Below are 122007 nucleotides of genomic sequence, written 5' to 3'. Positions count from 1 at the left end.
TTTCATTATTATTTTAACTGCTGTAACAAAAGAATTTCACAAATATAGGATAGTGCATTTGTCCTCTTTTATTTATTATTGCAGAAATTACCATAAGACGTAATGTTTTATTTCATAGCACAGACCTGTAGATTCATGCATTATGTGTTAGATAAATAAAGACTTTCAACACATAATCTCTTGGTCAAAAAAGAAGAAACTTTATTATTAAAACAGGTATTTTCAACACCGTGAGTTGGTCTAAAGAGCTTTATACAGCAACAAAAGACCAGGAATACACTGGAAACAGGTAAATACACAGCACTGATAAGTACCTATAATGTGTGTGTATTATCACTACACTGTATACCATACTGAGTCCTTATCTCAAAAGAAACAAGAGTCACAAGGCTCTCAAACAGTCTGTGGGTTCAACTTTAGCAGCTGGAAACTCAAGTTAAAAACATTCAGAGTTTCTCACCAACTTTGACGGAGGCTGCTGAGGTTCAGACACATCATGTGTTTTTTCCTATTATTACGATTGCACATGAATGCAGCTTTACAAACAGGAGAAGCAAGGATTTAAGAAGAAGGATGGAAAGAGAAATTTCTCATCATTTGTCCATTTTTGTTTTAGCACATGCCTGTGGCCTTTAGAAGACTTTACAAAGGAAGAAATAAATAGAAAAATACAAAATAGTTTTGGGATAATTCACCCACATTTCTATGTACAGGAACCCCCCACCAAAAAAAATGAACCAGGTGGGATCATTTGATTTTTGCAAACAAAATTTAGTGATGGAGAAATGTCCATAATTTCAGATCAAACATAGTCAAAAATCAAAGAAGTTTTACTTTATTTTACACAGTTAGAATCTTATTTTGATAGTTCTGTCCATACTTCCTGTCAGTTGTATGAAATTCACTGCCACAGTCGTCACGTTTCTTTAAACAATGCACAAACATATCAACAGGTCACCGGAGTGATCCAGTAGCTGTTGGACTACAGGTTAAAATCCTGGACGAGCACCATGTGCTATCTGTCAAAAAGCCCAAAAAAGCCTATTTTAAACAAGGACACTAAAAATTAAAGGTCATGACTTTTCAACTGTCAGCTCTAAGAGAAATTGTAAGAAAAGGAAGGAAAAAAAAAAAAAGTATTTTACACAACTTTTATAATGCACCCCTACCATCATAAGGTGACGCCAAAAGCCTGTTTGATGACTATGACTAAGCACATGTTACTAATTACTTAGTGTTGAATTGTATGGCAAAAAGCTACCATAAAGTTGAGTGTACCAGTCTTAAAATAGTAAATACACAGCAACAAGTGACCACTGAGAGGTACAAGTAACATGTCATCACAACCAGTCTTGGTCATTTGAAAGTTGTTTGGGTTTAAACAGCTGCCACTGAATATCGCATAATACTTCTGATTTAAATGCAGTAAGTTCTGCCAAACTGATAATTGGCAGTTTAGCACACAAATATGATGATAAGCCCAATCGATCATCAGAAGATGTATGTGAGATTTATCAAAGAATTCCAGATGTACCAGAAAGTAGCATAAGAACAACCTCATTGACTTCTTACATCACAACGAGCTCATATATTTGGGCCTTTTAAACACTGGTAATCTAACAACAACAACAACAACAGAGTGCCAACTTAAACATTCATGATGACATACCAAGTGATGACCCCCTGGTAACTCCAGGAAGCGAGTGCTCAAATGCCAAAATTGCAGTTCCTCTAATGTCCACTTGAGGCTTCAAAAGCAAGTTAATCTCCCCCATCTCTCATGTTAAATGCCCAATTTTACAGTAGAAATAAACATGTTTTGGAGTCTGATACAAGAAAACTGTTTCAGTATCTGTCGAGTTTTTCAACCTTCATAACAAATGCACAACCATCACCTAGCTAACTGGAGCTTTTTTTAAAGCAGATTTGAGTGGTTAAAAAAGGGCAACAGGACTTCTTTAGGTTTCTTTAGCCATTTCATTTTTCATCCAGGAGGCTTTTCCAGTTCAAATTATGAGAAATGGCATGTGTCATTACCGTCACTGAGTCCAAAAGGTGGCACCTGTCTAAGACAAGTACTGTCAACTAGGGCTGCACGATTAATCGTTAGAAAATCGCGATCTCGATTCATACTTATGTGCGATCTCATTTTCAAATGACAACGATTTAAAAAAAAAAAAAAAAAAAAAAAAAGACGGCGACGATTGTACCGCATTTTGATCCGGGACGTAATCTGCATGAAAACAAGCGCTCACTCTTCCTGCTCAACAAATGACAAGGGCGGAGCCTTATACCACGTGATACAGAAGCTGTGCCGTGTGATGCTAAAATTAGCAGGGAAAAAACAACGGAGAGCACGTCAGGGATGACGAGAAAGTGACAGGAGAAAATCCGTCCCGGTCAACCACCCAAACATCAATAACGGGAACCTTATACAGCGCTTCCCTATACACGTCGAACTCCCGCAGGCACAAAGAAATTACGGAGGCTATCACTTATCACCTGACCAAAGATATGGCTCCCATCAACACTGTGCAAAACGAGGGATTTAGGAAAATGATCAACACCCTAGACAAACGCTACACAGTGCCGTCCCGCAACTGTTTTTCTATTGTTGCACTACCTGCTCTATACACGCAGCGTCGAGCAACAGTGGAGACGGAATTTCAAGCAGTACAACATTTTGCGGCAACAACAAAACCTGAGACATTTGTTGTTTTTATGTTTATTTATTGTTTTTATGTTCAGTCTCAACTGTTACGAAGTTGATGTGCAGCTAATAAGTGCAATAAATATTTATACTGGAAAAGAGAATCGTGAGAGAATCGTGATTCTCATTTTATGCAAAATCCTGCAGCCCTACTGTCAACTACTTTATTTTTAAGCACTCAAGACTACCATGACCTGCACAACTGAGAACCTATGCAGGCATTTTTAATGCAGTTACTGACAAATAATTTGGTTTTATCTGTGATTTATTATGGGCAACCACTATACTGCAAGTGTACCAGGAAGTAAGTATAACGATATTATTATGTCAGCAAAGTGAACTTGCAGGAAGTCTTCAAAAATCTTGTGTGGTTCAACATTCAAAGGTATTTAGCTGACAATGTAATAACAGAAACAGAGACGGCTGGAGATAGCAGACGGACAAAACTATCAAAATATGTAAATATTTTTTCAAAGATAAAGCAACAGATTAAAAAGCTGCTGTACAAGAAAAATAAATAAATCTGTCTGCGAGGCCTTCACACTTACTTAGAAAAGATTGGCAAACAATCAAACTCAACTTCAGGAAAAAAAAAATGAAAGAAAAAGAAGGAAAGTGCAACAGAAACGAGTCAGAGTGCTGTCGGTTACTGAATGTCTCTAAATACTGCAATACTCAGAATCCTCCGGGGTCGTGAAATCAGAGTTTTTTTTGCATATTCACAACACTGCCATCAAGAATTCAATAAAGACTCACAGCAGTGCCTTCTGGGAGATTCAGTCGGCTTCTGTCTTAAAGATCACACGCAGTCATAATGCAACGATTACACTCAGTGATGTGATGTGGAAGCCCCGCCCACTAAGCAGCTCTTCCCTTTTGCAGGAAAGAAAGCAGCTTCTGTGCTTGACATCCAGGAAAGCTTTCGCTCTCGTTTTAGCTTCACCAGCTGATCTGCTGCCACAAATTTCATCTAGCTGAACTCGAGAACCGCTTACTGGCTTTTTGTTGGACTTGCAAGCAGAGCTCTGACTAAAACAACAGGATATGAGCACATTTCTGTATTTTTTAAGGCTAAAGTAGCAAAACATCTGCTGGTTCAAATATGCAAAATATAACCCAGATGTGTGCCTGTGACTCAGTGGCTGCCGAGGTCCACCTGTGCCAGCTGCCAGCTGTGTTTATGACTTCTGGGCCACATCTGGTGATTGCCAAATGCCAGAACTGAGCGACAAGAGGGCCAAACGTGGGCCAGAAAAAAGCTGATTTTTTTTAGTTCAAAAGGAAAAAAAAACCAAAAAAAAACCATCTTATAAGAAAGCTAATTTCATGCGAGCAAAGTGTATATTGAATATGTACGTTTTTGGTTTTTATTTTAATCACGTGTTACACACACCTCACAGCCAGCTGCATGTAGTGGCCTGTGTATTACTCCAGGACTCATTTCAGTGAAAATAAGCTTGTAATTTGTTGTCTGATTGCAAATAAGTGCGGTTTTCTATTAACACTTCTTATGTGTTATTGCTGTTTTTATTGTAAATTTGTTTGTTTTTTTCCTGAATTTTACATCACGTAACTAGGCCCTTTCATTTTTTTTCTTTCAATGGCCCGAATACAACCAAAATAAACTTTTCCACAGACAATTCAATGCTGGCGACTTGTTTTTGCTCCTTTCACTGGTGGGCTGTGAGTTTCAGATGGACAGCTGCAGGAAGGCTGTGACTACCACTCCCAGATAAAACCTTTTAGTGTTACAACAATGAACCAAAAAAAAGCTAATAAATTATAATAAAGATGTTGCTCTAATCGTAAGTCACGCTGATAGTGCAGGCCACCTGGTTGAATCCAACTTAACCATTATATGGTTTTGCTTGTGACGTCATACAGGTCAGCAGTGCTTGGAGCCTCCAGCTGTTGGCGGATTAACATGGAAACATCTGCAGCATGTAAATAAAACTGAGCGCTCAGCAGATCAGCAAATGTTTATATTTTCAATCTAAAGCAAAAAAGTACCTCACACTGGGGTCAGAGACGCTGTCCACCTCCTCTTTTCTTCTTTTTGTTGCTTGTTACAAGTGTTCGTTGTCACAGCAACAACATAACCATGAGTCCTGTACAGATAAACACTTTTGCATCATTTTTAAATGCTATTATTTCTCTCAGGCTTACTTCTCCTCCTCCTCCTCCTCCTCCTCCTCTTCTTCTTCTTCCTCCTCCTCTTTCTCTTTTCCTCCTTTGTCTCCCCGTGACACTTCTTTCTTTCCGTCCTCTTCTTCTTCACCTCCTCCATCTCCATCACCATCTGCCTCATCCTCTGCTTTTTTAGACTCTTCCTTGTCTCCTGTGCCCTTAAACAATTTAAATAAAACCCATTTTACTCATCACACAGAGGTATAAAGGTTTATTGGGTATGAAGTGCAATATATTCTTATAAACTTGGAAATCTATTGGAAATGAGCCAATCCATTAGTATAAATTAGTGTTCTTTGCAACCTTCTCAGTTTTCTTTTCAGTAAAATGCATGTTTCTTTTTGTTGTTTGCATTTTCTTTCTCAACTTTTATTCATTCTAAGGTTATTATAAATTTGCTAATTTTCTCCTGGAACTTTGACCCCTTTTTTCTCATAAATCTGTTTGTTTTCTCTTGTGAATTTTTTCATTAGACTTGCCAGTTTTTGTTAACGTAAATACATTTACTAATTGTTGTACAAATTCTGTAATTTCTTTCTTATAAATTGGCCATTTAACTTTTATTCTAAAATCTAACAAAATTAATAATGAACATTTATTTGTTATTAATTATTATTAACAATAAATAATTTTATCTTGTACATTTTTTTACACTTCACATAAGTGATTTTTTTCCTCTTAAATTTGCCAGTCCTTTAATTTAAATACATTTTCTAGCTTTTTTATGAACCAAGGTTTTTTTTTTCATAAATATACCTTTTGTTGTGTTGTAAATTTGCACATTTTTAAAAATATTTTCTCTCTCTTTTTTTGGCAAATGTTTGTAGTTTACTGTAAATTTGCCAGCTTTAGCAAACTTTTATTCCGTCTTGCAGATTAACGCGCAGATTTTTCCTGTTCAAGTTTTGAAAGCACATTTTTCTTTGATGTGAATACATTTGTCCCAAAAAATGATCGTCTGCAAAAAAAATAATTTTTTTCCGGTATTTGCCAAAAAAGTGATTGCTCGTATAAATAACTTGCTGGTCTATAATATGTTAAATATATGTCAAATGAATCCCACAATGAATGATATCAAGTCATCCTGAGCCACTAACAACATTCCTGTAACAAGGCAGAAGCTACAATCAGTTTTTGGCAGTGACTTTTATATATTCTTTATTTATCCAGTAAAAAAAAAATCTCGTTGACATTAAAAATGTCTTTTGTAAGAGTAATCTGTCCAAGAGGAGACCAGATATTGCAACAAATATAATAATAGATCTGTAAACATATTTTAAGTGGACAAAAAGGACCGGATTGGTTATAATGTAAGTACAATAACAAAGATTTATAAAGATACTTAAAAAAAATGTAATTTTAAAATTTTATATATAACCCCTTTGTAAACCTTGTTCACCGAAGTCTATTTACCAACATACGTAAAGATGTTGCACATAAAAAACACACGGAAACATTGGAAATTAATTTTTTGGCAGGCGGTCACGTTTTGGCACAACACCGCTCTTACATGAATTCTTTCAACTTTGTCTCATATACCTGCGCTTTTACCCAGAGGTAGCCCTGTTTGTTTTTTGCTCGTCTTTCCGTGTTTCTACAGAAGTACCTGCGCTCCTGTGTATGACGCAGGCGCTCAGGTGTACCTGCTTCACGCGGCTCCTCCTCCGGCTCGGGATGCGGGCCTTCATCCTCCGGGACAGCGCCAACAGCTTGTTGTGTCTCTGCCTCCTCTTCGCCTTCTCCGCGTCCTCTTTCCGCTTCTCCTCCGCGCGGTCCGAGTCCGACTCGTCCTGCCGCTGCAGCCGGCTCCTCTTCCTCGGCTGGACCATCCTCTTCGTGTGACTTCCGTCGTCATCTTCCTCATCGTCGTCGTCATCGTCGTCCTCTTCATCCTCGTCGCCGCGGCTAGACGACGAAGAGCTGTCGTCGCCTCTCAGGAAGGAGCGCTTCCTGCGGGTGACAGAGCGGCTGTCGTCGCTGGAGGTCCCCCCGGACTCGCTCCGGTCCCGGTCCTCCTGCTCGCTGTCGTCCTCAGGAGAGCTCTGGAAGTCGGACTGTGATCCGGAGGAGGAGGACGACGAGAAGGACCCTTCGTCACTGTCGTCCAGGATGGAGGCGGGCAGACCGATCTGCCGCTTCTTCGATGCGGCTACTTTGGTTTTCCGCATGGACGCGAACATTTTCCGCTTGTACAAACTCTCCATGTCTGCACGCGGTACCGGACAGTAGTGACATGAAACGGAAAAGCGACAGCAGAACCGGGCTCGGTGCACGCAGGCTAACGGCGCAGCTAGCCTCGCATTAACGACATGCTATTTATTCGCTGAAACACGCAACATGGCGCCTGAATTCATCTTCGTGCGGAATTATTTTGGAGTCTTTTCACATAAACGGACCGTTTGCAAACGTTACACTGAGAAAATCCGCGCTGAAAAGGTCACATTTAAAGGATTTTCAGTCCCTGAAAATGCCTGTGTGTTATTGTTGTGGCTTCTGCTTCTTCTCTAAAAATAACTACAGCACGCATTCGTACACACCGCCCCCTACGGCGAAGAGCAGGCGCTACACCTGCAAACTGAGCAGAAATTATCCTAGCACTCCTAACACTTTCCACTAAATAAAAAAAAATAGTCTGGGGAAAGAAAATTGTATACTAATAAAATAATAATATGAATCTATGAAAATAAATAAAATCTAAATCTACAGGAAGTGACTGTGGCTAACATCAATGTTAATTTTATTTATAGGTGTGGTCAGGTGTTTAAATACACTCCTCACGTTAGTTGTAAGCCACCTTCTAGTCTAAAGCACATTTTACCAAATATTAGTAGGGGTGTATGTAAATATTTGAGTCTGTATGTTTACTTTTGACCCTGTTGGGATAAGTTCAAATGTGTGCACCCAGTTCTTGTTTTTTAAAGTCCATCCATCCATTTGTTTCACTCCCTCATTCACACCTATGAGTTTTTAAAGTCATTAAAGATATATGCTGTATAATCATTCCACCCTAGAAAAAGAATTAATTAAAAGCCCAAAATTACCATGACTTTCATTCCCATGATGACTGTGTGGAAACCTATGACCACAACTGTAAATGTCACATTTCATTACATCTAAACTGAATAAGAGATTAATTAGGCTTCAGTCATATAGGTCACATTTGTAAACACAAACATTTGGAAGGCTGGGAGCGTTTCGGATGTCACTGTGAGTCATTCAGACACCACCTTTTTAAAGTGGTGTTTTTGGTACATGTAGCTAGTTCACATGCCTTTGCCCTCATTATAAAAACAACACTGAAACTAAAAAAAAGCCCAAAACAAACAAAATAAAAAAGCTAAAGTGAAAATTTACTGATTGGAAACAAAAAGAAAAGAAAAGTACAAAACTGTTATGATTCTGTTATTTACACTACACATCTGTAAGAATGAAATCAAACATAATACAGGATAAAACAAATTCAGTGTACAGTTTCTCTTGTGATAGGTCTTTTTCTTTTACTTTATTACCTTTTTTATTTTATTCTATTATTATTTTATTTATTTGGTTTAGGTTAAGGGAATAAAAACCCAGAGTGATCCTCCAAATATTTACTTGTAACATTTTGGCTCGTATAAGAAAAACTTGGACGTTTCTTATTCCAATCAATCCAAGTGGCGTCTCTCACTCATCCAGATCATTGCAGTCTAAAGGTCTTGAGATGAAAGCAACTGGACTTCTTGTTTAGGTTCTTGAAGACATTTTAGAAAGGTGTATTCAATTCTCCATGAAACGACTTCAAGTACCTGAAAGAGGTCGAGGTGCTGTTGACTCAAACACTTCAAATGCTGCTGAGTGTCTGTGAGACTGCTGAGGAGTTTTTCTTCTCCCCAAAGGCCTGAAAACACCAACAAATACAGCTTTAACAAAAGAAACGAGCTCTACGGTGGAACCTTCAGTGAGATTTTAATCCTAATTTGATTTAAAAACAGGTTTGTTTGTATCATGAAACATTCCTCGAGTCTTCCTTTCATCTCTGCACAGACACACAAGAACAGAGGACCTCCGTTAGGTCCCCAGTCAGGACTTCTGTGCTAGAAGCGTGCTCAGTTTGATTTTCCCGTCCATGGAGGCTGTCAGGCAGGTGCCGCAGTCCACTGCTGAGCACCAGTCGACGGTCACCACTGGTGCTTTATGCCCCCCCAGTGACAGCACCCTCTCCAGAGCTGACTCCCCACTGGCCAGCTGGAAGAGAGGGGACCAGGAAATTTTTTAAAATACAAAACACATTTAAAGCATTAAAGAATGCTTGCTTACTTACTTACAGACAGACATGAAGGTGTACTCACTCTGTATATGAGTCCACCGGAGCTAGAACAGGTCAGGACGTGTTGACCTTCAGAGTCAAACGTGAAGAGTCGACCTCGAGGGACTTGAACCTGAACAAGAATTATATCACCAAGTTAGAAAAAAGCACCCCAAATTGTTTACTTTGGTGATTTTACTTCTTTGAACTATAAAAAATGTTTTCTTATGAACAGAGTTTAATTTGCTTTGTAGAATTCAATGTTTTCTAGCGAGCTTTGGTCATGAAATCAAATGAAGTGCTGTCTTGAAAATTAACCAGCAGGTCTGCTTACTTGTTTGTAGCCGCTGTACCCCGACAGGACGAAGGGCCCGGTGGCGTCCTGAGGTAAAATCTGCTCCGACTGCTTAACCCCACAGCGATGGATGTTCCACTGGATAAACTGCATGCGCACACACACACACACACACACACACACACACACACACACACACACACACACACACACACACTTTCTTGACTTTCCTGAGTAACATAAGGAGAACAGACGGAGCTACACTAGTTCTGGCTTTCACGCACCTTGCCATCTTCTCCGATGCTGAAGACGGTATTTTCATCATAGCTGAACTCCACACTGTAAACTTCCCCATCATGAGCTCTCCAGCTCATCGCGCTCTCATACCGCTGCATATCTACAGAAGACAGAGGACAGAAATGTATTTAACTTACTTGGGTTTTGGTAAGTGACAGCAAAGAGGCCACAGATTAATCCTCCTTGAAAATAATCTTTGGATGAATCGAGTATGAACGCAGACCAAACAGTCTGATGACTCCGTCAGCGGCTCCAGTCACCAGCAGGTTTCCATTGTGATTGAAGGCTGTGCAGTTTATGGCTACTGGTTCTGGCTCCAAAGAGAACTGGAGCTGAAAGACAGAAAGTCAGAACATTATGCTACAGGCAGGAAATAAAAAGAGCAGTTTAACTAGTTTAACTGTAACTGTCAAGGAAACTGAATTGGAGCTCATAGGCAGGCACATAACAGAGGAAAAGTTGAGTTAATACCCAAACCTTTCTTGGAAACAGGTTTCAGGTTTGCCAGAGCAGTCAGGTAGCCTGTTTAAAATGTGCAAACACAGTTTAAGCAGCACCTATAGGGCTGAAGTGCCAAAAACTGCAGCTCTAATCATGTCCACTGGAGGCTCACTCTAGCAGTGAATCAGTCCCATAGACCAGGGGTAGCAAACTCCAGGCCTCGAGAGCCAATGTCCTGCAGGTTTTAGATAACACCCTGGGTCAACACACCTGAATCAAATGATTAGTTAATTACCGAGCTTCTGGAGAACTTCAAGACATGTTGGGGAGGTAATTTAGCGATTTAAATCAGCTGTGATGGATCAAGGACACATCTAAAACCTGCAGGACACCGGCTCTCGAGGCCTGGAGTTTGCCACCCCTGCCATAGAACCTTTTTGGCGTAAAACGTCCAGCTTTACAGGAGAAATAAATACATTTACAGCCTGCTAAAAAGCAGTTTTGCCTCTAAAGGTCATAACACTACTGTGTATGAATGTGTTTATACATAAACCATTTTGACCCCCATTGCAGCTTAAAATTAAGGGTGTGGCCACTTTGATTAACACATGGTTGCCCTCTGAGCTGCTAGCTCCCTGAGGCTTCACGTCAGCTACCTGAACTGGACGCCTTGACTCAGTCTGTGCAGTTGGAGTTTATATTGCTCCAGTTTTCTGCTACAGCTGGGGTTTTAAATACACATTCTTTAAACCCAGTGGTTCCTGTTCCTGGTCTTGGACTGATGTGCAGACATATTAGCTAAATGATCAGTTAACCACCTGCTGTTTGACAGTCTTGGTGTCCCATAGCAGCAGCTGACCAGACACCGTTATGGGAAGTCGAGGAGCAGACTCGCCACTTCCAGATCGACTGTGAGCTGCAGCTGAACAGACGAATGATGAACCGCTGGGGCTGCAGGCTAAAGACAAGATACTGAAAGGCAGAAAAATACATTCTCATATGGAGATGACCTCGACTGTTGAAGACACAGTAAATCTAGTTTATGGACGTAGTTCCATTCAATTTGTAATGTCAAATTATAATGTAATAAAATAAAAGAGCACCGCCCATTTTAGCTCCATCACTATCGGATGGGTTAACATTAATTTTGGCACATAACAACATTACTGATACTGAAACATAACCACGTTTGGATCAGATTTTCAGTTTAGCGCTCCATAAAAACTTCTGAGTTCCTGAGCTGCAGCTTTTAGACACTTTTTTTGTCTCAGCAAGGAGGCACTTTCATGCAATACAAAGCCAACAAAGAGGCAGAAATTGGTCCTAATTATGTTAGTGAGGAGCTCCAGGGTGCAGGTTTACCGTGGATGAGCCTCGTCGATGTTCATCTCATAGAGATTCTTCTTGGCTTCCGTATCGTACAACCGTACTGTGCCAACGCCGCTGCCTAATAACAACTGATCACACACACATGCAAACATACATTTTACTGTTGGACAGATGTGTTTGGTGTATCAACTAGGTCACAAGCAACCTTGGGGTTTAGGCTTAGGGTTGGGTTTTTGTTTTGACTAGTGCTAAATAGGCAAATATCAAGGAACTAAGAGATTTTACCTTTCAAATTAAGTCTTGCAAATTAATTTTGGCAGTGCAATTGTTCTGTATGCATTGCACTAGAGACAACTGTCTGAAAACAAGTAACGAAATCCTAACCGTAACGTTAGGTGGATCATTGGTGACCTAGTGCATGGTAAAATGTTACCTTATCAGAATATTTATAAAATCAATGTATCTGAAAGTAAACACTGCTACCAGTCGGTCTGGTTTGGTGGCCCACTCCAGAGACATTAGAGGAGATTTGGACATGATGGTGGCTTTGGTCTGCATGATGGGGTTGAACGACCACACCTGACGGAGTAGGAGGGGCAGAGGAAGAAGTCTTTCATGAGTTTTCCTGTCAGTATATGCTGTTAGAATACCGTAGCTTGAAGACTATGAAATGCAGGTTTACCTTGATGACTCCGTCAACATCCAAGCTAGCGACACGGCGACCAGAACAGTCAACCCTTGAAAACAAGCGAAGGGCAACAGAAAGAAAAAAAAACTAATTAAGGCTGAGTTTTTGTTTTTAATCCTTAAAGTGGGTGAATTGTGACAGACAGACCTGCAGTGCATGATGGATGAGTGGTGTTCTCCGTACTCCTCCTGGCTGAGTTTAATGAAGGGAGGTTCCTCTTGGCTTGCACCGCAGCTTCTGCTGTTTGAGGAATCGGTAGGTTCACTTGAGGACTCAATGGGAGGCTCCACCTCCCCCAGCTCCCCTTTCTTCTCTGATGTCTGAAGATAACACATGAAAGGGCTCACCAGACCAAAAAATTATTGTCTTCCAGCATACTAATTCAAAGTGCAGGTTGACCACTCGCAAAACTGTTTGAACATAGCTGACCTTTACCTCCACAGGTAAGGTAAGACTAAGGGCATCGCATTTGTTGCATATCTAAAGGATGCAACTATACCTGTGGTGGTGGTTTGGAGAAAAGCTCCTTCCTCTCCTTCTCATGATCTTGGATTCTTTTGTGTCTCGAATTCTGGTTCCCTGACTGGTTTGTAGACAGCTGGGACTGGGAGCTCACTGGTTCACTGGTTGATGACTGGGTAGATGCTGGCTTCACCTCCTTAACTTGGCCTGCTTCTTTAGATTTCACAGGCTAAAAAAGATGGAAATGATTACAACCGTAGATGTAGAAAACTGGAACACGAGTGCAGCTTGCTATTACTCTCTGAGGGAATGATTTTCAAACTTTGTGGTAGAAAATAATTAAAATATCAAATTCATTACCCAATATTTATTATACTAATGGACACACCCAATGAACCCAATCAAGCCTCGATCCTGAATCAGTGTGAAGTTTAGTCTACTGCAGAGTCCTTAACAGACATCTCTTATTGGACAGGTTGGTTACCGCCCATTGTACATCATGAATCTTTGCCATTTCCTATCCATTTTCTATCACTAATCTGGGTCCAGATCACATTGGTAGTATAAGCAAAGATGCCTAGGCCTCCCTTACTCCTGACTTCAGCTTTTTTTGTATCTTCCCAAGCCAATTAAAAGACTTGACCTCTCTGGTGTGTCCTGGATCTGTGTTGGGAGTCTCCTGTGTGTGCCTGACACACCTCACATAAGAGGTGTCCAAATCTCCCCAACTAAGTTCCAACAGGAACAAGTCTGACTTGTTACTGACAATACAATCCAAGCTCTTACAACAGTTGTACATGTTGCCAAATAGCCCATAACAACAACCAGATACCCCATACATTTGACTATGTAGACTGCTAGGCCAACATTAGAAACTAGCATCAAAGTCCAACTAGTTGGAGACATTTCTTTATTAGGGTTTGTTAGTCTTTATCATCTTCCTGATGAGATGGTAACTCAGAAGAAGGTATACTGTCCCAAGTACCAAATTTCTAAAGTGAAGGGTCTTTCACTTTCCATATACAATCATCAGCTTTTGAACATAAGATGACCTGTCTCTGACTCACTAGTTGCAAAAAACCCAATTTTGTTAAAAAAACAACCATCCAGTCTGTGAGTCAAGGTCTTTTTTTAAATCTGTGAATTTGGCAATTCCTTGTGCTCACCTGATTACTCAGTGGGTCCTTCCTGCCCATTGCTGCCTGGCTTGGTGAGGACCCAGAGATGGCTTGCATTGGTTTCCCTGGGGCTCGTCTGCCTTGTGGTAGGAATGTTGAGAAGAAGTTTCTGGTAGGGGTGGTGGCAGTGCTGACAGCTCGCTGGCTCGTCACTAAGTCCCTACAAAGAGAATAAAAGAAAGGAAGTTTTAAAACAGCATACTACTACAGTGAATCCAAGCAAAGAGACCACAGCTATCAGCAAATGCCATTGCCATGAAAGGGTATGAGTTTTGCGACAATTTTTGGATAGTTAAAGTGAGCACAATAAACACCAGAACCCAAGATATCATACTGGCTATGCCGACTTGTCTTGATCACATAATTGCCATCTCTTCCTTTTTAAGCACATGATGAACATGCATCTGGCATTTATCCTTTTGCACTGCTCACTTGTCCAGTTGGGTGAACATTCGCTGGTGGACAGGTGTCCACATGTGTAAACTGACTGGTCTACAGCTATACACGTCCATTTTCAACAAGTAGAGCTGCACTATGTGTGTTCTGACACTTTCTGACAAAAAGTAGCATCAAGGTCTTCAATGATTTGTAGCTCTTTGCCAGCAAGCCTTTCGACCCCATGAGCATCAATAGTTCGTGGGGTTTCAATGACCGTGCTGCTGGTTCGCCGGTTGCTGTTCATTGGACTTATAGAGCAGTTCTCACTATGAAGCAACAACACTGTTTGCACCATATCAAAACAAAGGTGTGACAGGCCATTTCTGTCCAGTCTTGCTATGACTTTCCAAAAGAGACCTCTATAAATGGACCAATCACTATCAAAGATACTTAGGTCATTAAAACTTTTATATTTTCAGTAAGTAAAAAATAAGGTTAGACTTTTGACTGCCTAAAAAACTTCTTTTTTTCTACCCTTACTACTATGCTTACCAGTTGGTTTTTCAATTTTGAAGAATTTTTCTAATTCTCTTCATAACCGTGCGTGAGATTTTAGTGTATTGAGACACAAATCCCCTTGTTTCAGTAAGGGAATCCAACATAAAACTGCCAAATCAAAGATGCAGAGCTGTGGTGACCTCTTCTGACAAGGGCACAGACGAAAGTAGCTTTTTTTGAGGAAGGGGGGGTTGGCCCAAAAACCTATGTGCAGTCTGAGATCCTCAGCCAAAGATGTGTTGCTTCTTCCTGTGAATAGGTGGGAGACATAGTCTTTGTTGCCAGGGCTCCTTTGCTTCCTGGTAGAGATCTTTATTGGTCCCCAGGCTTCTCAGTTACTCAGAATCAAGTGGGGTATCGTGGCTTTGTTATCAGTGATCTCTGGTCAAGATCTTTTTGGGTCTACTGTATTTTAGTTACTCCAAAAAAGTAGAAAATCAAGTCAGTGCTCCCTGGTAAAAGTCTTCATAAATCCACTTCAGAACCACGAGGATTTTGCTTCACCGGTTAGCACTGCTGCCTCACAGCAAGAACGCCCTGGGTTCAAATCCACCATCTGGTTGCAGGCTTTCTGTGCGGAGTTCCAGTTTATATGTTCTTCCAGTATCTGCGTGGGTTTTCTCCAGGAATTCTGGCTTCCTCCTGGAGTCCAAAAACATGCATGGAATTAGGTTAATTGGTAATGCAAAAACCTTAGGTATGAATGTGAGTATGAATTGTTGTCCGTCTCTCTGTGTTGGTCCTGGGACAGTCTGGCTGCCTTTCCAGAGTTAACCCCACCTCTTGCCCTGTGGCACTATGGCAGCTGGGACAGGCTTTAGCACAGCCACGACCTTGAACTGGATAAGCAGAAGAAAATGAATGGATCCAAGGGCTTCTTGTTAGAGGTCTTCTTCAGTCCACTTCAGAACCAAATGGGTCACCATGTGTTTGTTGTCAAGACCATTTTTGTGTATAATACTTGGTGGGTGTGGTTTATCACCATCATGCATTGAATTATTCATTTGAAGAGGAAATAATGAATGTGTAATTGTCTAACAACACTTACTGCAAAAGTTAGGTTGCCTTATCATCAGCCATCATCAGCCAACTAACCTCTTAGCATCCATTAAAATAAAAAGTGTGTTGAGTTTGGGTTTTTTCTGGGTCCATTTCAGATCGGGTCCAACATCGATTCAAGCCCCGTCAACGATCCAGATGAGGAGCTTTAACTAACTTCTTAAAAGATACTTCTGTCAATCACATTTTTTTAGAGTATTTTAAAGTTTATTGGGGAAGTGTATTTGCTGGCCCGGTCTATCGATCGCCTGGAAGTTTAACAAAAAAAAAAAAAAAAAAAAAAAATGGCTCAATGGAACAATTCATCAGGTGAATTGTTTATTGTGAAACATCAACCGCATTACAGCACACAGTTTAAATACTGCAACAGCATAAATATTTTGGCATTTTTGGCAACAATACGTTAGCTAAAATATGGTTTTAAATAGTTTTTTTTATATGGATAAATATAAAATAACTCAGTTTTGTTTGATTTAAAGTGCCTGAATATGAAAATATGAGGTTACGTCATTTATTAAATAAATACTGTCACAAAAAGTGCAACAACCTTAGTTGTCATTTAGGCCTGAACCATGCTAACATCAGTCCATGTTCATTCTGTGCTTTGTGTTAAAATGTAACTTAAGAAAACAAAATAAAAACAAACGAAACCACAAAGCTGCAATGGATAAAAATCTTGATTAATATTTTAAGGTTTAAGATGGCTGCCATCTGCAACTCACAGCACAAAACACATTAAGAGTTTCAAAGTGATAAATACAAGCACAATACGCCAGTTTTTCCATAAAAATACTAAAGCATGGCATTAATTTTAGAAATGAGCTGACTATTGATGGTTAAAAGCATCATGATGTTGGCAGTGTTTAAAAATGGACAGAATGGCAGCCATCTTTGCTGTGGTTAGTCATCAGTAAAGACAGTGATGTTAGTCTCTCACAGCTCAGTGTCTCCCAGTCGGTCCATGTTCTGGACGTATGTCGGCAGCTTGTGGTGGATCATCTCATCTCTATCCCTCTGATCCCGGCTCTCCGTCTGCAGGGCGAACAGCTGGCGAAGATACAGCAGACAGGTCAGACGTCTACCCTGACTACAGCTTAGCATGGAGCACATCACATTTTAAAACTTTGTTTCATGAAAAAACTTTTACACTTAGTCTATGTTTTTAAGTACTAGTGTCCAACTTTTTGTTAGTTCAAAAATGGAATAAACCAATCACATGGCAGCGACTCAGTGCAATTAAGCACGTAGACACGGTCAAGACGACCGGCAGAAGTTCAAACAAAGCATCGGAATCAGGAACAAATGGGATTTAACTGACTCTGAATGTGGCGTGGTTGGTGGTGCCAGGTTGATCTACTGCGATTTTCCCACGCAACCTCTATCTCTAGGGTTTACAGAGAATGGGATGAAGAGTAGAAAATATCCTCTGAGTGGCTTTTCTCAATCGAAATGTCTTGCTTAGGTCAGTGCCTCAGCTACATCAAGCCGATAGGAAGGTGTGGAGATTATTTTCTAGGCACACTTTTGGCCCAATGAGTAACAACTAAATGTCACAGCCTACCTGAGCATTGCTGTCAACCATTTCCGCAAGCACAATGTAACATTTTACAATTGATGTTTTGGGACAATTTGCTATGTTCCAAAGTTCAAATCATCTCAAACTGATTTCTTTAACAGGACAATGAGTTCACTATACTAAATGGCCTCCACAGTCACTTGATATCCACCTAACAGAGGACATTTGTCAAATATTCCATGAAGAATTTAAGTGATTCTGAAGGCAAAAGGGGGTTCAATGGAGTACGGTGTACCTAATAAAGTGGCACGGAGTGGTGGCCAAATCATGGGATTAATACAGTGAGAATTAATAGGATTTGATTTGATTTTAATTAGTAAACAGAACTTTTGGAAACCCATTGAAATTAATTTTTAAGCTAAATAATGAGACTTAATTTGCATGGCGGGTGATTAAAAGTAAACGACGGGATCAGTTGTAGCTTTTTTGAACAAATCTACATTTGCATTATTCATGCAAAATTGATTTAATTTAAAATGAAATGCACTCTCTCACCAGCTGACGGAGCTGTTCGTTCTCCTCCATCAGGCAGGTCATCTTCTGGACTTCAGCATCGAAGCTGAGGAGGACAGGCTGAGGTGGGAAACAAGTTAAGGACTGAAAACTGAATTCCAGCAGATCAGTGCGGCCGCCTCTAAATTGTCAGAGCATGTTGAATATTAAGGCTGGCTGTGTGTTTCAAACTCAAGGATATGCATACACTGGAAGAGCACCGACAGGAAGTTATGCAGTGAAACCAGGAAGGTGTCAGACCACTGGCGGGAGAAGTACTGACAGAAGGCGGAGTTCTGCTCAGGGGAGGAGATAAATGGCAGGATGAACCAATCACGCCACTCAGCCTGACCCTGCAGCTCTGACGCCTGCTTCTGGAAAAACTCCTGAGTCTTCTCCAGGTTTCCTTTCTGGAAGGACGAGATAGATTTTTAAATCTTTGTTTCAGAAACACGCAGCAGGATGTCTGATTTCTCCATGAGGTGATACCTGCACGGTGTTGATGATGTAGTATCTGTACAGGCTGATCCTCAGCTTGTTGACGGTGGATCTGTAAACATCCTCGAGTCTGCTGAACAGACGTTTATCCAGGTAGAGCCAATATTCCTTCAGACCAGCCAGGTCAAAGCTCTGGACAAACTGCTGCAGCTGATCGATGATTTTATCCACCTGCACAGCACAAAAATAATGAAAAGTTATTCAGTGTCCTTTTTCTGCTGAAAGAAGAAACGTCTTCAAAAACCTGAAATAGCAGCTTTTTTCGTTAACCCTTCACACCATTGCAAGCTCCTTTCTCCAACTTCCAGATGATGTGACTATTTTACTGTGAGGCTGTGAGGAAACAGAAATACATCAAACAACGTTTCTGCCAGCCATACCCTGAAGCCTTTCTCCTTGTCAGCTTTTATGTCGTTGTCCAGATGTTTCAGAGTGTTGGTGAAGCCACGGTAGATCAGATACTCCCTCACATGCTCATCTGTCCTTTCCACTGCAGAGCCCATGGTGACCTCTGACCCTACAGGGAACAAGTCAGCGTTTATTATGATTATTCAGTTTGTGTCTACTGTAGTCATTTGGTTCTTTGAAAGTATAAAGACAGAGACATTTAACTTCAGGTTTTAAGATTATTTCTTACATACACATTTATACAAGTATAATATCCAGCACTCTGGCTGTACACAAATAAAGAAGAAGACATAAACACAAGAATTCCAATCAACTTTTTCTTTTAATATTAGCTGACAGACATTCAAACCATTGATCTCACCGAGTAGCTGAGTAATGTGTAGGTAGTGGGTGGTGTGGGCTTTAGCAGTCTGATGGCATGAAGATCAAAGCTTCTCCATATTGTTTCTGTGCTGGCAGCATATAAACAGCACACAGTAGTGTCTCCCCAATGGCAGTCAGCTGTTAGGGTGGCTGGAAGAATCTCCCGCGATCCTCTCGGCTCTAGATCTGCATCATCTGAAGTACACATCCTCTTCTCTCAGCTGAATCAACTACCCTCCTGATGGATAAGTGGTCATGCCCAGGGAATGATGCACCCTTCCCAGAAGTGCAGAGATTCCTAAGCGCCCTGAGCAGGAGTTTGAAGTACTTTAATCGCATGAGGTTGTAGAAGCCTTGATGGGATTTCTTCAGCAGGGTGTTACTTGAAGTTATCCACTTTCTCTACCTAGGCCTGATTTATACTGAGAGGGTAGAATAATACTCTGCTGTTTTTTCATGGTCCCCTCGGTTTCCTGAGTTCAGCTCAAAGTTGCTCTCCTTATACCAGGTGAAAGGTGGTTGATTTCATACCAGTGGGCAGATGCATTATTATTTGAGAACAGTCCTGCTCTCGGCACATAATTTTATGGAGCTCCAGTGCTGAGGGTGAGAGGAAGGAACCATTTGTGGCCTGTCAGCCAGCCAGGAAACTGATCATGCACCTGCACAGGTGCACAGGGATTTCTTTTTTTTTTTTTTTGCAGGGGGGGTGCCTGAAGGGGGCTATTTTTGGTACATTAGTTTACAACCTCTGCTAATACTGAGGTTACTAAGTGTGCAGATACATTTTCTTCAGAATAAAAGTCTATAAACATCACTGCATGAAAATGTTTAGAAATAAGGTAGATGAAGAAAGGATTCAGACCACCTTAAAGTTTCCGCACATTATTTTAAGCAGACAGAATGTTCTCTTTTTCACCGCTACTCAGTATAAAGTTCCTACACATTTTAGTAGATTAAGCGGACCTATTTTCCTTATTTCTAGTCATCTCGCCACAGAATTTCTGTTTACAGAAGACAGCCAATCAGAAGAAAGGTGGCTTAAAGTAGGAGGAGCTAAAGCAGGTTGTTTGAGACAAGTGACATGAAACAGTAGACAGTAAAATTAAAAAAGGATTATTTTGAGCTGTGAAACAGGCAGAGCTACTTGAGTAAATGTATTTAGTTACTGTATGTCAGCGATTATTTAACAGACTTCAAAACACTGACATCACAATATTAACATGACAATCTAACCCACTTAATGTCACTTTTCTCAACTAAAGGATGAAGAAGGTAAAAGGTAATATTGCTCAATTTCTTTTTAAACTTCAGTAGCGTTCACTCCATTAGCAATAATTCACCTAAAACACTTCCTCTTCATGCACTGACCGCTAACTTAAAACAACATTAGATCACCGTTATGCATCCACAGCGGGACGTCGACAGTTATAAAAAAGAAAAAAGAAAGTGTACTTTAGATCCTTAAAAGTCTGAAGCAGAATATAAAGTATCATTTTTGTAAATGTAACCGTTTTATTTGGATTTCCTCCACCGCTTTTTGTTGCTAAAAACACTTCGGCCAGACTCTATTTGAAAATCTCTTTAATTGGTACACACGGCAAATGTAAGTTTAAACTCAGATTCACAATCCATCCCAGCAAACATCAAACGATGTCAACATTGACTGATTTCAGAAAATGTATTATTGTAAATCTGAAGAGACACAGGAACTGCAGTTAGCTTCATTTTAGCATCAAGTGTGCCACCAGAACAATCGACTGGAACACGTTACAATCACTATTACACAAAATCTCTCACATTAAACAGGCCAAATGCAGGCAGAATTAACATTCATTATGCTATAACATAATAAATCATAAAATCACGTCTTAACATTTACGTACCTCGGAGGAGAATCCAGATTATTTTAAATGAAGCAAATTTAAGGCGAAGTTTGGCTTGGTCTTTTCTTTGGTTTCAGCACCATGAAAGTGAACCGTCACCACCCAGAAACAGAATTGCACTTTTTTAGATCCATGAATCTTCAGAGCACAAAGCTGCTCTTCCGTCTTATTGTGAAAACTAAATGTTTACAACAACAAAGAGAAAGAAAACTCTCTTCCTGCTCTATTTTTCCTCCTGACAGTCATGTGATGAGCTAACGTATAACGCAGCCACACACTGCGCATCCTGCGCGCCCTCTATCGGTCAGCACGTCTCAATACACCTGTGCCGGATATACCAGCTGTTACCTGCAAAAATGTTACAAAGAATGTAGCATTTTTGTGTGTGTTTTCCTCTCTAAATCTCACCCCTTCTAGTAGTTAAAAGTGGTGTACGTGCTGGAGTAAAAAGACAGCTGTTAAAAGTGTTAAAAGCAACTGAAAAATAAAATCACAGTTATTTCGTCTTGTATATATGTGTCTTTAATATCCGAAAATTACTACAAACGTATGACTTTAAAGTGAAAATTTAGGACTTTTTCTTTACAACCTCTGTAAGTTACATTTTTTTCCTCTTAAATGTACACCGTTATGATGAGAAAGTAATATTTGTATAATCAATATTTTACAATATTTAGAAATATATATATTTTAAAAATATATAGATAGAGAGAGAGAGAGAGAGAGAGAGGGAGAATGCGAGAGAGAGGGAGAACACTTGAAGGAAAAACAGGAAATAAAAACGAAAGCATGAAAACAAATAATTAAAAACATTTAAAATGTAAAATATGTATGCATTTTAATAACCACAAAACCTATTAAGCAAACGCATACGCAGGGGGTCACGCGGTTACCGTGGTAACACGCTAAGCAACGCAGAGCTAATACCATAGCAACGCGTAAACAATAAGCTCCGAGGCGAAGGGGAGAAAATGTCAGACACAAGACGAGGAGCGGAGGAAGTGGAGGAGAGGAGCAGTGCTGAGGAGGACGAAGAGGAGGAGAAGTCTGAGGAGGCTCTCTCCTCCTCAGCAGCTCCCAAGAGAAATTCTGAACCGCCACAAGCGCAAACTCTGTCTAACATCCCCGAGGCGGTGGACGACTTCCTGAGGAACTTCTTGCGCAGAGCCGGCCTGACGCGGACTCTGAGCCGCTTCGAGGTGGAGTGGTACGGCTCGGCGCTCAGGCGCCTCACAGACACCCTGAACACCGTAGCCACGGCGGCCCCGGGGGTCTACTTCATCCCCGATGCTCTCACACACCGACGCCTCCTCCAGAGCGAGCTGGAGGCGGTGCGCGCAGAGACGGAGCTGCTCAGGGAGGAGGTGCTGGGTGCAGGAGCGAGCCTAGTGAGGATACAGAGGGAGCGGGACTTTCACCGGCTGCAGCACCGGCGAGTCTCCGAGGACAAAAGGAGGCTCACAGAGGACTTCAAACAACTGAAGAAACATCTGCAGTCGTACGACCCCGTGCTCAGGCAGCTGGAGGAGAAATACCAAACAGCTGTCAGGCAGAAGATGCTCCTCAGCTTCCACAGAGAGAGACTGCAAAGCACCACAGACCCTACACCAGCGCAGGTGAAGGAGGAGAGGAGGAAGGAGAAACCACCAGCAAAGACCACTGCACGCCTGAAGGACTCGGAGTTCCCCCCCTGCAGTGGGCTCCCAAGGGCCTACCTGGAACAAATGAACTCTCACAAAAGCTTCGCATCTTTCAGCCTCGCATGCTCTATAAGAGCGCATCAGCAGCCAATCAGCTGCATCGACCTGCATCCAAGAAAACTGATCCTTGTCTCGGCCAGTGATGACAGCACCTGGAGATTGTGGGTTCTCCCAGAAGAAAGAGAAAAGGTGAGAGGAGGTGAAAGCTCTAAGAGGAGGTGGGGAGGTGACATGTGAGGGTCACTCTGATTGGATGATGCACTGACGTGTGATGTCACCTACTGTGTTGCCAGGTGGGTGAGATGCTGCTGACTGGTGAGGGTCACTCTGATTGGCTGTCCGGTTGTAGCTTTCACCCTGATGGATCAAAATTAGCGACAACCAGCGGAGACATGACAGTAAGTTGGTCCTGATGACAACACAGAATAAACCCACCTCATTGGTTACAGATGTGTACTTCTTCCTGCAGGTGCGGCTCTGGGACTTCTCTCGTGGCTACTGTGTACTGATGCTCTCTGGCCATGCCCAGCCCACCTGGGCATGCTCCTTTCACTCATGTGGTCACTTCCTGGCCTCCTGCTCTGCTGACAGAACCGCCAAGCTGTGGGACCTGAACAGCCAGCGCTGTCGCCTCACACTGCGCCAACACACCGCCTCCGTCAACAGCGTCTGCTTCCTACCTTCCTCCAACCTCCTCCTCACCTGTTCCGCTGACAAAACCATCGCCCTGTGGGATGCCAGGCTAGGTGTCTGCACCACCACCTTTCTTGGACATTATCACCCCTGCAACCATGCTGCCTTCAGCTCAGCGACCAGCATGGTGGCCTCCTGTGACTCTTCTGGCATCGTCAACACGTGGGACATGAGAAAACCCACATCGCCGATGGCCGCTGGAGACACCGGGCCGCTTAGTGCCAACCAAGTGGCGTTTAACCACTCAGGGAAGATGCTGGCGGTTGCCAGCAGCGACGGTTTGGTGAAACTGGTGGAGGTAGACTCTGGCAGTGTGAGCAGCTTGGAGGGCCACAGGGACAGTGTGCAGAGTGTGACCTTTGACCACAAGGGGGAGACTGTGATCTCGGCAGGGAGTGATGGGAGGGTTAACATCTGGTCGTAACATAAGATTTCTGATTGAGTAGTGATCGATATCTGAGATTGACGTGAACTTTTAGTTGTATTAATCAAAGAAGTGACACCATGGAGGTTGTAAACCAAAACATGTTTAATGAGAGCTGTGCAAAGACAAGCAGCTAGAAGCACACATTAAACATTTAACATCAAGTGTCTTCTTCACCCCGAGGTGAATAAAAATACTTCCTGCATCAGAGGGTTAAAGTTCCTCTGTGCCAGTATGAGTCCTGTCATCCTGAGGATGGAGGAAACACCATCTGGTTTCATGTCTTTGATGTTTGAAAAGTGAAACTGATGCAGTACTATGAACCTGCATTCTTTCTAATGACCTAGCAGGGGGCAACTCCTCTGATCAATAAATAAAGTCTGATTGTTAGTCCATGGGAAAATTGCATTACTCCTGCTCTGACCTTTGCGTCTTTCCTGATGGTTTCATCCTTTAGTTGAAAAATGATAATTTTCTAAATGATCGTCCCCTAGTTTTACTGTCAGATTCAAATGTGCTGATCTTTTTTTTTTTTTTTTTGTATTATGTACATTTTTTGTCTGTTATGGCTGTATTGAGTGTGCATGTGAGGACGGATGACTCACAGCTGCAGAACAAATCTACTTATGGTAACCTGAACCTGAAGATGTATGAAGAACAACTCTGAGTGAAATGGTCTTTATCTGACTTACAAATACAATCAATTGAATGTTATCAGAGTATCATTTAGCATGTATATATATATAGAGAGAGTAAGTCTCATGGTCTCATGTGACAGTCTTCATTTATGCTTTTTTCCCAGCTCTTCTTCTGTCTGCTAACAGTTTTTGGGTTTCCATTTGGGTGGAGCTACAAATTGGCATCCTTTTTAAAAAAAAAAGCCATATCTGACAATTGTAATTTTTATTCAGTTACGACACACATTTACCGTGTCACAAACTTTTTCCTCCCTCTGCAAAAAAAACCCAACAAAAAAACAACAACTCAAGCAAAAGAGACAAAAAACATTTCTTCAAATCTTTCTGCTTCTTTTTTTGTTAGTTTCTATGATATTCGACAAAATCAGCAAAGGTTGTTAATTTTGGTGACTTTTAACGTTCCCTGATAAAAAATGCTGTGCAGTCCCAGATAAAGATAGACATCTGAACACCCTGGTCCCCCCAACCCATGGCTCAATACTTCAATTTTCAATCCACGAGTCTTGAGTCTTCAGAAAATCGGACTGGATTGTCACAGTAGTACACGTTGTGCTTCCACGTGTACATCTTTTCTACAGCAAAAGCAATTTATTGTAGTTTTACCTGCAAGGAACTGAAAAGCTATCACTGACAACAGCACTGATGATCTTTCTTCCCTCTGGCTGAACACTGCCCGGTAACCTCTTCATTTTCAACAGGAATGAGTGTGTGTAAATCTTTATGGCACCAACAGTCTGTCTACAAACAGAATGAAACCCATCAATACAAAACGGTCTGTGCACCAACAAGCATCAAGCCCATCCATCCATACTGTTGCATTCACAAACCCCTGAGACACATTCAAAATATAAAAGATGTGGCATGTTTTTCTCGTCTCGGAGTCTGTCCTTCACGTTTTCTTCTCTTCTTTTAAATTATCGCTGTGTTCTGACTCTTCCTCAGAGTCTGAGAAAGAGAACAGTCCAGGAAACTTCCTGACTCTAAAGGTTTAGGGTATAGTTTAAACTGAGTTGTATTAGTGTTTAAAAAATTGCACTTTCTTATAAAAAAAATACACAAACACAGTGCAGATACTATTGAGGCTTTTGGCACAGCGAGCTTCCTTTGAATGTTCAGTTTCTGGAGGGTTCCTGCTGAGAACAGACCAGTCTGTCGACAGATGAGGACGAGTAGCGCCCCTCGTCGTCGTCCTTCTCTTCCTCTGTCGCTCTGTGTTTCTGTCTGGGTTCTTCCACCAGCATCTTCAGGCGGTTCAGATGATGCAGAGCTCTGAGGAGGAAAAACATGCATGCTTTACTCACCCTAAACTGGAGTCAAACTGATGTACATACTGTGGTGGTGGATGAAGATGCGTTTAATGTCACCCAAGTTTTTGAAATCTTGTTTTTGAACTATTGGGCTTAGAAGAAGAGGGTGAGGATGAGGAAGAGGAGACCCTATGGGAATGAAAGTGCAGGTGTGTTCTCCATGGATGAGGACTCTGTTTCTCGGGACTGTGAGCCACCACCACCTCAGCTTTCTGAATGCCAACATGAGAACTGAGGGCTCTGAAGGACACCGGATGACTTGTCAGTCACTAACTTACATCCTGTTTTATGATCCTTCTTTTACTTCAAATGTAATAATCACTAGGGCTGTTCGATATAACGATATATATCGGGTGACGATATAAAAACGTCTATCGTTTCATATTGCGGAAAAATATAATGTTTACGGCAATATTTTTTCATCGTTTTGATGGTCATTGTAGTGGTTATATTAATTTGTTAAAGTTCTCTCTTTCCCTTATATTTAATATAACCACACTACGGACGGACAAGCGACTGTTTTTACACGTTGTCGTTAGCAACCACGACGGTAAAACAATGGCGTGGCTCCGCCATCCGCTTGTTTGTTTTGCATATTAACCTTTCCACAATAAAGCTCAAGATCCTGTTGAGACTTTTCAAAATAAACTAAATCCCGTGAAAGAGTATGGAGTGTTTACGGATGAGAAGCAAAAAAGAGCCGCCAGGTGCTAAAAAATAAACCTTAGACTCAAACGTTAGAACAGGCTTTTCCCCGCAGCACGCCGTGTAATAAATACTCACAAAGAAAACGCGGCCGTTACAACTTATGTCTAAAAATGTATAAATTCATGCATCGGCTAAAAGTCATAACTCCAGGTACATGACGCCCAGCTGAAAACACTTCATGCAAGTCGAGCTGCCCGAGATTCACAGAATTTACAGAAAATGTTACATTTTTGTGATTTATATCGTTATCGGAATGATAGATGTCTTATATCGGGATATGAGATTTTGGTCATATCACACAGCCCTAATAATCACATTTGACTCAGTAAGACTTTAAACTAGCAACAGAGACCATAAACTCATCGTGAAAGTGTTTACTAATGCTGGGCAGACACGGTGCGATTTTTGGCTCATTTTGAGCCGATTTTTCAGTCGTGCAACCGTTTTGGGGATCGGCCCGAGTTTCGCCTTCATCGTGTGTCGTGCATCGCGTAGTATACGTGGGGTAACAGAAGCGATTAACACCTCACGACCAGCTCCCAAATAATCAATCGCTTGGTCGTAAGAAAATCAAACCTGTTTGAAATCCTGTCGGCCGTCGTGAGGGTGTCACCGCAGCCTCTCACACTGCGCACGCACAAACACAGAAATGAAAGTGAAAAGACGGAGTAGCACAGCAGTGCAGCGTGTGATCTGGACACAAGCGATGGAGGCACAACTTGTAGAACTTTGGAAAGCTCATCCGAGCCTTTTCGATGTGGCCTCACAAAATTATCACGACCACAACAACCGTGAAAATAATTGGATGGACATTGCTGATCAATCCCAGCTGCCTTATCAATGTTTTTCATTAGCAATTTAGCAAAGTTGACGGTGGTGGTGTGCGTGTCTGTGTGAGTGAAAGACAGAGAGGGAGAGTGAGCGACAGATTTTCTGTTATAACCTTCATATTATGGACGCACAGTAAAATCTGAAAGTAGAACAAAAGGACTTATCTTGGAGTTTTCAAAAATACATTTTAATTTATTATTATTATCATCATCATCATCATCATCATCATCATCATCATCATCAGTAGTAGTAGTATTGCTTTGTATCACCAGTGGTTATTCGGCCCATACTCACTATGAGTTACTAAATGTCACTGAGTTTCTAGTTGCTGGCTGCCACATCATTGCTAGTTGTTTCCTGTGTGGACCCCCCTTTGCCTTACAAGACAGGATGGCATTTGATTTCTTGACATAGTTTCTAGTGACGTTTTGAGTAAAATAATGCTTTTAATTTTTGCCTGAAGCAAAAGTGGTGTCTTTGATGCAGTTGTCTTTAAACTGTAAGCACAGGTTATCAGTCCAGTCTCCACATTCTTTCTAAAGGGATAAATAACTTGATCGGAGTCAGTTACCTCTCTAGTGATGGTCTACCAGGAAAACTCTGAAGCTCTTGCAGCTCCTGCAGCTCTGCGTTACCAACAGACCACTGCAACACAAACAGACTCTTAATAATTTAAATCTTGTTTCCTTAAACGTTAAACTCAGACACAGATTAGCATTTTATTATCCACTTTTTCTAAAGATCTGTATCAAGCCAGCCTGGCTCCTTGTACCTGTGTTGCTGATGTCAGCAGCCACTCTGAGAGAGTCAGAGCTGCTGGTGGCTGCTGTTGTCGCTGAAGCTCCGCCTCCACAGCCTGCAGTCTGAACAGCATCTGTTTCAGAGCCTCCACCGGACCAGGCTGCTTCCAGATGCTGTTTTCATGACTCAAATCCTGGGAGAGCACAAACAAAAGGGGGATATTACAAACAACACTAGCTTCAGAAACAACTGTTTTGCCAGTAGATGTAGAGAAGGCCTTCAACTGAGTTGACTAGCACTCATTTGTTCAGCCTTAGGAAAAAAAAACCTGACAACTGGGCTGATCTGGTTTGTAAAAACCCAATAGGCTATCACAAACATTCTGCAACACATGTATGATCACACCAGCGAATCAACTGAATAACAGTGGGACACAATGAGCACAAGCTAATACTGTATACAGATTATGTGATACTTGTTTATTACAAAATTACACAAGTTAGCTCAAGTTATTACAATAAAACCGAAGCAATCAACACAACTACTTTTTACATGAGAAGGGCCACAACTTTTGAAATATTACAGTTTCATTTGGTAGAAAAAAATCACATATTTAGAGACACAAATTGTGCCAATGATGGAATATGAATAAGTTCTCATAGTTATGTGACGAAAAATATTTACAACCCATCCAAAACAGAAATTCAGAATTTACTTTATAAGACCCCCAGTGCTAAACGTATATTTAATAGGTAAATTATTGTGTTTAAAAAGAAAAAAATAATATTGCCTAAAAAGCCTTTAAATTCAACCAGTCTAATGTGAATACAAAGAAAAACTACTGTAGTGAGTCAAACAGGCTCACTGCAGTAGGAGGCCTTGTCCACTGACCTGAAAGGTTAATGTGTTTCACATCTGGGCATCACTCAGGAGACGAGAATAAATGAAAATCACACAATTAGCTGACATTGTAGAACATGACAGTAAACCTACCTCTGCTCCCCTGTCAGTCAGCTCCTCTGTGCAGCCTCCTGTTGCTGAGTCTCTGCAGGGTTAAAATGCCACCACATATATGAGTCTGCGTGGAGTTGCAGCAGATCATAACACACCAGAAGTGTAAATGAGTCTTACTCACAGAGGACAGTGTGAGGGAGAATGGTGCAGCAGCTCCTCAGTTTTCACAGGACTCACTGACAACAACAGAAACAAAGAACTGATCGGATACCTGCTTCATTTCCAGCTTGTTGGTAATAAGTTAAAGTCTGCTTAAACAGTCACAACGAGAACCAGACACAGCTGTGCTTTAAAAAACAACAACAACAAAAACTTTGGTATAAGTGTTATTCAGTGTAAAAGACTTCCTGCTCCTTTGAATGAATCCCGGTTTTACCTGGATCTGCAGGACTCTCTGCTTGTCCAGAACTCCGAGACAGAGAGTTTAACACCTGGTCCGCCTTCTGGATCAGAGACTCGATCCTGTTGTCTGACAGGTGGGAACACACATCAGAAACAAGTTTAGCAAAGAACAAAAACAACAACAAAAAAGAGAAAAGTTTAAAAGAGTGAAAGGTTGTCATAGGAGGTGTGGTTGAAAGGGGAAAAATAAGAAAATAAGACTATACGAATTGAATTTGGCCAGTCTCATGTTCAAGAGGATCTTCTCTTGTACCTCTTGACCACGTTCTGTACAGCTGCTAGTTTTAGATCTCTGTTTAGTCCCAAGTTCCAGAATTGAGTCAGTCCCCAACAGTTCTCTGACCTGAACATCTGAACCCTGTTTGTGCTGCTGGAGCCTTTTGGAGCATCTAATATGGCTGCTGTGCAGTTAATTGTATGAACAGATTGTCTAAGAACACTGGGGTCTAGTGAAGGTGAGTGAAGAATTGAATTTGGGTGTTACTTGGCACTAATTAGCAGCCATCTCCGTCAGTGTGTGTGATGCACTCATACACTGATATCTGAAATGTGGTGACTTCAGGCTCTAAAGACAATATGTTGGCATCTGAAGCAATAACACCTTCAGAATACAGAATCCAAACCCAGTTAGTGATGTCATTGTGATTATGGCCTTCCGTGATATGCAATCAATGAGTAAAGAATGACTAAACAATATTCAACAGTGCAATAATCCAATGTAATGTATTTTTTTCGTCGACTCTAGGATTAGTTTGTTTTTCAGAGCTGAGTATTGTCTGTTATTAGTCCATCTATCCATCAGCCCAAGCAAAGAAGCCCAGTCATTTTAACTCTTTGCTTTACATGATTTTAAACTTTTTAATGACCTGCAGGAACCCTGATTTGCCTCTGTGATGGTCACTGGGTCTCTTTTGTGCGTCAAAGCAGTAAACCTTTAACTGTACTTTAACTTTAATTTATATTTTCTGAAAGTCACACGAATAGAGATCGGAAAGTTATGTTTGTGGTGATTTACAGAGAACAATTCCGGACCTATTTTGTTTACACCTCGAATTTTTAACATTACATACTCAAAGACTTGTGTTTTTACCTTGGTACATGTTCATCACAACGTCTGAGCTCTTCCTCTCTGTAGTGAGCAAAGAAATCTGTTCAGCAAACTGAAGCCTCAGGTCTCTGAGCGCCTGCTGGCTGCCAACCTAAGCACACACAGAGAAAACCTATTACTTCATCAACTGACCGATGAAGCTCTTTTTCTGCCTTTGGGACACACATGTGACAGAATGTGGTTTATTTAGAGCACTTGACCACATCATAAGGCGTTCTTTAACACACAAAGAGTCCAGAGGAAAGCACAGTTCCACAGAAGCTCTACAGTCTTCATGAACAACGAGAGCAGCAGGACCATACAACTGACAGTTGCGCTGCAGCTGCTTCTCTTACCTCTGCAGGTGTCTGGTCAGGATCTTCATCTTTCTCCAGGTCTGCTACCCAGGATGGAGCTCTGGTTCTGGGAGCTCCAGGTGGGAGAACGTCTGGAAAAAACAAATATGACCCTTTCAAATAAACAGAAAATAGTCATAGTTTAATGGTGAAATTACTTCCCTGGGATAGACTCCACCCACCCAGTCCAATATCAAATTCAACATTTCCCCTCACTAGATCAGTTTTAAAAGCTCATATTTATGACTCTACACACTGATGGGCTGCTTAATATAAAATAATAAAGAATAACCTATTAATAGATTTATCTTTAACATTAATAATCACAATCTGTTAAATGATGATGAAATACTATGACATCTTGGAAGGTTTGTGCATATGTAGTCGAGGAAGCTACCGTGGTCGTCCCACAGATCTGACTGTGCAGGCGGCTCGCTGAGGTCACACCCCTGGAGCCATGCTGGGTACTTCAGGTCGGGCACACTGGTGATTCCCGAACAGTCCAAGTCAGCCTTGTTACTGGTGAACCAGTGAGGGAGGTGGAGCGACGAGGATACCGGGGCCTGCTCTGATCTCTGAAAAGGGGAAGCAACTGTGTTTATGACACTGCTACAGTCTCAGAATAATCCAGAAAAGACAGTGAGGGTCACCTTAAAACTGCTGATGTGAGCACCTGGTTTAAAAGTGGCGGCCCTCGGCCTGTCTCTGCACCTAGGGAGGAGGGGAAAGTAATAACCTGTAACTCAGATCGACCAGGAAATATGCCTGGTCGATCTGAACGAGAAAGGAAGCAGTTCAAACCTGGAGCTCCTGGACGTCGTCGGTGGAAGAGAGTGATGGTGGAGGAGTCTACAGGTAGATGAGGGGCAGGTCTGGGAGGCTGCAGGCCAGGACAGGAGGTCTGGACCAGCAGAGGAGAGGAGTGAGGCAAAAGTCATCACTTCTGTTATTACTGAATCATCTATGGATTATTTAATGTTGATTATAGAGTCTGAGCTGCAGAAGTTATGCATTTAAAGGCAGATGCCAGGATGTTTTTAGGTAAAAGTGGTGGATTTAATGACATGAATGAAGACTACATTGTAGATGTTTTTAATGAACTGGTATAAGAGCAGATTCTTGATTGTCACATTTAAAAACTTCAGACTGAGAAAAATGGTGAGGGATGCATTTACTTCCAGCTCCACATTTTCAGTCTTGGACTCTACGAAATCACAGATCCCTACTCTTAATGACATCATACAGATCAAAGAAAACTAAAAAATGTACAAACACGTGTTTAAGAGTTTAAAGGTTGAGTATGAAATGTGTAAAAACCTTGGATGAAGGCGGTGGTGTGGGTGATGGGCATCGAGCCGTCGAAAGGGACGGACAGCAGTTCATCTGTTGTCATGGAGTGTCTGTCCCAGTTAACGCGGTGATGGAGGGGGCTCACGGGGAGGTTCAGGAAGTCTAGCTCTCTCTCGGTCAAACGCTCCCTAAGAACTGAAACAAAAAGAGAAAAATGCAATGTAGATGAATCACTCAGATAACATAAAACCACAGAAGACATAAAAAGCACCAAGATATATCAACGTTATAAGATACCTGACCCTCAGCAGGACCTACCATCTTTGTTTCTGAGCGTGCCCACTCTGTGCCTGCACGGAGTGGAGGGTAGGTTCTGTGGCAGAACCAGCTTTCCAGTCAACGACGAGTCGCGGTTCTGACGACTCCTCTCAAAGTCTTTGATGTAAGCGTCCAGAGCCGCCGAAGCCGAGTCATACTCCTGCAATCAGACAGTAGTGTAGGCTTCCTGTTTTAAAATCCTCATCACTAAAGTTTTTGATAAGAAAAGAACAACAAATTTCAGACTTTTTAAAAATGTTTTCCCTCTCACATAAATGTTTGAGTTATCTCTCATACACCTCTCACACACTTCCTCATGAACTTCACATGAATTTACTCTTTTCTTTTAAAACAAATTCACATATTTTTTTCTGAATTTACCAGTTTTTCCTCAATGTTTTACTGGAAAATGAAACAATTTTAAACTCTGTCACAATCAAAAAGAGAACATCATCATTTGTCAGGAGAGAAGCTCTCCTGATAACACCCAGAACAGAACCCAGAAACAGATAAAATAACAAAGGGAGATTTCTTCATTCTGTCCATTCCTGCTGTGGAAAGTAATCCCACCCACTCTGTCTTTGTATCTGAAGCTGGTGTCGTGTTGAGGAGGCAGCAGGCTGCTCCTCAGGTAACCTGAACTGGATAGTAGGGAGGTCACCGTGGACTCTGGTGACAGAGAGTGGCCCAATGGACCGCTGTACTCCATGCTGTCAAAAAACAAGAAGAGTACATTTTAAATCGCTAAACGTCGAGGGAATAATGGTTAAAATGTTTACAGAGGTGTTAAAACTGTTATCAGCATTTGTTTATTCACAGCTGACATGCCCAATCAGAGCCATGCCAGCTGTGATTTAAACCTTCCACAAGTAGGCGTGGAGCTACCTGTGCAAAAGCAGCTGTTTGAGACGTTAGAAAGCTAACCACCTTGCGGAGTATGTGTCAGGTTGTTGTCAGTGATAGCTTTGCCGGTTTTCGCTTTAAACGGGACAGTAAAGGGCTTTCTTTAGACTGCGTTTGTTTGCTAGCTTGCCTTTAGCCGAGCTCTGAGCTATGCAGCAAAAAACCCCAAAAACGTCGAACAAAAAATAAACTAAACAGACCGTTACATGGCAGATTTAAACCCCATACGTACAGCAACAGTTTAGTGTTTATACAGAGTTTATAACGTGCTACACAAATGTTTCTGGCTCAACGTACTCACAAATGTCGCAAAAGTTTTCTCACTGATGTTAAAGTTCAACTTAGCAGCGCTGCTAGGGTGTTAACGGAAATCTTAACCAGGCACTTCCTCAAACTTCCTGAATCTTTATCAAATAAAACAAATATAAAACACTCATACTTCTACTCCGAAATGCCTCCTTTTCACTGTACTCCGTGCCCAACCCTTTTGCGTACACTGACGCTTGCAAATTCAAAGGATCCCGGGTAAAGCTAGCTCACAGTTAGCCGGAGCCACTTCCGGTACCCGGCAGACGCTGCCACCAAACTCCGTTAAAAGAATCTGGTCATTAATAATAATCATAGTATCGGTAAACACATGCTTCATATATAAGTACGGTTTACACAGTTAAGGTGTGTTATGATCTTAAGAAAGTTTCGGTGTCTGTTACAGACAGATTAATATGTTTAACTACCGCCATCAGTGGCTTATCGTGATGCAGAAACATGGTATACATGAGTGAAAGAGCAAATAAAGTTTACATTATATTAGAACGCATAATCGTTTGTGTGTGTAAGATATGCCGAATTTAAAGATGAACTCCGTTGAGTTATGAAAACAAGTCCACGTGAATGCCCCCAAAAAAGAGAGAAAAATTGTCTTGTTTTATTTCTAAAATTCAATTGTAAGCAATTATTGCACTGACGACAGTATAATGATTTGGTGACACCGGAATTATTATTATTCCCCTTCTTCCGTCTCTGAGTGCGCCACGGTGTCTGAGGAGGTGTTAGTGAGAGCAGAGACACTGTTGAGACTGGAAAAACAGCGGTCAAGACTCCCACACAGAGCTGAAATGTGTGTGTGTGTGTGTGTGGGGGGGGGGGGGGGGATTATATACAGTTTAATGTTGGGATTAAATTATTAAATTGAGATAATTGTGATAATCTACCCACCACCACCCACCCACACACCCACACACAAGAGTTGAAAAGACAATATTAACACGACACAACAAGAGTAATAAAAATAATAATAAACTAATAAAGCTTTCGAATATCACTGGTAGCAGGACTTAATTCCTTCAGATAACTTATTAATGTGTTGTTAATTTACTGGACTAATTAAAGTACATCTAGCATATAACCATTTTAAAAACATCATGCTCATTTTTTGTTTAAAAAAACCATTTTGTTGAAATTCACCAATTTATTTATTTATTTATTTGTGTATTTATTTCGGGGGGCACCATTAATTTATACTAAAAGGCTGCATATTTAACACCCTGTTTGTTCTGTCCTGTGATAACTTCATAAGCAGAAGGGCACGTCTTCCTTTTCATCACTACTGGTTTAGTTACATTGTAAAAAACCGTTTTTACAAAAAAATCCGCTTTCACTTCTTTCTCAGAGAGAACTGTAGGTTAGCCATGTTGGGACGACCAAGTATTTTTCCGGGGTTCCTGTCTCTGCTGCAGGCCCCTTTAACCCAGAGTTTGTGACGTCAGTGAGCCAGGAGGTGTGGGGATGTTGAATAACACAGAAAGAGGGATCACTCCCCCTGAAACTGCAGGCACCAGAAAGCACCAGCATAACATGTCGACACAAACTTATCGCATAGACGAAAATATAAGGCCATCTGGGAAATTAAAAAACAAACAAAAAAAACAACACGACAAAAAACAAGTGTAAGCAAAGGTATTTTCCTCTTAAAAGGAGTTCTTCCTCCCTAATTGTTGCCAAATACCACTCATCAGAAATCATCTGATTATTGTGTTCTGGCACCAATCGGGGTTGGTGTCAAAAGACGTGGATAGGGTAGATAACCAACTTTTTTGCCTCTTAGTGGACCAACCAGAGGACAGAAAAAAAGAGGACAGAGGACACAGAGTAGAGAACGGAGCGATAGGATGGGATAACTGTAAAGTCTGAAAAGCACAGAGTGTGTTTGCAGTGACACTTTTCATAGTTTTTAACACTCACTGCATGCCTGCCCCTCTCTCTGCTCGACCATGAAACAGTTCCAGATGTCTGTGATTCATTTTTGGGGAGTGAATGTCTATAGTCTAAAATGTGGAATCAAAAATCAGTGGCTACCTCCATCTTTAATATGCAGTCTATTGTACTCCCATAGTGCCATGGTCGATTAAGTTGATCAGACCTTGCAAATATTGGGTTATATGTTTCCATGACGAATTCAGTTCATGGTTGTTTATTTATTTATCTATTTTTGCAAAAAAAATTATGACTTTCAAATAATATTCAATTTTATTTTGTAAACAATAATTTATTATTATTATTATTATTATTATTATTATTATTATTATTATTATTATTATTATTATTATGCAAACGTTTACAGGTTTATTCATACCTCAGACTATAGATTGATAGAGTCTGTTTCACCTAAACTAACACCGAGTGAGTGTTCTGATCTCAAGACGATCTCTGGGGGAGTGTGTCTGTGCGTGTGAGCGTGCGCGTCTGAGTTTAATCGCGGTGTGTGTGTGTGTGTGTGTGTGTGTGTGTGTGTGTGATATCTCAGACGTCACAGCCTGCCGTTGGTCCAGTTCAGTTCAGTTCAGTTCAGTTCACTTTAGATCAGATCGGATCCCCGGATGAGCCGTTGCTTCTCTCAGGAGGTAAACTGAAGTAAACCCGGACCTGGAGGCGGTTTAACCCGGAACAGCCCGAACCGGAACACTGTGTTTGTTTCTGTTCGACCCAAAATAAGCAGCATAAACAAGCAGGGCGGAGGGAGTGTGAGAGCCACCGTTAACGTAACGTCCGTGACGTCGCTCCGCTGGTTTTTCACCAGCACGCCGCGCGTCTGGGGGGTCCACGCCGGGATTTACCAAGTGATCGATTAATCCGACAGGAGCCTGAACCGTGGGATCGGTACACGCGCTATGATGGAGAGAAAGAGGACGGACTGTCCCGCTCTGCCGCCCGGTTGGAAGAAAGAAGAAGTGATCAGGAAGTCCGGGCTGAGCGCCGGAAAGAGCGACGTCTACTACTACAGGTAGCCCATCACACTAATCGATCAGTGGTTACACAGCAAACCGATAATCAGTCAGCAGTTCGGCTGTGGTACCAATGCTGACTCTGGACTGTTTGTGAGCTCACCTCTGTTCACACTCAGTGGACCAACCAGAGGCTCGGCTTCAGTCTGAGAAGTTACAATGTAGTGCACAGTAGCAAAGTAGCCAATCAGAATTCATTCTTAATAACAGCATTACAACAATGTAACAATGTCTGTATGACCAGAGTTGTGGCAGCAGGGGGCCAAGAACAGCTGGATGACCGAAGCAAGCCAAACCAAAGTGCTTGAACATTGGTGGGAAGTTCATCCAGATATTGAGATTACAGTGGACACACCTCATACCTCCATAAATGTGCAATAAGAGCAAAAATGAAACCAATAACGAAAACTAAAAGAAACCCTGCAGTTTCTCTAAAGTCCACCTGAGGCAGACTTTCAGAGTAAGTCAATTTCCATAGACTCCAATATTAAAATGTCTGACTTGAACGTGTTCACAGTTTTCGTTTTTAGAACTTACTCATTTGGGTTTTATCAGGGCTTAAATATAGGTTTCAAGGCCTCACGTTTGTCAGCTCATTTGACTCTTTAAATTGAACCTCTCTATTTATTCTTTTGATCCCATTAATGCCAGTAAATGACAAATAAAATGTCTTTTTGTGTGGTTAATTGTAGTGACAGACCATCCACACACACATACACACAAACTCTAGTTTTGACAAGTGACGTTGTAGCTTTTAGTCAGTTAAATAGAAATAGTAAGCATCTGCTATCTAAATCCCAGAATGTTGATTAATTTAGTCTGACTTTATTAACAATACACTTGCATAACCACCATTGCTTAACAATGAATTGTCATGACCGTTAATGGCCCTGAGTACTATTCACAGAGGTGGCCGTTACCTTTTCACATAAGCTGCCTTCTTGACCTCCTTAAGTAAAAAAAGGGGAATGACAATCTTTGAGCCAAAGAGGGAATCTAAGAGGACATCTTTCAGTATTGTTTAGTGCTGTGATTGCAGCCATTCTCCAACTCTCAGTGAGTAGTACTCGTGGTCATTGATTAACTGCTGTGACAATTTGCATATGAATGAGCATGAAACTGATCTGATCTGCTCATTGTTATGCAATGGTGCTGGTTTAGATCGTTATGCAGTTGTACCGTTTTTAAACTGGGGGAAACCTGCAGAATGCTGAGCCTGGAGTCACTTGGAAGAACAAGTTTCTCCCACTGAAAATGTTTGGTTCAAACAGTGTAACCAAGTTAACATTAGCTGGTAAGTTAGCACTCCACTCCTTGACATGTCTAGCTCCAAAAAACCCGAATGGCGGTGGACAAAATTCTAACACTGAATCTGCAAAATATGTCATCCAAAATGGTAAATGGACCTGTTCTTATATAGCACATTTCTACTCTACTTGAGGACCCTCATTTACCCATTCACACCCATACATCTATGCTGTTTTTTATATAAGTGCTTTCTGTCAAACATTTACATTTAGATTGATGGAATTAGTATGCATCATGAATGTTACAACAAAGGTGGACGATATGCCTGGTGCTCAGTAGTTGACTTTCTGTCGGACTCTGGGACCACGGCGTTGCATTTTGTAGCCATTTCCATTGTTGCTGTGTTTTCTGGGGCTTTTTTTATATTACAAATTTCCTTTTTGATTTCAGTGAATGAGACACTCTCCTAACTCATTGAGTGTCGGCACAGACTAGCCAATCGTTGGCCTGCAGTTTGACGACATCACATTTCAGTACCTACTTGGTTCGCCTTGGAACCCCGGCCGAGCAGGTCTATTTGAGTAGAAACTAATGGAAAAGGGGCTATAGTGGTCACCTTTGATATACAGTCGATGTATAAATTGTTTTTGTAACTGTTTCTTTATCAACCTTAAGGAGAGTCTGAATCTGAAAATGTATCATGGTGTCTCGCTTCAGTGCCACTTGTACATCTATTTAACGTCTCCTGACAACCACATGACTCCCTTATTGACATATGCTGGGTAAAGAACAGCATGTTGCACTGATACCAGCGGGCATCGTGTAAAGCTATTATCTCCAAATGCTGTACAGTAAGATAACCACTCATTCTAGCTGGGTTAGGCCTCTCTCCTGATGTTGTCAGAGGCAAACTACTGTTGGAAATGTCCATAACACTGAGGATCCTGTCCCTGTGCCCAGACAGCCAACCGTCTGCTTCATAAAGCTGGGAAACGTAAAGCTGGGTGTGCCATTTGTGCTGCTGTTGCCTGAGTTAGCTGGAAGAGACTGTGGAAGTTTCACTTCAACTTTCTATAATAGCTTTTTAAATAGCCTTGAAGACAAGCACAGCAGCTGTGACGGAACTGTGTCCTGTTCAAATAATAGACTGCAAGATGAATTTTACTTTCTGTGTTTTGTGTAAAGCACATTTAAACACAGCTTTCATGGACCATAGTGTTGTATAAAGTATGCACATTCATATACACACTCATGTCATTACATGAAAAAGTAAAAATGGACACAGAATACAGAATTATCAAGCACCAGCACCCAGCAGTGAGCTGGGGAGGTCTGGGAGTAAAGGTGGATTCTGACCTGACTTCAAAGCAGAGATGGAGGTCACCTTTTACAGCAGGTAATAACTGATTCCACAAACATGGAGCAGTGCCTGCCAAAGCTCTGTCACCGTTTTGTTTGAGGTGTGACCTTGGGACATGTAAGCGATCTTTACCAGTGGATCTGAAAAATCAGAGGACTTGAATGTAAATGAATGAGGCTGGTGAAGTGGGGCTTTAGAAGAAATCAGTAGGTGATCTCGGGTTTTCCTGGCTCAAAATGGGTCTTTAGGGGTGAGTAGGATCACATACATTTAAAGGCAATGGCTCTGTGTTATCTTACAGAGCACAAATCTCTGCATTTCCCCTGTCACTTAGGCTTCAGTTTTTTTTCCTAATTTGTAATTTCAGTATATTACATTTTGTTTTCGTTTCGTTGTTAGTTTTTCGTTCGCTCTGATTAGTGTAGATTTATTTTGAAGAGGGCGTACATTAAAGGTATTTTCTGTAATTATTCAAATGTAAATATTTCACCACCAGGGGCCAGACCTCAAGAGGCCTGGCTTTTTTCCCATGACGCAAGAGTGCACTCTTTTACCTGGTTAATTAGAAGTTAAAACGAATCCTTGTGCCGTGCGACAGACTGGCAACCTGTCCGGGGTGTGACCTGCCTCTCGCCTTAGGCCCACTGAGATAGGCTCCAGCTCCTCCCGCAATCCCAAATTGACCAAGCAGAAGAGAATAGATGGATGACTCATTGCACCATGTTGTGGTACAAGTTTGTATTGCATCAAAGTACAGTTCAGCCACAGTTCAGCTTGAGTTTATATCTCTTTTAGCACAACACATAAATGAGTGGGACATAAAAGAGTTACCAAAAATGTGTTGCATAAAGTATTTCTATCATGCTTTTTACTACTGCTACTACTACTAGCAGTGCTCTATGACACTGCAAATTTTACTGTCGCTGTATTTACTGTATTGTCAAGTAAACACAGGGCTGTTCTTGCCAATACCAATACTGATAGTGTTACTTTTAAGCTATAAAAGGTATCTGATCACTAAATCACTGTTATTCTGACTTTCCACCGGAATCAGTTACTAAAACAAAACAGAACACACTTTTTAGCTTTTCGTTTGTTTTCAAACTATGTTTTTTGGACATCTGGGATATAAAAGTGTCTGTCTCTAAAGCACTTTGGGTCACCTTCAGTTGTTTTAATGTGCTGTAGGCTATAAATAATAAAGATGTAACAGTCGATAAGAAAAGGTCAGACATTTTTCATACTACATATTCATTTCCTAAATAAAATACTTTATTTGCTGCATACGGAACATAGAGGATAGAAAGCAAGTATCGACTGTATTGGGCTAATATTGATCCAATATCAATACCAGCATATGTATTGATGTTATGAATATTTGGTGGCAGTTTCTTTAAATTCTAGTGATATCCTTTGAGAATTTTTGGATCTTTAGAATGATTTTGAACACAGCTAAAGGTCATGTTAGCTGGAATCATATGGTCACAAAACACACAAATCAGGCATCATTTTGCAAATGCATGTGATTGACATATGAAGGAGGACATGTCCATGCACCCTAATCACAACATCTCTGTGTTGTAGTAAATTATGAAAAAAAAAATCAGTTGAGAGTGAGATGCAGGGTCACTTCTATTTCACTGTTTCTGCACTTTTCTTGCCCCCCGCGCTTCTCTTATCCAGTAATGTGCATTCAGGCAGGAAAACCTCAGCGTCTGTGTCTCTCTGCCTCAGAAATACTCCTGCCTCAGCTCTTCTCCAGAGCAGATTAAAGTTGAGTTTGGAGCGCTGCTTGTTACGTTTTTCCTTTTTGCTCAGCATTCTGCGTCAGATCGCAGAGGAAGTTGCTCCTGGTGCAGCTCTGCGGCATCGTAGCCTTGCCGCAGAGCCGGTGGCTGTTCTTTACTTCCTGTTGATCTGCACAGCTTGGGCCTGTCACTGTAGCAGCTCAGAGACGTCTGAGCTCCGTCACATCCTGAAGGCTCACTTTCAGTTTGGTTTGAAGTGACTCATCACTTCCAGTAAGAAAACCAGTCACAACAGGTCAGTTTACTGGAAGAGCAGCAACGCCCTGCTGAGGCCTCTACCGGTTTCACAAACTCATGTTTATCAGGACCCTTTTTTTACCCTCCACACCCACACGGAATAATTTCAGGCCATAAGGAAACACAGAGTCTTTCAGTTATAGACCGTATAATATTATCCTGACTAACACTAGAGACACTCGGTGAAATGCTGGAAGAAGAGTAAAACTAACTCTTGCTTCTGTTGCTGCTGCCTATGTAGACACTAAAGCTGGTGCACCAGAAACCCAGGGTACGAGATGGTACAGGTATAATCAGAAAAGGTTTATTCCTAGGCAGACGAGGAGACGCCTCCTGTCCCTGTCTCTTCCCTCCACTGGGTTCGTCACGTCCCAGCCCAGCTTACACTGTGCACTGGAGTCTGTCGCTCGATGCCACCACTTTTATCCCATGGCCAGCCAGTCCACAGTGGATTAAACAATGTTTCCCCAATGTTTCACTGGCTCCCAGTGAAATTCCAGATAAAAACAAACTTGTTCTGCTCACCTTCAAGTCCATAATCTTGCTCCTCACATTTCTAATCTGTTAAGCACTACCTCTTCTGGCTGCTCACTTCGATCCTCTTTTTCTATCCAGCTTGCTGTGCCTCCTTTCCGCCTCAGCACCATGGGAAGCAGAGCTTTTAGCTGCTCTGCTCCCAGGCTATGGAACTCTACCCCCAGATATAAGAAACATTGGTTCTCTCCTCCAGTTTAAATCTCAACTCAAAACCCATCAGTTCAAAGCTGCATATTCATACCAACCCACTGTTTGTTCATTTTATCCTGTGCTTTTGTTTTTATTGTTCTTCATTTTGTCATTGTCCTATTATGTGTTCTATTCTATAGTTAAGTGCCCTTGGGTGTCTTGACAGGGTCTTTATAAATAAAATGTATTATTATTATTGTTGTTATTAGAAAACCACTAAAACATGCAATACAAACATTAGAATAAAATCATGCAAATAAAAACTACACTCACAAATAAACACTAAAATCAAAACATTATTATAAATTAATTATAAAAGACAAATACAAATTTCCACTGTGTGACACCTAAATGAATGGGTCTGTGCTGTTACACACTGGACCTCTACACCTTTGATTACCCTGAGGACACACTCACATGCGTATATGAGGTTTGCTGGCATTCATTGATGCACGGCTCTCTTAAAGTCCTCTATTAAAGCATGTAAGTCAGGTTGAGTTCAGGATTCTCCCTGGACCATTGCAGCACCTCTATTTCTTTCTTTTTAGTGATTCAGTTATAGATTAGCTGCTGTTCTAGGGATCATTGCCTGTTGCATGACCCAGTTTGGGGCCAAGCTGTAGCCGCAGGATAGATGGACACATTTGACTCTAGATTCCCTTTGTATAGAGAGGAGTTCATGGTCCACTCAGTGACTGTAAGGTGCCCAAATCCTCAGCACTCCGCCGCTGTGCTGACAGTTGGTCTGAGGTGTTTGTACTGATATGCTGTGTTTGCTTTTCTCCAAATATGGTGTTGTGCGCTATGGCCAACCAGCTCCCCTTTGGTCTCGTCTGGTGGTTTGTTCAGATGCAGCTTTGCAAAGCTTAACTGTGCTGCTGTGTTCTTTTAGAGAGAAGAGCCTTCTCCCCTGGCAACCCATCCCAAACAAGTCCTACTCGTTCTCTTTTTTTCTGATTGTGCTGTTATGAACTTTAACATTTAACATGCTGACTGAGGCCTGCGGAGTCTGAGATGTAGCTCTTGGGGTTTTTTTTTGCACTTTCAGTTTGACTTTCAGGTGAATTTGCTGGGATGTCCACTCAATACTGGCGACTGTCTTGAATGTTTTCCACTTGTGAATAAGCTTTCTCACGGTAGAATGAAGGACTTCAGATTGTTTGGAAATGGGATTATAACCAAAGGAACAGGGTTTTTCACTCAGCTACAAACATCGCTTTGCATGATTTACAGCTCATAATAATCCATATTTATGGTACAGCCTCTCATCTCCAAAAGTTGATTCTGTTCATCTGGACGTAGCGTTTTCAGTGGGAGAAACATTTAACCACTCATCCAAGTGACTTCTTCAGTCTCAGCTGACTGCAGGTTTCCCCAATCTTATAAACAGTACATTTGCATAATGACTGAAGAAGTCACTTGGATGAGTGATGAAATGTTTCTCCCACTGAAAATGCTACGTCCAGATGAACAGAATCAGCCTTTTGGAGATTTACTTACCTGGATATGCATCAAGATGTTTACAGCCTCTCAGTTCATGTTCTGTCTGAATTTTTTTTTATCCCTTTAATTCAGCTTTCCTCTCATTGACTCTACCTTACAAACAAACAAACAAACAAACAAACAATAAATAAATACTCCGCAGGTGGGAGGGGAGTTTGTACTCACTTTCTGAGATGACTATATTACGTATATCCCCTCTATTTGACATAATACTGAGCGAAGAGTGGAATAAGGAATAAGTCTTAGCTTCCAGCTCACAGGGATTACCTGTACACACACTGACCCCAGGCCATGTTAGGCACTCATCATTGGTAATGTAGTATAGGTTCTCTTTATGATGTTATAAGTATGACTTTTTAATGATAGCGTCCTTTCCATTTTATCCTCCAGTCCTTCAGGAAAGAAGTTCCGGAGTAAGCCCCAGCTGTCCCGTTACCTTGGAAATACAGTGGATCTGGCATGCTTTGACTTTCGCACGGGCAAGATGATGCCCGGAAAACTGCAGAAAAACAAACAGAGATTCCGACATGACCCGCTGAGCATGGCCAAGGTAACCCAGATGGATCACACCTGTGTGGGAGTGACTGTGTGTGTATTGTGCTTTAACAGATTATCAGATTAACAAAACTCTTCCGGCAACAGGTCGAAAGGTCACAGGGTAACAAGAACTTTGTGCTTGTTTATCCATCGTGTGAATATACCTGAGTCACACAGACTTATTTGCATAGATAAAAACCCAGCAGCTGAACCTCATGTTATTGGAGAGTCAGAGAGAGTGAGAGCGGATTGAGATGATATTCTGTTTGATAGCAGGGTGATTTTATGCACATGTGACCAGGTTACTTCCTCAAACAGAGGAAGTAACCTGGTCACATGTGCATAACAAACATCAGATTCCTGGTTAAGCTCAGACCTGTTTCTCCACATGCTCAAATACATGATTTCTATGTATTGGGGGAGAATAGGGCCTGCATCCTTTCTGAAATATACACCGGTGGGGTACTTGGATGATGTCTTAGACCTCATAGGCTTCATTTACGCTCCAAATTATCCATGTCGACTCAAAAGCTGACTGTGTGCATGTCCACATGGAAGTGTAATCCCAGCAGTCCTGTTATCAGGGACAGCCTGGGTATATTGACCCGGATGTATTTTGCCCTCCTCGGTTTTACAGCCTTGAGCTTCCTTGGTTTGCTCACTGTTGTCACTTTATTTTTCCCTTTTGCGTATTTTAAGTCTTTTTTTACCTCCATCTCATGGATATTTAGACTCAGATCTTAACCCTGGGAGGGCTAAATTTAAAGTCAGGTAAGGATTTTTAGTTCTGGAAATGTAGGACAAGCCTAATGTTCACACTGAAAAAGCTGGTCATAACCCCTTTATTCATAAATTACTGTCTTTGAGCCTTCTCCTTATCTTGCCTGAGATTTGTTTGGGCATTGTGAAAGTGGGAGAAGTGGATGATTAGTTAAAATAGTTAGTCAGTAGTTAAGGATGAAGTAAGTGGGGTACAGTTAAACGGACGCTTCTTAAACCATGATGTAAAAATAAAAGAAGAAAATCAAGAGGAGGGAAACCCAAACAGAGTGAAATGACATCATAAATCAACCAATCAGCTGTCTCACATGCAGTTTGGACTCACAGATTTCCATCTGGATATGTCAAATGGGTGAAAATTCCAAATAAAAGGAGTTGTTAGATGTTATAAGAGGTTAAAACTTGGTTTTTAGCCCCATAAATAACAACATAATGATAACAATGAAGACAACTGGGAGCATGTTGGTGGCTTTAGATGAAAGCACAAAACCTAGTAATGGCTTCTTCAAAAGTCCATAAACAGACAAACGTTACAAGCAAACACATAAATTATGAATCCTAATGAATTTATGGGCTACAGGGATTCTAGAGCTTTGAGGAAACATCGGACTCCCTCAGTGGATCTTTTTAAAGTTGATTTTCTTCTAATACTTTGAAAACACAAAAAGGAGATATGTATTCAAAGTCGACTTGTCTACTTCCACTCTGGTGTCTTAATTAACACTCGTCCTAGTTCAGGATAATCTGAATGGTAGTTTGTGCTGGGCCCGGCCCGAGCTTGTCTCCACCTTCAGGGTGTTTTCGCCCAGAATCGACATGCTGCTTTTGATTTGTTTTGCTCTGGATGACTTCTCTTCTTCAAGACCAATCTGCATCATCATTTTGGCTCTGACTGGTGTCGGTTGTTTGTCTCATTTATTTCTTGTCTCGTTGATCTTGTCAGTGTTATGATCTAAAATGTGCCATGGTCATCTGCGTTTTAAATTGTGGGTGTTAGATCTGCTCTCTTTGCCTTTTCTCTGCGGCACACAAATAGGGGAACCACTTAGGTGGTCTTGACTACAGACCTGGTAAGTTCACATGTAAACTGTGGAGAAGTTAAGGAGAATTAGGGTGGGATTTTTTCCCACAGTTGTCCTTTCATACATGAAGCACAGCAGGAAATAGTCAGTTTTCTAACTGCTGGAAATGACTACTGCTGGAAATGACTGGGAGATGACGCCTACTCGCTGGCGGTGAATGTCTGGTTTTGGCTAGAAGAGTTCAGAGCTGCAGTGCATGTATGAAACAGCTTCAGACTAGATAAATCCTCCAGATCGGCCTCTGTAGAGACTGTAGATTGAAGGTGTGAAATGTATTTTAAATGTGTCTGGGCAAAAACACATTGTGCTCAGTTAGAGTAAAAAGTGCTTTATAAGTATCAATCCATTCAACATTTACTGTGATCACTGACTGTAATCAAACATAGACTGTGTATGGTTGTTTAAGTGGATAAAGTGTGGACCAATCAGAGGTGGAGTAGGGTGAAAAAAATAGCGCCTGCGGAGAGAGGCGAGCCATAGCAAGATTTACTTGCTAAACGGATAATCTACACATCCTCAGTGTTAATTTCAGCATGTATGTGTTTGTGTGTGCTGTATGGACACGGTTCGCAACCCTGTACTGCTGCTCTTCACACTTCATTACTTATGGGCACAGAGACACACAAACACGCACTTCCTGTTGTTGTCTCAGCTTAGAGTTAACCCTTTAAGCTTACATCAAACACTCACAGAAACAACCACAGGTTTAATATTTCTGCCTCATGTATAGGAAGGTAAATGTGACCTGTAAGGAAGAAAAGAACAGGAGAAAGCTAAAGTAAAAGAAGGATAAAAGGGAGGAAGGACAAGAAGGTGGGAGGGAAGTCAGGGAGCAAAAGAAACCAAACACCAACATTCAGATTCGTGTCTGTCTTATGCAGGGAGGGAAACCAGACCTGAACACAGCTCTGCCCATCAGACAGACGGCCTCCATCTTTAAACAGCCCGTTACCAAGGTTACGAGTCACCCCGGAAACAAGGTGAAGACAGACCTGCAGCGAGCGATCGAGCAGCCCAAACAGGTGAGACGCTGAAACACACACACACAAATACACATACGGGTAATTCAGGAGGGCGAGGTCAGGCTCTTACATAAGAGACGGCTGTGAGGAGGAGAAGAGTGTAATGACAGCTGGAACCACTAGAGGGTGCTGAAGCATCATGGGAAAAGCAGCACACGGAGGACTGAATGATGATTGGAGGGAGAGAAATATGTTGGGTAGAATGATACTGTTAATGAAAGGTGATAAAATATGCATTTAAGCCCCACAGTTCTTCTATTCTAAGACATTCATTTGGGTTCACAGACTAGATGAAAATGAGCTCTTTTTCTGCCACTGAACAGTAAGAGGTTAGCATCCATCAGACTGCCTGCAACATCTTTAGAGCTAGAGTCCAACTTACCCCTCAGTATCGAATTTTTTCCTTGTTGGAACTCTTCACTATAAAAGTTTTTAACAACAGTACTGTTGTCTTTTAACTCTGTCCAGTTAAAGCAGAGCAGCAGGAAAGGAACCTGGTTCCATTATCCTGTTAACATCCTCCAGGTCCCTGCTGACCCATCTACATCCAGCCCTGTTTAAAACCTTAAACCATGAGGCTAACATTAATGTGTGAGTGATGGTTTGAAAGAGGAGTGAAAGAAGCCATCTATGTCCACTGTGAACGACCATCTTTGAACAGAGGTGGTGGTTTACGACACCAACTGTCTGCCATCTATAATCCAGTTTTGAGATCCATTTCCAGGCGCCTTAACGCCCACTCACATCCTGGGCCATCTGACCTCAGGAAATCACATGATAGGGTGGGGCCAGGTTTCACAGTGAGTTCACCTGAAACATCGGCTGAATGTGACCCACACCCGCTTTCACACCTTAACAAATGTGATTAGATAGAGGATCAACAGGGGGTTCATGACCCTCTAGGGGGACACTCCCATACGGCTTAAATCGGGGACTTTCCACAATTTGACCTTAGAACTAAAGAAGCTTCTCGGATGAGAGGTGAAACGTCTTCAAGTTACTTAAAGAAGTCCAGACGCTTTTCTTTCCAAGCTCAATATACTTAGTCTCTGAATGAATGTGCAGCATTAATGCTTTTGGGCTGGCTTGAGTTTTTAGATGTGAATAAACAGATCTGGTAAGCAGGATGGTCTGTGGAGTTTAGGCTATATTTCTCAGATTTCTTTCCTTCTATGCACTTGTCATTGACTCAGGTGTGCAGATTTTCTTAAATTTGTTATTTGAATAAACTGATCTGGCCACTCAGATCTTTGCATTTGTGCTTGTAGCTCAAAATATGCAGCAGCACTGAATATACAGTGATATGTAAATAGTAAATAATACTATTTTACCTCTGCCACACAGTTAGATTCTGCTCTGGGTCAGTCAGCTTACTGAACCGATTTCTCTGCCTCATCAGATATGATCCCAACTCTGCCAACAACAGCTCAAATGATCCCACTGACATCCAAAAATATGCTGTCATGCAGCTTCGACTCCTGGATCAAACCAGGAAATTCTCTTGATAATTGAATGAACTCAGCGCCACTTTTTCACAACCCGCCCAGCGTGCGATGGCCTTTAGGGTTAGGTTGGATTTCAGCTGCATGCTGAGTCAAATATAGAGAATCTAGAAGATATTTTAAAGATTTACCTTTGCTTTGTAGTTCATCTAAGATTTCCATTTGAGCATTTCAAACAGGAATTTCTGATTCTAACCCTTACCCTGAACAATTTCATGAGGCCTGATGGACATTAAGAGTTTAAAGTATTATATTTGAAAATGTCTTGAAAATGAACAAGCAAAACTAATCAAAAACCAGTGAGATGATCAGATAAACAGCTGTCTGTCTGTCTGTCTGCAGCTGTTTTGGGAGAAGAGGTTGAAAGGTCTGCGGTCATCAGACGTCACAGAGCAGGTCCTGCGTACCATGGACCTGCCCAAAGGATTGCAGAGTAGGTCTCCAACAACAGCTTGAATCCAGTCCTTCAGCCTGTCTTGACCTCTGACACATCTCTTGATCTCGTTCTCTCATTGGACAGGTGTCGGTCCAGATGCGAGTGACGACACCCTGCTGTCGGCCATCGCCAGCGCTCTGCACATGAGCTCAGCTCCGATTACGGGACAGACGTCTGTAGCGGCTGAGAAGAATCCGGCAATCTGGCTCAACACGTCCCAGCCGCTCTGCAAGGCCTTCACCGTCACCGATGAGCACATCCGGTAAGACCCACAGTCCTCAAACAGTCTTTGTCCCCCCTCAGCTCTCAGTCATTACAAGGCATTCGGCTGATTGTAACCAAAGAGGGAGAAGTGCATGCTTCTCCCTCTGACATGAGCACTTGAAGCCGTGCTAAAATGCTAATGTTTGTGCCAGCTCTCTGTGAACCCAGCTCTAAAGATTAATTTGGAACAGGGATTTTCATATTGAGAGGTGAAAGATACAATCAACACACACACACAGATACACACAGCTTAAGAAGGCAATTATGGTACTTTAAAGCTTTGAGTGTCCTGTTGCTGCATTTTTAGTTGTAATTAGTGCTTCTTGTGAGTCACAACTAATCAGAGTACAAAGACATGATACACAGTGTGACTTACACTTTCCAAGGAGATCATTATCTTTGAAGTCCACTGCAAACAAACATACACAAACATGCTAAGAGCTCCGGGGCTTGTTTAAAAGTTTTCTTCAGTATCAAAGTAATGCAGTGGTAGCTGTCTGTGCTTCGGTGGAAATACTGCAAGCCAGACCTTTTAACAAATAGTAAATTTGGCATGCTTCTTGTATCGTCCGTTTATTTTCCTCCACTTTTCTTATGTCGGCTTTCAGAAGAATATTCCAGACATGCTTCTCCAGCAGAGCTTTTCAGTTCCCATTTGGGGAGATGAGGTGCTCCCCGGCCAGATTAGATATTTAAACCCTTTCCAGCAAGTTCAGGTTCTGTCCCTGGGGGGGGCTCTACTCTCATCTGGGTATGCCCAGAAAACCTCCAAAGGCAGATATCTAGGAGGCATTGTGATCAGCTGCCTGAACCATCTGTGTTGGCTCCTTTCAACACCTAGGAGCAGTGTCTCTACTCCGAATGTTCAAGCTCCTTTCGCATATCTCTTGAGCAACCTGTTGAAAAGATCTTAAAGACATTGCATCCAGACAACTAAACAATGCTGAGATTTGTTTAAAATTGAAAGGAGAAAAGCTGAATTCGCAGTTAATTCAACAGATAAACTAACCTCGAAGCAGCAAATATCCATGGACCCTGTTTTCTGGGCATAATCTGACCTGCCAGTCGTTTGCTTTTAACCCTCTGAAGTGTAAATCCTCACATCCAAATCTGAACTCAACCTTAGATTTTGTTGGGAAAACTGACCTTTTTGGGAAAAAGTGAGGAGTTTTTGATGTGTGTCAGGGAGAATCATGATCTTTCCTGGTTGGTGTGAGTTGGGAGAACAATAGAAAAAAGACATACATGTTAGAGAAACAGAGGATTTATGCTTCAGTGGAAATTCTGTGCCACAGCTACGTTGTAACCACAAAGTCCTCTGAAGCCCTGTGACCTAACCCACGGTCTAACCTGACGTACACTTCAGTAGAACAACTGCGGTGATTAACCTGTTCGGTACCAGCAATTGCTCCTGTGTATTTCTGCCTATTTTTTTGCTGCACTTTATGGATTCATCAGTGAGACAATAAAAATCATATCCTCAATGTATAAGCATAAATGCTTTCCATGATGACTTAGATCTGAGGGGGTTAAATCAAATCATCCATTTACGTATAAAGTTGGTTTAAAAGCAAAAGGACATCTGAGCAGCTTGGTGAACTTCTCAGACAACCAGCAGATTTAAATCCAGACCTTCTTTTACTGCTGTACCAACGAGTTCCTCCACATGGTTCACAAAGCATCTCTTTAATTGACATCAAATGCAAAATGTCTCCTTTTTATCACATTCAGGGTGAAACAGGGATCCTGGCAGTTAGCTTAACTTGTCAGCGGGTGGATCAAATGGGTGCGTCTCACATTCCTGCACAAGCAGATTACTTCTGATTGGATCGCTTCCAAACTCGTGCTGCTTTTCTGCACAACTTAATTAGTTCTGAGTGGATCTCGTCATCTGTCCAGAATATTTTCACGTTGTTATTATTTCATACATCATAGTTTTTGTCCTCGTGAATTAGTTTTTATTCATCGTCTCGTGGTCATCAGTACAAAAAGGCCATTGACACAAAAGCTGGTGTAAACATTAAGCACTGACTATCCTGAGGCTTGTGCAAGTCGGTGCACCATGACCCAGTAACATAAATGATATAAACATGTTTTTTTTAAAAACATATTTAAAAAGTTGTCAGCTGATAGGGTAGTCTGTGCGCTTGAGTGATCAGACGGTTTCACAACCAAATAAAATGTCAGATGTGTGAAAGCAAGGCAAAGAGACGTGTTTGCATATTTAACGCAGCGCTGAGGTGTAACTGGGACACCGCGTCTAACACGATTTTAGATTGGATGGCTGTGTACGGTTCAGACCTCAGATCAACAGAAAATAGCTGAGTGGGTAAACATGAATTGGAGAATGGCTGAGCCGAGTAAAGGTCTTCGTAATAGACTCAAAAGAAAGACTTTCACCTTTAACTCTTTCACTGCATTTATATGTAAAGGTGATGTTTCTTTAGCCGGTTAACATCCAAGAAGACATTGGTGACCTTGTTCTGTTCATCTGGTCCAAAATAAGTGATCTTTATTATTGCGTTTAAGAATCAGGAGTCCTGCTTTTCTTGTTTTTGTCACTCAGTGACTCAGAGAAGTTGTATTCATCTTCACCTTCAGTGTGTTTGAGCAGGTTTTCCTCCTGAATGATGAAGCTGTTTTTAGTGGCGATTTATTCTGCACTTCTATTTACTAAAACTTGAAAAAAAAAATGTTATCCTTGAACCTTTGTACTTGTGTGAATATTTGCAGAAATTTTAATTGCTGCAAGTGCTCTTAAAAATTCTCTAGTAACTTTTGTGCTGATTTATGTGATTCACTCTTTTTATTACTATGTTTCCCCTCTTACAAATGGAAAAGCTGTAATTTAAAAAAAGGTTTTTTTCTTCTTTTCTCTATTTAGTGCAGTCAGATTTTTCTGCTTCGCTCTCATTCGGCTCAGCATGACCAGCAGCTTATTGTGGCTGCATAACTGACATTTATGACTCTTTAGACCGTCTTTTATCATTTATCAGTATTTCAAATGCTAATTGTGCCCTCAGTTGAATCACACACAGAAGTGACAAATCACACACAGCTCAGCAGAAAGCTCAGAATACACTCAGAATAAAATATTTCAAAATATGACAGTAGCTACAGATCCTTATTGTAGGATAAAGATGCAGACTATAAGCTTCTAACGTTAACGCCATGTGAGTTCCAACCTAAGAGTCTATGTGCAACAGTCATGGACTCATGCTAGCCTTACTTAAACCTCGTTAATTCTTGGTTTTACCCCTAATGGATTGTCACTTTTTCTCACTGGAGCCTCAAAGTGGGCTTTCCTGCATCTGCAGCTAAATTCGTCTTAAGAGATGTTGTCATCACCAGTTTTAAACAGATTGCGTCCATTCAGCTTGTAAGCATCGTCCTTTGATGGACATAAGGCGTTGACGTTCTGCGGGTTTTGTAGATTTAGAAACTCCTCTTTACTTTTTGCACACTTTAAGGGATAGCGTAACAAAGAGAAAACTGGATTTTTTTGTAGTTACAGCTTTGTGTCTCTTCAGGCAAGCTTTGGAAGCCTGAATTTGTCAGTTTTTTCCAATTCGTCCTGACATAACTATTCAAGCTCCAGTGGAACTGGAGCAACCTCAGATCTCACTCCGGTAGTTCTGAGGTTTGTCCGAGCCTCCCAAGGTCACCAGACTTGTTCTTCAGTTGTTCATGTGCTGTTTTGACTGTTTTCCTGGACCGGTCGACTGTGTTTGTGCTGTTATGTTTTGAAGCATTTTTAAGGGAATTAGTGGGTCTTATAAGTACGTGTTTCAGACTATCTAAGAAGTTTGTGCTCCAGTTTTGGTTAGTGAAATTCTAGTATTGTACGAGTCTATTACTAATACTGAACAAATAAACAGATGTCTGTGACTTTGTGTCTGCTAGTGTTAGCTAACAGCTAATCTCCTGTCCAAATATCCCAACTTTCAGCACATGTGGTGGAGATGTCCACAAACCAGTTTAAGCAGGTTTAAGCTCCAGTGTATTAATATTAGTGTACTTATAATTTTATTTAAGCCAGGACAACAAAGATTCCGATTTATTTATTTAGTCTCTATTGTTTTTTAATGATTTTAAATGCTCGTGGGCTTGACATTGTTTATCTGGAACGTGAAGTGGATGTTTATCCCAGTTTACTTTTAATGCTCTTTGAGAAGATACAGGTGTGCTCTCTCTACAGTATAGGCCTGATCAATGTTTTTGGCAGATTCTCCAGGTGTTCAGTCAGTTATGGACACATCTGAAGAGTTATTAAAGTGAAAAGCAGCTGTTTCCACTTAATGTCTCATTAATTGTAGATTGCCTGAAAAGCATATCATTTTTCTAGAATATTTTCTGGATCCACTGTATCAGTACAGTAATGCTTGGTGAGTAGGCTAATACTGTATGAGCTAACCAGTGAGATTGAATACAATTATGTGATGCGTTTTCTCTGTTAGACGGTTATGGCGTTTGATGAGCATAGCTGCGTTTTGTGTGTTAGACATGGAAAAATGTAAATTCTCGCCTTCCAGGATGAGACAGATGAGGGTTGATGACTGATGCATGCTGGGTAGGGGGAGTAATCAGTTGTAGTGAGAGGGGAGGATGAGAAGGTGATGAGATAGGAGACAGACAAGGAGAGATGAGGAGAAATGAAGCATGAAGGGAGTCGAAGGGGGGGGGGGGGGGGGGGGAGGCCACATTGGGAAATTAACATGAAACATGTGATTCAATTTAATATCAAACTGCTAAATAAGTTTTGAGCCAAAAATGTTCAAAGCCTGTTCTTATCTGCTCTGAATGACCTGCATATGGGAGGTTGAAGACATTGGCATTTTAGCTACAGGTCATGATTACCTCCATTATTACTATGATTCCCAGGAAGTATGTGGTTCTTCCTCTACGTGCCAAAAGCTACAGCCTGTTTAATGGCCACTTCAGGTTGACTCCAAAGATGTAGGTAGAAGCTTACAGCCTGATACGAAAAGTGGTTTGATCTCTACAGCTTTGTTTGTACTCCCACAACTATATACATGGTGGTGTTTAGAAATTCATTAGTCTGGATAAGTTAGCAACACAGGCGGCTGTAGCTGTCAGCTAGCTGTTTGCTAGGTGTCTGTCAACTCAGCTATTTTGAGGCGCTGAGCTGGATTTCTGAACGGTGTGATATGGTAAATGGTAAATGGCCTGTATTTATATAGCGCCTTACTAGTCCCTAAGGACCCCAAAGCGCTTTACATATCCAGTCATCCACCCATTCACACACAGGTGATGGCAGCTACATTGTAGCCACAGCCACCCTGGGGCGCACTGACAGAGGCGAGGCTGCCGGACACTGGCGCCACCGGGCCCTCTGACCACCACCAGTAGGCAACGGGTGAAGTGTCTTGCCCAAGGACACAACAACCGAGACTGTCCATGGCTCGAACCGGCAACCTTCCGATTACAAGGCGACCTCCCAACTCTTGAGCCACGATCGCCCCATATCCCTGTGCTGGGTTTGTTGCTCATCATCATAATAATGTTGGTCCAAGATCAACAACAACAACTGACCAGTCATGTAGTTGTGATGTCACAGCTTTGTAATATGGGAGAAAAAAGTGTTTTTGTTTATATAAAACACTCTTCTGGATGTGTTTTCTTTCTAGTTAGCTTCTTGGCTAATGCTAACTGAGTGCTCAGTACATATTTATCCTACACAAAACCATAGATAGGACACCAGGATTTCTTGATTTATAAGGACATCAGGGCTCCTACTTCCTATTTGCTTTGAATGCCTGTGGGCTTGATATAGTCTAATTTATCTGAAAAGTGAAGCAGCTTATTCTCCAGTATCATCCTGTTGCTCCTGCTGTCTGTGTTGCCAGACCAGGGTCCCTATAAAGCACGAATGCAATTAATACATGCTGACAGCAGGAGGCACTGTGGGGACACACATCTGGCTGTGTATATATATATATATATATATATATATATATATATATATATATATATATATATATATATATATATATATATATATATATATATATATATATATATATATATATATATATATGTGTGTGTGTGTGTGTGTGTGTGTGTGTCCAGTGGAAAACACTGGGGAGAACAGCTGGCCAAAGCCATTACAGCAGAATCACTCGAATACCTCACGAGATCCTTCCCTCCCATCTTCTCTCCTCCCCCTTTTTCTTCCTATTTTCTTCTCACCTCTTTTACTCCCTTTCCCTTCGTTCTTTTCCATTCATTCCTTCCTAATCTTATTTTGTTCTCATTTATTTTTTCTGTGCTCCTTTCCTTTTCCCCTTGTAATCCTTTCTTATATTTCTTGATGTTTTTCTTCCATCCACTTCTCCTTTCTTTACTGTTTCATTCTTCCTTACTTTATCGGCGTCATCCTTCCCATGTTTCATCCCCCTCTTCCTTTGTTTTCCCACCTTCATCTTTCATCCCATTTCCACCCCTCCTCCTCTGTTTTCCTCCATCCCTCCTCCTCGTATTCCTTTCCTTATCTCTCCCCTCCATTAATTTCCCATTCTCTCCCTCTTACCTCCTCTTTCTCTCTTTCCTTCTCCCTCTCTCTCTCTCTCTCTCTCTCTCTCTCTCTCTCTCTCTCTCTCTCTCTCTCCAGTTGAATGTGCTTGTCATCTTAAATTGCTCTCATTCCTTTCCTCTCCCTCCTCTTCCTCATCTTTCCACCACCTCTTCCTCCTGTGGCACATCAGGCCAACACAGCTCTGTTTTTGAAATCTCACGTTTTCATTTTGGGTAGCTTATTCATATCTTTCTCCCGCTGTTTGACACAATTTCCAATTTTTTTTTTATCTCCGTTTTTAATTAAGAGTCTTATTTATCCCATGAAAAGCATCTTTCGATTGACTTGACTGTGTTTTCTTTCTTGATCCAGATTCAGTCTCAGATGTACACATGAGGCTGAGTCTGTGTTCTGTAAAGGATGGTTCAGCACAGAGAGAAAAGCTTACACGTTTGCTTTAAAGTAACTTTGAATTTTAAACTCAGTCTGATTAATGGCTCAATCAAGAGTAGAATTCATCTGCAAAAGTATGTGGACAGCCAGAAATTCATCACCGTGACCATGTGCGACATAATGTCTTCATTTTGATTACATCAGAATGGGTTTTACAGTCTGGTGTTTACATGCACAAATACATTTAATTACAACAGTATTTTTATATAAAAGTGATAAATATGTCCCCAGTTTGTCTTCTTCAGTGAAGATCATTGGATAATAACACAACAACCAGTGAGTATTCTGGATAAGTGTCCTGGATAATTCTTGTTTTTGAACCAGAGTGATCAAAATGTAGAAAGTGGATAAAGCATTTTATTCAGTATGAATAATGCATAACCAAGCACATAAACTTAGAAGCACGTTGCATCTTTTAAATATCCGACAACTGGAACAGACTTACTTTCAGTTTTTCACTAGAAGTCCTACAGTTTTCTGCATAGACTTTGAGTGTAACTGCTTCGTGTTTAATGTGAGCACACCACACCAGGGACCACAATTTACAAAATGAACTTGGTGTCATGTCCAGTAAGACTTGACCTAGCGACTGAGGCCATAAACTCAGCAGGAAAGTGCTTGCAGTACTCATAAATCAAGTGAACCTGTAGCCATTTTCTACACAGCTGCAGCTCTGTGAGTCGCCCCCTGCTGGCTGATAAAAAGGATGCATATTTGAGGCAAAATAATTCGAGTTTCCATACCCAAAAGCTATGTGCATCTGTAATATCCAGTCATGACACAAAATACAAGGTTAAGATGAAACTATTGAAATAGCAAAAAAAATGAAAAAACAAAACAAAAACAAAAACACTGTGATGGACGTGACCAATTCTTGTAGGCTGATACATGCATCCAATCAGCCAGTAGGACTGGACACACAAAATCAGAACTGTGTACTCTAATTTTATTCATTTTTAATGTAGGTGTCACTTTCTATGATTTATGTTTTCTGTTCATCATCGTTGTATTAAGATTTAGTGCTTGAGGTGCAGGATTAGTCTGCAGGCTTTGATACATTTGCTCTGATTAATAAAGTTGCTTAAGGTTTGTATTTTATAAAAATGGTCTTTATATGAAATTAAAACTGTCAGGAGAAACCAGCAGACTGTGGACTACGAGTAATAGTAAAGACATCTTAATAGAAAAAGACGTGTGTGTGTGTGTGTGTGTGTGTGTGTGTGTGTGTGTGTGTGTGTGTGTGTGTGTGTGTGTGTGTGTGTGTGCGCGTGCGTGCAGGGAGCAGGAAATGAAAGTGTACCAGGCCAGGAGGAGTCTGGAGAAGGCACTGATGGCTGACAGTTTGGCGCGGGCCGCCGAAAACACCCGAGAGCTGCTCGAGGGGAAGAAGGCCTGAAGACAAGACAGGTGAGATGTGGGGGAAATGAGTATGAACGGGTTAAAGACGTCGTCTCCAATGTGCACATGAGCTGCCGATAGGACTGGACAGATGACGTTAACCGGTAGTCATGGTAACTCAACGTGCTTTCCAGAATAGGAGAGCTGGAGGTGAAATATCTGTGAAAGACAGGAAATAAAGTTTCTGTGGAGTGATTTTTAAGCAGTGTCACAGGTCACTGCTGTGAGCAGCTTGTTACAGTGTGTAGTTAAGTTTTAATAACCTCTGGTGGCCACGTGAAGAAGTGTTAGAGACTTTTTAAAGTTATCTCACTCTGTGATGCAAGATAGGCAAATAAAAGTCACATGATCTGCCTGGCAAACAAACCCCTAGGAACAAAAAGCAAACAAAGCAAACAACATGAATCAAACAGGAACAAGGAATAAATAGAATAATATATAACCTTTAAATGCAGAACCTTATGTATGTGTGTGTGTGTGTGTGTGTGTGTGTGTGTGTGTGTGTGTGTGTGTGTGTGTGTGTGTGTGTGTGTGTGTGTGTGTGTTTGGTGAGACTTGTTGTGAATGCTGATGAGATTCTCAGCGTCTGATTGAAACTCAGCTATGTAGCAGCGCAGCAGTGTGTCTGTGTGTGTGATTGATGGGCCGTGGGGTTGTGTGCGTGTGTGTGTGTTTCAGTGGCTAATGTGTGTGTTGTATTACAGTTTGTTTGGTTATTGCCTATGTTTCACTCTGCGGAGCCCGTAAACAAATCCAGATTAAAAAACATTTACTTTCAGAAGTTCACACAGCCATCCATCATCTCGCCCATTTTCCGGCTGCTTATCCAGGTCAAGGTCGCCGTGGCAACGGGACGGCGCAGCAGACCAGAGGCTGTTTTCAGAATGAAAAGGTTTTTGCTGCAGAGTTTCAGACCTCGAAGGGGTTTTACCCACAAAGAAAACTCGAGGAGAACAGACCTGGCTGGTTAAACGTTGGTGTGATTTCTTGAGTCAGTCGGTAAAACTCAAGTGCAGTTTGTCCTGAGGGTGGTGCTAAAGAGCAAATGAGTTAAACGAGTTGATCATGTGGGGTGCAACCTCTGGAGCATAAAAATTTACCTGCAGTTCCTTCATGTCCACTTGAGGCTGGCTACAGATGTGAGGTGTCAATGGTTACAGCCTGTTTGAGTCTCTGTGTCATATTTCTGCTCTGTACATCAAATGGACCGGTACTTATACAGTGTCTTTCTACTCAGTTTGAGCCCTCGGCATCAGTATCTTACTGATACCAAGGATGCTTCAACACAAGGACTGCATGAGCGGGAATCATTCCATCAACCTTCCGATTGGTCGATGGCCCTCTCTCCCACCTGAACCACTACTTAAAGTTTGGGATGTTTCCGCTTTGATTGACTGTTGGTTGCTGGTGTTGGAGGCAGGTGTCACCTCAGTTAGTTTGGACTAATGAACATGTTTGAACTGTTGGTGCCTGCTGGCCTTGTAAAACATATTCAAAATACAGACAGTCTTGCTTTATGCTGTTTATCTCAAGATTATGCTTTGAGTATATCTGATCTCACATTTGACCTCTAAACACTTTCCTGGTGAGTTTATGGACTCAGTCGTTCTGGGTCATAAACACATGAGGAGGATATGACCACAACCAGTGTGTGAATGTGTGTGTGAATGGGTGGATGACTGGATATGTAAAGCGCTTTGGGGTCCTTAGGGACTAGTAAAGCGCTATATAAATACAGGCCATTTACCTTTTTTTTTTTTTACAACTCATCCGTTATATTCGTTTATATTAGTTTTAAAGCACAAATGTGGTGACAGTGAAAACGCTCAACTCGTGGCTTCAGAGCCATACTTCAGAGGCCAGTGGGTGATGACAGGGCATCTACATTCATGTTTTAAACCATCCACGATCCCTGCAGACTGTTCTTAACTGGATTATTATTGCACTGGTGCAGTCCAACATCACATGTTTCTGCGAGGGAGCTGCAGGTTAAAGACCGGCTAAAGTCCAACCTGACACCATGTTTTCACCTGCACCTCTAGAAAAGTCCAGTACTGCAGTCCATGTGTCTAAACTGTAAATGTCACCTTACTAACCAAAGGTTCCTAGCATCTTCCATTAATGTAGCACTTGACCTTCTAACGGCTCCTCTGGCTCCAGAAAACAAACCAACATGGCGAAGGGCGTAAAGCTGGAGTGGAGTTCCCGTGGCCGTATGCATGTTTCCCGTACGGTCTGTGGGAGGATTCAGCAGCTGAAGCATCAGCATCATGGCGCTCTTCTGTCCGGCACTCGTGTTATATTGCTTTTGTAAGCGTGTCATGATATGTCTGTTGGGTTTTATCTGTTGTTAATAGAGGCTGCAGTTACGTATATGTGTGTGTGTCTTTGTGTGAGTGTGTGTGCTGATGCTTCCTCTAAAAGCTGACAGATAAGGAGGCTTTTTTTAAAGCACATTTGTTTTCTGTGGAGGGAAAATTGTCCATTAATGCAGATTTATGCAGATTGGCTGGATGGAAGTCGTTTGGGCGAAAAGAGCCACTGAGAGTCGAGGAGTGATTACTAATGGGTTTTTATAGCTGGACCAGAGAGAGGGGGCAGTGGGCAGCTTCTCTCTCTCTCTTTGTGTGTATGTGTGTGTTTCTGCTTCGGAGCTGTTGAAACAACCCTTTTAAATCTTTGTCGAATTCTCACATTGTTTGCTTTGCTTCCTGCTGCTCTGACTCTTATTTGTAGCGTCCTGCTAATTTATTTATGTTGGTTTTCTGGCTGAGTTGGCTTCTGCCATTCTCTATCTTTTATGCGACCCTTTATATTCTGCGCTTACTCAGAAACATGCTACACTAGGTGGCAATAACACATTACAATACTGCTGCCATGAACGATGGGGGCAAACACATCTAACGGTGCTGTATTCTTTTCTTTGAATGCATCAGTTTTCATTACCAGAAGTGTTGATGTGAGTTATGTTAGTACTGGTACCACACAAAATCATTTATGTGCAGGAAAAACATTACTGTGTGGTTTAATCTATTGTAATGTGAATGATTTAGGTGGAGATGTATATTTTATATGAATAATTGAAATTGACAAAAAACCTTAAAAAGCCTTAAAAAGTAATTATAGTAAATACAGGTGGGAAGAGGCCCACTTTAGACCCTCTCCTGCATTCTGGCATCTCTGCTACGAAGAGAGAAAGAGGGTGTCTGCTGTTAGTCTGCAGGAAATTTAAAGATGGTGACAAAATAAAGAAACTGTCATGATTCGCTGTGTGGCAGGCAGGAGGAGGACCCAAACGCAAAACTCACAGACACGGGGATGAACTCAAAATCACAGCTTTAATGCTGGAATGGCAGAACATAGGAAATACAAAACTAAACTGGGAAAAGTAAGCTAACATACGCAGTGAGACACAGGGAGATCCACACAACATGAGGGAAGTGGGAGCACACGGGGAACACAGGTGACACTGATAATAATCACGGGACATGGCAGGAGTGAACACAACACTGACGGTAGAGGTGAAACAGGAAGTACAGAGGTTCAGACAGGAGGAGAGAGAGCACGGGGAGAACACCAACATAACGGGCAGGGGAGACACGGAATAAACACGAAAGGGGACGAGGGCTCATGAATACACAGAGGGGCACACAGGGGGTGAGAGTCACAAAGGGAAAGCACTCAGGGAACAACACAACAGGGCAACTCAGGAAACAGAGCCTAAACAGGGAACAAAATACAAACATACAAGAAAACTAAGAACACTGGGCCAACATGGCCCAGGACCATGACAGTACCCCCCCCTAAAGGGCTGGCTCCCGACAGCCCAAACCCGAGAAACAAAAACAAAAACAGAAAACAACCCACCCAGGGCGGGAGGCGGGGGACCAGGACGGAGGGACCAGAACGGGAAACAAAACAAACAGAAAACACAGGAGCACATGACCATAGTCAAAATAAAGTTCAGGGGGCCGACCCAGAGCCCACAGGCACAAGAGTTCACGGGACACACGGTCGGGGGGCCGAACAGGCGGGTGGCACAGGTGACAGGGCTGGTCCGGAGGCCGGCCGCGCGGAAGGCAGCGGCGGCGGCGAAGGAGACGACGGAGCAGTTCAGGGGGCCGGCCGCGCGGAAGGCAGCGGCGGCTCTCCAGTCTCAGGCGTGCTGGCCATGGCCCGGTGGGCGCTGGGCCAGACGAGGACGAAGGCTCTGAGGCTGGGCCAGACGAAGGCTCTGAGGCTGCAGCAGACGAAGCACAGGCCGGAGCCGCAGCAGACGAAGCACAGGCCGGAGCCGCAGCAGACGAAGCACAGGCCGGAGCCGCAGCAGACGAAGCACAGGCCGGAGCCGCAGCAGACGGAGCACAGGCCGGAGCCGCAGCAGACGAGGACGAAGACTTGGATGACGCTGGCGGAGCAGCTGGTGGCTGAACGGGCCCCTCGGACCCTCCAGCGGAGACGGGTGGCTGAACGGGCCCCTCGGACCCTCCAGCGGAGACAGGGAGGTGCTGGCCGGGCTGAGCAGAGCCGCCAGCGGAGACAAGGTGCTGGAGAGGTTCTCCTGAACCTCCAGCGGAAACGGATGCAGAGCCAGCAGGTGCGGGGACCTCTGGCACAGCGGACGCTAACTGTAGCAGCACAGGGCACGCAGCCGGCTTAGGATGCAACGGCTGGGGCTGTGCAGGGCAAACAGTCTGTCCAAAGTTTGTCAGCACCGCGCAGTCCTCAGCTGGCGGAGAAAGCTCACAAAGGCTTTCAGTTGAGGTTGGCAGTGTCTGAATGGGTTGCTGAGCTATAGACTCGGCTGGTGACTGAGCTAACTGAGCTAGAGACGGAGCTGGTGACAGAACAGAAAACTGTGCTAATAACTGTGCTACTGACTGCGTTATGGACAGAAGTGCAAGTTGTAATGGTGATTGCAGAGATGGTGGGCCAACAGGGAGTTGAACTGGTGACTGAGCTGGTGACTGGCTCTTGGCTGTTCTCCTCCGGGGAACAGGAACGGGTGCCGGGCCTGGCCGAACACCAGCCATCCCCGCCCGAGGAACAGATACGGGTGCAGGGATGAGCTGGGCTCTGGCTGCCTTAACCCTGGGGGCCGGTGTAGGTGTAGGACCTAGCTGGACCTCTGTCGCTCCCACCCGAGGAACTGGGACGGGTGCAGGAGTCGGCAGGATCACGGCTGACCTCACCCGGGGAACCGGAACAGGAGCAGGCGACGGCTGGGTGTCCATCAACCCCACCCGAGGAGCAAATACGGGTGCCGGGATGAACGGAGCCTCTGCCAGGCTGGGGACAGAAGCAGGGACCAGCTGGACCTCAGCCACCTTCTCCCGAGGAACTGATACGGGAGCAAGGGAAAGCTGGGCCCGCGCTTCCCTGGTTACAGGAACTGGAGTTGGAGAGCAGTGTTCAGGAGCAGTAACAGACACAGGGAAAATCGAGTTAGTGGAGCTAGAAACAGTGTTAGCGAACAGAGATTCATGGCGGACCACCCCTAGTAACTCTGTAGGCCCTAAGGTGTCCATGTTAGGTGTAGCAGTCTCTAAAACAGTCATTGCACAGGAAGGTCCGGGTCTAGCAGAGTCAGTGTCTGTAATACCGGGCACAAAGGGATCCGTTGCGGACACAGGAGCATTCACACAAACTGTTTCTAAACATATAGGTTGGAGAGCAGCATAGTCCAGGAGTGAAGAAACACCATTCACGGTCTTATACTCAGCAGGTACAGGGACCTCAGAACTGTTAACTTTACGGTGTTGTTCATGAGTATGCAGCTCAACAATAGTCTTTTGCTTCTCTAAGGCGAGATTATCAGTCCGTGTGTTAATTGCTGCTGACCTGGGAGGAGCACAGGAAAAATAGTCACTCTGAAACATGGGCGTGAGGGTAGGTAATGCAGGTTCAGGATTAACCGACCCAGAATTACCAGACACGGAGTTAATGGCCTCTGGGATGACGCGCATGGAGCTTACAGTGCCAGGATTCTTTAATTTAGCATGAACAGCAGTCTCTAGGGGGGTAATGAACTCAGTCTCGTGCTTAATAGGTGCGGAGGTGAACTTAGAAACATTATGAGCCCTGGAAACACAGTCATATTCAAACTCACTATTCATTTCTGATGTGTTACGGACCTGAAAAACAGCGGACTCAGGAGCAGAATATCGTCCGAGTCGGTCCGACTTGGAAGTGGCATGGAAAAAACTGTCAGAGTCACTCACCACCGGAGTTTGCTCAGTAACTTTAGGGTGGCGACGGCGTGAGCGCCGTTTATTCCTGGGAACTGTGCCGTGAGTTCCCGAGGCAGTGGGCGCAGACACTTCGGTGATGTCGGCTGACTGAGCCGATGACGAACCGGGCTGCGCCGGAGAAACGGGGAGCTTGTGCAGCTCCGAGCGTGGAAGTCCCAGGAAGAGCGCAAAGGACTGCAGCGGAGATAGGCTGCTTGTCGGAGGCACGAAATCTCTCCTCGGCCGCCGAGTAACCCTCTTCTTTGCGCAGGACGTGGGCGGCGACTGGGGAGGTGAACCGGAAGTTGAGAAAGCCGGAGGAGTTGTGGCAGGCGATAGGCTGAATCCTCCAACTCTTATCACCGTGGGACGATGTGGGGAAAAGGCAGCAGCGTTTGCAGTTTGGAGGCTGCGCGGCCCACCTAGAGCCAACCGAGTCCCATAGAAGGCAGACTCGCGCTCCCGGGCATGCCGAGCCTCCTGCCTTCTCCTCTCGTTAGGGAAGGCGGAGCCTGCACGCTGCCGGTTCCGTACGGAGTTTGCTGGGTCCATTACTGGTCGCGTTCTACTGTCATGATTCGCTGTGTGGCAGGCAGGAGGAGGACCCAAACGCAAAACTCACAGACACGGGGATGAACTCAAAATCACAGCTTTAATGCTGGAATGGCAGAACATAGGAAATACAAAACTAAACTGGGAAAAGTAAGCTAACATACGCAGAGAGACACAGGGAGATCCACACAACATGAGGGAAGTGGGAGCACACGGGGAACACAGGTGACACTGATAATAATCACGGGACATGGCAGGAGTGAACACAACACTGACGGTAGAGGTGAAACAGGAAGTACAGAGGTTCAGACAGGAGGAGAGAGAGCACGGGGAGAACACCAACATAACGGGCAGGGGAGACACGGAATAAACACGAAAGGGGACGAGGGCTCATGAATACACAGAGGGGCACACAGGGGGTGAGAGTCACAAAGGGAAAGCACTCAGGGAACAACACAACAGGGCAACTCAGGAAACAGAGCCTAAACAGGGAACAAAATACAAACATACAAGAAAACTAAGAACACTGGGCCAACATGGCCCAGGACCATGACAGAAGCAGTTTTTGTGCAAACAGATGGGTTTAGGTTTAACTCACTCTTTATTCTACAATCCTTTTAAAGCTAATAAACCTTTGGTCAGTGGTCATAGCTTCTTGCTTCTATGTTTAAGCTCAATGATCAGCTGTTAGCCAAATTTGGCCAAATATTAACAGGTCAGTCTCATTGCATTAGGAGCTATTGTCCATAGCCTGAAAAGACTGAAAAGCGGCGCTGGTTTTTCATGCCTTGTGGGCTTTTTGTGTACTGCTTTTAAGAGTGTAAGAGTTTCTGTGTGAGGTGAAACATTTCTCATTGGCATTTCTGCACTTGTTGGGGTTTGAATTAGGCCTGTGTCCATTTTAGCTTCATGCTGGCACATTTTTAGGCATTAGAAAATGTTACCTTTAAAATGTCATAGATTTGTTTTGGCTTTACAGTTTTTTTTCTGTTAAAAACTTTTTCATTTGGGTGTTTAAAAAAAGTAAACAGTGGCTGAAACACCTACCAATGATGCAGTCTGTCAACTGCCTTGATTTTGAGTTTTGATGTAGGACTGTAATCAAAGTTTTACATAACTGCAGAACCATGCATGTTCATCAGCTGGTATATTTATATTAAATTTTTTAAAAATGTCTTTTAAGCTGAAGTGTAATTTGTCAAATTGTGTTATTAATGTGCGATTATCATCCTCATTTCGACCTTTCAATCCCATTTCTGAGCAAATATGAGCCAAAAAGAGCTTCCTTTTCAGCACCACCTTTCTCCACTCAGAGGTCTTCCACAGACATAAAGCTGATATCCATCTCCTCGTGTGACTGTGGGGAAGACACGAAGGAAGAGGATTTCTCTAAACATTGAACTGTTCCTTTAAAATGAGCAGACTGCCGTTTTTATCTGATCGAGACTAAAGATTCACACTGCTGACTGAGGAAAGACTGTGACTGATACAAACACACACCAGCATCTCTCTCTCTCTCTGTGTGTGTGTGTGTGTGTGTGTGTGTGTGTGTGTGTGTGTGTGTGTGTGTGTGTGTGTGTGTGTGTGTGTGAATATTAGCTGTGTATCTTGTAATTTCCAGAGGAGCTGATTCAGACTCCTGCAGCATTTTTCAGCTGCTGGTAATTAGTGCATGTTGAGACACAGAGAATTATCTGCTTCAAAGTCATTCATGAGGCTGATAACTGCTGAGTGTGTGTGCCCGTGTGCTGTCAGTTAGCTGAATTGCCTCGATTAAGCAGCAGATTATCAGGATTTTCTAATTATTAGGGAGTAATTAAGAGTGAGCTGAGGATTATCAGACCGAAACATGGAAACAGTGAAGGAAGAAAACATTCACATGCATTAATACTGAAACAGTAAAACAAAGAAACACTAACACAGCACAACAAAGAGTTCATCATTAAGTCTGGATTTGGCAAACACTAGCAAATCTGAAGGATGCACAATGGCACAGGAAGGGTCTAAAAATAAATGTTTAACTGTGGGGTTGTAGGTTCAGTTACAGGTAAAGTGAACCAAAATCAGAATTAAGGAGGCAGTCTGAATGAGTTGCTAGGTGATTCAATGGATTTGTCATCATGTAATCAATGATTCAAAAGTAGAAACTGGGGATGAAAAAAAGACTAAAAAGATAAATGACAATAAAAAACAACAACAAAATAATGCAGCTTTAATGCAGATGAGATTTTGTATATTCAGTACTACAGCAACATGGATAACAGTTTCAAGGAGGGATTCTAAATGGTATAAAGACAGATTTAAAGCAAGCCAATTTCATCTTGGAATACCCATCGGTTCAAAAACTATTTAGATGCTAGTGATTCAGAAAGAAAGATTTAAAAATGGAAGAAAGGGGAAGGTGAAATAACAAAATTATTAAAAATTTAAAGATGTTGGGATTCAGTATGGTTCAGTAAATGAATAGAAATAAAAATGCCTACTGGACTGCATAGGTTAATAGTACAGTTTGAATTTAAATTAGGCTAACGAAGGATAAAAAAAGGATAGTTAAGAATAAAAAAAATGGTGTAATCAAAAAATTAAAAACATAAAATTAGAGATGGGATTGTTTAAAATTTAAAACCATTTAAAGGAGGAGATTAGATGCAGTAAGAGACTACAGGCTACAGACTCAGTTACAGTTACAGGAGTCAAACTGAGGAGTTAAAACGAGTGCAGCAAGAGAGTACAGTTTGCAAATTCAGTACTACACCTATCAAAAAAGAGGTGAGGGGATTATAAATGTCATGACGAGACATTCAAAGTAAGCTAATGAAGGATTCGTCAACATATAAACTAGTGTTGAAAAGAAATACAAAGTAGGGATTCAAAACAGCACAATAAAAATACAAATACAGAGGTTGAGTACTTCAGATGGATTGACTCAAAGTGAGATGAAGGAATGATTCTGAATGGCACAATTAACCTTTTTAAGTAGGCTCGTCATAAAACAGCTGATTCAAAATCGTTAAAAACCAAAGATTGTAAATTGCACAGTGAAAAGAAAATACCAACTGGAGAAAGAAATTGGATTCAATACAATAGAAACATCTAAAATGGGAAGAAGGTGGGATTCCAAATGGCATATTACGAGTTCAAATAGAGAAAAATGTAATCATCTGTAATCAAATTAATAATTAAATTAAATGGAAAAGTAAGCTTAAATGGAATAGTGAGACCAGTATAGGGCTGAGAACTGAAAGAACGGGGTGATTCCGTATATAAACAAGGGAGGACTCAAACAAGCCTCAATGAATGACAAATTGCGTGAAGGAGGGAATCAAATGGCACAATTAAATATTTAAAACAGAAGGTACAGAGGGCGACTACAATGGCAAATAAATAATTCAGGATGGTAATTAACAGGGATGACTAAAGTTAGAGCTCAAAGTGGCAAAGTGAAAGCATCAATAGGGGTTCAAAGCGGCAGGATGATTGATTCAAAAGAGATTTATGATGGAAAATGGAAATGAAATGAAGGAGGAAGGATTTGAAAATGCCACAATGATGGATTAACAATGGCTTAATTAGACATTTGAAAGCTCAAGGATGAGAATAAAAATGGATTTTGTTCTGTATTAAAAAAATGGGGATTCACAATGGCACATTGGGAAAATTGGAAACTTAGTGGTCAGCAGTGTGGTCAAACGTCTTTGTTAGGCTGAGGAAGACGGGGAGGCTGAGGAGGAGGAGCAGGAGTAGAACATATGATGTGTGTGATATCACCTCTTCTCTCCTGCTGAGCGAACGCTTCACTCTGATGTTTGATATATTATTAAAATGTTTTCTGTACAAGCAAAAGGGTCCTAGTTGTCCTAATTGTAGCTCCACCCTCCTCGTTATTGTACCAAGGAGGAGGAGGAGAAGGTGGGGTGGGGTTAATGGAGGAGTTAATGATTAACATGGAAGCTCAGTGCATTAATTGGATATTTCAATGTGTACAGAGGCGAATGTTTATTATTCTGCAGGAGGAGGGAGACACACGGCAGTTAGTTTGGGGGATTTTATTAAGATGAACTTAATGAGTCAATTTGGGGTTTATAGAGAAGGAAGTGGGAGGCAGAGTTTTATTCAGAGGTCTCCACAGAGCCTCACAATCTATTTGTTGGGAAGATATCAGTGCTTGCTTGCACTTCATTAATGCCTACACACAAGTGGCAGCTTTTTACCGGTAAATATTTTTTAGGACAGTTTTTCTAAATAATCCCTACCAAACTCAAACATTAATTCCAAGATTTAAAATATCTTCACTTTTCCCAAGAGCATTGTCTTGTCATGCAAAAAGATGGACAAAGGAGGCCTGATTATCATAGAAACTAAAATAGGCTTATCTCATGTAACCACAAGTAAAAATGTAGGTTAAGAAACACACGATCCAAAGGTTTTAATCTCAGGATCAGTGAGTGTGCTGATCAACACGTTCAACAAAGCTGGGTTTTCTTTGTGTTAGCTGAACAAACATTAAAGCCCCAGTCACAGAAACAGGCTAGTACAATAGTGGTAACTTTTTTTCATGTAATCCAGGCTTCTGGTCTCTGGTCACTCTCACATAAACATTTAATGAGGCACATCGGTCAGTTCACTGATTGAGCATTGCTCACTACAGGTTATAAAATGTGTGATTTAAAAGAAAGATATTAGACATATAACATGACATATAGACTAATGATCTAATCATCTCTATTTCAGGCAGAAAAGCACCTAACAGAAAGGGCCTGGCCCACTTAAGGTCAAGCATGCTGTAGGGCTGGGGTAGAGTTAATTTGAACCCAAATGCTTCTTGAATTTATGAAGTGCTAATTTTTTTTTGTTTTTACAGTTTAATTTAAGCAAATAGGAACTGAACTTGAAGGTTGTTTTACAGAACAGCCCATCTTTTAAAGATCTTTCAAACTCAGACGTGAACTGTCATAGTAACTCCTCTTCTTTCTTTGTGTCTCTCTAGAGTTCCTCTGTTTACCAGCCTCAGGGTTATCACCGCCTTCATCTTAATCCAGACAACAAACCAAAAACCAGACCTCCCACAGCCCAAACGTCACCCGTTCTGATCCATTGTTTCCGTGGATGATCGCTTCAACCTTCCTGTTGTGGAGCCTTTTTTGCACTTGACATTTCTAAACATCTGGAAACATTTTTTTTTCCAGAGTCACAGTAGCAACAGTGGGAGCAACAACCACAGCAATAATGACACAATACCAGCAACAATGCCTCTGACATCGGAGGCTACAGTAGCAATAAGTGGAGCCTGAACCAGCTTGAAGCAACCAAAGCCTTTAATCCTCTCTCTGTGCAAACTTTACAACAAGCATTTCTTTTATTGCAGTTTTTCTTTTTAATATAAAGTAGATAAAAAAATAAATAAAAAAAACAGAATGTACTTAAGAGCAAGTCCTTCATAAAGACCCAAAGTCAGGTTGCAAACTGCTGGACGGCTTTTGCTAACTCTACTAACTTTCATTTTTTGCTCTTTTATGATTTTGGTTCCTTTGTGGTGTCATATGTCAGCTTCAGGGGTTTTAATGAAATAATGAGAATTTACAATTATATGAAATAGAACAATTACTTATTTAAAGATAAATTTTATACCTTCTGAGAACATATGTGTACATTTTCTGGACTGGACTGGAATAAATAATTATATTCAGAGTTATGTTTGTCTTTTTGTTTTTCTCTGAGCATGGAGGCTGTTTCCCCAAAATGAGGCTAAATAGGTCAGATATCGGGAATTGAAGGGAGCTGAAGAAGGTTTACAGTTAATAACACTGTGCAGACCTCCCCCTTCTTGATATGTAGTGGTATTTTCGCCTAGCATCTAAACATTTGTTTTGCCTGAATGGTCACACACCTGGTCTCACATGAAAATCTCCTTCTCTGAAAGGATCTGCAAAGAAGGATGGGATAAACCTCTGTAAATCCCGCTGTGCAAAGCCAGCAGAGACGTTCCCAAGAAGACTGAAAGCTGTAATTGCTGCCAAAGGGATTTATATCAACTACTGAATTAACAATGTGGAATCTGATTTTTAAAAATTTTTTATTTCACTTTAGCTGTATGCGGTTTTCAGTGTATACCGACGGCGTAAACCTATACAAGTAGATTTTAGTGCCATCCCTCTAATTTCACAGTAAGGAGTTAGCAGATCTGGGGCCTTTATCTCTTGGTGCTTATTGCTGTGGCAGATAAATCAAGGTACAGCCGCCAGGAGGCTCCTGCAAATAAATTATGAGGAAAAACCTGGGATGAGAAGTCATTGTTGGAGCTCAAAGAAAAGTTAAGTAATCAGCGGGTAGTTTGTTCTGTCAGACATTTGGCACAAACTGCTCCCAGTCCAGATGTTGGAGTCTGTGTGTGATTGTATTGGTGTTCGTGGTGTTTGTGTGTTAAAGACAGAGTGAGACAAACCAGCCTGCCAGTTCTGGCCTCATTTGCATCTGCTAATGGCTCCATGATGCCGGTTTCTGATCACTGCAACCACACATTTAAAATCCTGCTTCTGTGCCAGATGCTCCTCTCTCCCTCTGCCTCGTTCAGGGATTCCTGCTTCCATCCTGTAACAGCAGCTCCGTCCGTGCTCCGCATGAGAAAACAGCAGCTGAGGTTTGACTGGAGGCAGGAAGCAGCACCAGTAATGATGATTTCAGGTGATAAATCTGGATTTATGCTCAAACTTTACAACCATGAGCATGCCACTTTAAAACCATGAGCATTACTGTGCTGCTGCTGTGAAAGCTTCCTACATGTGTAGGAAGCTAGCTGCAGACCTTTACTTCTATTCAGGCACAAGAACACTTCAGTCAGAGATGCTTACAGCACAGTGAGAGGTTGTGAAAAGTCTCTGTCTTTGAGGGGGCTCTTGAAGAATATGAGAGCATGAAAACTTCATATCATAAATAGAAAAAGCTTAACACATCCAAAGAGGATGTGTTAAGCTTTTTTTATGTTTGAGAGGGAAATGCTGTGTGCTGTAAATGTCCGGTCTCATGTTCATACCTACAGCACATCCTAGTAGTATAAATATCTGTTCCATAAAGGTACTCTGGTCTCTGGTGAGAGCCTCAAAATGATTCAAACCATCACTGACCTTTCCAGATAACAAATATGAAATTTTTACTCTTTAAAAGTGGAAAATCTTCACTTTGAATACATGGAATCAATGTAGAGCAAATACTTAATGATGAACTCTTTGCCCTTGGTGAGAGGTGGCGGGAGTGGGTATCCTAGTATTCCCTCGGCTTGCTGCCTGTTGGGGTTTTTCCTGGTGGACGAGAGTTTTGTTCCCTGCGCCTTTGGGTTGGGGAACCGGTCCTGACTGTCGTCTGCGCTTATGCATCAAGTGGTGGGTCAGAGTACCCAGTCTTCTTGGAGTCCCTGGGTGGAGTGCTTGAGAGTGCTCCACCTGGACACTCTGTTATCCTACTGGGAGACTTCTATGCTTATGTGGGCAACGACAGTGAGACCTGGAGGGGCGTGATTGGGAGGAACGTCCTCCAGGATCTGAAGTCCACAGTGTTTTGTTGTTGGACTTCTGTGCAAACCACAGTTTGTCCATAACAAATACCATGTTTGAACATAAGAGAGTCCATAAGTGCACGTGGCACTAGGACATTCCTGGCCGCAGGTCAGTGATCAATTTTCTAATCGTATCGCCAGACCTGCGGCCATATCTTCTGGACACTTGTGTAAAGAGAGCGACTGAGCTGTCAGGATCAGGTAGCGGGGGAAGATGCAGGACAGACTTGGAAAGTGACTGTGCACTGGGAACGCCTGGCAGAGGCCCTGGTTCACGAGATCTTCAATGCAGACCCTCGGCAGAGCTTTAACACCATTCCGAGGGAGACTGGGGCCATTGAGTCTGAATGAACCATGTTCAGCACCTCCATTGCCAAAGCCGTTGCACTGAGCTGCAGCCGCAAGGTGGTTGGTGCCTGTTGTGGTGATAACCCCTGAACCAAATGGTGGACACCAAAGTTGAAGGGAGCTACCAGGTTGAAGAAGGAGCCCTATCGGGCTTGGTTAGCCTGTGGGACTTCGGAGGCAGCTGATAGGTACTGACAGACCAAGCGGAACGCGGCTCAGGCAGTGGCTGACGGAAAAACCCTGGTGTGGGAGGAGTTTGGAGTTACCTTTGTCATCGATTCTGTTGGTAATTTTTATGGACAGAATTTCTAGGCGTAGCCAGGTGGCAGAAGGCTGTCACTTTCTTGTCTCAGAATCTCATCTCATCTTTTTGTGGAAGTTGTGGTTCTGTTGGCTTCATCAGGTAATGGCCTCCAGCTTGCACTGGAGCAGTTTACAGCCGAGTGTGAAGCGATAGGAATGAGAATTAGCACTTCCAAATCTGAGGCCATGGTCCTCAGCCGGAAAAAGGGTGGAGTGCACACTCCAGGTCAGGAACGAATTCCTGCCCCAAGTGGAGAAGTTCAACTATCTCGGGGTCTTGTTTATGAGTGATGGGAGAAGGGAGCGGGAAATCGACAGATTGATGCTGCGGCTGCAGTGATGCGGACGCTATACCGGTCCATCGCGTTGAAGAGAGAGCTGAGTGTATAAGCAAAGCTCTCAATTTATTGGTCATTCTGCATCCCTACCCTCACCTGTGGTCATGAGCTGTGGGTAGTGACTGAAAGAACGAGATTGTGGATACAAGTGGCGGAAATGGGGTTCCTTCAAAGGACGAGGAGTTTGGCCAGAAAAGAGCTGCTGCTCCTCCACACCGAAAGGAGCCAGTTGAGGTGGTTCAGGCATCTGATAACGATGCCTCTGGGTGAGGTGTTCCAGGCATGTCCCGGTGGGAGGAGACCCCGGAGCAGATCCAGGACATGCTGGAGAGATTATATCTCTCGGCCGGCCTGGGAACGCCTTGTTGTTCTCCCAGACAAGCTGGAGGAAGTTGCTGGGGAGAGAGAGGTCTGGGCTTCCCTGGTTAGGCTGCTGCTCCCGCGACCCAGCCCCGGATAAGTGGAAGAAAATACATGGATGGATGTATGGAAAAAAAAACATTCTGCACAGTTTGCGGATAAAAGTACTCGATTGTGTCCTGTTTTTAAAATGTCACCCTCCTCCTCTTGCATGTTAACAGTCAGAAGTGTAAGATAAACAGGAGAGAAGTTGCAGCTTTCATGTTGCATATTTCATGAATCTGAACATAAAACTGAATCTATGAGCGTGCAGTGGGTTCATCAGCATTTTCAGTCTTTAACCAGCTGTTTCCTCTGGAATTAAAGCAACAAAAAGATAAAATTAATAACAAGCAGAAGAAAAAGGCTCCAGTGCCGAGGAGAGCTGCAGAGCATAATTATCAGGGTATTTGTCACCACGAGCGACCCCTTTCACATACACAAATTAATTGTTTGTGTTTTTAATGTATGAATATTCATGAGAGCGGCTTTAAGGATATAGGGTTAGGGGTTAGAGAATCCATTATATCAATACAAACACAAGCTTGTGTGTGCGTGTTTGTGCAGTCGGCGTTTGTTCTGGTTATTTCTGGATGTCACATCTGATTGTTTCCATCACAACACACACAGCCTAAGTGTACTTTATGGGAAAGCAAATGAGCAGCAGCAGAGTGCATTAAAACAATTTCAAAAGTCTTTTGGCCTATTATGGTTTTCAATTATCCATCCATTCCAATTCAGTTCAATTCAGTTTTGTTTGCATAGAGCCCAATCACAACACTAGTCTTCTCAAGGTGCCTAAATCTCCTTCCGCTACAGAGCTTTGACATAAACAACATGATAAATTCAGTGTCATGTGTATTTGTTAGCCAAGCATTTCTGAAATGAGTGAAGCCAATGTGTTTTCAATACATGCTAACTGGCTGTCACATGTTTAAAATACTCTGGGTTTAGTCTTCAGCACTGTGAAACTGCTATTTTCTTGTTAGGGATTCATCTTTTCAATGACTTTTACTGCAACTTTAAAAAAACTTTTGAAAAGCAGATTGGTTGAAATGGCAAGACTGCATCCAGTGGCGGTTTCCTAGCCTGTTTGGCGCCCTGGGTGAACAGTCCCTCTGATCCCTTTACCCCTGGTCCTAAAGTGTATATTTATTTTCTTACTCTTCTTATATTTATTGTTTGTTTACTTGCACTGCTGTAACTGGAGCCTCGTCGTCTCGTCTCTCTATATAGGGCTTTGGAGTTGACGTCATGCCGTAGTGCATTGTGGGATGGGATGTGCCATGTCAGAAGGCAACAAATCAAAACAAACACAGTGTTGGAAGCTGTACTGCCAAAACCATGCTTAAAGTCAGCGCAAAAGACAAAGGGCTGTATCGTGACCGATTGCGCCCAGACGCCAAGAGACGGTACGTGGAAAAAATAGCGTGCATCGGTAATGTGGACCCGTATGAAATAAGGCAGTGGAGTAGAAACCCAGACAGCCTACCACCGTTGTCCTATCCCGATATCTTCGCGTACCTTGTCTGTGGAGTCAGCGCATAGGGGAAATCATTTTCGTAATTATAAATCCCTGGAGGCGCACATCTGATTCACAAACTGTTGGGTACAAGATTTGGCCGTTTTTAAGCCTCCACGTTGTGAGTACGTTCACCATATGACCAAGATACAGCCAGAGGTTGCACATAACATTGACTTCTCCTCAGCAGCTGCCCCAAAATTTGCTCTAGATGAACGATTCATGATTGATGCCAGCTGTGTGTTGCCATGTAAATAGTTTGCATTTCATGTGTATGTACTTGCTAAGTACATGTGAATAGATCTTGAATTTAAAAAAAATAAACATACTTTTCTTTCTGTTTCATTGAAACCACTTTATAGAAAGTACAATTCTTTACAATGAACTGTACATGCAACACAGCAGTTTTATGAATATTCAACAAGAGCAAGTTTCATTTGGCCCTGGTTTGACAACCACACTGGGGCACATATTCACCAAAACACAGCACACCTTAACAATCTTATCAATCAGTGCTGTCTTCACTCTCACATGATGTGAGTAATCGGATTGGCATTGTAGTGTGTAGCATTTTGAATTTGTTACGCAAACTACCTATTACTCGCTCAACATGAATTCTCAGGTGGGCAATTGCTCTCGTTTGGGGATGGCAGAGAACTTGATATCCGCTCGTCTGACCGCTGCAATCCAAGCCTGACGTCTTCGTTTAGTATTATCGGATACATGAGATCCCTCCCGTTGCCTCCAGGAGGGGAAACAATGAAAAGAGAGCCCATTTTCCAGCTTCTTGCCTTCCCTATCGTGTGATCTACCGTTGCAACCGACAACACAGTGCGTACGAACCATAGCTGATGCTTCCGTGTGTTTTGTCTGGCCTACTGTCATGGCGAGAGGGGGCGTGGCCTCCCTCCCGTGACATCACGCTCCAAAGCCCTATACTGGACTGTATGTAGCATAGATGCGAATAAAGTTTACTTTGACTTCACCAGCAAGCAGGCGCACCGAGGCCTTAAACAAGACTCTTGTGAGCACCTCTGTCAAAGCAAAAGTTTTTGCACATTGCTGGTCTGTAGCATCCCCAGTACTAGACACCCCACTAAATTCATCCCATGGTCAGACAGTGCAAAAAGCCCATTCTCTCTAAAAAGAACATGGCAGCACTACTTAGGCTTGCCAAGCTGCATGTGAACCATCTATGAGACTTTTGGAACAATGCTCTTTTGACAGATTAGATGTGGAGATGTTTGGCCATATTGCATAATACCACATTTGATGAAAACCAAACACAGCACATCGGCGCAAACACTTAATACAAAGCGTGAATTAAGGTGATACAAGAGTAACGATTTGGGGTTGTTTTGCAGCCACAGTACAAGGACAACTTACAGTCATGGAATTAACCAGGAACTCCTCTGACCCAGTCTATAACAGAATGACTGAAAAAGAAAAGAATTGACATGTTACACTGCCCAGGATAAAGTCCAACCTGATTCAAAGGCGGGACCTTAAGTGCATAAACGAATACCCACAAACTAAATAAACTGAAGCACTGTTGTGAAGAAGAGAGGGCCAAAATTTCTCCACAACAATGCGAGAGACTGAGACTCAGATAGAGAATGATTAATGATTCAAGCTACTGAAGCTACTGTACTTAAGTTTTCATAAGGCTAATTTTCCAGTCTGTGTTACTAGCCTAGAATAAGACAACCTAATTGTAAAGAGTTAGGAGAACAATGAAATGTAAAAAACAAAACAAAACATAGTTCCAATCTTCTAATGGTAAGCCACACAAACTGAAAGTCAAGATTTAAACTGAATTTATTGGTTTTAGTAACTAAGTAGATTTTACTTCTTTAAAATCAAATATGGAAACAGTTTGAATGTTTTAGAAGATAATGGGGACATTTTATTATGCCGATGACACCCTCCTGTTTCTATGTGTTGATTATTAAAGACCGCATCCATCCAAATAGGGTGTGAGATCACGACCTTGACAGTGATTACGCCATCCATACCTGAAACCAGACACGCAGTTAATCCTTTCACAAATGACTGTCTATCCAGAAAAAGCAGGACCATCAGTTTTTAGAATCACATCATTCATTCTTACCAGGCTGCGATGCCTTGGGGGTCTGTAACAACACGTTTGGCGCAGTTGATTGCCACGGTGACATCATCACTTAAAAGGTCTGTGATTAAAAAAAGTAAATACATGATGGCAATTAAGATGTGGTGATTGAGGTAAAACAAGTACAACACAGGAGAAAAGGTATTAATCCATCCACTTTGACACACGTTTTATTGTATAAGCTTGGAAAACAGTGACGTACAAAGAAAAACTTAAATTTTATCTCTAGTGGGCTGGACCAGTATAACCTTTGCATAATAACTGATAGAAGATGTGATTTTCTCAGTAATAATGCTTTTTATGCAGATCTTTAGGTTCTTTGCTTGGATGAAGTTCTAACAACCCCTCATGCCATGAACCAATCCTAAACCTTGGTATCATTCAGATCACAACAAGACCTGGCTCATCACTGACCCTTGCAATTGATTTGGCATCCATTTCTGAAAGACATGATTTTGTCATTGCACCACCAGCGATTATTAATCTGAAAGATGCCAAAATCAGTGGATCCATCGTTGTTGTGGTGCGTCTTCATGGTGTCGTAGTCTGACTCCCATTTGGTCAGGCAAACCCCTGCAGACAAAACAGGAGACATGGACTCCTGAAATCTAAACGTCAGGTATTAAAACCAACACTTTCTCATTTATCCACTTTTCTCATCATAATCACATTTTTATCATATTTGAAGACCAAACTAATAGTGTTCCACTGTGTTTTTTTCTAACTAGGTACACTTTCAGTGCAATGGCAGTTTTTTTGGGATTATTATCATGCTGAAAACTGAAGCCTTACCAATCAGAGTTCTTCCAGATGGTATTTAATGGCAGATTAAACTCAGTGGTGTTGGAGAGTTTGTCAACATGGATGGAATCATGAATGCAGAAAAGTACCATCAAACATGACAAAGCCTCTACCATGTTTTACGGATGCCCGTTCCAAACCACCTCCATTTCCAAGGGCAGTTCAATCGTTCACGTCTAACCCAACGAATATACTTTTAAACTGTCACTGGTCTAACCTTGCTGCACAAGGAAATAGCTTCTGATTGGATCACTTCCAAGCTTGTCCCACACTTCTATGCAACTTAATTAGTTCTGCTTAATATCTCCAAGATTTAACATCTCCAAGATTTTTTTTAATCTCATTTTCATTCATTGACAAAAGTGTCAGTACATTTCATCACAGTTTTTGTCCTCCTTCGTTTGTTTATATTTAGTTATTGTTTTATTTATTTTTTTAGGAAAAAAGTTTGTTGAGGAAAACTGTGATGGAAATTAATGGTCAGCTACATTAACACTGATCCATAAGACTTGTTTTCACTTCTTTATGCCTGTCTAATTGGGTCATTTCTGGCATTTTTGTAAATTCGACCAAAGAAATGGGAACAAATGATGTGTTTTTGCAACAGACTGAACGTAACGTAAAGTAACAAGCTGTAACAAGTATGGTAAAAATGGCCTGTATTTGTATAGCCCTTTACTAGTCCCTAAGGACCCCAAAGCGCTTTACACATCCAGTCATCCACCCATTCACACACACATAGTGTGTGTATCATAACAAGCTGATCGTAAAGTGCCTAGCATGGGATTCACATGTGAAGTCATTTAGCTCTTGTGTGTGAGACCAGGCAGTCTGACAGGTCATACTCACAGTCAGCCAGACTGACATCGCGGTAGCCGTCCATTCCACTATCCTTCAACTTGTGGGCCCATTCACAGCGCTGGAAGCGTTTAGCGTTCGCTACAGCCACCAAGAGCAAAAAGAATAGACTTTTCATCATGGTGTCTCTGCTGGTCTGAATTTGTCCAGAGCTGTTGCTGAGTTTTCTGAGTTGTAACTGTCTAGGTTCAGATAAGAGGACCTGAGCATGAGTCACGCAAAAGCAAATAGCAAGCAATGGTGGGTTCATGGTTACAAATTCCAGACAGACAAACAAAGCAGATCAATCAGAGTGAGACAAACTGATGTTTGAGGAAGGTTTTTTTTTTTTTAAAGCAGTTCTAATTAATGGCAGAAACAAAGCATACAAAGCTTTATTATTGATTTTACAACACAGGACCATATGAATCATACCATGAATATAATATTGCACTAAAAAAAGACTAAAATATAAAATGCTTTTAAAATTGAACACAATAATGGATACAACTTGAAGTTGCCACATTTCAGTCCAAATGTAAGTCAAATTTTATTCTAATTTCCAGATATTTCTCAAAAAATAACAAGCATTTATGTAGTTACCCAGTTATAGCTCAAACAGTGAAAAATAATGTAAAGAATTAAAAAAGAAATCATTAAGTCATCATTGGTGTATGGAGGCCCGTTTAAGCCACTAGAAAAAAAGTATCCATAACTCAAAATTTCAACTTATTAACTCGAAATTTTGAGAAAAGTAACTCGAAATTTCGAGTTAGCTCTGCCAATCAGTAATCTATGTGAATGACATCATTTTCTTGTTAGGAAGGATATGGCGCAGAGGAACACTCACTGTAAACTGCATCGCAACAAATTGGAGATTTCGAGAGTACGTTTGCTGATAGTAACACCATGTGATTCAGCTAATAACACAAGGATTTCAGCATTGGTGAAGCCATGTTGAAATTATTCAGCAATTTGTGCGTTCATGACTGGCTGTAATACCGGTAGCTTAGCTGTAGCATTTGTAGCTGAGGGCTTCAGCTCCGGGGTAACAAGGAAATGACGTCGTCATTCACGTAGATTACTGATTGGCAGCGCTAACTGGAAATTTCAAAATTCTTTTTTTTTTTTTTTAAGTGGTGGAAACAGGCTTTCATACTGGTGATAACCCAAAGTGTTTGGAGAAAAGGAAAATTAACTTTTTGAAAAAAAATTCAGTTGAAGGATTATTTTCTTGGAACTCTGACTCTAAAGACTTGGATAATTTAATACAACAAAAATTACATACACAGGGTGGTTAGCACTGTCACCTCATAACAAGAAGGTTCTTGTCAAGGATTGCTGTGTGGCAGGCAGGAGATTGGACCTAAAATGCAGGACTCACAACACACGGGAATAAACTCAAAATACAGCTTTATTTACTGACTCAAGGAAATTATACAAAACTAAACTAGACTGGGAAAATATAAATTAAACATCACAGAGCAGCACACAAGGGAACACACAGCATGAGGGAGAACACAACACTGACAAAGAGAAACACAGGGCTTAAATACACTGAGGGATAACAAGGGCAATGAGACACAAAAGGAGAGCACAGCTGGGAGTAATTAGGCAGGATGAGACAAAGGAAGCAAACTAGAAACACTGACATGAGACACAGACCTTCAAAGTAAAACAGGAAACACAGACTGAACTCTAGACATGTAAACTTAACAGAGACTCGGGAGACAGAATATAGAGACCTGAAATGTGGGACAGAAAGACACAGAGTTAACACCGAGAAACCAAATAACAAAACCTAAGAACTAGAACTCAGGAAGTACTACAGAACTAGGAAGGTAGAAATACTAGGACAGAAACCAAAACACAAACAGTCATAAACCATGATAAAATCAAATGTAAAAGTACAAAACTCAAAACACTAGGTCACCGACCCATGACCGAGACAGTTCTAGGTTCAGATCCACTCTGTGGCTATTCTTTGTGCAGTTTGCATACTCTCTCTGTGTCTGTGTGGCTTCTCTCTTACCCACAGAGGTGAATGGTCTCTCTGTATTGGCACTGCAACAGATTGGAGAACTGTCCAAGGTGTACTCTGCCCTTTGGGAGGTGGGATAGACCCCAGCCCCACTGTCACCCTGAACTGGATAAATGTCAAAGATGGAGGGATGAAAAATGACATATTTTAATTGATGATGAATTAATGATGACATCGAGGGTTATATTTTAGAAACGATAAATAACACAAACTGAAAATCAAGATTTTAATTCAGTTTATTAGTTTGAGTATCTCAGTGTGTTTCACTCCAGTTAGCTCAAAAACACAGAAACAGCCCAAATGCTTCAGAGGAAGACAGGGGCATTTTATTATGTTGATGACACCCTCCTGTTTCTATGTGCTGGTTAAAGACCACATCCAGCCAAATACTTTGTGAGATCATGACCCTCAAAGTTATCACGTCATCCAACCTGGAACCAGACACAAGGATCATCAGTCTGGTGAAGCAGCACCATCACATCACATCAGATGATCATATGATCCATTCTTACCAGGCTCTGATGCCTAGAGGATCCCTAACAACTTGCTTGGCACAGTTTATTGCCATGTTGACATCTCTCAAAAGCACTTTGTCCAAACAAAGAAAAAAATGAAGGGAATTATGGCGGGGGCATGGTCTGTGGCCTGCTGCAGAGGAAGGGTGACGCAGTGCGTTGAGTTGTGTTTGATGTTGACAGTGAGGAGCAGAGACACAGAAGGGAGCAACGAGCCACCAGGGTAGTGTCTGTGTCCCAGGCTGAACAAGCAAAACCTCAGTGTGTTTGTGTGGGGCAAATAAAAGGGCTGCTGCCCAAATCGAACATCATGTGTGGTCGATGCTTTGGGGAAGAGTTAAGTGTGACAGGAATTTCAAAAGTACAGATGAGAGAACAACAAGTATAAAAATAAGGGAAGATGCTGTAAATCAGGGGTGCCCAATCCCGGTCCTCGAGAGCTACCGTCCTGCAGCTTTTAGATGCATCCTTGTTCCCACACACCTGAATCAAATGAATGGCTTGTTATCAGGCCTTTGCCAAACATGATGGCATGCTGAAGAGATCAAACCATTTGATTCAGCTGTGTTGGAGTAGGGATGCATCTAAAAGCTGCAGGATAGTAGCTCTCGAGGACCGGGATTGGGCAGCCCTGCTGTAAATGAATCCATATAAACTGCTAATGGTGAGCTGAACTTAATTTGATAACTGTCCATTTACAGGTTGAGCTATATTCCTACCCTTACCTGGACACTGGGGAAATAACAGAGGTCAACATCTGCATTTTTATGCAGAAACCAAGATATTTGAGATAAGATAAAATGAATCAAGAACACTAACACACATATTTATGTCCCCAGTACAGGACATGAAGTTTTGGTAAACAGTAGTCATTCAGTAATTAATAATTAGAATGAAGTTACATAGCTTAAGCTAGTACAACAGGAAACATGAGCTCAGTTAACTGTGGTGATAACCCTCTGTTCTCTCTGTTATGAGAAGTCTTGGCAATCAGAGGGAAACTAATAATGATCACATGACCTGCATTTTTTATTATCAAAAAATCCCAACTCTAACTCCAGTTACATATTTCTCCAAAAACATAGGGTTAGAAATGGTGTCATCACTGTTGCCGCACAGCAAGAAGGTCCTGAGTTCAATTTCCAGGCCGGGGTCTTTCTGTGTGGGTTCCCTCCGGGTACTCCGGCTTCCTCCCACTGTCCAAAGACATGCAGTTTGTGGGGATAGGTTAATCGATTAACCCTTTACAGCCGATCGGAGCGGGCACGCTCTGTTTTGCGTAACTATTTTTAAATCCCGGTAGCTCTGCAACCACTTAAGCTAGCGCAATAATTTTTTTTGCATATGAAACTGGAGGAGTTGTACTTACATCTTATGCCATCAGCTTGTCCTAGGTCACAGTTTCCTTCCACATATAGCTTTGCAAAAACTGCATAAAAATCACTTGCAGCAACAAAAACATGATATTCCAGAAACACGCTTTGCTGATCCATCAGCTGTTTGTAACACTTCCTGTCCATCAGCGCGAACTATCACATGACCGCATGACCTGCCCGAAACCGGAAGTGACGTCATTTTGCGGAAATGTAGTTTTTTACGATCGTGGCCTTATGAGCTTGTGTTTTACTTGTTATGTGTTTTAAAAAGTTAGGTTTGACTTTATGACTTTCTGTGTCGTTTCTGGGATGCTTAAGACTCATATTGCACTGCTGGAAATAGTTTATTTTGATGCACATGCTGTTATTTTGCAAATTTGCACTATAATATTTATTTTCGTTTTTCCTGCAGTATATAAAAATTGGTGTATTTCAAAAATAAAACTATGAAGACACTCAAAATAAATTTCCTGTGGTGGGAAACTAGTTTGTGTAACTTTTTTGTATTTATAGTTTTGAGGGATAAGCCTCTTAAATTTCTCTAACTAGAAATATATGTTAAAAAAACAAAAACGATTTTCAATTTTTTTGTAGTTTATTGCACTTTTTTGCAATTTATGTAATTACTATGCACCTAATGCAGACATATTATTAAAGTTTGGGCTATAATGGTTGTATTGATGTATAGCAACTTGAAATGCTCCCAAAAATGGCTCCACAGCATGTAAAAATATAATATAAGCTCTGGCGAACTTGGTTCTATGGTAGGTCTTAAAGGGTTAATCCAAATTGCCCATAGGTGTGAATGCGGGAGTGAATGTGAGCGCGAATGGTTGTCTGTCTCTGTGTGTTAGCCCTACGACAGACTGGCGACCTGTCCAGGGTGTACCCCGCCTCTCACCCTATGACAGCTGGTATAGGCTCCAGCACCCCCCGCGAACCTGAAAAGGATAAGCAGAAGTGAATGAATGAATGGATAGATAGAATTGGTGTCATTACCAGTGATGGCTTCACAGAGTTCACAGGGTTAACACTGCTCAACTAGCCAAGATTAGACGGCTAAGACACTCTGTATGGCAGAGAAATGAAATTAATTTTACTTCATCGGCCAGATAAATCCTATTGTATTCCCCAGTGGATTGGATCAGTATAAGTTAAGACCTATCAGTAAAAATGCTTTTAATACTGATTACACTTCAGGCTTTATTTTTGGGTGAAATTTTAACAACCTCTGTTAATGACACAATCCTGTCTTAACCAGGTCATCGGCAAAACTTTCAGGATGAAAAATTTCACCTCGTCCTCATTTTAGGTTTGACAGCGTTTTAGTAGGTAAAGGTGAATGAATTGAGCTGTGGTTTGGGGAAGGCCTCAAAGGGGACTGGCAACAGCTCCCTGGCAGATCCCCGTGTACTAAATAGGAGTGAAGAAGTTAAAGAATTGAGAACAAGGAGGGAGGGAGGGCGGGGCACGTAAAGAGAATGAACAGCTTGCAGAAGTGGGGGAACCTATATAGATGACAACCGGAAGGAGCATGTTTGGAGGCATGGTGTCATGGTCCTAGGTCTGTGACCTAGTGTTTTTGGTTGTGTACTTTTACTTTTAATAGTTTTATGTATTATGACTGTTGTTTTGGGTTTCCCAGGGTTTAGTTGTGTTCCCTCTGTTTGGTGTCATCCCTGCTTGTGTATCCCCTTTAGTGTAGTAAGGTCTCTGTGTTTAGTCTGCGTCTCTGAGTCTGTGTCATTATGTGCATGCGTTTCCTGTTTTACTTTGAAGGTCTGTGTCTGATGTCAGTGCGTTCTGTTTACGTTTCCCCTGCCTCGTCAGCTGTGATGTCTCCCAGGTGTGTTTCCCTCCTGTTTCCCATCCCCTGATTGCTCGTGTGTGTATTTATAGTGTGTGTTCCCTTGTCCTCGTTGCTGGTTTGTCTGCATCTTTGTCCGTCATCCTATGTAGTTCCCTGCGCCTCCCTGCATCTCTGTTTCTGGTTAGTTTTTCCCAGTTTAGGTTTTCTTAGTTTCATGTTCACCCTCGTCATTTCTGTTTGTATCTACATTTGTTTAATAAACTCACTTGCACCAGAGCTGCCGCTTCTTGGGTCCTAAATAATTCACACACGGCTTGCCCTGGCAACCCGTGACACGTGGTCCTGCTCCTGAAATTCCGATACATAATCTCCAATTGTTCTATCAACAAGGTCTAGAAGCCTGAAATCCTTCTTTGCAATTTACACATACAGCCAAGTCTAGACTTGGCTGCATGTGTAAATGAGCTTGCCAGCTCCTTTAGATTGCCAGGTTAGACCATCTATCAGGCTGTGGCTGTCAGACCATAGTTTTGACACCCCTATTCACAGGAATTACCCACCAATCAGTGCCCAGCATCATTAATGCAATTATCCATCCTGCTGTCACTCACAAGTATGTCACCATATTTATCCATATATAAGCAGCATACTGCAGGTAAAAGTGGCAGATGTTGTACTAAAACATACAATTATAAATTAAAAGTAAATTCTCTTGTACATAGGTTACATTCTGTTTGGGTCTCCAAAACCTGCTGAGAGCATCACAGTTAGGGAGAAAAGGGTCAAAACTACCAGTATATAAGAAGTTGCTCTGAATAGAGAATCATAGAGTATAACAGCTTTAGCCCTTTGAGATCTTAGTCGTCATTGGTATCGACACCAACACTACTGTGTGCTTTAACTTCCTAAGACCCGAACTCTTCCACGGCATACATTTTTAATTTCTCTTTGATATTTGGGCATATTGGGGCATATGAATGTAAAAACAAAGAATTACCAGATCTTTTTTTTACCTTATTTTTGTTTTTAAGAAAAATAAGAGCCACATGTGAGGATATTCGTTTAAAATTTCAATAGAACTGTAGTAGTATAATGTCCTCGTAAAAGGATATCAGGCCCTTGTAGAGCAAAATTGAGTATTTTGGTCTAAATAACCCAAAATGTGATGTCCACATATGTGGACGCCAGGTCCTAGGAGGTTAAATATTAGAATATTATTACATTTGTCAAGCTCTCCCATGCCTGGAAGTCAGAGAACAAAGAAAGTAACAGACACCCATCAAACCTCTTCACTTGTTAGTGTCATGAACAGGTCTCCAGTTGTAGCTAAAACATGGACAGAAATCATTGAGTCATCACTGGTGATAATCCTACCCACTTGAGAAAGCAGAATTGTAATATCTAAATCATTTTTATTTATTCCAGTAATAATAATAATAATAATACTAATTATGTTATTTTCTTTTTCTCTGATTTTTGGACTTGGAAGAACAATCTAATACAATATTATTGTCATGGTACTGGGTCTGCGGCCCAGTGTTGTGTGTATTTTAGTTTTATTTTATTGATGATTGTATTTTTCTCCATGTTTCCTGTTTTATTTTGAAGGAATCTTGTGTTCTTTGTTCGTTGTATTTAGTTTCACTTCCCCTGTCCTGTTGCTAGGTTCATGTCAGTCAGCTGTTTCCCCATGTGTTCCCACTTCCCCTGATCACCTCCTGTGTGTATTTAAGTCCTCTGTTTTCTGTATGTCATCGTCAGGTTGTCTGTTATCCCCACCATAGTCTGTCATAGTGTTTTGATAGTGTGTCATAGTTTTCATGCTTAATCAACTGCCACCAGCCGAATAAAGGCTCGCTTTTTGTTTCACCTGCAACTTCTCTCTCAGTGTCTGCTCTTCGGTCCGTTCAGCAAAACACACCGGCGTATCCCGCCGTGATTATTATATATTTCAATTGAATGCTTTAGGGTTGGGGTCATGACTGATGATAACTTTCAGGGTTAAATCCTAAAAAAGGTAGATGAAAAGAATGAAAGCTGTGATTTTAATTCAGTTTATTAATTTGAAAAATTACTGAAACAGAAGAAGACGGGGACATCTTATTATGTGAACGAGACCCTCCTGTTGCCGTGGGCTGACTAAACACCACATCCACTCACATAGGAGCTGAGGTCACGACCCTCACAGTTATATTGCCAGCCATACCTGAAACCAGACAAAAGTATGATTAACCAAGTAAGAGGTCAGTCAGTCAGAAACTTTTTGCCAGTTATGTGATTCGTTCTTACCAGGCACTGATGCCTTGAGGATCCCGCACGACACGTTTGGCACAGGTGATTGCTGCATTGACATTATCGCTCAAAAACGCTGTGACCAAAAATGGGGAAAAAAGGACAGCAACGTAAAAATCAAAAGTGTAAAACATCAAAATTGTAGCTGGCATTGCTGAAACTGAGAAAAAAGTGAGTCAAATGACAATATTAAAATTTAGTCAACTTAGGACATAATGAGACAGGATTTTAGGTGGTTTGAAGCAGTTTCTTGCAGTATTGTGAATGCTGCACTGGTCTGCCATTAACGAGAGTACCCCAAACTTAGAAATGTCCATGTACAGTTTCATTTACATTCTCAACCTAAATAACTAATAATCTGTGTCAAGAATTTAAGAATTAACCAATGTTGAACTAGCTTGAATGCAAAACTGTTCTGAAAAGTGTACACTCTTCTCATTTTAATTTAATTGCGATGTTATTGTTCTTGTAAAAGCAATGTTGAAGAAATCAGGGCAAAAGCCTGTAGCCCTCAGCTGTTCCAACAGCAGTAGTAAACTTCAAATCTAAAATAAAAATTAACACAAAGCAAAAGTGGTCTTAAGACCAGTATTCGCAGACCAATAGAGTATTAACGTAAACATTTTTTATCTCCTGTGCAGCAGTTTATAACCACCTGTATCTGCTGCTATAAGGATAGAGGCAGATACAAGTGACAGAAAGGACCAATCATGGACAGTACCAATGTTGCACTTAACATGCTGCTTTTTACTAAGAGTAATTTCCCATGCACAGAGGTAAGTATTTGAGAAGTAAGAGCGTTTTTTTGGAGGGATAGAGGGTATACAAAAGTGTCTACTTCTGTAGCCAGCATACACAGAGCATCCCATTGGAGTTTTGGTTCTGTTTGGGTCTTGACTGCCTCCTGATCTTTAAAGCATCACATTTAAGGAGAATATGTTTAAAACTACCAGATACGCAACTTATAAACTGAGGTCTATGTAGGGGTGGGTTTATTTTAGTTCGAATAATGCAATATTGATTCATTAAATCCTGAATCGATTTTTAAATATAAATGTATTTTTCCAGAAATGTCAGAATCTTAGGTTGAAGCTCAGCAAACTGTTTCAACAGCTGCCAAACGGCTAAAACAGGCAATGAGAACAGGTAAAATGATTGCGCACAAAGATGTAAGCACAAAGTGTGGATCGTTCACCCGATGGCACGTACGCAGACACCCCATTGGGTGCTGAAAGCTGACATCTCACAGATTCTGCAGCTTCAGGTTTCGTCACTCTCTGACCAAAATTCACTGAACCAACAGCAAAAGAAGATCAAAACTACGCTTCATGTTTGAAAAACATTGTCATTAATCCCCTCTTACTTTGGCTGTTTTGCTTCCACCATGATAAAAATCTCTCTCTCTCAGTGTACTCAGAAACCATTTACCATCAAAAAGCTCTACTTTCTGCATGAGTCGCTTATTACAAACCGGTATGATGTTCAATATAGAATAAATTTAAACTTTTACAAACTATGTCAAATTGCAAAATGCTTAGCTGTGTCTCTAATAAAACCTCTGTAACTTTGTTCTGCTTCATTTCAGCATCATCAGGTAATGTTCATATGTTTATTCATGGTTTTCTTTAGTTTTTGATCAGTTGCAGAATATTTTTAAGGTTTATCTGCTATAAGAAGCCAGGCCAGGAAAATCTTCTTCATGTTTTTCTGTGTTTTATGCTCAGATATCATCTGGTGTGATGCTTACACCTCTAATGAAGTCTAACAAGTGTCAGCTTTGTTTTTATACATAGATATACAATATGGATATGTACTGATAAATGATCATAATTATAATATTTCTGACTGAGTCAAAACTGAATCGAATTGGGGATTGAATCGAATCAGGACCTTGCGAATTGGAATTTAATCAGTTATAGAAATCAGTGATGACCAGCCCTAGGTCTAAGTCATCATTGATGGGGTCCCCAACCCTAAACCCTTTCAACTTTAACTCATGCAGACAAGCATAAAATGTAATATTTGTTTTATTAAATTTCCCAAGTTCTCCTAATCCTTGGCAGTCAGGAAACACCCATCAGAAACTATTCTGATTCCCCCCAAAATAATTTATTTAGCTTTTCTTTAAAGTATAAGGTAAGTGTTAGGACCTATGATGACTAACACCTCACAAGGTTAAAGATTGCCATCACTCAGACAGCAAGAGGACCTGAGCTAAAAACCTATTGAGGCTCATGACTGACCACTGCAGTCCATGTTGCATCCGTTATGCGAGTTGATGATGTAGTCATTGCACCACCAGTAGCTGTTAATTTGAAAGATGCCAAAGTCGGTGGATCCGTCATTGTTGGTGTTTTTGGCCATGGTGTTATAGTTTGACTCCCATCGGGTGAGGCAAACCCCTGCAGACAGAAAAAAAGAGCTGGAGGTATAGACAACTTGAAAGCTAAGTGTCAGGTAAACTAAAATTGACCTGTTTTTCATATATTAATGCTTGGTCAGAATCACATTCTTGACAGATTTTAAAAACTAAGGTTACACAAATTGGAAGATAGATCGGTAAGTTGGACTCTCTGCGCACCAATATTATTAAAAAGCAAGTAGGTGAAAATTCCACATATGGGTAACCATGACCTTACCCTTAACATGGCATTGGTAACAATGTACAAGTTAAGAATGATCTTGCATTTTCCTAAGCTGACATGCTGGTACTCACAGTCGGCAAGGCTGATTCCATAGTAGCCGTCCATGCCATTAGCCTTGAGCGTGCGGGCCCATTCACAGCGCTCGAAGATTTTGGCGTTGGCCACAGCCAAGAAGAGCAAAACCAACAGACTCCTCATGATGGTATTTTTCCTTGTCCGAATGTGTCCACAACTGCTGCTGCTTCCCTTTTTATAGCCAAAAATGCTTAGTTGCAAATGGTGTTGATTTCCAGGCTCAGATAAGAGGTCCCCAAAGGACAGCATAAGGGAAGGGTTGCATCAAAGTAGAAAAGCAAGCAATGGTGGGTATATGGTTAAAAAATAGAGCTTGACAAACAAAGCATATCGATCCAGCTGAGAAGGATCCCAAAGCTCTGAAAAGTGTATTTAAAAAAAGGTCTAACTAGATAAGAGCACCCAAATACCCACAAGGGAACGGTTAGGTGAAAGTGGAAAAGCAAGCAATGGTGGATTTATTCTTAAAAAATACAGCTGGACAAACAAAGCATATTGGTCAAGTTGAGATAGATTCCAGAGTTGTGGAACGATTTTCCGTTTGTTTTTGCAACACATGAGACCACATTTTCCTCAAACAAACATCATGTTTGATTCAATAAGCCTAAAGTAGCCTTAAACATTCAACCAGTGATTTTAAATTCATCTATCAGCTCCTTAAAATGACCACAAAAATAGAAAATTATCAAAATCTCTCTTCAATCTTTGAAATAATAAACAGTGAAAGTAGAGATTTTAACTGAGTTTAACATTATTAATTTCAATGTGTTTCCTTAAAAGGAGAAACAGTTGTAATGATTCCATCTGCTGCAGAGAAAGATGGGGACATTTTGTCGATGATCAGGGCCGTGCAGAGATGTTTGAAGGGGCACATAGGCTGAACAATCTCACACATAGTACATAATTCGCACTTTACTTTCTTCTTTCCTGAACCTTATCTTATCTTATCATATTATATACATTTGTACTTATGTAAATATGTATATTTTTTATAGTTTTTCAAATCATTACAGTGCAATACTTTGCACGATTATGGATATACTTATAAGCACAAACACATGGCTGTTACACCTGTTACACTTTTTTATATATATTATACACTTTTACATTTTTATATATGATTCTTACTCCTGTTTTTTTTTTTTTCTCTTAGTTTAGGTAAAAGTTTTTCTAGTATGTTTCTCACAGTCGGGGGGAGTATTTTTTAGCCAGAAAAAAACATTTCACTGTATGTTGTACTAGCTATAACTACATGTGACAAATAAATAGACAAATAGACAGAAATAGACCCATTTCTGTAATATACTTACATATCTATATTATTGCTAATATATATTGTAATATATCTATATCACTAAAGCACTTCTGGATGGATGCAAACTGCATTTCGTTGCCCTGTACCTGTGCATGTGCAATGACAATAAAGTTGAATTCTATTCTATTCTATTCTAAATAAAGAAATTGAAATTGAAATTGAATTAATTAAATGTGGCAATAATTTATTAAAATTGGAATTAATTAATTAAATAAATAGTTATGACACATGTAATTAATTAATTATTGACACATTTAATTAATTATTTATGTATTTCACATTTTAATTAATTATTGACACATTTAATTAATTATTTAATGATATATTTATTTATTTCATTTTGGCAGTCCTGACGCCTGGCTCTCATCTTGAAATAATTTTATCTGTCAGCCTCACCCATCAAACTCAGGGGGCGGGGTTAACGCTGATCGAGTCAAAACCATTGCTTTGGCCTGGTGGCCATTGTTTCTAGCACACAACAACCGGCATGTGGAAGCTAACAGAACTGAACTTTGAAAAACCCTGTTTGTGTGTCACCAAATACCGTTTTAATATTTTTTTTAGCCGAGAATGTAGTGGTTTAATCTTCATGTGTCTGGTCGGTTTGTCAAGATACAGCCTCTTTGCAAAAGTGCTTCGATGATTTCGGAGATGTCTGCCCAGTCTCACGGCAAAGCGTGGGATAGACCCGCTCGCCTCGCAAGCAATCCCACCGACAAAGCGCAGGCCTCGGTACACAGCTGTAGTAACCCCCGCTGACTTCTTTTACTGAGGTTATATTTATCGGTGTTTTATTTCCTGATGTTCTTATGTGTCCTACGTGTTTCAGTCGCCAATTCTGAATTATAACATTAAAAACATGTTTAAGGAGGAGAGAGCAAATAAATCTGTTTAACATCTGATCTTTGGGTTTTTGTTCAGTAATCAGCGTGACCTGTGTATAAACGCATAAAACAGATAACGTTGGTGTTTCCGTCATGTAGTAACTGCTGGCTTTAACTGTACAAAGGTTGTTCGACACTATGAAACACATACAGACTTCATGATGTTCGGCTAATATTTTTATTGTGAATATTAATCATGCTGACCTCGCTCTGTACACCACGGAGCGAGGTCAGCATATCCACGATATCCTCAGCTCCATGAGTTAACACAGAGTTTCCCAGCTGACTATCTAACTGCCAACTATTCCAGAGACATGAAAATATACAGCATAAAGAAAAGTGTAAGAGACTCAGCAGCAGATTAGAATAACAGTTATACATTTAATAAATCACCAAATGAATCCAAGAAACGAGCAAACCTGTTCCGACAATTTGAGTTTGTATTCCCTCAGCTGCAGACTCGCTGCTGTTTAAATGTTTGAAAAGGAAGATTAGATAAGAACAAACGTCAAACATAGACTCAGTCTGCCTTCACATTTGATATGAGGCCAGCACGTATAGTGGCTGTGTCCTGTTTTAAGATCATACATGTAAAATTGTTGTCTGACCTCCGTCGATCCAGCCGCTCAGAGTCCGTGGTTACCATGGTTACTGCATAAGCAGCTATAATATTAACAGCTGGCACTGAGGAAACCTCCCGGCAGCATGGGTGTTTATGTTTTTCATTGCAAAAGAACCGTCTGAATGGTTAACTGAAGTTAACTTGGATAAATTATAGTTAAGGAGTATCACAGATAACGCCTACGTGAGCTGTGCGACTGTTCACCAATACACTGAAATCAGCAGGCTATTACTGAAATACACGTGCTATATCATAAACTATGATATAAATAGGGAGGTCCTATTAACATGTTTAGTTTTAAAGGACACCTTCCTGCCTTTAGTCTCATTCATGAGCAGTATTAGTTTTCTTCTAACATCCAGAAGTCTGCACGATGTGTTTCATAGTTTGTAATAAGCCTTTGACGGGTAAACATAACATGACCGAAAAAGCAAAAAAATGGTTCATTTATGTTTGATGTGTGTTTATTCCTCCCTAAATATCGTCGGTGAAGTTCGCCATGCACGTCAGATTTTCCTGCGCATTTTTTATACCTCTGCCAACAGAGAGAAAAAAAAAAATCACATTCTAACAGACAGCTGGTGCTTAGAATACAGTTGAATAACTATTAAAAAACAGATGATATAATATTTCTGTCCAGGTTGCAGACTTCATGATGAACATGCTGTTGCAAACTCTGCTCCTCTCGGTGGAAATGCGCCTTCTCTTTCCTCTTTGTATAAAAACATTTTAAAAGTCAGTTTAATCTCAAAATTCACTGTTAAATCCAAAACACACCAGATAAAGAAAAGCGAATAGTTCAGTCTCACACATGTGCCAGTGAACCATTAAACGTCTGTGAAACTATGCAGTTATGAAACGTAACTTTAACCTCAGCCAAACCGATTTGCTCAGTTGTGAATAAAACAGCGAAGTAAACGTGACCCGACAGACAGAACCTGAGTGAATGAAGTCCAGCGTTTAACCACTGAGAGCTAAAACTCAGCTGAGGTTTGAAAGCTGTGTGCCGGTGATTGGACATCAGCCGCTGATGAAGCTGGTTCGCCTATAAAGTGCTCTGTAAGGAAACAAGCTCCAGCAGCTCTGCGCTCGGGGAAAACACTATATTTACTTATCTTGTGCAGAAAATTGCGCTGACATTGCTTTATATCGAGCACCGGCTGCCCAGTTAAACTGTGACTATCACCAGGTAACGTAGGCGTGTTTCTTGAATTAGCAGCAGGTGTTAAACAGCTGACAGATGAGGAGGAGGATGCATGCAGGTAAACTGAGGGTCTGTTGAGCTGATCGCTGGTTTCGTAAGAAAAATGTCAGCTCGTTCTTTATGTTACAGAAGCACAGAGACACAAGACCAGGCGGAAAGAGACGATCGTTCGGTGAAAATGAGAATCTGCGAATGCAACATGTGGAACACGGAGAGTGGATCAAATCGATTCAGGACCTTGCGAATCGGAATCGAATCGATTCTAGAAATCAGTGACGATACCCAGCCCTATCAAAAACTATTCATTGTTCCAAAATAAAGGGTCAGGGTCACCATCTCAGATCACACAGATGCCAAAAGCAAGAACCAGCCACCCCAACTCACGTACTCGGTCTCTCTCTCTCACACACACACTCATAGCAATGTATAGCATACAGGAAAAAAAGAGCAATTTGTGCATTTATGTACGTGACTGTCACGGGTTGCTCTGAGGATCCACTCGCAGGACTCCGGAGTGTGTTGTAACAGAGACAGTTTATTCACAAAAATCTTCACCAAGTGTATTTACAGGCAGTGCGAGGACAGTGCTATATACAAGATGTGCAAGGACGGGTTCCAGGGCTCCAGGGCTCCAGGGAAAACAAAGGGATCACACACACGCTCACGCCAACCTCTCTCCGCTAGTGACCAGCCACCTCTTACACGCTCCACACGGGGAAACACGGGGACGAGTCCGGGGAATCTAGAACAGAGAGACAAGTGTTACTTTCTGAGGCGGAAGTGTGGGAAACTAGGGCTCGACGTGTACTGACAGGAGTCTTCACAACAATCCAGCGTTGAACAGCTGATCTCCTCCTTCTGATATACCAGCTGGTCTGATGAGGCCCAGGTGTGCATGATCCGGGAGGGCGTGGGCCGAGGGCGTGAACCCGCCATGAGTTCCGCCCCGGCAAAACAGGGGAGGGGGAGAGAGATTGCTGATCAGTGCCTTGCCGACCCCGCAGGTCGTGACAGTGACACAGTTACTATGAAAGTTCAGTATGTGGATGGCTCTGGATTTGACCTTTACTGTGTATTATTCTGCACGCCATACAGGTCAGCTGTAACACAGACTGCAAGTTTACAGAGTGGAGTAATGTGTAATGAAGCAACCTTCCTCTGTATGACTCCTGCCTCTACCTGAGCTCTGATATATATCTATAACTCTGATGTTAACTCTGTGAAAAGCAGTAGAATAGAAATTCAACTGAGAATAAAAAAAGGAAAGAGCTGGCATCAAAGTTAATGGTTAAGAGAGGAGAAAGCTGTGAGAAGCATGTAAGGATTGATGAAGCATTTAATCTAAATAAGCAAACTTGGATTGCAAAAGTGAGACATTTCTCTTTAGGGTCTTATCAGAAACTTAGAAATAGTTGCTGTTGTATTTTCTTTCAAGCTGACTTCATGACAACCAGCACCACAGATGACATGAACTGTGATCTTACTGGTGCCAGAGAACCACTCCGGGATAGACCTATGGTTGCATTTACCCGCCTAAACAAGCATAGTTTCAAAAACAAAAAAGATTTTTGCTTTTAAACCAGCTCTCTTACATGGTTGGCCTTATAATCTCCAATTACTTGTGCCAAATACCCATATAAATGGGTAGATATGAACCATACATTAGCCATACCATTCCACTGGTAGAAAGGACTCTACCATATGGGTCACTGGTGACTTAGACATTAAGCGTCATGTCATCTTGCTTGTTCTTAAATTAAAAGGCTGGTACTCACAGTCAGCCAGGCTGACACCACAATAGCCGTCCATCCTGCTTGCCTTCAGCTTATGGGCCCAGTCACAGCGCTCGAAGATTTAACGCTTGCCACAGTCATTAAAAGCAAGAAAACAAACACACTCCTCATGATGATGTCTGTGCTGGTCTAAAATTTTCACAGTTGCTGCTGAATCTCCTTCTTATTGTTGAAAAAGCTCAGCTGAAAATTCTGTGACTCTCCAGGTTCAGATATGAAGATCCAAATGTGCAACAAATAATGGGTTACATAAAACAAAAGGCTGGGTTCATGGTTACACAATCCAGAGAGTCTGAAGTTCAACAATAACTGGATATAGAGAATGTTTGCCTTCAAAATAATAGTTATGTTTTTTAAAATGGGTTGGGTGCAGCAGTAAGAAAACTTTGACTTTGAAGGTGATTAGTTTTAGTTTCCATTGTCACAATTTTTCAAGGTTTACTGCTGCCCAGCTAATAGTTAACAAGTATTTGCAGACATCATATAAACTATGGACAACCATGCCAATCGGCTAGCAATCAGAGCAATTGCAAAGATTTTTGTGGTTTGGCACCCCTTTGCAATTGATTTAACCTGGTGACACAGCAAACCTCCAGCACTAGCCAAATGGTTGGGAAAGACATTTTTCTCCTGGCAGTCGATAACCTGCCAGTGGCTTGTGAAGGCCCATGCCACTGAGGCCCAAGTTGAAGTACAACACATGTGACATATGAGTCATGACAGGCTCATACATACAGTCTCACTTTTAGGATCTGGGCCAGCAGGAACACTAACTATGAGCAAGTACTGCACCTAAACACGAGAACCTTTAATATGTCTAATTCGTCATCACAATTGCACTTGCATCAATTTCTCTTTATTGTGTATTTTTCATGAGTGGCGTTGCTCTTTCTCTCGAGTGTCTAATGACCCTGTGTTACTGAAAGAACAGCAGCTGCCTGTCTCTCTGCTAGCTCTATTCTGATGCATTTTATCATACAGAGCTGTAATCACAGTCATAATGGAGTTCCTGAACTCCATTTATCGCACCAACTTTCTCAATTCTCTCGCTGCACTTAGTGTTTTCAGGCTGTTCTTCATCAAAACACCCTCGCTTGCTCCCCTCTCTCAATGTCTCATCTCAAACCTGAAACACGGGTAAAGAGTGCAATTAATCAACAGGCCAAGTGACAGCAGTTGGATCAATTCATCTGCACATGGAGAGAGACGAGAATGGATCTATCAGTAAGAGAGAAAGAGAGGGAGAGAGCTAGAGAGAAGCCCAGGAGCAGCTGAAAAAGGTGTAAACAACAATGTTAGAGGGATCTTAACACAGCTGTGAAGTTCTACAATTTTTCCCAGCACTGCACTGAAGAAAACACTTCTCCTGTTAAGCTGTTGATGTATTACATTTCTTTCTAATTTAATTAATCTCATCATATTCTTTGCCTGTACACACAACACCAAGTATAGTCAGTTAAAAACACAGTATGCATGCATAATTTAGAGGTAATCATCCCAAATACCCCAATGTGGAAGAAGGTAAGGGGAAAAAGTTAGATTGCTGTTCACTGCAATAATGATCTCTCTTAAGATCCAGCAAGTCTCCGATGACCTGACTAAAGTTATGAATCCAGTTCTTTTTATAGTTTTTGGCTGTAATCCCAAAATTAATATATAAGACTTAATTTGGACTGATAAGGGAAGGAAAAGGAATGGATGGATGGATAGATGGATAAAAATAAAGAGACTCAAGTACTTATTATTTAACTGGGTCATCAGTTTGCTGCTAATTTTCTGTACTCTGCTTTTTGTGGTTCAATTAGAGTATTATGATGATATGATGCCGTCCATCCGGTTTCACAAGGTCAAAGAGATGAAGCTTTTTTTAATGTAAAATATATTGAAAAGCACTCTGTCATTAGGTCCTCAATATCCCTGGATCAATTGGAGCACTCACTCACTCAATAGCACATCCAGACAATCTTCATCAACTCTTAAGGTCACACGTAATGAGGTTGCTGTTGAAAGGTGTATGAGCTGTATATTTTTAGCCTTGCTAGCAGATTGCTCTATGAATGGGGGTGTAAGCCTGTTGACAGTTCAGTCTGCCACTTTGATCTAATTAAAATGATCAACCAGTGGTGGCAAAACATCTGGTCTTGTTTTATAATTTCCAAAAGTGTCCGATAAAATCTTGAGAACAGCTTGTTTTAACAGTCCAGTTACTACCTACCCCTTTCTTATGACTTTAACAAGACTGTCCCATTTAATTAACATAGACAATGGTTATTTCCATGTACTGCTTAGCACTCTAGCTTGGAAGTAAAAATCCATCCATTTTGTTTATCAAGGTCCAGATTCAAAGTCAAAACACCTCACCTTGGAGGCACCCAGGAAGTATACTAGTCAGATGTCTAAAGCACCTCAACTGGCTCCTTTTGTTGTGCGATTCTTCTTGAAACCCATCCTGAATGGAAACGTGGATGGCATTCAAAGACAGTTTGATCTCCAGTTAACTTTTTGTGTGGATTTGGGCACATTAACTAAAATAAATGTAAAAAAAAACAGATGTCCTATGGTAATTTCTGAGCTTGGTTAAAGACAGCGATAAATCACGCTGAGATATTGCGTTACAGAGAATAATGGAGCTGATTTACCTTCATCCATTATCTTCCTGAATTAGGACATTTCCAGCAATCACTTCAGGCTGGACTGCGATTGGTTACTGAGCCAACAGTCCTGTTAATCACAGATGAAGCAAACACTGAAAGTTTCTAAAACAAATACTGGCTACGACTAAAACCTGTCCATGTGTTTGTATTTAATCCTCATCCAGAGAGAGATTTAGTGTGTGGGAGTCCCTGCTGAACATCTGAGCTATTCTTTAAACTGATCGTTTGTCTTGGTTTCATAAGACTTGAGAGTAATCAGACTCGCAAACTATTTGAAAATATTCTCACACCTTAATGCTTCTAACTGATTGAAGCATCGCCCGTACTGTGTTACGACATTTCTAAAGGCACCCACACACAAATGTAGTCAGAAGTCTCCAGTTGCATTGCCTAATGTAACCAATTAGAAGCGTGTAGGGGTCCATTAGACTGGCTCCTTGTTTTTTTTTTTCCTAACTTTGGCCATAAATAGGGTGGGTCTTTTCTTTTAGTTCCTGACGTCTCTGCACATGCTCACTCTGCTTTAAACTGAGGGCAGACTTAATTATCCAGAATAGATGGAAACCCCAGAGGTGTGCCAAATATTTGGCACACCTCTGGGGTGCCAAATATTGGTGGTTTATGAAATACAGTTACCATGGATTCAAGTTAACATCAAAGTCATGCTGCTCTTTTTTTTATAGTAAGAGAAGCAAAGCAGTAACAGCTCTTAAATTTTAAGTATCGAATTATAGTGAAAATGTAAAGAAAATAGAAGAATGAGGCACCAGGTGGCAGTCACAGATATACTGGATTATAATGCAGTGGGGGTTCTGGGCATTCTGTATTACTTTCAAATAATTATCCTCAGCTTTATTTAATATTCCCTGGGGAGTCACTTTTAGGCATGATTTACTCTGTACATTTTTACCTGGTTTCATGATGACTCACAACAAGGGCAGGCAAGATCATAATAAGATTTGTTAGAAAATTACAAAAAACCAATGCACTTAAATTTCAAAAGCAAAACCTACTTGGTTTTTGTAGTTTTGACCTCTTTCTCCTTTATCTTCCTGCTCTTGCATGATTATCAAGCAGACTGTGTGAACACATGGACATGGCCATAATTATATGAGAAATTTGAGGTGAGCTAATGTTAATGCTACAAAACTAGTTTGATTAGCATCTGTATTTCATTTCATGTCAGGTTTGCTGTCAGGAGCAATCGCAGGACTTCAAGGCCTGGGAACGCATAATGATTTGGTCTGGACCAGTTTGCGATGGGAGACATGAAAGAGAAAACAGACAGGCGAGACAGAAAGAACGACAAAACACACAGATACAAGGGTGCCTACAAAGGAAACAATGATGGCAAGACACAGACATGAGACTAGGAATAACAAAAAAACAGAAACTAGAAATAACCTCAGATGCACCAGGGAAAATCTAAACAATACTGAGCTAACACTTTCTTTCAATTCTTAAATGCAGCAGAAAGAATCATGAGTCCACAACAAACTCCAAACGTTGGACCATGACATTCTGACTAACATCAAACAGGCTTAAAACTAAACGTACCTACTGGTTAAACTAAACTCCTAACTTTTGATGGTTGATTAGTGCAACCGAAACCAAAAGATAATAAATATCATTACTTGTTTATTTATTGTTGTTTTGTAATCAGACGAGCACCCGCTGCTGACCATTTCAAGGAGTTACAGGTTCACTTTTCAGACCACCCCAAAAATGAATGATGAATTTAATCAAGGATATGCAGTAAATGTCTAAACTGATTTCTATAAATCCACTGGGCAGTAGAGGAGACATTAGGTCTAAAACATGGATGCTGGTATTAACATGGGGCCTGTACAGTGGCTTAATATCAATATCAGACAACTTTGGATTCTTATTTTAACACTCGATCTTGAAGAAAAGTAAAAGCATGATGAACTCACAATATAGCAGTAAATCTGCTAAAGCTGGATTTGATTGTAGGTCCACATTTAGCTTCAGGTCATGCGTTGTGACTTTTCTACAGAAAGGTAAGCGTCACCCTGAGCAAGAGAGCAATGAAGGTCCTTGCATAAAAAATAACAAACTAATAAAATATATTTATGAGAATCCACAAAAGATTAGACCCTCTGTGATTAAATGAGTTTTGGTGAAAAAATAGTTAAAAAAAATGAAAGTGAAAAAATGAGAGTCTAACTAAAGAGAAAGCAGAAGTAGAAACACAGCGAGGTAGGACATCGGCAACAAGCAGGATGTATAACAGTGAAATATCTTCTGAATCGATAAATGAGTCAATTATTTATTAAAGACTGACACAGAAAGTGTGAGGGGACACCTCTGAACTCTAACCTGGACACATGTGATTCATTTTCAGATGCGTGAGGAAATTCAGACTTCAGTTCAGATCCAACAGTTTAAATAATGACTCTGGCTTTTTGGCACACACACACACACACACACACACACACACACACACACACACACACACACACACACACACACACACACACACACACACACACACACACACACGCATGCACACAGACAGTGACCTCTGTCTCTGTGTCACTGATTGGTTGGAGTAGAACGGATGGAGGTGGAAAGACAGAGAGCGAGCGAGGCCAGACAGGAATGATGTCAGGGATGATGAGTTTTGGTCCACTAGGCTGAGCTGAAAAAAGTGAAGTGCAATTCAACTCCCACAGCTTCTCTGTGGGTATTAGAGGTGTTGGGGGCAGTGGCTGTCACCTGAAACTGTCATAATGCAGAGAAAATGCAAAACCTGTCAGTGCAAATCATTTGATTTTAGGGGATTTAGACTGGGTTTAGGATTAATTTAGAGGTTAGAGTCAGGTTTGTGTCAGTTTGGTCGCTAAGGTAAGTCATGTAAAGTCCCCTGAAGTGATAAGATCTTTTGAATCTTCACTCCCTTCTTTTTCACTCCCCACATTTTGTCACTACTAAATACCAGAATGCTTTAGTTACTGGCTCCTGTGGTTTGTTTTGTTCTGCTTGTTGCTAATGGTCTCCTCTTTTCTGCCTTCCTTCTCCTTACCCCATCTGGTTGGGTTGGTTGGACTAGAGGACTAACTGTGGTTGGACTAGAGGAGTAACTGTGGATTTGAAACAGGTTTGGGATGAGATAGAGATGGAAACAATCAGACACAAGACGACTCTTACTGGTAACGACACAGAGACAGAGGAACAGAGGCAGAAACACAGAAACGAGACAAAAGGAAGCAGTGACAGGGAAACACAGTGGAGACTAGAACAAAATAAAAACACAATAAAGCAAAACCACTTTCACTAAACGTGGAAGTCATCACTACAGTAACAATAAAAGACTCAATAAAACAATATTTCCAAAAGTACGTTCATCTGCATTTCCACACAAATGAATTCGAGTGACATAACATTTTCAACCCACAGACTTGACTATGATGTCAGCACACCCTTTGCCGCTGTAACAGTTTCAATTCCTCTGGGAAGGAGTGTGTTTATAGGAATATGTGACCATTTTTCCAGAAGCATGTTTGTGAGGTCAGACACTGATGTTGGACAAGCAGGTCTGTCTCGCAGTCTCCCGTCTGATTCATCATTTGTAGAAGCAGTCTGATTGATTTTATACAGTTGTGGCCATGGAGCTGAATTCACTGATTTGGATAGTTGAGTGAATACTTTTGGTATTATAGTATACTAAACAAAAAAACAACACAAAACCAAGACATCATGACAAAAAGAGAATGAGCGTGGGCCTCCAGGCTGATAAATGGGCACCTCTACTCTTCTGACCTCTTAAGGTGGTCTTTGTAGGGTCTCTATAACAGGACTGATAACATTTGTCAGCTGATATTGCTGTGTCCAATACATCAATGAACTCAAGCAAAAGACAGCTTATGCATAATGGCAAGACAACACCATGCCTTGTGATGTGCATGGGTCTGCTTTTTGTTTTTGTGATGTAAACTGGCGAGGCTAAGATGGTTTGGACATGTGCAGAGGAGGGAGAGTGGATATCTTAGACAGAGGATGTTGTAGATGAAGCTGCCAGGCTGGAGATTCATGGATGTAGTGAAGGAGGATATGCAGAGGGTTGGTGTGACAGAAAGGATGGGGTGATGTAGGTGTAGGAGATCTGCTGTGCCCGAGACAGACTTTTGAAACTTCTTCAAGTTCACGTGAGAGAAACCTGAAACAAAAATCTATAGGTAAACATTTTTTTGTGTTCGTTATACTGTGAACAGCAGAGATTCAGAAACACTGCATTCCTTGGTGTACACATCACTAACAAGCTCGCCTGGTCCACCAACTCAAGCTCTGTTGCGAAGGAGTCACAATTGTGGCTCCACTTCCTGTAAAGACTAAAGAAAGCTAGACCTCTGTCACTAATCCTCACCACCTTCTCCAGTGGAACTCTGGAAGTGGAAGCCTTCTGAGCACCTACGTCTCTCTTTGCCTGTGCACAGACATGCTGCCACCATGCAGTACCACACCCTTCCTGCACACAGATTGTTTGCAATGCCGCTATGGAATACTGTGAAGTATGCCATAGCGGCATAAATGTGCATGATGCATTACAATGCCAACTGCACTCTGAGATTCTGCAAAAACTTCTTCAACCAAGCTATCAGGCAAATTCACAGCCTCTTCCCAGCACCTGATACCTGATATGAGTGAGGCCTGAAATCCTGGTGGAACTACAGTGGAGACAGAGACAGTGGAGTTTTAGAGGTGGAGCTAAGTGGAGGAAATCTAAACTCTCATCATGGGGAATGTGAGGTGTTTGGACAATAAGATACGAGCTCTGTGAGCTTATTAAATCCCAGAGTGAGTGCAATTTGATGTCTCTAACGGAGACTGGACTGCAGCACGACTGTACTAGGCTTCGGACTTTTTGGGTGGATTGCACTGTGACTGAAAGGTGGTGTAATCCCAGACATGTTAATATGAAGCAATGTTTCTGTGGCTTGAATATTGAGTTGATCTGGAATGCATCCATGTGGATTCGTAAGGGGAACTCTGCGCATGCTGTTGCTGCTTGTATCCAGTTCGATTGATAAACACCCCGTTTGGCTTTCTCCATCTGGCTGTAGTGACTGGCTACAGATTATTAATGGCTGTTGACCACCCTCTGCTTCACTTACTGGACATGCAGCTGCAGAATTTCTCTAACATTTGTTTCAGCACATCCCCATAATGAAACTCACACCACAATATCTGCAGTGATGTTTAAGTTTTGTTATTATTATTTTATCATTTTTATTTTACTTTCAATAATTAAAAAAATACATTTAATTGTATTTTTTGTTCATTTTTTGTTAGTTTTACCTTACAGAAATATTTAAATTTATTTTTTTGAGCAATTTGACTTTATTTAGGCTATTTTTGTATTTTGGTTGATTTGACACATTAATTTCCAAATGTTTGGGACTAAAGTACATCTTAGCATATCTTATTTTATGTCTGTATTTGTGAAAGCTTCTGGGCTCCAGCTCTCTGAATGTGTATGTATGTAGAAGTGCTGCTTGTTTGTTCCAGATAATTCAGCCTTAACTTCATTAATCCGTGAAGTGTCAGGCTGCTCTTTGGCAAACTTCGGCCTGGGCTGGCAGTTGCTTCCCCTGTGGTGTCCTGCCATGAACATCATGATCAGTGTTTGACATGCTTGCCAACACTTAGGTTTGCCTTGGTGCTGAGAGCCAAGAGTGAAAAAATCCCTCCTTATATTACCATCAACACTACAGAGGTTCAAGAAAAGCACGGCTGTGATCCTGGTGACTTGCACATTAAAAACAGAAACTCTTCACTTTATCTCAAGCTAAATTTGCAGTTGCAGACAACAAACAGCTCCATGTTTAAAGACACTCAATCGTGTTTGTGCTTAAGGATGAATCATCTGCAGGGGCAAAGGAGAACAAAAGCCAGGAGGTCGATGAGAAAAAGTGATGAAGGACGAAAAAAGAGGGAGTGAGAAGGTTTGGACAAGACAGAGGAAAAGAAATATAATAATAAAGAGAATTAAAAGGAGAAGGAAGTGGAGGAGGAAGAACAATGAGCAAGAACAGAAAGAAGGAGTGATTAAAAACAAGTGTGAGGGGTGAGAGAGGAGGAGGGGAGGGAGGAAGACGAGGGGAGGGCAGGTTGTTAATTTCAGGGTTGGTATCTCTGAGGCAGCAGAACCTCCAGGGTCAGCAGGCCACCAACAGGACTTTCATACTGAAATAGACAGCCTGACCCTGGGACACATACAGAAGGAGGAGGAAGTGGAGGTTAGTGGGGGCTTAAGCTGTTGTCTTCAGCCAGTCAGACTGACTGCTTTGGCATGAATTTAATATCATATTTGCATTCATAAAATGTGAAGTATTCCATAGCGGCAAAATGTGCATGATGCATTGTGACAGAAAACACCAGGAACTTAATACCAAATCACAGCTTAATAATGTAAAAATATATATATGAATAAAAATAATCAGATATAATCTGTCCTCCCATCTCAGTGAGCAAAATTCCAGGATTTTATTAGTCAGTTACTAAGCAGTTATTAGCATACACATCTGTATGTTTGCATCCATCAGATTTATGGATGCAGCTCGCTAACTACCCTCGTGTCTTACCAGAATATGGTTTCACTCCAAAAGACAACACAATGGTGGGCAAAATGCCAGTGACGATGATTCAGAACCATCCTCCTCTTCCTTCAGCTGCTCCATGTCACTCCGTCCTTAGCATCCTCTTCCGTCACACTGACCCTCTGCATGCCCTCCTTCACCACATCGATGAATCCTCTCTGCAGTCTTCCTCATTTCCCAATCTGTCATTGGGAAATATAGTTCTTTGAGCTGGTGTTTCCTGTGTCCTCTGTCACCCCTGCACCACCTACAGTTGATTTACACCTAAAGCTGGGTCCTCTTTCCTCTTTCTAAATCACACTTAGCACTTTAAAAAATGTGGCATAAGAGATGTGCATTAATGTCATGTAAGTTGACTTAAAGGAACTCGGTTAACCTGCGTTTGGTTCAGTGAAACAGATGATTAAAGCTTTCCGAGAAGAAATGCAGCTCCTAAAGACAGCAGACGGCGGATGAATGTTGGAGGAATTTTTCTAACAAACACCGCAACCTTTAAAACAAGCCTGAAAATAATGAGAAAACATCAAAACCAAGAAACAAACTGAATACATAAAGAAGACACACAGGAGAGTGTAGTGCTGCTGCGTAATGACATGACCAGCTGAGTACACAAATAACTATCATATGATCAGTGTCACTGCGATCAAACAGTGACGAGTTCACTTTTGGTTTCTGATAGCCGCTCTCTGGGAGAAGGCAGTGCACAGACAGTAGATAAAAGGCTGTCTGCAGACGTCTGGAAATGTTAGCAATTATATAGTAACTTTTCTTGTGATTACAGCATCTTTCAAAACACTCTGATGGAAAGCATTTGTAGGAAAATTGTGTGTAGCCTTGTGTTCTTGTGTCATTTTTTTGGTAAACATTTCAAAAACTGTCAACATCAGAATATACACGTAGGACCTGAATGTGTTTAATATGAATGTCGTAGGCAGTGTTGGGACTAACGCGTTATTAAGTAACGCGTTACAGTAACTACGTTATTATTGTGGTAACGAGCACGGTAACTAGTTATTATGCCAAAACCAGGAACGCGTTATTCGTTACTTCGTGTGGTGGCTATCGCGGAGCTTCCACAGATTCAATAACATTAGCAAGTGGTGGAGGCCAGCAGGTGGATGAAGGAAAAGGGAGGCAAGAGGAGAGACCCGAAGCGGCCGCTGGTCCGAGAGTGTCAGGTGAACTGAACTTCAGGTAAGAAGTTATAACCTGCAGTCCATCTGGGTCAGATATGAACCAAGTTTAGGTGGAGTTTATTTTCATTATGCTGACTTTTTTGTACTGCGTGCTAGTGTAACCAACACATCTACTCACCAAAGAATGAGTGAAGCAATATGGATAACAGCAGAGGACCATTTATTTAGGGTCTGATGGCAATTTACCATCGGTGTCCAGCACTTTAAAGGATTGATGGACTGGAGCACATCTGTCCTTAACATACCCTCTTAAACATCAGCTTGACACTGATACATCAAAGGAAACTTAACCGACTCTAAGTGCAAATGTTTCAACCTGAACAACTTAAAACTTCCATGGGATACAATGTAAACAAAGACAAGAAGAAGAAAAAAAATATTTCCATCAATAGCCACTTCTCCTAACCAGGAGACAAGTGAATATATTATGTAAAGAGTCTTTTTCTCAGTCCTGGGGTTGTAACTAGAGATGGACCGATCCGATATTACGTATCGGTATCGGTCCGATACTGACCTAAATTACTGGATCGGATATCGGAGAAAAATAAAAAATGTAATCCGATCCATTAAATATCACGAAAGCACCTCACAAAACTTGCAACACGCCGTAACTCACCTCAGAACGTTAGCACGTTGGAGCAGTATGCATCACGTGATAGAGCGGCTGTGGCATGCGGGACCTGTCGGTGGTCTGGATAGCATTTGGAGCTTCGCTAGCAACCCGGCATTTCATCTCCGACAAAGTTATCCCGAGAGAAGTAAAGCAAGTGTGTAAGTCCATCTCTGAATGTTTGTAAAGCATTCCTGCGTTAAGCTTAACAAGCGATATATGGAGCGACTGCCTCTCCTGCTGCTACTTCAATCATGAAACTGCTTAACGATCAGCTGATCGGCTTTTCTGTCGCGAGTCTGTGTCTCTAGTTTGCTTTTGGCCCACTTTGCACCAGAAAGAGGAAACCAGCGGCTGAACAACAGCAGCACGTTTAAGCTTGATCAGCTATTGTTAGAATGTATTTATTATTACTTTCTACTCCAGGATCTTTTTCTACATAGCTGACGCTGGTAACTGTGCAGGGGCGGATCTAGCAAAGTTTAGCCAGGGGGGCCGATAGGGCATTAACAGGGAAAAGGGGGCACAAAGACATACTTTTCTTTCTTATTCTCATTTAAAATGTCTAGCTTTTAATAAATAATTATCTGACACCCAAAGTTTTAATTTGATGTAAAATAAATAGAAGTCAATTACTGTATATAGTAACTATTAAGTCTAATATACCCTAGTAAGCTATAGTACTTTTTCCTTTGGGACGGTACCATCTGTGCAGTCTGCAATTTTGTTGAAGAAAGATGTTGAATCTATTTAATATTTCTTGAAAAATAATTGATTTCTGTGCATTTTTTTTCACACTGCATCAAATTAAGGTTGAGTACGTCGATTAAGCATCATGAGGTGGAGCGTGAGGGGTGGTTCCCTATTTTTTATTTATTTATTTTTGTTGTTGCTGGGAGTTGGAACCCTATTAGTTAGGTTGCTTAATATTTATGCTAAGTACTCTTTAAAATACCAGAATAGGGAGGATGGTGTAGGTTTAAGTAGGGCTGCTCAATTAATCGAATTTTAATCACGATTACGATCTGGGCTTTCAACGATCATTAAAAATGACTGAGCCGATTATTAGCCCCTCCCTCATTTATCCGCGACACCTTAAAGGCCGGTCCGTGAAAATATTGTTGGGCATAAACCGGTCCGTGGCGCAAAAAAGGTTGGAGACCGCTGATTAAGAGGACCCGAGGGAAGCTCGGAAAGCTAAGCAGAAGTTATTTGGAGAGTGACTGCCGTTGGTTGAAAAGAGAGTTTAAAAAAAAAAACTTCAGTGGTGTTGCACACTATTTTATATTATTTTTTTAAAGTCATTGTTAACCCTTTAAAGCCGGTCAGAGCTGCATGCTCCGTTTTGCGTAACTATTGTTAAATCCCTGTAGAACCTGAACCGTGTAAGCTAGCGCAATAATTTGTTTTGCATATGAAACCGGAGGAGTTGTACTTACATCTGATGCCATCAGCTTGTCCTCGGTCACGGTTTCGTTCCACATATAGCTTTGCAAAAATTGCATAAAAAGCGCTTGCAGGAACAAAAACATAATATTCCAGAAACACGTTTTGCCGTTCCTATCAGCTGTTCGTAACACTTCCCACAGTGAAATGATGCACATGCTGTTTTCTTTGCAAATTTGCATCATAGGATTGTTTTTTGTTTTTCCTGCAGTATATAAAAATTGCTGTATCTCCAAAATAAAACTATGAAGACACTCAAAATAAATTTCCTGTTGTTGTAAACTATTTTTTGCAACTTTATTGTATTTAAAGTTTTGAGGGATAAACCTCTTAAATTTCTCCAAGTAGAAATATATGTAAACAAAACAAAAGCGATTTTCAATTTTTTTTGTAGTTTATTGCACTTTTTTTGCAATTTATGTAATTACTATGGACTTAATGCATACATATTATTAAAATATGGGCTATAACAGTTGTATTGATGTATAGCAACTTGAAATGCTCCCACAAATGGCACTACAGCATGTAAAAAAATAATATAAGCTCTGGTGGACTTGGTTCTATAGTAGGTCTTAAAGGGTTAAATAAATATCGTCAAATAATCGTGATCTCAATTTCAGTGAAAATAATCGTGATTATCATTTTTGCCATAATCGAGCAGCCCTAGGTTTAAGTTTATTAGATTGATCAGTATTGCTGAACTATGAAATATTTTTTTTTGCATACAGGTATAATCAGAATCAGAATCAGAATCAGAATCAGAATACTTTATTGATCCCTGGGAGAGTGTCTATTTGACAATAACCAAAATGTCTTTGGATAGTCTTTGTGAATGCAAAAAGAAAAAAAAACAATGGTGTTAGCTGGCCAGCAAAATAAAGAGAGTGTATGGCACTGAGTGCGGGCGTGTGTGTGAGTACTTCGGTCCAAATAATCAAGGTCCGGATGGATGAATGGATGGCAGCCACCGATCCTTTAATGGCACCAGCGAGACAGCACAGCAGTAAGGCAGCACAGCAGCGAGGCGTCTGGCAGGAGATAATAATATATAATATATAATAATATAAAATTATGCACAAAAGGAATTACTAATGTAAAAAAAAAGAAGTGGTTTTATTTATATATGTTTATATATAAATATATGCGGTGGCCCCTAGAGACGAAGCACGTACAAACTCCAAAACACTTTTCTAGCATGAACTGAACTTCCAAAACAGAGCTACCTAGATCAGCGGTCCCCAACCTCCGGGCCTCGGAAAGGTATCGGTCCGTGAGTCGTTTGGTACCGGGCCGTGAGTGTTGAGGGCTCAGGTTTGAATGTTGGTTTTCAGGTTTTTATCGGTTTCAGCGTAGTACGGTTTATCTTAAACTCGGCCGGACTGTGTTATGAATAAATCTTCTTTCGGTTATCGGTACTAGGGTTAATTTTGTTTGATATTTATCGCGAACTACCTTTAATATGGCCGGTCCGTGAAAATATTGTCGGGCGTAAACCGGTCCGTGGCGCAAAAAAGGTTGTGGACCGCTGACCTAGATCACCTAGATCACTTAAATTACACAATTGAAAGCATGTGTGTATTGTTTGTGTATTTATACACAAGCACTCATATATATTCAAATAATTTTAAAAAATGTTCATTTACATGTTACTACCACACACCAAATCCGGTCGTTGGTACTTGCTGGCTTGTGTAGCCACCAGGTAACAAAAGCTCAACACTGCGCCCTAGCATCCTGGAGCACTTCTGTTGTATTTTGTGCGTGTTTTGAGTTTTTACGTGTTTTGGAGTTTTTATGTGCTTTGTCTGTAGGGGCCACCATAAATATACTTTTATTTATTCACGCCACATAAAATGTAATAAATAAATCATATAATACAAAAACCAACTATTCACATTTCAACTTTAAACTATTTAAATTTTCAGCTTTTTCCTTTTAAACAAATTTAAACTGAAACAACACAAAATACCGCAAACCACAATACAATTAAATATAAATTAAAATATGAAAATAAAAAGAAGATGCATATTCTCTGTCATATGGACCTGCATGAATAAACTTCCTGAATCCTTTATCATCTGCAACTGAATATAGTTGTGGATGATTACTATACCTTTCTAATGTGACATTGTTGTCCCTGCCTCTCTTTCTCTCTCTCTCCCTCCTGCTCTGTTCCTCTGCTACTGCCAGTGTAACTACCGCCCCTCCCCCCTCTGCCCAGCGCAAAGCACAAGGCTCGCGTGCAGAGTGAAGCGGAAAAAAGTGCAAGAGAGAGGGTGAGAGAAAGAAAAACAAAAAAAACACTGAGCCGGCTCGCGTCGTTCACGCCAAAGAGCCGGCTCTAAGAGCCATTTCGTTCGCGACCGACACATCACTACACCCAAGTTTGTTCTCTGGCACAGCTACAAGCCACGTGAGCTCATAGCCCCTCCCGCTAGGATGTACTACCACAGTCGACTGTCGTAAAACAGCCGCAAACCAATAGCAATAAAAAAAACCTCAAAATCATTGAAAAACATTTTATAACTGAACACCCAATATAGATATATAGATATATACTAAATATCACACAATATCAGATAACCAAATTAACACTGGGTTACACTAGCTAGCATGACGGAGTTTCTATACAGCTGGGTGGGTGCTATGTTACTGATGTTGAACTTTATTTTGTTCATAAGGTTAATTATTAGAGTTGCCAACCGTCCCATAAAAAACAGAATCGTCTGGTATTCAGAGAAAATATTACGCGTTTCGTATTGAGGTGAAGAGGAATGGAGTTTGTCCCGGGCTTCAGCTACAATGAAAAAGACACAAAGCTGGAGTTATTCTGTGTTTACGCTGCACAGCTGCCTCTTCTTCTCTCATCCTCTCACCCTGCCTCTCCAGTTTCTACTTCAATCATGAAACTGATCAATGATCAGCTGATCAGCTTTTCTCTCTTGTTTATTTATCGCCCACTTTGCGCCAGAAACAGGAAACCAGCGGATGTTGCGGTAAACAACAGCAGCACGTTTAAGCTTGATCAGCTGTTGTTAGAATTTATTTAATATTAATTTCTAGTATCAGCTGATGTTTGCTGGAGCCACAGCTGTAAACCTGCTGGTCATGATATCGGTTTGAATATGTGGTGAGAGGGAAACATGAAGATGAAACCAGGAGATGTCCTTACTGAATCATCAGAGCTGTGATGGAGAAACAGGTTTACCTTTTAGTTAACATGAATGAATTGAAGAGAAGTTATGAACTGTTTCTGAGAGAAAAATAACACCAGGATCGTTTTCTAAGTAGCTGACAGCTGGTAACTGTGCAGGGGCGGGTCTAGCAAAGTGTTGCCAGGGGTCCATGTAGGGAATTAAAAGGGAAAGGGGGGCACAAGGAAATACTTTCTTATTCTCATTTAAAATGTCTAGCTTTTAAAACAATAATTATCTGAGTCTTACAACAAACAATTGATAGATTGATACATCAGAACAGAACATTCTGGCGCATCAGAACAGTGTACATCACTGTCACAACAGTGTTTATTTTCATTCAAAGGCTTTATGATCTTTCCTATAATGGTGGGCCAGTCTCTAGTCAAAATGCCCGGGACGATTTTTTTGTCCCAGTCCAGCCCTGTATGCAGCTCATCTGCAGTCTGGTGTTACCTACATCTTCCTATTCAGAAGGCAGAATTTCCGAGTTCTGAGTACAATCGAAAGCACCACGACTGCAGTTTTTGTGTTGGATGTAAAAAGCAGGCCAGGATAGAATCAGGCGTGGGATTTCTCTCGGGGAAATATGCACATTATTTTTTTCCTTTCTATTGGTAGGTGGCACAGTGCACTTGTGGCAAGTAAGCAAGCTAGAAGACTGGCAATCTTGCTGGGTATCCAGTTATGGAAGCAACACATTAACAAGAGAATTCTGAGTAAAACCAAAGTTACTGTTATGTATGAACCAAGATTTATTGTGTGCTATGCAAGCCATCGCCAGTAGGGGGCACCACGCCCAGTTATGTGTGTGTGTTACTTCTGTGTGATCCCAATAAAGAAGAAGTCAACTTGTAAACAAACTGTTGTATGTGCAGTCTGACTCGGCATAAGCTCTAATAGTGTATTGACACTACAGTGGAAATATAACATAAATTGGCGACGAGTTGTGACATCTGGAAGACTTGGCTGTCTACTGGGCCCTATTTCAGGAAGCCGGTTTAGTGCAAACTCTGAGTAAGTATACCCTGAGTTAACGAAAACTCTGGGTTTTCGGTTTCACAAAGCGAGTTTAGATTAATTCTGAGTGAGTTACTATGACGACACACTCCGTGAAGCTAACCTGCCCCCTAGCAGGTTTACTTCAACTAACCCTGACGTTCTCCGCCTCTTTGTCGGAAACCTGACTGTAGGAAGTGTCAGACATGGCGTGTCCCTTCCTTGAAGAGCCAGTAGATGTTGAAGCCCAAATTCTCCGCAGAGCTCTCCGCCGGGAGAGAGTGATTAGAGCGCGTTTGGACATTTTATCATTTCCTGATGATTTCCTGTGTGAACGTTACCGTTTTTCAGCACAATCTATAATTTATTTGAATAACATCCTCAGGCCTAATATTGCTCATGTGACACATCGCGGACATTCTCTCAGTTCTGTACATATTATTTGTATCGCACTTCGGTTTTTTGCAAACGGGAGCTTTCTGTATAATATTGGTGACGCTGAGCACGTTTCCAAGGCTACCGTCTGTCGGGCAGTCAGGAATGTTACAGTTGCACTGAAACGTCTCCTGTACTCGTTTGTGGTGTTCCCCGGTCATAGACCCACAAGATTTATCAAAGAGGGATGCCACAAAATTGCAGGTATCAGGATGAACGAAACTTAATTCATGATGTGGTGATACTTGAACTACTACTTAAATTTTACATTTATTTTCACGGTTCCCAGGCGTGATTGGCTGTATAGATGGCACTCACATTCCAATCATTGCTCCTTCAGTAAATGAAGGAGACTATGTGAACAGGAAGTCTTTCCACAGCATTAATGTACAGGTACATAGTTCCCTGTAGCATTTCAAACTAACAAATTAGTTCATTATTAGTAATGGATGCTAATTTGTGTTCTCTGCACTGTGAAGATCATATGTGATGCTGCCAACATTATCACAAATGTGGAAGCCAAGTGGCCAGGCTCTGTGAGTGGTGGTGGTGGAGGACCCCCACCTGTTTTTCGGGCCTCCGCTTTTTTTCTGTTGGCTATAACGGGTCACATTTGAGCATACAGAGTAAGCAAATATGTACTTGTAATGTGCTCAGATAATTTCAATAAGTGCTTACAGAGGGGAAATTAATGTAGCCTCTAACTGCAATTGATTTACATCGGACAAACAGACCAAGCACAATGGCTCATGATACAATTACACCTTACCTGTTTGGACTATATTTTTATATTTCATTTTTACTTGCTGCCAGGAACGTTTGGGGCCTGTTGGGTTGCACCTGCGCTCACGTCACATCACAAAATAAAATGTATAACATATAAAATAAAATAAAATATAATAAAATAACGTGTTAAATGGGTGGAAATCCCTAGATCAATGTTTAAATTAACACTCACGCATTGACTCTGTCGGCTATGTTTTGCCATGCATGCACCCTTTCTTTTGCAGCTGAGGCTGTGTTACTATTTTTCCGCAAAATTTGTACGTTATCGGCATATGCTGCCATCAGAATTTCGGCCTCAAGCGCTGTAAAATACATTGACCGCGCCTTCTTTCCCTCCATCTCCATGGTGACTCGCTTAATCTGTGCTCCACTAATCAGGGCTTTATGTATCCTCGTGCGCGCGTTTAACTTGGGGTTAAAGCAACTCCGCGTTGACTGAACTAATTGTTATCAGCCTTTCTGAAACCGAATATTCCGAGTTGGACAGTTCGGGGTTACTCAACCCTGAGTATCGTTTTTCACTCTGAGTTTTCTAAACCGGCTTCCTGAAATAGGGCCCTGAGCATGAACTGACTGCGTGGCCGAGTTCGGACGGAAAACGGACGATCGCGTGGTGAATTAGCATCGGAGCTAGCTGCTAGCTGCTTTTCGCCGACGAGTCAAAAACGACAGTGTTGGCTGTGGACAGCGGATACATCATGGCTGGAATGATTGGACAGATGGACCCTTTTGATGATGCTGGTGAGCAATGGGCGACGTATATTGAACGTTTTGAGCATTACACCCTTGCTAATGACATTCAGCCTGAGAAACGGGTCCCGGTGCTGCTGAGTGTGATGGGTCCCAAGACGTACAGTCTGCTGCGTAATCTAGTGGCGCCAAGCAAGCCTGGGACAATGCAGTATGACAATATTGTGGGTGTTTTGCAAGCTCATTTTGCTCCCAAACCGCTGGTAATAGCTGAAAGGTTCCGGTTCCACAAGAGGAATCAGGGGAAAGAAGAAACGGTCGCACAGTATGTGGCGGTGCTGAAAAGACTGTCAGAACATTGTGAGTTTGGTGCGTATCTGGAAGATGCTCTACGAGACAGATTTGTGTGTGGATTAAAGTGTGAAACTGTGCAGAAGCGTCTTTTGACTGAAAAGGATCTCACGTTTCGCAAAGCAGTTGATTATGCTGTGTCGGCAGAGACAGCAACACGTGAAGTGCAGCAGTTGAGTGGTTCCCTTAAAGTGAATGCAGTGCTGTCACAAAGAGGTGAAAAATGCCGCCGCTGCGGGAAAATGAATCATACTGATGATGACTGCTGGTACAAAGACAGTGACTGTCACCAGTGTGGAAGGAAGGGCCACACGAAACGCATGTGCAAAGGTAGAGCCAGAAGCAGCCAAGATTGGAACAGGAAAGAGGGGAAACCTGAGCTGAAAGGCAATGCAGTTAAAAACAGAGCAAAGGACAAAAAGAGGAGAATTCATCATGTTGCTGCAGAGGAGAGTGAAAGTGAAGGAACCAGACCCGACACTGATAGTGAGTTGGAGCTGTATTCTTTGTCACAAAAAGAGAAATATTCACGTATCTCCCTAATGCCTGTAGTTAACGGGAAGAAAATGGAGATGGAGCTGGATACAGGGGCTGCTGTGTCTTTGAACCCATGGGAACAATATAAAAGTATGCTGAGTCAGTTGCCGCTGCAACCCACTGACATCATGCTGAAAACGTACACTGGGGAGCCGCTGGTACCAGAAGGGGTCATCAAGGTGCAAGTTGAACTGAATAAGCAGCGTGCAACTCTACCCTTGTACGTGGTAAAGGTGGATGCTCCACCACTGTTTGGTAGGGAGTGGCTGAGAGTGATTAAGCTGAACTGGAAAGACTTAAAGATGGTCCATGCCAGAGAGCAAAGCGGAAATGACAATCTGGAGGCTGTGCTAAAGAAACACTCTGCCGTTTTCTCTAAGGAGCTGGGCACAATGAAAGGAATTAAAGCCAGATTGACTCTTAGGCCTGATAGTGTCCCCAAATTCTGTCCACCACGTAACGTGCCTTATGCTCTCCGCCCTCGGGTGGAGGCAGAACTGAAACGCCTGACTGAGCTTGGGGTGATCACACCAGTGGAGCATAGTGATTGGGCTACGCCCGTGGTCCCTGTCAACAAGAAGGATGGCTCAGTGAGACTCTGTGGTGATTTCAAGGTCACTCTTAATTCGCAGCTCTGTGTGGATAAGTACCCACTTCCACGCATTGAGGACCTGTTTGCTTCTCTAGCAGGAGGTCAGCATTTCAGTAAGCTAGACTTAGAAAATGCCTACTTACAGATGGAGGTAGAAGAGGAGTCTAAGAAGCTGCTGACTATTTCGACACAAAAAGGGCTGTTCCGTTTCAATCGCTTGCCTTTTGGAGTGGCGTCTTCACCTGCATTGTTTCAGAAGGCTATGGATCAAGTGCTTCTCGGCCTACCATACACCCATTGTTATCTGGATGACATCCTCGTCAGTGGTCCAGATAAACAGACACACCTGAGAACCCTTAAGGCAGTTTTGGGCAGGCTGGAGGACTATGGCCTGCGTCTCAAACAGGAGAAGTGCCTGTTTTTCCAAGAATCGGTGGAATACCTGGGCCACATAATTGATGCGGCAGGGTTACACAAATCACCAGAAAAGGTGCGTGCCGTTATGGAAGCTCCAGCACCAGCTGATGTCAGCCAGTTACGTTCTTTTCTGGGAATGCTCAACTATTATGGACGTTTCATACCTGATTTAGCTACAGTCCTGAAACCGCTGAATGAGCTACTCAGTAAAGAGAAGAAATGGCAGTGGACATCAGCCTGCGAGTCAGCTTTCCAGAAAGCTAAAGAACGTCTGGCCTCACCAAAAATACTCACCCACTACAATCCTGAACTGCCTCTCCGTTTGGCATGTGACGCTTCACCATATGGCGTTGGAGCCGTGCTCTCACATGTCATGCCTGATGGCCAAGAACGGCCAATTGCTTTTGCTTCACGAACCCTCAGCGAAGCTGAACGAAACTATGCTCAGATCGAGAGGGAGGCGTTGGCAATTGTTTTTGGAGTGCGCAAGTTTCACCAGTATCTCCATGGTAACAAGTTCACCTTGCTCACTGATCATCGCCCACTGACCTCAATTCTGAGTCCAGTAAAAGGTACACCATCAATGGCAGCTGCGCGAATGCAGCGTTGGGCGCTCATTCTGTCAGCACATAATTTCACCTTACAGTATCGGAAGGGGGCACATCACGCCAATGCTGACGGTCTGTCACGTTTACCTCTGCCCCTTGCACAGAAAGAGAAACAGGGAGCAGTTGAGGTATTCTACGCATCTCAGCTGGACACATTACCAGTCAGTGTCGCCGAGATCAGACGTGACACTTTGTCTGATGTCACTTTGTCTCGTGTGCTGGAAATGGTAATAACTGGACGTTTTCCAGCAACAAAGGACACAGATCAAGAGCTGTCACCCTATCTGATGCGCAGACATGAACTCACAATACAGCAGGGATGCCTCATGTGGGGCTGGAGGGTGGTTGTGCCACCTAAGCTGCGCTCTCATGTACTGAAAGAGCTCCACACTGCACATCCAGGGATGGTGAGGATGAAGAGCTTAGCTCGCAGCTATGTTTGGTGGCCTGGCATTGATTCTCAAATTGAGCTTCAAGCTAAAGCCTGCCACTCTTGTCAGCGTGTGCAAAAAGAGCCTGGGTTAGCTCCTTTACACCCTTGGCTGTGGCCTTCCTGTCCATGGGAACGGATCCATGTGGATTTTGCGGGTCCATTTGAAAGTCACATGTACCTGGTGGTGGTAGATGCACATTCCAAGTGGCCTGAAGTGCATATTATGGATAGCACCACAGCTGGTAAAACCATACAAGTGCTACGGGGTCTCTTTAGTCGCCATGGCATTCCCCACGTCCTGGTGAGTGATAACGGACCACAGTTCTGTTCTGAGGAATTCAGGGTGTTCCTGAAAGCTAATGGAGTCAAACACATCCGCTCCGCGCCGTACCATCCTGCCACTAATGGTTTGGCTGAGCGTTTTGTGCAGACATTCAAGCATGCACTGAAAGCCTCCAGGGGTACAGCACCTGTGCAACAACGCCTTGACACGTTCCTCTTGACATATCGCAACACTCCGCATGCAACAACTAGAGAAACGCCAGCTATATTGTTCATTGGACGCAAGCTGCGCTCTCGACTGGATTTTTTGAAGCCCAGTGTGGCCGGAGCTGTGCGTCGGTCACAGGATGCGCAACAACAATGCCGACAGCAACACTCCAGGGACAGACGGTTCACTGTTGGCGAGCCTGTCCTGGTGCGCGATTATAGGAAGGGAGAGGACAAGTGGACGCACGGTGTCGTACTGGAGAAGACTGGGCCAGTGTCATACAAGGTGAATGTGGGAGCCCAAGGGGTGTGGAAACGTCATGTGGATCAGATGCTGACACGACCTGAGTCAGTATCTCAGCAGGTCACAGTGGATCCTCCGACAAGCTCTCAGATGTCACCAGCCCAGAGTGGTAGTGACACCATGCTTTACCCTTGTACAACTCTGCAGGAAGAGACTGTTGAACAAGTTATGGGGACCACCGTACCTCCAGATACACCCCAGTCTCTTAAATCATCACCGACTGACTGTACACAGGTTACAGAGCCTGTAAGACGTTACCCAGTGAGAGTCACCAAGCCACCCGCTCGTTATTGTGATGGGTGAGCGTATTAAGTAGTTCAGTGAGAGTGTTGGCGTTCAGAGACATTATTCTCAACTAAAAAGAAATTCATACAGAAAGCAACATTAGTTCCAGTTTTCATGAATGTTGTAATATAAAAAAAAAAAAAGGTGCTATTTTGGTTATGGGAAATGTTTCTGCGGGTGGTGCCACGGTCGCATAGCTTAGTGGGGAGGAGATGTTATGTATGAACCAAGAATTATTGTGTGCTATGCAAGCCATCGCCAGTAGGGGGCACCACGCCCAGTTATGTGTGTGTGTTACTTCTGTGTGATCCCAATAAAGAAGAAGTCAACTTGTAAACAAACTGTTGTATGTGCAGTCTGACTCGGCATAAGCTCTAATAGTGTATTGACACTACAGTGGAAATATAACAGTTACTTTCCCTAGTAACTAGTTACTCTGAAAGTAACGAGTAACTTGAAGTAACTGAGTTACTTTTGATAGAAGTAACTAGTAATGTAACTAAGTTACTAATTTAAAGTAACTTACCCAACACTGGTCGTAGGTGAGATCAAAGAACAACCTCAAGAGCTGAAAACCAAAAATCTGCGGATCCTCTGACGCCCACTTGAGGCAGTGAATCAGTCCCCAGACTTCCATGTTGAAAAGTCCAACTTTACAGCAAAATAAACAAGTTTAGAGCCTGATACAAAAACTGGTGTTGGTCTTCATAACAGCTGTATGGGGGATGTTTTTTTATATTCACCCATTTGGATTTTGTCAGTGCACAAAGTCTGGTGTGTAGCCTCTGTGACTGACACGGCTGTAGCTGTCTGCTAGGCTTCACCTCAACTAATTGGAGTCCCTGAACTGGACCTCTGGATGGTGTTTGTGCCGTTGGTGCCTTCTGGAGTATTTTTAATGAATTTATCTGACAAATACTCTGGCTTGCTGTGTGCTACAGCATGTTCAAGGAGTTTCTGCTCTGCTAGGATTTTATTAGTCAGCTGCATGGAGACCACAGGCTGCCCTGCAGCACTCTAACATCGTCCATCACTGCAAACTCTACCACAAAACTGCAGTTTAGCTTGCATGCATTGTTCAGTATTAAGATAAAATTTGGATAAAACTTTATAAAAACTAAACAAACATGAAATAACTAGATAATTTTTACCACTGTGCTGCTCTTTTGTGGAGCTTTAACAGATCTACCAAGAATTTAGACAACACACGTCAGCTTTAAATGAGCACTGCTTACCTTTAAAAATTATTTCATTCATTTCATTCAGGCCTCTCCTTCTTACTGCTTTCTCACTTCTAAGAGTGAATCTGTAACACATTTTTATCACTATGTTATTTTTTTATTATGAGAAATACAACAGCTGTGCCTTTAGCTTTCAGTATGACTCTAATCCAAACTGCAGAGGAACATATTGTGTGCTTTCTGATATTTGTTTAGCTGTCTAAAATGTTAACCAATAACTCTTCCTTAGCTGAACTGTGCAGCAGATGAGTTAACATTACAAGTAAGTCTCTCAGAAGTGGATACAACTACCAGAGGTGGTGCATAAGATTTATTTTTTAACTCATTCTGTTGCAAATTTTGGCACTTGTATCCACTTTTTGAAAGATTTTTTTTCAGTTATCTGCTGCACTGCTATTGATGTCTGAATGCATGATTGCACAATCGGGATGTGAATGTTAAAACACGAGACCTTCTAATGCAGGGTCTCTCTGGTGAATTAACCAAAAATATTTCCTTATATGTCCCAGGATAATCTTATATCTTATAATCTTATATCAGGTGAGCTTCCTGTTGGATTTAGTCTACATTTTACACTTTTATTGATTCTTAATACATTGTTGTTGTTTAATGTTATAATAAAGTGCCGAGTGGTGCCACTGTAACACTGGGGACTCCACATATTGTTTATTTCTTTAAACTATTATAATTTCAGTTGAAATATTTGCACCTGGTGACCGTAGTATAACCCTGTCACAGGCCTGTGTTTTTGTCTTGAGTAGAATTGATAGCATAATCAAAGGAAACCCCTGAAAGTGGAATTTACAGTTCCAGAAACCAAATCCTCCCAGTGGGAATGTCAGAGCTCAAAGTGTCTGATATTGCTGCAGGTGGTTTAATGTCGGGTTTGATTGCAAACCCAGTGCGCTGCTATAGAGACGCCAAAGGGGACCCTGTGGGTGAGACAGCAGAGTCTGATGCTTCGGGAATGAAAATGTGGTGAAAAGACACAAATCTACTTAAGTAACGGGGTTATCACTCAATTATTCATACCTAATCAGTTTCTTAACAGTAGTGGTGAGCTAAGGCAGGTAGTCCTGCTCAGTGTGTGGTTTCTAGGAACAGAGTCACCTTCACATTAATCATCTTTATAAAAAAATAAATCGATTTCAGAGGTCTTATTTCTATAAACTGATATACAGCAACCTGTGTGGCTTCCCCATCTCATACTTTCCATGGAACATTTTTCCTTTCCTATTTTTCTCTCTGTGGCACAAAAATTGCTCATTCTTACAAACCTCTGATTGGGTCCGTTGTGTTTTCACAGCCATCAAAGAGCACAACTCTGGGCCCTTCTGGTTTGGGTCACTGAACAGGCAATTTCAGGGTGTGGAAGAAGGCAATAAGGATATCTGAACTTAATACCCTGTCCTTAAGGCTGACCCCAGCACCCTGCGGATCAAACTCTTTTAGCTTCCTGCATCCACCAGCTCACTCTTATTGCCAAAAAGTTTATTTTTATGAAGTCAAGAGAAGCTCTCATGAACATTTCCTACCATCTGAGCACAGCCATGGATGCTTTAACCTTCTGAGCTCAGGTCATCATATGCAATCACTGTAGCCCTAAATTCTGGAGGTAGAGAAAAGGACATTTTTGGAAATGATGATGGTTGAATATCTTCACCTGTGTCTCATTACCTTCTTGCATCCAATTTCCTGATTTACCCATCGGTGTATAAATAGCACTGTTTCCCCCTCGGTCTTTATCTCAATATCTATTGTTGTTCATCTGTGTTCTCTGCTGGTGTGTTGGCTATTATGAATTTAATTTGTCACTTCATTTCATGCACTTTGAATTTCTGGGACCTATTTCAGGAAGCAGGTTTAGCTAACAGTTCAGATTTTGTTAAGCCAGAGATGAAGGAAACATAGATTTTCTGTTCCAGAAATAGAGTTAAGTAATCTATATAAAACTATATAAAGCTTTAGACAACAACACACTATTACTAATCAGTCATTTGTTGTGTTGCGTTGTTGTCGATCACACTGATGGAAAATATTTGTCACAGCTGGATCTTGGAGATGATGGGATGATGAGGCTGAAATAACTTAAAGACTTGTGTCTCTCATACATTTGGATCAATTTAAAAGTCACTTTTTTAAAAGCAACTGCTGCGAGTCTTCCTTATTCAAAACAATTCACTCTTCCAGATAAAATTAAGCCAAATATATATAAGCTAGCTCTATAAATCCCGAGTCCTTTCTTTTAATACATTTACCATTACTGATAAAACTTCACATTTATTAAAGACTCAGAAGACTGCTGTGTATTTCAGCTGAATGTGAAACAGCTGAAATACAAATTCTTGAGCTCTTCTCTGAGCCGTTGGTATTTCTCGTGTTCCTTCTTCCTGATGTTGCTGTCATTCGGAACCGCTACATCGATCACTACGGCCGTCTTCTTCTGCTTGTCTACCACCAATATGTCTGGTTGGTTGGCCACCACCATTTTGTCCGTCTGTATCTGGAAGTCCCACAGCATCTTAGCTTGGTCATTCTCCACCACCCTTGGGGGCATCTCCCATTTTGACCTTGGGACTTCCAGGCCATACTCGGCACAGATGTTCCTGTGCACTATGCCGGCCACTTGGTTATGGTGTTCCATGCATGCCCTGCCAGCTAGCATCTTACACCCTGCTGTTATGTGCAGGATTGTCTCAGGGGCATCTTTACACAGCCTGCACCTGAGGTCTTACTCCAGACTACAGCCTCTATGGATCTTGTGCTCAGAGCTTGTTCCTGTGCTGCTATGATTAGTGCCTCTGTGC

General features: G+C 41.7%; 7 protein-coding genes across 14 annotated transcripts; 3 read left to right on the top strand and 4 right to left on the bottom strand.

The window, feature by feature from the left end:
* Window positions 1-8818: 8818 nt before the first annotated feature.
* wdr91 (WD repeat domain 91) lies at window positions 8819-21439 on the bottom strand. Of its 2 annotated transcripts, none has more exons than XM_026174544.1 (18): window positions 21091-21439; window positions 18814-18950; window positions 18425-18604; window positions 18138-18345; window positions 17939-18021; window positions 16805-16914; window positions 13861-14032; window positions 12732-12923; window positions 12380-12552; window positions 12227-12281; window positions 12028-12123; window positions 11578-11672; window positions 11034-11187; window positions 9998-10106; window positions 9762-9874; window positions 9517-9624; window positions 9226-9315; window positions 8819-9121 (listed from the first exon to the last, which is right to left on the bottom strand). In XM_026174544.1, exons 2-18 carry the CDS (start codon window positions 18934-18936, stop codon window positions 8957-8959), a joined length of 2226 nt encoding a protein of 741 aa, XP_026030329.1. In that variant the 5' UTR covers window positions 18937-18950; window positions 21091-21439; the 3' UTR covers window positions 8819-8956. The 2 variants fall into 2 exon arrangements, with proteins under 2 accessions (XP_026030329.1, XP_026030330.1); XM_026174545.1 differs by lacking the exon at window positions 21091-21439 and adding an exon at window positions 19203-21062.
* Window positions 21440-21900: 461 nt separating this feature from the next.
* spag16 (sperm associated antigen 16) lies at window positions 21901-24621 on the top strand. Its single transcript, XM_026174546.1, has 3 exons — window positions 21901-22979; window positions 23084-23188; window positions 23260-24621. The coding sequence occupies exons 1-3, from the start codon at window positions 22062-22064 to the stop codon at window positions 23905-23907; spliced, it is 1671 nt and encodes a 556-aa protein (XP_026030331.1). The 5' UTR covers window positions 21901-22061; the 3' UTR covers window positions 23908-24621.
* Window positions 24622-24904: 283 nt separating this feature from the next.
* c7h18orf54 (chromosome 7 C18orf54 homolog) lies at window positions 24905-34697 on the bottom strand. Of its 6 annotated transcripts, XM_026174554.1 has the most exons (16): window positions 33864-33995; window positions 33545-33637; window positions 33234-33369; window positions 32660-32819; window positions 32369-32536; window positions 31853-31952; window positions 31702-31762; window positions 31449-31626; window positions 31052-31143; window positions 30699-30807; window positions 29583-29675; window positions 29328-29382; window positions 29186-29237; window positions 28224-28385; window positions 28023-28096; window positions 24905-25874 (listed from the first exon to the last, which is right to left on the bottom strand). In XM_026174554.1, the coding sequence occupies exons 3-16, from the start codon at window positions 33366-33368 to the stop codon at window positions 25718-25720; spliced, it is 1596 nt and encodes a 531-aa protein (XP_026030339.1). In that variant the 5' UTR covers window position 33369; window positions 33545-33637; window positions 33864-33995; the 3' UTR covers window positions 24905-25717. The 6 variants fall into 6 exon arrangements, with proteins under 6 accessions (XP_026030339.1, XP_026030334.1, XP_026030337.1 ...); XM_026174549.1 differs by lacking the exons at window positions 33545-33637; window positions 33864-33995 and adding an exon at window positions 34002-34697; XM_026174552.1 differs by lacking the exon at window positions 33545-33637 and having other exon boundaries at window positions 33860-33995.
* Window positions 34698-36181: 1484 nt separating this feature from the next.
* Window positions 36182-70208, top strand: mbd2 (methyl-CpG binding domain protein 2). Of its 2 annotated transcripts, XM_026174542.1 has the most exons (7): window positions 36182-36842; window positions 44116-44275; window positions 47006-47146; window positions 48991-49081; window positions 49169-49346; window positions 57615-57743; window positions 69504-69565. In XM_026174542.1, exons 1-6 carry the CDS (start codon window positions 36730-36732, stop codon window positions 57730-57732), a joined length of 801 nt encoding a protein of 266 aa, XP_026030327.1. In that variant the 5' UTR covers window positions 36182-36729; the 3' UTR covers window positions 57733-57743; window positions 69504-69565. The 2 variants fall into 2 exon arrangements, with proteins under 2 accessions (XP_026030327.1, XP_026030328.1); XM_026174543.1 differs by lacking the exon at window positions 57615-57743 and having other exon boundaries at window positions 36183-36842; window positions 69504-70208.
* Window positions 70209-76775: 6567 nt separating this feature from the next.
* Window positions 76776-79036, bottom strand: LOC113026103 (lysozyme C-like). The gene is made up of 4 exons (XM_026174541.1): window positions 78754-79036; window positions 77518-77676; window positions 77086-77164; window positions 76776-76990 (listed from the first exon to the last, which is right to left on the bottom strand). The coding sequence occupies exons 1-4, from the start codon at window positions 79010-79012 to the stop codon at window positions 76924-76926; spliced, it is 564 nt and encodes a 187-aa protein (XP_026030326.1). The 5' UTR covers window positions 79013-79036; the 3' UTR covers window positions 76776-76923.
* A 7465-nt stretch (window positions 79037-86501) lies between these two features.
* On the bottom strand, window positions 86502-89665 carry LOC113026102 (lysozyme C-like). The gene is made up of 4 exons (XM_026174540.1): window positions 89492-89665; window positions 89019-89177; window positions 86773-86851; window positions 86502-86689 (listed from the first exon to the last, which is right to left on the bottom strand). Exons 1-4 carry the CDS (start codon window positions 89616-89618, stop codon window positions 86623-86625), a joined length of 432 nt encoding a protein of 143 aa, XP_026030325.1. The 5' UTR covers window positions 89619-89665; the 3' UTR covers window positions 86502-86622.
* Window positions 89666-114985: 25320 nt separating this feature from the next.
* LOC113026099 (uncharacterized protein K02A2.6-like) lies at window positions 114986-118103 on the top strand. The gene has a single exon (XM_026174539.1). It carries the CDS (start codon window positions 115134-115136, stop codon window positions 117975-117977), a length of 2844 nt encoding a protein of 947 aa, XP_026030324.1. The 5' UTR covers window positions 114986-115133; the 3' UTR covers window positions 117978-118103.
* The last annotated feature ends 3904 nt before the right edge of the window (window positions 118104-122007 follow it).

This window comes from Astatotilapia calliptera, chromosome 7 (genome assembly GCF_900246225.1).
Source record: "Astatotilapia calliptera chromosome 7, fAstCal1.2, whole genome shotgun sequence".
NCBI lineage: Eukaryota > Metazoa > Chordata > Actinopteri > Cichliformes > Cichlidae > Astatotilapia > Astatotilapia calliptera.
Note: the sequence above shows the minus strand (reverse complement) of the source record. Positions and strands in the feature narration are given on the sequence as shown.

What these genes read in the sequence shown, in the direction of transcription:
- wdr91 (XM_026174544.1), bottom strand. Translation starts at nt 18,936, where the DNA reads ATGGGCTCTGCAGTGGAAAGGACAGATGAGCATGTGAGGGAGTATCTG. An exon ending in ACAAGGAGAAAGGCTTCAGG is followed by an intron (nt 18,605 to 18,813) that starts GTATGGCTGGCA and finishes TGTGCTGTGCAG; the next exon opens with GTGGATAAAATCATCGATCA. An exon ending in GGTGCTCTTCCAGTGTATGC is followed by an intron (nt 18,022 to 18,137) that starts ATATCCTTGAGT and finishes CTTGTTTCCCAC; the next exon opens with CTCAGCCTGTCCTCCTCAGC.
- spag16 (XM_026174546.1), top strand. Translation starts at nt 22,062, where the DNA reads ATGTCAGACACAAGACGAGGAGCGGAGGAAGTGGAGGAGAGGAGCAGT. An exon ending in TCCCAGAAGAAAGAGAAAAG is followed by an intron (nt 22,980 to 23,083) that starts GTGAGAGGAGGT and finishes CTGTGTTGCCAG; the next exon opens with GTGGGTGAGATGCTGCTGAC. An exon ending in CAACCAGCGGAGACATGACA is followed by an intron (nt 23,189 to 23,259) that starts GTAAGTTGGTCC and finishes TTCTTCCTGCAG; the next exon opens with GTGCGGCTCTGGGACTTCTC.
- c7h18orf54 (XM_026174549.1), bottom strand. Translation starts at nt 33,368, where the DNA reads ATGGAGTACAGCGGTCCATTGGGCCACTCTCTGTCACCAGAGTCCACG. An exon ending in GCTTCAGATACAAAGACAGA is followed by an intron (nt 32,820 to 33,233) that starts GTGGGTGGGATT and finishes GTCTGATTGCAG; the next exon opens with GAGTATGACTCGGCTTCGGC. An exon ending in AGATCTGTGGGACGACCACG is followed by an intron (nt 31,144 to 31,448) that starts GTAGCTTCCTCG and finishes TGTTTTTTCCAG; the next exon opens with ACGTTCTCCCACCTGGAGCT.
- mbd2 (XM_026174542.1), top strand. Translation starts at nt 36,730, where the DNA reads ATGATGGAGAGAAAGAGGACGGACTGTCCCGCTCTGCCGCCCGGTTGG. An exon ending in ACCCGCTGAGCATGGCCAAG is followed by an intron (nt 44,276 to 47,005) that starts GTAACCCAGATG and finishes TGTCTTATGCAG; the next exon opens with GGAGGGAAACCAGACCTGAA. An exon ending in GTCACCGATGAGCACATCCG is followed by an intron (nt 49,347 to 57,614) that starts GTAAGACCCACA and finishes GCGTGCGTGCAG; the next exon opens with GGAGCAGGAAATGAAAGTGT.
- LOC113026103 (XM_026174541.1), bottom strand. Translation starts at nt 79,012, where the DNA reads ATGAACCCACCATTGCTTGCTATTTGCTTTTGCGTGACTCATGCTCAG. An exon ending in CGATGTCAGTCTGGCTGACT is followed by an intron (nt 77,677 to 78,753) that starts GTGAGTATGACC and finishes TTTTGTCTGCAG; the next exon opens with GGGTTTGCCTGACCAAATGG. An exon ending in ATGCCAAATCAATTGCAAGG is followed by an intron (nt 77,165 to 77,517) that starts GTCAGTGATGAG and finishes TTTTAATCACAG; the next exon opens with ACCTTTTAAGTGATGATGTC.
- LOC113026102 (XM_026174540.1), bottom strand. Translation starts at nt 89,618, where the DNA reads ATGAGGAGTCTGTTGGTTTTGCTCTTCTTGGCTGTGGCCAACGCCAAA. An exon ending in ATGCAACATGGACTGCAGTG is followed by an intron (nt 86,852 to 89,018) that starts GTCAGTCATGAG and finishes TTTTGGTCACAG; the next exon opens with CGTTTTTGAGCGATAATGTC. An exon ending in CCTCAAGGCATCAGTGCCTG is followed by an intron (nt 86,690 to 86,772) that starts GTAAGAACGAAT and finishes GTCTGGTTTCAG; the next exon opens with GTATGGCTGGCAATATAACT.
- LOC113026099 (XM_026174539.1), top strand. Translation starts at nt 115,134, where the DNA reads ATGGTCCATGCCAGAGAGCAAAGCGGAAATGACAATCTGGAGGCTGTG.